This window comes from Canis lupus, chromosome 13, assembly GCF_011100685.1.
Source record: "Canis lupus familiaris isolate Mischka breed German Shepherd chromosome 13, alternate assembly UU_Cfam_GSD_1.0, whole genome shotgun sequence".
Classification (NCBI taxonomy): Eukaryota; Metazoa; Chordata; class Mammalia; order Carnivora; family Canidae; genus Canis; species Canis lupus.
Window position 1 is genome coordinate 24,710,551 of NC_049234.1, and position 144,179 is coordinate 24,854,729.

The following is a 144,179-nucleotide window of genomic DNA, read 5'->3' on the forward strand; positions in this document are numbered from 1 at the left end:
TTGAGGAATAAATAAACTTCCTCAAGCTGGCTCTTGCTGGGCTCCGCCAGACACTGGAAGCTGGTGGGAAGTCTTTCTATTCAAAAAAGAAAACACTGCTAGCAGTATAGCCTGTCATTTGGCTGGGCTGGGGGTGCGTGGGTGGGTGGTACAAACAAGAGGCCACGGCCACGGAGCCTGTGGCCCACATGTAGCCAGACTTCTGAGACACTTATTTGAATTGATCAAAATTATATACCAAAATAGTTCTTCCTGTGAATTCACTTCACTGACTAAAGCAGAACTGATATTCTGAACATTGCTGGCAAAATGTTGTCTACGTTTCTGCGGTTCTTGTTCTCATTTATGTTTTCTTTTGCAATTTCCCAAGCAGACAACATCTTGGGAGGCATGTTAAAGGATCCAAAATATGAATATTAACATAAATAATTTGCTTTCATGTCACCCTGTGGATTATTGGGATTCTGAATCTCAGCTGACTGCCGATAATAGGCCTCTCTTAAAAAAAATACACATCACAGGCAGGCTTAGCCCAGCAAGAAATATTTGCTTCAATTTACACTCAAGGGTGTGATTTACTTTTCTGGAATCAAGACCAATTTACGTGTTGCCAGTTTTGTTAGTTTATTGCAGGAACCTGAGTTAACGCTTCCACGGTTCTGGATTATAATGACATCCCAGAGCAAAGGTCAGCAAGCTGTGGGCCACATCCAGCCCACCAGCTGTTTTTGTAAATAAGGTTGTATTGGACACAGCCACACCTGTTCACTTAGATACTGTCTATGCCGGCCTTCCCACTACGACCACAAGACTGAGTAGATGTGACAGGAGCTGTATGACCCGCAGAGCTGAAAATATTTACTATCTGGCCCTTTCCAGGGAAATATGCTGCTCACTGTCCTAACACACAGGATAAATTAGTTCTCCAGTGGCTGCCCTGTCTGGCGAACTCACCTAATCTGACATGGCAGGAATAGCGAAGCTCAAAAGGTAAGTGGGAATAAGCAGGTAAATGGCAGAGGGAGCGGTTCAGAGGCTGGAAGACCCTCAATCGGGGAGAAATCTGAGGAATCAAAAGGAGGCTGCTATGATCAGAGCTAAGGGAAAGTCCGAGAGTTATCCATGGTCAGGCTGCAAAAGCCCTCCAAAGCCTGACGGCGCAAAGCCTCATAAGCCACGATAAAGTTTCCAGATGTTTTGACCATTTCAGACTTTCTGTATCCAGAGACTGTGTTAAAAATTAAAACCCAAGCAACACAAAGCAATCGGGGTGCTGGCTTTGCCACGGCCACGTCTTGTTCTTTCCCTGCACGTGAAGCACTGTCAGCCTCTCCCGCTCCAACGTGACCTCTGACCTCTGGCATCCCCTTGGTGAGCCTGGCGCATCCCTCCTCGGCATTCCCCACATGCAGCTGCACTCTGGGCCCTGGTGGGAAAGCAGAACGCAGATCAGGCCATGGGCCTCTGGCCTCCCAGGCTGTCTCCCGCCAGGGCTTCTGGGAACCTCGGTGGTGGTGCCAAGCCCGATGGCAGTGGGCCTCACAGAGGACAAGGCAGGCACACAAAGGCTGGGTCCCTCTGTGCCAGATCCCATGCTCTGATGCTGCCAGGGTCTGCTGGCTGAACACAAAAGAAGCCTTTCTTCCTGCATTGTCCATTTTCTAGGAATTCAATCCGACTGGAGGCCACAGGGCAGGAAATAGCTGATGGTGAAGGTTTACAGCATGGGTTTCAAGTTGGTTAGGAGATTTGAATCACCACGTTCAAACTTACGAGCTGTGTGACATTGGGTGAGTGGCTGACATTCTCTGAGCCCAAGTCTCTAAGTCTATAAAATGGGGATACCAGTATTAACTCGAGACCATTGTGCTGTCATAGGAGATGGGGCTCGCAAAGCCAGTGCAGAGCCTGATTTCTGAACCAGTGTTTATTAATTAGGGATGATTTCACTGGGCTTTTGTTAGATCCTTTGCATCTCCCTCCTCCTCCTCCTCCTTCTCCTCCTCCTCCTCCTCCTCCTCTTCCTCCCCCTCCTTCTCCAAAATGACACATCTAACAAAGAATATTGGGTTTGACTGGGCTGGCAGGGGAGCAGCATCACATGCTTGTGCTGCGTGGCCCAGGATGACATCAGAGGCCTCATCCGTGCCTATGCTTCCCCAAGCGCCTCCCCATACCTTCAAACAAGGCCTCCGCCTGGCACAAAGACCAAGAAAAGGTTCCAGTCCCTTGAGGTTGGAGAAGAAAGCAACTGAGAAGAAACAAGCTATTAATATTAATGCTCCAGGAAGAGGAGAAGAGAGAAAGGACACAGGCGCCCAGAAAGAATGACTCCATATGGCTTTGATGTGTTCCTTTCCACAGGATGGGCGCGGCGTGGGGAATACAGAGTAGTGGGGAGGAGGGAAATGAGGAGGTGGAGGTGCCCTGGCAGCATCTGAGAAATTACGGGAGCTGTGGGGAGTAGATTTGTCTAGACGAAAAGTCAGCCAGCCACACTGCCATCTGCAACCATCAGAGAATAAGCCTGCAAGAGAAAGGGAAGCCCCCTGGCACCCTGGTGGCTCCCAGCAGTGGGGGTAGGGGAGTTCCTGGGGAGCACCTGGAATTACTGAGACCCCTCCCAAGGGTCCCTCTTTTTGTGGACCTCCAGGCAAACGTTTTCGAGCCTGGGGTCCTATTGTACATTTTAATATCTCCCATGGATATACTATCTGTCTGATGCCTAAGAGTTCATTCAGTCTTTGCAGTCTGACCTAGATTTCATACTTTTTTTTTAAAAAAAGGTTTTATTTATTTATTTGAGAGAAAGAGAGAGAGAGAGCAAGCACGAGCAGGGGAGGGGCAGAGGGAAAAGGAGAAGCAGGCATCTCACTGAGTGCAGAGCCCAACGTGGGGCTTGACACAGGGGCTCTATCCCAGGACCCCGTATCATGACCAGAGCCGAAGACAGATGCTTAACTGACTGGGCCACCCAAGCACCCCCAATCTGACCTGGATTTAAATTCCATCTCTATCTCTGTCTGGCTGGTGTCATGTTGGGCATATTATTCCACCTCTGGGATCTTCTCTTTCCTCTTTTATAAGTAAATTAAATAGCAGTAAGTGAGGAAGTAGTTTATGTGCCGGACCTCACAAGAGTGGCTGGTATCATGAATGTTAGAGCACGTTCCCTTTCTCTCCCCCATACCAGTGACAGCAGAGAGCAAGGTGGTGAAGGAACGATAGCAAATTGAAATATCTTGGGATGATATGTTACTAGCAGCACAGATGTTGCAGACTCTGCTGAAGGAAACAAACTTCCCTGGAATACTGAAGGTAAAGCCTCTGTATGTTGAGTCGACTGTGATCCTTTTGCACACGTAGAAGTGAGGATCTGTCTCCCCAAAGTAAAGATACATGAAGATCTTTACTTCATGTAAAGCCCTGCATTAAATGAAAAGAACTTCATAGAGGCAGAAAGAAGGGGAGTTACAGGAAAACTTAGATGATATTGGACTAAAGGTTTTCATCATTTCTTCCATGATGAGGAATCTTGGGTGAGTAGCAGAAGCCCCACCAAATAACACCTACAGTCTGTTGTACATAATAAAACTTTATTTAATTGTCCAGTAAACTCTATTTGCCATACTGTATAGCAGCTTTAGTCTCATTCAAGTATTTCTTTTGATCATGTTTATAGTTTTACATTAAAGAATCCTTGATGCATTAAACCCAACATTGATGGAATCTACCTGAATATTGTTAACATTCTGTTGCCCAGAGAGGAGCAGGACCTTATTAGGCAAATCTCCTCAAGAATCCTGCATTAGGGAAAATATCACAAGTAATTTTGGCATGGAGAAGGCCCTTCTAAACAAGACAAAACCCCCAAAAGGTGTAACAGAAAAGGTGTAAAAGAAAAGACTAACAAATTCAATTACATAAAAATGGAACATCTCTGCCCAGGAAAAAAAGCAGAACAAATGACAAATGAAGGACTGATTTCCTCAATAGGTAAAGAGCTGTAACAAAGCAATAAGAGACCATTTAGCCAATAGGAACATGAACAGGGAAAAACATGAACAGTGCGAGTGATGAAAAAGAAGTAAAGTTGGCCTATAAGCAAATGAAAAAAAATGTTCAGCATAGCTTATTATTAAAGAAATGAACATTACAACACCAATGCAAAGTTTGTCTAGGTTGGATTCACAAGCATCAATTTGACGGTCTCATACTGGCAATGTATGAAAAAGTAAGCATCTTTATCAAAGATTGGTGCAAAATGTTGAAAGGTGATTTGGCAATAACTATTAAAACTTTGATAAAAATCCTTGGTCATGGGGCGCTTGGGTGGTTTAGTTGGTTAAGCATCTGCCTTCAGCTCAGGTCATGATCCCAGGACTCCACATTGGGCTCCCTGCTCAGTGGGGAGCCTGCTTCTCCCTCCCCCTCTGTCCCTCCTCCCTGCTCATGCTTTCTCTCTTTCTCTTTCTTACTCTGCACTTTCTCAAATAAATAAATAAATAAATAAATAAATAATAAATAAATAAATAAAATCTTTAAAAAAATGCTTAGTCAGGCTCTTACACTGTTGGTGGGAATACAAACTGATGCAGCCACTCTGGAAAACAGTAGAGACCCCTCAAAAATTTGAAAATAGAGCTACCCTACAACTCCACAATTGCACGACTAGTTATTTACCCCCAAGATACAAATTAGTGATCTGAAGGGGCACCGGCACTCCAATGTTATAGCAGCAATGTCCACAATAGCCAAACTATGGAAAGAGATAAGATGTCCATCAACAGATGAGTAGATAAAGAAAATGTGGTTTATATAAATATATATGATATATACTTTACATATTTAATATATATTTATATATAATATATATACAATATATATAATATATAATGAATAATAGCCATCAAAAAATGATACCTTGCCATTTTCAATGATGTGGATGGAACTAGAGGGTATGATGCTAAGCAAAATAGGTCAATCAGGGAAAGACAATTATATATGATTTTACTCAGATGTGGAATTTAAGAAATAACAGAGAGGAGCATAGGGGAATAGAGGGAAAAATAAAACAATATGAAATCAGAGAGGGACTTATTTAGATCATAAGAGACTCTTAATTATAGGAAACAAACCGAAGTTTGCTGGAAGGGAGGAGGTGGGAGGACGGGGTAACTGGGTGATGGACATTAAGGAGGGCACGCGATGGAATGAGCACTGGGTGTTATATAAGACTGATGAATCACTGACCTCTACCTCTGAAACTAAAAATACACTATATGTTAGTTACCTGATGTATTTAAAATACATTTTAAAAAATTCTAAAAAGCTCAGCAAGGGACTAACATGCTAAAGAGATCCTAAATAGTGTATCTTACTGATACACATGCACATATGAACAATGGTGTATGAACATAATGGTTATTTCAGTATATAATATCAAAGATTAGCAACAAACTGAAGAAGACACTGTTAAATATACTATGGTGCATCTATAAAATAGAATACTACACAGCTGTGACAAAGGATGACAAAGTTTGTCATGTGATATGTGTGGGTGAGAGAGAGAGAGAGAGAGAAAGGGAGGATGCATAATCACAAATACATTTTGGTCAACTCCTGGGTCTTGTAATTAAGTTAATCATGTCCCTCTTTACCCATCTTCAACTTCTTTTGGAAGGATAATGCATGTATGAAAGTGCATAAAACAAAATATACAGTTCAATGAGTCATGACAAGGTGGATATTGTATAACTACTAATCTTATCAGGAACTAGAACAGTGTCCATACCTCTCTTTTTACTTACAAGTTGATGGAAGCTTTCTGTCACTTAGAGCCTTTATTTCCTTCCCTATAAGTCAGGGACATTGACAATCCTTCTGCCATTGTGCCCACCCATCTCACAATGTACTTTGTGAGGAATGCATTGTGTTTATAAACGGCAGGGAGCTTTGCAAGTGGAGAAGATAATGACCATTCAGTTTGATTGATGTATGAGGCCTGCAAGGGCATCTTGCTTGAGGGTCATCCCTATGGCCTTCAATGCCCTGGGAAGACAGGAGGCTGGGAAAACAACAGCGCTCTGAGTAGAATGAACTGTTGGTCAGTATTGTTCCAGGAATTTTGATAGACAGCCATCCGGTTCAATCTGCCCTGAGAATAAAGAAGCTTCCTCATTTCTCTCAATCTGTGAGTTCTGTAGAGATGGTGCCCTGTAAGGTTCTGGAAGACTCTCTCAGAGTTGTCCCCTTGCTAGAGTTGTCTGCAATGACTAGAGGAGGGATCCCTTTTCAGTAGCTGCGAGCAATGTGAAGCAATATGCCTGTCCTACTGGGTTCCTTCTGCTGCACTCTAGCTGTGTGACCTCAGACAAGTCAACCTCACATAGCCTGAGTTACCTATCTCTTTGAGGATACACCTAGTCCCAACCTCACTGGGTGCTGTGAGGGCCACTGCAACATGATCCACATAAAGTACCAGTTAAGTGCCTCACTTGACTGATGCTCAGAAATGTTTGTTCTGTTAATCTCAGAAGGCCTAACTGGATTCATCAAGCAGGACGAGATTGATTGCAGCATATGGGCCTATATGTTTTCTAGAGCCAAAGGCAGGCAGGCTAATACAGACCCAGAGACTAGAGCTGTGGTTTTATGGCTGGTGCAACACTCAGACAACTCTCTATTGCTTCTAGTAGGTTTTTCTTGTACTAAGTGACAGAGGACTTGTATACTCTTTAGTGACACATGGGGCTTGAAGTGGGCGGACAGGGATCTATCAGGCTTACATAGGGGGAAATGAGAGTAAAAAATCCTTTTTTGTGTGTGGGGGGGGATGTCAAGGGCAAAGAGGAGAGAAATAATGACAGAAGTATCACCATAAAATATTATTTTAGGACCAGACTAGCATAAAATGTTCTTTAAGAGAAATATTATTAATTTCTCTTTCTTCAGTCTCATTGTTAGTGTCTAGAAATGCCACTGACCTCTGGGCATTGATTTTGTATCCTGTCACGCTGCCAAATTGTTGTATGAGTTCTAGCAATCTTGGGATGGAGTCTTTTGGGTTTTCTATGTAGAGTATCATGTCCTCGATGAAGAGGGAGAGTTTGACTTCTTTTTTGCCAGTTTGAATGCCTTTAATGTCTTTTTGTTGTCTGATTGCTGAGGCTAGGACTTCCAGTACTATGTTGAATAGCAGTGGTGAGAGTGGACATCCCCGTCTTGTTCCTGATCTTAGGGGAAAGGCTCCCAGTGCTTCCCCATTGAGAACGACACTTGCCGTGGGCCTTTCATAAGTGGCCCCCAAGATGCTGAGGCATATTCCCTCCATCTCTACACTCTGAAGAGTTTTGATCAGGAATGGATGCTGTATTTTGTCAAATGCTTTCTCTGCATCTATTGAGAGGATCATATGGTTCTTGGTTTTTCTCTTGCTGATATGATGAATCACATTGATTCCTAGATATCATATGGGTTTTGGTGAAATTGTGGGGGGTATCGATTCCTTGAGTTCTCTTTCTGTTTCTTCATCATTGGTGTATAGGGATGCAACAGATTTCTGTGTGTTGATTTTGTATCCTGCAACCTCACTGAACTCATGTGTCAGTTCTAGCACATTGTTAATGGAGTCCTTCAGGTTTTCTTTTTTTTTTTTTAATTTCACATTTTTAAAAAATATTTATTTGTTTTTAAAAAAGATTTATTTATTTGAGAGAGTAACATGAGTACGCAGAGGGGGAGAGGGAGAGGGCCATGGGACTTGTTCTAGGACCCTATGATCATGACCTGAGCCAAAGTCAAGGTACTTAACTGGCTGAGCCACCCAGGTGCCCCTCAGGTTTTCTAAATAAAGTACGGCATCTGGAAATAGTAAAAGTTTGACTTCTTCTTGTTGCTTTCGAATGCATTTTATTTCCTTGTGGTGTCTGATTGCTGAGGCCAGGACTTCCAGTGTGGTGTTGAATAACAGTGGTGAGAACGGACGTTCCTGACATGTTCCTGACCACAAAGGGGGGTTCCCCGTTTTTCCCCATTGAGGATGATGTTGGCTGTGGGTTTTTCATATGTGGCCTTTGTGATGCTGAAGTGTGTTCCCTCTAAGCTTGCTTCGTTGACGGTTTTATCATGAATGGCTGTTATACTGTGTCAAATGCTTTTGAAAGGATTGTATTCTGATGAGCACTGGGTATTGTATGAAAGTCTTGAATCACTAAATGCTACACCTGAAACTAATATTAGACTGTATGTTAACCAACTGGAATTAAAATGAAACTTAAAAAAAAAAAGCCTCTAAAATAAACCAGAGTTCTGTTGGAAAAAAAAAAGAGAGAGAGAGAGAGAGAAATATTAGATGCTAAGGCAAAACGTATATTTTGGGGTCTTACCTGGAAGCCTTTGATACCAGTATAGGTATTTAGAATTGATCTTGTAGGTAGTGGAGAGCCATTGAAGGTTCTTAGAGTAGTTAGAGGTCTCAAGCATGGGAGAGAATACTGAATTAGCAAATTAGGTAGGAAACAGGGTAGTTATTATCTTTGACTAAAGAATTATTATGTTCAACTCGACAATAATCCCCTGGCACAGAGCCTCATGCTCTCAACATATGCCTGCTGAATTTTTTTCTTGAATATAAAATTGCTATAGCCCAGGTGTCATTGGGTCTCATCAGCTTTTTAATATAAAATGACTTTGCATTTTAGTTAAACCTGCAGTAAGTGACTCTAAGTCTTCTCTTGCACATACCCAGCCCAAGGAATGAGAGGTTGGACACCATGGCATCCCTCCAACCACCTTGCTCCTCCTGCCCTTAAATCTGAAACCAGGTCCTGGGTTGAGCACCACTGCTGATTCTTCTGGTTCTTCTCTGATACTACCTACCACCAAGCCCCATTTCTCCAGGCTTCCCAGAGTTCCATGGCAAGTATGGTGCAGAGAGCTGTTGGAGAATGGATAAAGCTGGACAAAAATGCCATGAAGCCAATACCACATAATTCCATCAGTTGGAAGAACCACCACTTATCACAGGCCTCTACCTTTACAAATTCTCCATGAGGTTCCCTCCATGGTGGGCATAGCCTTGTCACAGGAGCTGAAGAGTAAGAGAAAAGGATGAGGGAAATAAAATCCAGTTTACCCTGAATTTTTTACTTTTTATTCATGGCTTCCTAATTGTCTTTCATACTTTGCTTGTCCTTTAAGTTTTTTTATCCATCATAAAAAAAAAAATGAATTGTGTCAGTTGCCCTGTGTCATTTGTAGAGAACTGTGAAAGTTAATTAAAAGCAAAACCAAAAGCCACAGATGTAATTATTACATAATGAGGTAAGGATAACATTATCTGATGCTATTCCACATACCAAGAGTGAATTTTAATTAGAACCCCAGGTGGTTACTGAGAAATCAGGTATAAAGAAATTTTACCTTTACTGCCTATTTGCAAAATAATTATGCACCACAATTATTGCTCAGGTATAAACCAGATTCTTTGGGAATGCTCCTTAAAAGAAAGACTGTTTGTATTACAGCCTTGGTCTGTGTAAAACGTAAATAAACACATATGCCTTATCAAGTCCAGTTTCTTTAATCTGATAATGCAGGCATGTAAGATTTAGGACCATTTGAAACATGTAATCATCTGGTACCAAAAGATTAGATTCATTCTTTCTAGTTTCTCTAAAGTATAAATATGAGATGTATCTGTAATGGGAATGAAATAAATATTTTAAGGCATCTACTCCTGTCCTTACACATAATTTATAATACTATTTTATGAGTTTGTGTATACGTGTGTATGTGTATAAAATACACAGTTCATTCCAGTGCAATATATCAAAATAACAGTAATATACTTGTATATATTGAGAAATGGTGCTGAGCAACTGTTAAAGCTTTCTAGTAAGTAATCCCTAAAAGACCCTTTCTAGAACCTCAGTCATGCATTGTCTCCATCTTGTGGACAGGGGGCAGAAGAGGGCAAAGGAGTCAACAGGATGGGGGCAAGTGGACATGTTAATGTCTCTTAATGCCCATTGCAGAACTAATCTATGATCCAACAATTGCACTACTAGGTATTTAACCCAAGGAAGAAAAAACAAACACACCAGCTTTGAATGGGGTACATATACCTTGATGTTTATAGCAGCATTATCAACAATAGCCAAATTATGGAGAGAGCCCAAATTTCCATTGACAGATGAATGGATAAAGAAGATGTGGTATATCTATATCTATATCTATATATAAATACTGCTCAGCCATCAAAAAGAATGGCATCTTTCCATTTGCAGCAACATGGATGGAGCTAGAGAGTACTATGCTAAATGAGATAAGTCAGTCAGAGAAGGACAATACCATATGATCTCACTCATATATGGAATTGAAGAAAGAAAACGGATGAACATAGGGGAAGGGGCAAAGGAAAAAAGGAGAGAGGGAAACAGGCCATTAGAGACTCTCAACAATAAAGATGGAGGGAGGAGGGTGAAGAATGGACTAGATGGATGATTGGTATTAAGGAGGGCACTTGTGATAAGCCCTGGGTGTTGTATCTAAGTGATGAATCACTACATTCTGTGCCTGAAACCAATATTACACTGTATGTTAACTAAGTAACATTTAAATTTAAAAAAAAAAAACACCATTGCTATATGGGGACTGGCTGGAATGCTGTGTTGCAGAGGATGCTGGAGCCACACCCTGGGCCAGGGGAAGTTGTGCCATAGGTTGATGGTGGGTGACGATGTCTTCTGTAGTTACAGTGCTGTTGTGGCAGGTGGTGGTGCTGCACATATAATCAGTTTTCTCTTTTGTGCCTGATGAAAAAACACACTAGGTTGGAATCCAGATCTCTGTGTTCTAACCTCAGCTACTTGTTCCTTCAATAACTACATTGCTGTGTGACCTTGGGTAAATGTTTAACTTCTCTGAACCATAGCTTCTTTATCTCTCCAATGGGAACAAGGATGCCAACTCAGTCCTCCTAGTGTAGCTGAGGCCACGATAAGACAATCAGTTGAAAATTACTGTATTAAATCTCAGATAAAACACAGACACGGTTGTAAGTTCCGCCGTCTTTTCTTCATTCAGTGTAGCATTTTGACAGCCCAAGCCAAGGGACCCAAGAGAAGAGGCAGATAGCACCAATCTAATCAGTTTTGTAGTTTGCTTGTAACTCTCATTCAAAAACAAATCAACAAATAAAACAAACCTCCAAGCGACTGTAAGGATAAATTTCTGTTTATAAAAATATTTATTCCCCTTTGTTATATATGCCCAGCTCTGTTGTAGATGTGTGAGGTGCTTGAGCAAACAGAAAGCTCCTGTTCTTGTGCAGTTGCCATTCTAGTGTGGAGAGACAGGCAATGCACAAAATGCACAATGGTAAACAACTGAATAAATAAAAGAATCCAGGGGCACCTGGGTGGCTCAGTGGGTGAGCGTCTGCCTTTGGCTCAGGTCATGATCCCAGGGTCCTGGGATCAAGTCCCACATTGGGCTCCCCACAGGAAGCCGGCTTCTTCCTCTGCCTGTGTCTCTGCCTCTCTCTCTGTGTCTCTGGGAGTAAATATCAACCAATCAATCAATAAGTCCATCACTACATAGTTAGATAAAATTACAGTAATAAAGTAATGAAGTGACATTCGAAGTGCTGATAAGAGCTGTGAAGAACAAATATAGCACAACTGGGGACAGAGTAAATACAGGTGGGGAGGGTGCTGTTTCAGATAAGGTGATGCAAGGGTCTCAGGCTCACCGTGTGATCACTGAACTGAGTGAGGTGAGGGAGAAACCCGGGTGGCTTTCTGGGGAGAAACTGTTCCAGGTAGAGAAACAGCAAGTGCCAAAGTTGTGTGCCAGGGGTTCAAGGACCAGGAACGAAGCCAGTCTAGCTTTTCCATTTCTGCCAGCATTTCCGTCGAAGTTCATTTTTGAGGTGTAGCCCTGCCAAATAACCATGTATTTCAGGGGTCAGGAAAAGTCTTGTACTGGTGATTACTGACCTGGTCCCATGCACCAGGCCTGACCTCTCTTGTGACCACCGCCAGCTGATTTTCCACCTTTGCCATTATAAATGTATATTTAAGCCATGGTGGTATACTTTTTGCCCTGTAAAGTAAATAGGTTTTTTTTTTTTCTTGCAGGAAATACATTTAAAAAAAAAAGGTATACAGCCTGATTTATTGCAACAGTAGAAATAAACAGGGACCTTATTTAAAAGGTGCAATCTGTCAAATAATTGATTGCACCCCGACTCCTGAAGGGCAGCTTCTCCTGCAGGAGTGTGGAAACCGTATCCTTTTCGTTCCTCTGCTGCTCTTCCTGGGCACTGCTTGTCACGCAGCCTCTTCAGTTAGGAGACCAGCCCCTCTGCGTTGCCTTCCCACAGTATGCTTGCTGATAGTGCTCTATACAGTTTACATACATTTGCTCAATTTGCTTAGTCCTTACAGGGGTGTAATATTAGACAGATCATGAAAGATTGAGGCAATGAAATGAAGTCAGGTACATCAGATGTTTATTTAGCACAGTGCCTGGTACTGGTTCCCCCCAAATGTAGCTACTCTTATCACAATAATACTTTATTGAATCCATCTAAAAACCTCGTGAAAGAGGCATTAAAATCCTCTGTTCATGGGCTCAGATAGCCTAACTAACTTCGCAAAGCCACTGCCTGCTAATTTCAGTCTAAATTAGGGTTTATTTTTATTTCATTTTTTTAAGATTTTATTTATTTAATCATGAGAAACACACAGAGAGAGGCAGAGACAAAGGCAGAGGGAGAAGCAGGCTCCCCCACAGGGCTTGAGGGAGGTGGGGCTTGATCCCAAGAGGTGGGGCTTGATCCCATGACCCTGGGATCACAACCTGAGCCAAAGGCAGACACTCAACCACTGAGCCATCCAGGTGCCTCTAAATTACGTTTTAAATCTTAGTCTGCCTCGGGGCATCTGGGTGACTCGGTTGATTGGGCATCTGACTCTGGATTTTGGCTCAGGTCATGATTTCAGGGTCCTAGGATTGAGAGTCTCTCTTTCTCTCTCCCTCCCCCAACTCTCTCTCTTAAAAAAAATAAAAATAAGTAAATAAATCTCAATCTACCTCCCGCTGAAGCCTGTGTTCTTTCTCTTCACATGCTACCTCTCTGCACTTCGTTGTCCTCATATCTATAAAAAAGGAATAATATGCATATCCAAGTGCATATAACCATAAGTGTATACACAGCATGCGTGTACATACATACATTTCACAAATGTGTTTTAAAGATTAAATTATTTTAATATATATTTTTAAAAATATATAAAATTAATATTTCACTCATTTATTTTATAAAATATTTGTATATATGTAATGGAGAAGGTATTATTCCAATAAAACTAAGGTATTATTATTAATCTAAATAATTATTCATCTGAATCTGTCCTCAGGCAGTCTCTGTTACAACTGGTCAACTCTGCCACTATAGTGCGAAAGCAGCCACGGGCAATATGTAAAATAATGTCTTTGGTCATGTGCCAATAAAACTTTATTGACAAGAACAGGTGGAGAGCCAGATTTGGCCTGTGGATTGCAGTTTGCCTGCCGCTGCGTTATTTATTTGCACATGCTTCTTCCTTTTGCCTTCCTTTCTCCATTCTGACCATCCTTCTTGCACATTTGTTCATTTTCTGCTTGTAATATAAGGTGCAACCCAGAGTTTCTTGCTCTGGAAATTCTTCCTTGACTATCTAGGCTGGGTTAGGGGCTTCTCATCCATGCTACACCAGTACCGGGTTCTTACCTTTGTCTCAGTACTTACACCCAGACTGATGACTTTTACATTTACATACTATTTAGTGAGAGGCTTTTGGTTGTGATAGAAACCCATCAAATTAGCTTCAATGCAAAACACTTTTTAAAGTGGACATTAATTGGCTTCATAATTCAATTTCAAATATAAACCTGAAGCACTATTATTTTTCCTAAATCTGTTAACATTTGCTCTACAGAAGCCCCTTTCCTTATGGACCCAGTGACATATGTCCTGGTTTGCTTGGGATTATTCTGCTTTTACACTTTTTTGTTCTTAAGCAATTATAAATAGTGTCCCCTTTGACTCTCATTAGTGCCCTGTAATGTGCAATAAATTATATGGTCACCCACTTAATGGCATCCTGGGCAGATTTTATAACATCCGGGTCACCTTCAAGGACTAAGACGTAGTTCTCTTCATTCTACAAACTCTCATCTCTTATTTTATCCCAGTTTTCCAAGCATAGGTAAGCCTGTGGCCTCATTGGGAGGAACAAGATGGGTGATGAGATTCATTGCTCTTCCATATGTTCATTCCTCTGCCTTTTTACAGCTTCTTGGTCTCAAGAATGGGAAAGAAAGAGACAAAAAGCAATGTTTCCTTAAATAGTCCTCATGGTTCTGTTTTTCATGGCCCTTTCCCCTTGATTATTGCTATTATTCATTTTAAAAATATTTTATGTATTTATTCGAGAGACAGAGCACAAGCACAGGGAAGGGCAGAAGGGGAGAGACAAGCAGACTGCCACTGAGCATGGAGCCTGATGCGGGACTCGATCTCACGACCCTGAGATCACGAGCTGAGCCAAAAGCGAACATGATATACTGAGCTACCCAGGCACCCCTATTGCTATTATTCTGACCTAAAGTCTCTTCTATGTCCCAGGAGTCCAAACACTGGCTCTTTTGTGGAGGTACACTTAAGATTTTACTTTTGTGGAGATTCCAGATGGCCTTCACCTGGATAGTCAGCTTCCTTGGGAGAGGACTGGTGGATTTTCAATCTCTTCCCACCTCAGCCACTTTGTGGGTCATCAGCCCCATAGCCCTTGCTGCCAAACCTCACTAGCCAGGTATGCAGCCCTCTCTGGGGATACTAGTGAAATGATGTAAGCCCAAGACAACTTCTGTTGTCTTAGCTCTGCTCATGGAAATGTCATCTCTTCTTGCCAGATGGAGGCAGTATGGGGTCCCCTTGGCTTTCTTTTCTTGACTTCACAGGCCTTCTTCTTTACAGCCCAGCAGCATTGGTCTCTTGGCCAGTTCAGTGGCTCAGAAACATTCATGCAACAGGTAGTCAGTCACCTATTTGGTCATGGTGGTGGTGCAGCTGGAGGTGGGAGCAACACGTGTTGTGTAACTCCATCTTAGAGGAAGAAGGTTAGGGGCTGAGGTAAATTGAAGATTTCCTCCTTGGGTGGGGAGTAAAATAAGAAACAGTCAATTTTCCACAAACTTTCTCTTTTTTTAAGAGACGAACTTCCTTTCTTGTCATTAGCCCCTCTCTGATTCCATAAGAAAGTGTGAGAGTACTCTGTAAGGGGGAAATGATATCCAGCCCTTCCAGGTGGTTGTGAGGGAGCTTATAATTTTCTTATTCTGGTTCTTCAGCTGTTGGTTCTATCACAAATCATGGAAAATGGGGAAAATCTCTCACTTAGCTCTTTGTGCAGCCATGTTACAAACCCAAAGCAAAGACAGGCTCCAATAGAGCTGGCCTTCTGCAAGAATGTGACAAGGAACTGTATATATAAAATAAAAATTAAATATAGGACACAAGTATATCTGTAGGAGTAGAAGTGAGATAGGTACAAATATATATAAACATCTATCTATCTTATTCTGTATATAGACGTAAATGTCTCTCTCTTATCCTACCATATCTATCTATCAAAAATTGGAAAAGTTTATGATTTGTCCTGCTTATGTCATATATCTACACTTTGGGCCAGACAAGATGAGGTACTTGACTAGCTGGACCCATGTCACAAGTTCATTTCTGTGACAGAATTGGGGAGGATATTTCTGTGATTGGAAGCCCTTCTCCCCCACCAAGAACCCTATAGGTTTTTTAATGAGGGAGTAGCAATGCCCCAAGTGAAAGAACGGCAGAGGCAGGTACCTGAAGAAGAAGAGCAGAGAGAAAGACAAGTCAACCTGGTTTAGTCTAGAGCAACCTGTCGATTTATGAGTGAACATAACTGAGATCAGGCAAGATCAAAAGAACTGCCCAGCCCAGCAGAGTTTAATTTTCCTCAACCCACAGAATTTGGAACTAAATAGCTGGTTGTAGTTTTGGAATGATTTGTTATTCAGCAGTAGCTTACTAATGCATGTACCAAGGAATACTATTTTCATCACAATTATTTCACAGATGTGCTGCCAAATCTTGGTCAATGTGTATTTATTTTTGCCCCTACTTGAACATACACACACACACACACACACACACACACACACACACAAATAAACACACAGACATACACACACATATTCATACCCCACATATTATTAAAGCAAGTTCTGCTCCTTAGTATTAAGCTACGTAGGTTGTGGAATAAGGTATAGAGAGAGTGACAACTTGAAACATGAAAAGAGGCATAATGTAATGAAATGCTGGCAACAAGGAAAGAAGGCGGACCTCCTAGAATCTGGATAGGATTTTGCTCAGAAGTAGAAAAAAGTGTGGTCAGAGCAGCAAAATGTTCTACAAAAATAATGACATGGTACTGAAGGGTAACCGAGTACAAAATGCAGACATTGTGGAGCTTTTCATCAGCTCATAGAGATCCCAGAGATGACTGAGCTCGGGCCAACGCTTTGATTGCAGCCTTGTGAGAGCCTAAGCAGAGAACCAAGCTAAGCTGTTCCCCTACCCATGGAAACTGTGAAATAAAAATGTGTTTAGTTTTTAAGCTGCTAATTTTGTGGTAATTTGTTACACAGCCATAGAAAACGAATGCAGGAAGAAAGGTTGGCACTGGGGTCATCCATTGCTATTTCTGTATTAAATTATAAAGTCCATCCATCTAGCATGATGCTTAACAGCCTGAGCTCTAGGTCCACAGACAGGTTTCCATTACTTATTAGCTGCATATCTTTGGAGGGCATACCTCAGTCTATCTGAATATGGGAATAATAATGTCATGGGAATTGGGGGCACTAAATGTAATTGTCCGCACACAATGCTCAGTAAGGTGCTTGCGCCATAAGCACTCAGTGAATGCTAGCTTTCCTGTGGAGCTAAAATTATGATTGTATTTAGTACAGTGTACACCTTTATAAGCACGCAGAATGTATTTATGGAAAGCAAGGGTGATGGTGAGTGAGTGATTTAAAGGATGGCTGGATCGCTTCTAGGCTTTTGGTTAAGATCAAGTGTAAAGAATAGCTGGAGAAATGGATAGATGGTAACTTGCTATGTGACAAACTCAATTTGCATTTCTTTAAAAAAGTCAGTGCTCTTTACATTTAAGCCTGTCAGTACCTGTAGGATAAATAGCCAAAAGATGGCAGGGCTTACATGCTTGCTGCAGATGACTCCAGGCGTACATCTTGCTGTACCTACTCAGCAGTAGGGTGGATGATTCCCACAAGGGACCACATCTGTGAAGTGTCAGGCTACGAGTCACTTAAGTTTCATCCTTCCTCACTCTGGTCTTCTTTGTGCACACTCACTTCATCTTCTTGCTGCACTGCCAACCCCCTGGTTACCTAGAAACTCACATTTCCCCTCTCTTCCCTTCCCCCACCCCGGGACACCCTTCCTCTGGGCTGCATGGGAAGGGTAAGCTTGCTGAGCAGTAGCAGGTACAAATTAACCACACAATATATAATTATTTCACCCAGGATGGCAGAGGAGGGGCATGCACCAGGAATGTTTGTAGCACTTAAACTCCAAGAATGTGTTCTGGAATATAAACCAGTGAAGCGATGCCTGTTTAATAAATACTGAGAACTGATAAGCACTGGAGCCCGGGTGCTCAGAACACACACAACAGGTCTGGGCCTTTGTGAACTTCTGCTTTAATGAGGCATACCTTTTGCTTCCTTCCTTATGAGAGGCCTAAGAAGCAGCTCTACGGTGGTGGCCAGGTGCTCAGCAAGAGTTAGAGTGAAGCAGGAGAGCTAGATTCCTGTCTCACTGGGTTGATGAATGAATCTCATGGACAAAGGAGAGTGAGTAAAGCGATAGAAGTTTATTAAGTGAGGATACAGAGAAAGAAGCAAGAGGGGTCCCAACAGAGTTGCCAATGAGGGCTAATTTTAGTGGCAGTCTTTTATTGAGAACTGACTGGGAAGCTGGTGGTCTTGAGATTCTTGTGCTGTCTTAGTCTGAGCAAGGACTATTGATAACACCCTTAATGACTTATCTCTTTGTGGTCTGGTGATTTTCTGTAATCACATTGTAGCCGCCAAAGAAAAACAGTCCTAACATCCGGGGACCAGGTAGTCTGGTCTATTCCCTTATCTCTGGTTTCTTTATACCTCAGCATTTTTGGGATTTCTGTGAGCCTCATCACCCTTATCTGTCTCTCCCTACCTAGCCCCGCCTGTCCCTTACTCAAGAGGACCTGAGTCAGATCCATACCTCCAATTCTTACTCTCTTGATAAAGCTGGGGAAATCACATACCATCTCCTCATAATATGATGGCATGATCTTTAAAAAATAAAAATGGAAATCACTACACTGAGTGGTTGCTGTTTTCCCTTGGAGCCTTAGCACACTCTTCCCCAGTCCCCAGGATGCTTGTGTTTGAATCAAGGACATACACGAGAATTTGTATTGAATACCAAGACAGCCACATTGTAGAACCAGGGTTGTGGGAGTTGGGGCCAGAAGTCATAGGTTCTACCTTGATTTTGACTATCCATTCCCATTGTTGGCCCCTTACCCTCTGTTTCATTTTTCCCAGCGTCTAAGATGGGGCTGTAAGTTTCTCATAGGTGCTCTGAAGGTCATGGAGTGTCATGAAAAAGCCTTGCACCTGGCCAGCCCTGGAATCATGTGGGATTTTCTGGGACACCATGCCTCTTGGTAGCAGTCTTATTAAATACCAACTTCTGCTGGTCTGTATGGTACAAGCTGGTTTTAAAAGTACTCGGAGAGAGGCTTGGATACAGGATACTTCAAATATATATATATCCCTGCTGTTGCTATGCCGACTTATGAAACACATCAAACTGTACTCTAACTGTGGTGCCTGTTGAAAAAGAGGAACAGGTAAGCTCCCCTGGATGTCAGAGAGAGGGGCCTAATGGTTCATGTTTTTGCTACTATCCAGTTGGTTTATGCATTTGGCATTTAGCCTTGGCTCTTTGCATAGTATTTATCACTGCAATTAAGTAAGGGGCAGAAACATTAGGAATGGCTTTGGCCGAGAAGTCACCTGAGCTTTGCTTTTTATGTTGCAGAAACTGAGCACAAGCATTGTGTATTCCTGTTGATCTCGGGTAGGGCAACACTTGCCATGTAGATGGTTTGAGCTAAAGTCCTTGCAATGTCTTTTCCCTACTTAGTGTCCACTGAACTCTTTATGGTAGTGTCCATTAATCACTCATCATTCACTGAGGGCCTTTGATGTGTTGAGGACTCGCCATAACTCCTTAATTCTTGCAACATTCCTCTGTAACATTGTGTTACATTATTATGCATTATTCCCATTTTTTTAGATGTGATAAAGGCATCTAAAATAGTTTAAAATTGTATATGGCTTAAGGGGTTCAGTACAGAGTTACGATGTGCTGACAAAGGGTTGGATTTTGTAGGACAGCTGGAGTTGACATGCTGCAGGGGAGTGGAGGAACTTCAAGTAAATTGAATGACCCATACTCTGTAAATGTAAAGGGTCATGCAAATAAAAGGCATCATTAAATAGCAGTGTCCCCAGGAGAGAGCAAAAGGTTCTATAAAAATCCCTCAACATTCTGGAATCCTGGTTTCTTGTCCTAGCCAAGTTAGTAAGTCTCTCAATCTCTTTTTCTTTCCTTTTTTAAAATAGATTTTATTTACTTATTTGAGGGAGAGAGAGATCGTGCACTCATATGAATGAGAGCAAGGGGAGTAGGGATGGACTAGAGGAGGGACCCAGAGAGGAGCAGGAGGGAGGGGCAGAGGGAGAAGCAGACTCCTTGCAGGGATTCAGGCCTGGCCTGGGGCTAGATCTCAGGACTCTGGGATCATGACCTGAGCCAAAGAGAGATGCTGAACTGACTGAGCCACCCAGGTACCCCCTTCTTTTTTAATCCTACCCCCTGGAACCTGTCCAGTGGGGAAACCACACCTGTTCTCCCTTCCTCAGGGAGTGATGGATGTGCTGGGCTCACCTGCTCACATGGCACAGGAAAAGTGCTGCAGAAAGCAGAAGGCAGTCATCTGATGGAGGTGTCAATAGTTCATCAGCTCTGGGCTCTTTACTGGCAGTGTAAACCGAGACCCGGGATTTCATGGTTCATGTATCTATGAAACAAGGACCTCTTCGGTGGAGAGGCTTACAGTCTTCAAAGCTGAGACAGTTGGATAGAGACTATTTGCAGGACTGTTCTGTCAATTCTGTTCACAAGTTTTCTGTCAGTAGCCCGCCAGATGTCCCAAGATTGCACTAAGTATGCGTATGTGTAGGGAGGTGTGTGAAGATGGGGGGAAAGCAGGGTAGCATTTAAAGAAAGAAAAAGGCAACCACTTCCCTGACACCACCGTCTCCTGGCTCCCCTCCTGCTTTCCTTCCTCTTCTTTCCCAGTCTCTCGTGCTCATCTGTGCTGCCCACACCTAAGACACCACAGCTCTAGGAGACATTCATTATTCTTGGACATGTTCTGTTTTCCATCTAATCTCCTGGAGCCATTACCTTGAAAGAGTACCCCTCCATGGAGAACAGGAGAAGGGAACTTGATTTCTCCCTTGACTGCCCTTTCCCATCTGACTTGTGGGACTTGCTCTTCCCTGCCCTTGAATAGAATCCAGGGCCAGCCAGTCCATGACTTTGCTGATTACTCAACAGATAATTAATATTCTTCTGATCATTTTAAGTCACAAAATGGACTCATCTGAATCATTAACATGGCCAGTCCCAACTGATAATTAAAACTCCATAGATCATTGGAAGCTAGAATTCTCCCTTCCTCACCCAAGCTCATCCTTCTAAGTGGAAGTCCACACTGGGAAGTCTACACCTCTTCTTTGATTCCGAACTTAGAACTTTGCTCCTTATCACTCTCTCATCCGGAGGGCTCTCACTCACTTGAATTCTCTCTTGCTCTCTCTCTTTCTTTCTCTTTCTCTCTCATCCAGAGCTGTGGCAGAAGGAAGTCAAGAGCCAGGAAAAGTCTTACCTGTGTGATGCTGCCATATAGTTTAGCACTAGCTTCTCTGGATTTAATCAATGATCAATGTTGATTTTCCTTATGGGGTATGTCCACCAGTCCCTTGAAGATTCAACCCACTAGGATTGTCCAGTTGCTTTTCTTTTTCTGATGGGAAGAGACAGCTTCCTTTTGAGGCTGCACATCCGATCTGAGCCGTGGCAAGGCTCCACACTCCCTCAGCCTGAAGGGGCCCCCAGGAACCCCAGGTTCCTCTCTGACCTTGACTGCCCTCCCGCATGCTGCTCTAGCTGGACTGGAGCTCTTCCTCCAACATGCTCCATGCCATGGCCTCCAGGCCTTTGCCCTGGCTGGGCCCTCTGCCTAGAATGCTTGTCCCCAGATCTCCTCATGGCCAACTCTTGAGCCTTTGCCCAAATGTCACCACCTCAATGACACCTGCCCTGACTGCCATATTTAAAGGCTTTCCCTGCCACCCCGGATTCTGTGCCTCCACACTCTGCCTGTGACTTCCTCCCAGTACTGGTCACCCTCCATGACAACATTATAAAATTGATTTATCACACACACAAAAAAAATGATGTGGCCAGCAACCACATCACAGCATGATGATAATGTCTGGATGGTGACTTAGACTTTCTCCCTGAGATGTTGCACTGGTCCTTCTCTGAGCAGATCACATCACCCCTCTGGGTGCTCTGAGGGATGGTTTGAAATGATTATGAAATGTGATGCCTTTCTGCCATGTGGCCTTCTTTTCATTCCCAAGAAACTCTTAGGCATCCTCGTTCTCATTTGGTAGAAGTATAGCTAACTCCTTGTGCAGCTCAAACTCTCTCTGCCTTGTAGCCTTGGGTTGATAGCACAGTCTCTGGCCTTTAGACTTCTGGGATCTGTGTCAGACACCAGTCCTATGTGTCCCCCAAACTCCAGAGGGTACCAATAAAATTCTCTAAGTGCTTTCTTTGAAGATCCTTTTACTATGTGAGGGGAGAGGGCATACTACCCTCCTTTATTCCTTTTGAGTGGGTGACAAAGCAATGCCACAGATTCAAACAGCTTTCTCCTAAGGAAATTCTCTCTTAAAAGCTTTCCAACTCCAACCCTGTTGTTTCTGAGGAGGGATATTAGATCAGGGGTTGAAAATCATCTTTTGGAAACTCCTTTCAGACCCTGACTAGGTGGCCTATCACTTGCTTTGGAGTATGGGAACAGTTGGCCTCTCTTCTCAAGTGTCAGCTAAGAGACAGAGTAAGTACTATTTGAAAATCCTGCTATTTCCTTGTTCTGTGAGTCTACCCATGCCATTGACTTTTGCTGTTACTAGTATCCTGATGACTCTGAAATATACAAAATTAACTCTTTCTTACCAAGGGGCAGGTGAACGCTGGTTAAGGTATACCAAGGATGGGGGATGGGTGTAGTTCCCTAGAAGGAAGGAGTTGTGTTACAAGCTCCCCCCGAGGTATACTGGTCAGTTTTGTGTTGGGGCACAGAACCTACTCAGACACTGAATCCTCTTAGAGGCAAGGCCTGTCTCCTTTTTTGCAGTCCTACTTTATCCATCTCTTTCTTAAAGGGAGGATCTTTGGCAGACCAGCCAGGTCCTATGCAATTACAGAGTTCTGTCCCTGTGGACTGGTTAAAATTAAGGACAAGATTGAATGGACACTAGAATATTGAGAACTGACTCTAATTTTGTTTTAATTGTGATCTTAAATTACAGTGATAGTCTCTTCTCTCTGTACCCCATCATTTCTCTAATTAATACAAAATTAACTGCATCTCCCTCTGTGAACTGCAGACACAAATATCCTACTCCACAGTGGACAGTTTCACCTAGATGTTCTAAAGTGCCTTGTGCTCAACAGGAATAAAATGGAAATTGTGCTTTTTCTCTTTTCCAAAATATATTACTTGTACCTCATTCCTTTTCTTAATGGTCACCATTCTTTCCCATTCCCAAACCCCAGAACCCTGAATCCAACTTTTTTCTTTTTTCTTTCTTTCTTTCTTTCTCTTTCTTTCTTTCTTTCTTTCTTTCTTTCTTTCTTTCTTTCTTTCTCTTTCTTTCTCTCTCCCTTTCTTTCTTCTTCTTTCTTTCTTTCTTTCTTTCTTTCTTTCTTTCTTTCTTTCTTCTCTCTTTTTTTTTAAAGATTTTATCCATTTATTTGAGAGAAATCATGTGCAGGGGGAGGGACAGAGGGAAAGGGAGAAGCAGACTCTCTGCAGAATGGGGAGCCTCACACAGGACTCAATCCCAGCACCCCAGGATCATGATCTTAGCCAAAGGCAGATGCCCAACTGACTGAGCCACCCAGGTGCCCCAACTTTAACATTTTCATTTACCATTCTCCCTCTTCACCCCACAGCTGATCTGCTGCCTGAATCCAGTCAACCTGGCTTTGACTGTAACATGTTGGGAATCTGTCTCTTTCTTTTTATTCTAATTTTACATTCTTCATTGTTTCTCACTTAAAAAATTGCATCAGCCTCTTTCTCAACTGGCTCCACTGCATTAATTCACATCCACTCATAATTCATTTTCTATAGAGCCACCAATGTGATCAGTTTAAAAAATATTTATTTATTTTTAGAAAGAGAAAGAGTGAAAGCAGGAAAGGGACAGAGAGAGGGAAGAAAGAGAATCTCAAGCAGAATCTCCACTGAGCACAGAGCCTGACAAGGGGCTTGATCTCATGACCCAAGCATCCAACTCTTGATCAGAAAGGAAGAGTCAAAAAAAAAAAAAAAAAAAAGAAAGGAAGAGTCAGATGCTCCACTGACTGAGTCAACGAGACACCCCTGTAATCATTTTAAATAATGTCTTTTTAACTTAGATTTTACAAAGTTTCTCATTGCCTACAGTGATGCTCTCCAAGGCAAGTGGGAGTATTCCTAGGATCCAAAACTGATTCTTTGGAGTATGGCAGGAAAATTTTGGAATTTTTATTTGTATTTTGTTTTTATCTTTAAGAAAAAGAAAGAGATTGAGAGTTATTTAATCTATGACTTGACACTGGGCATCCAGAGCTCTCATCTAGAACTTAGGTCAAATAATCATATGTGTCAGAGATGGAATAATGGGAATTCCATAATGTAGAGCTCTTGACAATGGTGACCCTACTCATTCTCTGGCTTTCTTGGTGTACTGCAGCATTTTGAAGTTTATGTGTTATGTTATATAGTTTATATTCCTTTACTAAGGGAATTTATAAATTATATGGACGACTCTAAGTAGAATGATCTCTATGATATTATATATAGAGATGAGCATCTTTTGTAACACAAGATATTTACTGATTTTCTCAGCAAATATTTGATAAGTCTTGCCACACTTAAAGATGAGTTACACATTGAATTAGTTTGCCATGGCTGCAATAACAAAATACCACAGAATGGGTGGCTTAAAAGACAGAAATATATTTTTTCACTCTTCTGGAGGCTGGAAGTCCAAGATCAAGGTGTTGGCCGAGTTGGCTTCCCCTGGGGGCTCTCTCCATGACTTGCAGTTGGCTGCCTTCTCCCTGTGTCCTCACATAGTCTTCCCTATGTGCATCACATTTCTGGTATCCTCCTCTTCTGAGAACACCAGTCATATTGGATAAGACACCACTCTGATGTCCTTATTTTAACCTAGTCAACTCTGTAATGCCGTATCTTCGAACAGGCACATTCTGAGGTAAAGGGATTTTGGTTTTCAACATGGAAATTTCAGGGGGACACAATTCAGTCCATAACACATTAAAAAAATTCTTGTCTTTTTGTGGTAAAAGGTGACCATTATAGTCACCTTATACTAGTCAGCATTAGTCAGCATACCCAGCATATATTTTTTAAAAATAAGTTAATATACCTATCCTATCCCTTCCAGGTAAAGATGATGATTTAACAATGAGCATAAAATATCACTGTTTTTTAAATGAAACTTGCATTATGGAGAGAACACCAAAAAATGAATATGGGGATATATTTTAACATTATATTATTTCTCTCTTAAGAATGAATTATGTGTGAGGGGTGCCTGGGTGGCCCAGTTGGTTAAGTGTCTGTCTTTGACTCAGGTCATGTTCCCAGAGTTTTGGGATCAAGCCCTGAGTTGGGCTTCCTGCTCAGTGGAAAGCCTGTTTCTCCCTCTCCCTTTGCCCTTCTCCCTTGCTCATGTTCTCTCTCTCTCTCTCTGTCTCTCATTCTTATTCTTGCTCTCTATCTCAAATAAATAAATAGTCTTTTAAAAGGAGAATGAAGTATATGTGAGAACTATGGTGACTCTCACATCTGGAGTTATTAAACTGGGAAACTGCATTTTTAACCCATTTAAAAATATTTTAAATAACAAGTTTCAGTGGTATATGAACCCATTTGATTATACACATACTTTATACAGAAAAACAACATATTCTTATCAGTTTACAAAAATAACTGATTAAGATCAGGGAAGAGAGACGTTGTTGTTTTGTCACAGATATTTGCATAATTGAAGTGGAAGTGAATAACGACCATCGTAATACCACATTTGGAGCAACTCATCTCTACGAAGGTAATTTTCCAGCTATAGCATCCATTAAAACCAAGTATCAAAATTAACTAAATGTAGAATCAGACATTCAAATTGAGTGCATCACAAAAGATTAAAGTGTATCACAAAGTATTAAATCAAGATTTTTTAAAAAGACATATTTATCTTCATTTGTTAAAAGATAATTTTTTAAAAAGACATATTTATTCATTTGTTAAAGAATACTTTGTTAAAGATAAAATTATGACCAGCATAAATATGTAAAGTGAATGTGTGTCAAAGATTTTATTTACTTTATCAATTAATGGGAGAACCCATAAATTGATTAATCTAGTCCAAAGAAAATCTGGAAAGTAGACATTTTTAGTCAGGCAGAAATGCTAAAAGGAATTTCCTAATAGTTACAAAACTGGTTAATATCCTAGAGCACAGAAAATTGTATATTTCTATAGGACACAAATCAATTGTATCTCTACTGGACAAAATTCTGCATTTGCATTTCTGGGCAAAAAAATGATTGCATTATCATCAGTTTTTTACAATTTACAGAGTTGTAAAACAGCTGAGTCCAAGATAGTCAAAGGTGTAAAGCTCTAAAGAATCAGATAACTCTGGAGGGTTTGTGAGATAATGCTCAGCATTCCACCGAAAAGATACCTAGTGATCTTCTGCATATTTCAAAGTTTTTTCATAATCTTCCTAAATCATTTTAAAGCAGTTGCTTTCATTTTATTTCTATTTCAAACCTTTACATTTTGTATTTTTGTCTATGCTTCTTTTTTTAAGATTTTATTTATTCATTCATGAGAGACACACAGAGAGAGACAGAGACATAGGCAGAGGGAGAGAGTGAAGCAGGCACCCTGTGGGGAGCCCGATACGGGACTCCATCCCAGGACCCCAGGATCATACCCTGAGCTGAAGGCAGATGCTCAACCACTAAGCCACCCGGGCATCCCTGTGTGTTTGTTCAAAGGTAGAAATTGTAAATACTTTCTAGAAAAAATAAACATAAATACATATGTCAGATATTTGTAATTTTAAAAATCACTTACCAATGAAGGTGTGCTGCCACATTTGGAGATCACTATTTCAGAGGCTACAGATCAATCTTCTCAGTATCTATGGAGACTTAATGTCTTGGCAGGAGTCTCAAACCTTTGTTTTGCCCTTGTTTACTACTAAGCCTGTATCCCATGCTGCTAGGTGTTGAAAGCTGGCATCCCCAAAATATTACAGTAAGGGAGATCACTACCTTGGTAAATCTTAATAGATTTATTGGAAATGAGAAGGCACAGGAAGTAATTTATGGGGTTAGGTTTATACTGGGTCATTTGATGCAGGGGCATTATTGGGTTAGACAGATAGGTACAGAATAATTAAAGATGAGTGACTAGAGCTAGGTGGGGTTGGTAGTTTTAAAGTAAATCTTAAAGAGACAGTTGTTTGATGTTATTTATTGCACCAAGAATGGGTCTTTACTCCCCTAAGGCAAAGTGGAATACTCTAACATCAAATTAATGGTCCTCAGGAAGTTCTTTATTTTAGCTTTCTGAGGCTGTTGTAATAAACTGGGTGACTTGACACAATATAAATTTATTCTCTCACGGTTCTGGGGGCCACAAGTCTAAATCCTAGCAGCTGTTGGGGACACCACTCTATCCAGAGGACTGAAGGGAGAATCAGCTTCTGGGGCTACTGGCATTCCTTAGCTTGTGTTCCATCTTCCTCTGCTATGTGTGGTTCACCACATCGCCTGCTCCTCTATGAGTGTGTCTCTCTCAAAATACTCTTTGCCTCGCTCCTGGAAGTGTACATGTGATTGCACTTAGGTCCCTCCAGATAATCCTGGATAAACTCCTCCTCTCAAAATCCTTAATTCAAATACATATTTTGCCATTTAAGGTAATATCCATTCTTTTGCCATATAAGACAATATTCATAGGTTCCAGAGATTTGACATGGATGTCTTTTAGTTGGTGTATTGGATCCTCCAAATTCATGTCCAGCTGGAACTTCAGAATGTGACCTAATTTGGAAACAAGGTTTTTGCAGATGTAATTAGTTAAGATGAGGTCATACTGGCTTAGGGAGGACCCTAAAGACGGGTCATACTGGCTTAGGGAGAACCCTAAGAAGAGAAACCAAGACACAGATGTAGACAAGGAAGACAGAACACCTTATGGTGATGGAGGCTAAGACTGGAATAATGTGTCTATAAGCCAAGGGATGCCAAGGATAGTTGGAACCACCAGAAACTAAAGCTTCTTTAGAGGCTTGAAGAACAAATGGCCCTGCTGACATCTTAATTTTGGACTTCTAGCTTCTAAAACTATAGGAGAATACATCTCTCATTCTTGTGGGTTTTGTTTTTGAACCACTCAGTTTGTGGTAATTGGTTACAGCAGCCCTAGAACCTAATATAGTAGGCCCTTTCTCAGCCTACTACCTTCCCAAAAAATAGTTTCATCTTCTTGGGCAAGAGTTAATGCAAAAATCAAGTCATGTTAATAGACTTGATTTTTTTTTGAAGATTTTATTTATGAGAGAGAGAAAGAGAGAGAGCAGGGGGAGGAGCAGAAGGAGAGGGACAAGCCGACTCTGTGCTGAGTGCAGAGCCTGACTCAGGGATCGATATCAGGACCCTGAAATCATGACCCAAGCTGAAACCAAGAGTCAGACGCCTAACCAACTGAGCCACCCAGGCTCCCCAGTAGACCCTTGATTTTTTATTTTATTTTATTATTTTTTAAATTCTTTTTATTGGAGTTCAATTTGCCAACATATAGCATAACACCCTTGATTTTTAATTGGCATCTGTATGTCTGGTTCCATTCTCACTAGCCTCACTCAGACACCTCTACCTCATGAAGACTATTCTTAGCCCCACTCACCAGATCCAGCCTTTTCAGATTATGAGTCAGGATGACTTGAATTATAATGTGTTTGGTCCATAACCCCTTGGCCCTCCTGAATTCACCTGGTGCTCTGGTTGGCAGTGCCTGGCCTGCCGATAGCTTGCCACCTGCAGACCCTTCATCTCTGTTCTCATCTGCTGGCTTCTGTGACATTTCAGAGCTTGTTCCAACACAAGTATCAGTGACTTGGAAATATCTTGTGGGAATAATTTTCAATTAAGGGAGAAGAGGAGTCAGTGGGTCAATGGCCCAATCTCTTTGTCCCCTAGTGGGTTGATTCCTAAATGTATTCAATACATTTTCTCAGATTTTTGGCTTTTCTCTATTCCCTTTTTTACTCTCCTACTTCCTCTTTTATGTTTCTTGTTAACACCTTCCAAGTAAACTACCCACCCCAAGTCCCCGTCACAGGGTCTCTATTTGAGGGAGCCCTGAAAGGAACTCGCAGCATTGAACTCTGCTGGGCCCATTCCTCGTTCTCTCCTTGGCCTCTCTTCCTTCCTCTCAGAGACATGAGCTGCTGTTGCAGTATCCACTGGTGACCTGGCCTGTCTCTTCAGGTGCCCAGGTTCCTCCACAACATTTTACATTTTTGCGGAATAGGAGGCAACAAATTAAAAGAGAGTCAGCTTCTAGATCATGAAGCCTACACACCATTTCCCCTTTCTCTTCAGTAGGAGCCAGTAAAGCAGGAAATTAAAGAGACTCTCTAATTGGATGACATTTCCAGTCTCTTGGCCACACTATAGTTTGTGTAATCATGCTCCTAGTGGCTCTTGAGAAGTCCTATTTTTCAATATGCTCCCATAATTTTTTTTCCACATTTACCTTAAAGTGGAACACCACCACCGCCTTAAAGCTGGGTTGGAGAACGTGACAATATTGGAGTTATTCCACTCCCCTTTCCAAATCCACTGTTCATCCTTCTTCCTCTGATCTTTGCCCCCAAAGCTTGAACACCTGGTTGCATTACCCAGGATCAAAGCTGGTTTTCTTTTTCTTTCTCCTTTCTAGCCCTTAAGAAAGAAGCTACGTCCAGAAAAGATTAGCAAACATTGAAAATAAGTATACATCTCATCTCTTGACTTAGATAAGGGCATGATTTTATATGTGTGTGTGCATTTATTTGATTTTCTTTTATCAGCAATTATTTAGAGTTGATTTTGACACCTTTTCCTTATCCAACCTAAAGTCAACATTCTCAAGCTATATGTTCACCTTGGCCCATTTTCCTCCTAGTTGGGAACTTTCCCTTATTAGGCTGGTACAAATACTTGGGAAAGCATGCCATCCCAACCAGCATGAAGGAGCCCCATGGAATATGGGCATATGCTTTTCCATTCATTGTGGAGGTTCAAGTGTGTGTCTGTAAGACCAGTCTGCTGGACATAACTTATACCCCAAGCCCTATGTCTCCATAAATAACTCCTGGCAGTTTCATTACAGCCTGGGGTACCCCGGCTAACATTGGCAGCTAACTTAATGCCAATCAATCTTTCTAATGCCTTTCATGGTTTGGTTTCATTAGGAGCTAAAGCCATCACTCACCCCGTGTCTGCTTGGCCACCATGTTGATTTGTGTCTCCCTATTGTGTGAACGAATATGCATCCCAGAAGACCTGAGATTTCCTCAGGAACAGAGTACTGCTGAGTGCTCCCTATTTATTGCTTAGTATAAGAATATATATTACCTTTTATTACATGGCCATTAGAGAGTATAAAATCTGGGGAGAGATTTCCATTGGAGTGTAGTAAGCATAATTATAAATTTGGGGACAATGTGAAATATGTCCTTGCTAGAATATTCACTGAGTTATCAAATGAGTTGCTTCTGGTGACACCAATTAATTCATAGTCCACGTGAGACCATTTGGCTCCCCTTCCCCCTTATTTCTGCTTTTCAAGCTTTGTTTAGCTCTTTTTTTATGCCCTTTTATTTAGCCAAGAATCGACCAATATGAATGAAAAAGAGAATACTCCTAGCTCTCCAGTAAAACCCCAGCAAAACCAGTGTCCCTTTGTCATTTTTGTGTAGAATTTGAGGTGAATATTCAGGTCCTGAGGGATAGAAGAGAGAGGGATAAAATAAAATAAAATAAAATAAATAAAAATAAAATAAAATAAAAAAAAAAATAAAATAAAATAAAATAAAATAAAAGCTCTCTGACAGAGAGACCAGGAAGCACATTATCCAGCTCAGCACAATTACCTGCAACATGGTCACCTCAGCCCGTGCCCACCCCCACCCCACACCATTCCCTCATTAAAACTGGGGACGAGAAAAATCTGTACTTAAGCTAAAGCTTCAACCACACAGTTTTTGATTACATAGCTAGCATTTGCTCAGCGGATCCTAATGGTTCATACTAACCTTGGCAGTGTCTCAGTGGCCATATTTTCACAGTTGAGTGATTCTTGAATAATTTCTGCAACAAATTAGGCATAAAAAGCTTTTACTCTACCCTCACTCATATATATATATATATATATATATAGAGAGAGAGAGAGAGAGAGAGAGAGAGAGACTCTACATTATCCCTAATCCTCTCTGGGATTTTTTTTTATCATCCTGACCACAGGAGAGGCCACTCAGCTTTTATACCTACAACTGTGTGTTCACAGCACACTTCAATGGGTGGACTGACACGGACTTACAATAGATGGTGGATGGAACTTATCTCACCAGCTATGTACCTTTCACCCAGCTTCTTCCTTAGCTTGTGTCAGCAATAAACTCACCCTTACCTGTCAGTTCCAGCCCTTCCAGACACAACCTCCCACCCCACCCCCCACCGCCGCCACCCACGTCCTCCCACAGCCTGCTTGGTTCATTGCTATCCCCTTCTAATCCCATCCTCCATCCATCATACACATAAAGCTTGATGTACGTAGTCTGCACTCTCTGTGACAAAACAAAACAAATACCAATAAACAGGAAAACCCTTTTCCAATCCCTCTGCTTTATGAACCAATGATTTGTGACTGTGTGTGTGTGTGTGTGTGTGAGAGAGAGAGAGAGAGAGAGAGAGCACCTTAGGATGATGGTGGAGAAATAAAATCAGAGTCTGTAGTAAGGGAGCATAGCTTGAAATACCATATTCAGCATTGTGACTTTACATGTAGAAGACAGGAAGAAAGCACCTTGTTTTATTATCTAGATTATGTAATGTAAAAAGATTTGGCAAAACTTGGAGAAGACTTCTTGAAAATATCTTCTGTTTTATGGAATAAATCATACAGTGTAAATATAACTTGAACAAAAGCTGGAGGAGAAGGAAAAGTAGTTACCTGCCGTTACATGAGAGGAGGGGCCAGGCCACACTTCTCTGAAGAGGGAATCAACTTTATGAGAGTTATAGGAATTTTGTTTGCCTATTTCACTAATAAGTTCTGCTAAGTTAGTGGCCACCTTTCTATCATAGCCTATGTGTACTGGAGTCCTGGTAACTTTTATTCACAAAGCAGTTTGGTGCTAAAGGCAGGAATACAGAAAAGGTGGCAGGTGGGCCACTGGGGCAGTTTTCTGATTTATGGCTTCAGGGTGTGGCAGTGTTTCTGTCACATACTTAGAGGTGAGAAAATGCCAAATGTATGTCTTCTTTCCTTTAAGATTTCTTCCCATGGTTGAAATTAAAGTATCCCTGGGACTGCAGTTATTTTAGACAAGACTTCATCACTGTCACCTCAGAGTTGGCTGGGTTCCTTCCTAAGAACAGAAGCATGTGGACAGAACAAGTAAAGGGTATTAGGACAGTGAGCACCTGAAAGAAAGAAGGGAGTTATCCAGATTGATTTTTAACTCCTTTTACCCACACCCTTTGCCATATAACTTAGTAGTTCTTCCCTTAAAAGAGATGAAGTCAGGGGTGCCTGGGTGGTTCAGTTGGTTAAGCATCCGACTCTTGATTTTGCCTCAGGTGTTGATCTTAGGGTAGTGAGATCAAGCTCTATATCCAGTTCCATGCTCAGCAGGGAGTCTGCCAGAGATTCTCTCCCTCTGTCTCCCCCATGAGTAAGTACACTCTCTCTCTCACTCTCTCTCTCATAAATAAATAAAAAACATAGGAAAAAAGTGATGAAGTCAAGGGAAAAATCTTCATGATGCTGAATGTGGCAATGATCCCTTAGACATAACACCAAAAGGATAAGCCACAAAACAAAAAACAGATAAATTAGATTTTTATCAAGACTAAAACTTTTGTGCATCAAAGAATGGTATCATCTAAGTGAAAAGGCAACCCATGGAATGAGAGAATATATTTTCAAATCACATATCTGATGAAAGATTAATAACTACAATATATAAAGAACTTCTACAACCCCACACACCACCAACAAAAAGACAAATACCTCTATTAAAAGTTAGTGAAGTACTTTAATAGACATTTCTTCAAATTTTATATATATATATATATATATATATGATGAGTAAGTACATGAGAAGATGCTTAAAATTACTAATCATTAGAGAAATGTAAACCAAATCGACAATGAGATACCATTTCATATCCATTAGTATTGCTATTACCAAAAAAACTAAAAAAAATAATGCATGTTGGATGTGGCAAAATTGGAACACTTGCGCATTGCTAGTAGAAATGTTAAATCGTATAGCCACTCTATAAAATGGTGTGACAGTTTCTCAAAAAATTAAGCAGTATTACCATAATACAGCAATTCTTCCTTTAGATAAACATCAAAAAAGTATTGAACTCAGAGACTCAGAGACTCAAGCATAACTTGTGCAGCTGTGCTCATAGCAGCATCATTTACAATTGACAAAAGGTAGAAGCAACCCTAGTGTTAATTGATGGAAGAACAGATAAACAAAATGTGGTATAAACACACAATGGAATGCTAGTCAGCCCTACAAATGAAGGAGATTCTGACATATACTAGAACACTGATGACCCTTGAAGGCCATAAGGTGGGATAAGCCAGCCACAGAACTATGCCCTTAAAAATGTCAATTTTATGTTATATATAGTTTATCAGAAATAAGAAGGTGGAACTGACCATAGAAGAGGAGGAAGTGATAGCGTGCCAAGGTAACCCTAGGCTTCGAGAAGCCTTCTGTGTTTCCACTTGCTCCCTGGAATCTCTGCCCAGGCCATGAGAAGGGCTTCCCCAGGGTAATGAATACCCATTCAGACTGAACCCTAGAATAAGTAGACGCACATGGAGTAGACTTGAGTCCAAGCCTCAGCAAGGAACCAGGATCTCTGGGTCCACAGTTTGAAGCAGATGAACCATGCCTACACCCAGCAGCCAACTCTTGGCAATCTGCAATTGACTTAATGAAATAAATGATTATGGCTGAAGCCACTGGTTTTTGGAGTAGTTGTTACACAGCATTATCGTGGAGCCAGAGTTCAGTTACAGGATCATCATCAAGAGCACCTGATTTCCCCTCGCTGCTTGTCCATCATGTACTGATCCTAAGAGATCCTAAATCTGTACATTATATGTTACTCCTCTGGTTTAGCCACTGACTCTGTCAAAACACCACTTAACTTTTTCCACATGGCTCTTCTTTGCACTAAGGATAAGTCCCAGGTTTCCTGATGTGGCTTTTTAGGTCTTAATTTCCTCATGCCTTCCTCTCCAGCTTCACCTCTGGCTGTGTTCCCTCTCACTGTTGCTGCTTGTGTCATCTCCATCTCCATCTCAATCTCTCTGTCTCTGTCTGTCTCTGACCAGACTAGTTCCTGAGGGTCTTGCCAGGTCTTTTACTCAAATGTTACTTCCTTAAAAGGGTCTTGCATGGACCCTCACACCAGCTAAATGGTGCATACTGTGTGCATTCCCGTCATCCACCCACAGCATTTCTGCATTTACTTTGTAAACTCAATATATTTTCTCTCAACAGGTCTGTCCTGTTCACTCTATTCTCTCAATTTAGCTGGTACCAACATAATAAAAATACAATGTACTTTTGTTTAAAATGTAATTGAATGAATTAAAGAATTAAAGGTGCGTCTCTAAGACCACTGTGTTCTCTTGTAAGACTCACTAATGGACTCTGTTAGTAAAACTTTTACCTCAGCCCGTAGAATATTAAGTTGAATGAAAACTTAGAGATCATATAGTCTTAATTCCAAATGAGTAAACTGGGTTCCTTCAAAGATAATTTCATTAGGGTTACTTTTGTGGGTGCACTCTAAACTGGATGGTTCTGAGAGAATTATAAAATGATAAATGTTTCTGCCACTAACCTCTGGGTTTAATAAAAACAGGACATTCATTTTTGAACCTTGCATTTTAACTGAGTCATGCAGGTCCAGGGCCTATAGAAGAGGAAATTTATGGCACTATGAATCTTTATTTGCAGTTCTTAGAGCATGATGTTGACTTCTGATTTAGATATTCCCTGGAAGTGCAGCCCTAAACAAGGGCTTGGAATTTAGAGTTTGATCCCATGACTTTCTGAAATTTGTTTGCCATCACCATCAGACAATAACCTTAAACCACCTTAAAATTTTTAAAAACTCCTGCATAATTGAAAGACACCATGCAAAGTTAAAAGACAAGCCACAGATTGGGAGATTATATTTATAACACACTTAACCAACAAAGGATTAGAGTCCAGAATACATAAATAAATTTTGCAAATTAGTAAGGAAAAGAAGAACAACTAAGTAAAATAATCCACAAAGGTTGTGCACATGGAGTTCATAGAAGAGGAAACAGGAGTGATGAGTAAGCGTATGAAAAATACTTGATCTGGCTAATCATTAGGGGCAACACAGTTAATATGGCAAAGAGCTACCACTCTGCACTGAATGGCAAAAATAAAAATGTATAATTATTCCAAGAGCTGGGATGATGGAGAGAAACTGAAACCTTATACCATGTACTAGGATAAAATAGCTATTGGGCACTATCTGATAACATTGTACACAAGCATCCCTTTATACCCAGAAAAACTCTTGCATATATTTAGTAGGGGGCATAGATAGGGATACTTATTGCAGTCCCACTTTTCATAGTACAAATTAGGCAAAACCCTAAGTATCTGATACAAATTACTAAATATGGTTATAAATAACTGGTAAAAATCGGTCAGTTTCCAGGTGCAGGACCTTTAAATCCGGTGGAAACAGGAAGGAAAATATCTGAGAATAGGTGGCTTTTGTTTCCACTCATAGGGCACTAAATGATGTCTCATTGTATTAGATGTGTTACACATACCCTCACTAAATAATAAATACCATAATGTATGGTAAAATACATTATAAATTTTCAGGAACAATATACATGTTTAATAGAAGTTTCCCTAAGACCGTAAGCTTGTTAATAAAATTCTAAAATATAAAGGAAAGGACAACCCATCTGATCCTGTTGTGCTCTGCTTAAATCTACTTCCACGATAACCTTTTGCAGGACCTCTTAGCATTGTATGTGAGGCCCAAGTTATCTTCCTAGCTTTCCTCTCACACTTGTTCCCTGGATTCTTTTTCTCCCCTCAGTCTAGGCAGCCTGTCTAGTAACTCCGGTGTGTTTCTCAAGGCTTAGCCTCAAATCACATTGTTTCTTGGAGAAGGCATCCCTCTCTCTATACCAAATTCATAGCGTGGCACATGCAGTCCTGGGACAGCCCTCCTCACATGTGCACATATGGGGGCTGTGTCTTATCCATCTTACAGCTCCTCAGCACCCCCCCCCCTCCGAAAAGACTGCCACTTACAGTATTAGTTACCTCCCAGCTGGACCATGGGAACCAACATCTTTTCCCATTCAGAGATGGTCCCTTAGCCTCTCATTGGTTTCAAAACAATGGGCCAACAATGGGCCAGTGAAGCTGGCCAGAGCTTTATCTAGGTTGGTCATTCTCATGTTGCCATGGCTACAAGGATTTGGGGACTTTAGGGAGTACATAATTTCAAGAGACAGAAAAGGATGCTGCACCCCATCTGGATATGAACTTCCTTGCAGTGCACATCAACCACCCCTCCCCCAAAGGGATGCTGAAAGCTTTGCCGTCAGCCCCTGTAATCATCTCCATGACCATCCTAGCCTAGTTGGCTGGGCTTCTGCAGGTGCCAGACTTTATTCACCTGAGTCACAGACACTCCTGCAATGATAGCACTCGGAGTCCCTCTTTAGAGGTGAGTAGGGAAGGAAACACTCACGTATGGAGCACCTGCTGAGTGTGTTTATGAATATAAGCTCACTGATCATAACATTCGACAGATGAGGTGACCAAGGTGCAAAGGGGAGGGGCTTGATCAGGATGGCACTCTCAGGAAATGGTGGGAATTCCAGTCTGACTCAGGCTTATGCTTCTCCCATCCCCCCAACCCCACCTTATCTCTGGAGAGACATCTTGTAAAATTCCACTCCAATCACTTGATTAAATCTCCCTGGAAACCACCCTAGACTTTTATGATACAAGGCAAAATGACAAATGACTAAACGGGAATAGAAATCATCCTTTAATCATCTCTGAGGCTATAAGATGCACATAAATGACTTTCCAGGGGGGAGTAACAGTGCTTTGGGAGGGCAGCCTGAATTCTGGCTGAATAATATCAATAACAATAACAATAAAACAGAGAAAGCAGGGACCATGTGGAGAAGGCTGGTGAGGGCTTTGACACAGTCAAAAGTTCACATTCAATGAGGGACATTAATATTTCACATTGAATTCCTTTATTAGCCTAGATACCCGAAGGTCACTTGGAGAGATTTTTCAGGTTACCAGCTTGACAGTCTTTATCTGAGAAGAGGCACTGGAGGCTTCTCAAGGTGAGATGGAACATATCTTCCAGGTTGCCAGATAGGATGGCTAGCTAGGGGTGGCTAGATAATAATTAACAAGCTCATTACCACCTGCCATTTCAGAACTGCTCATCAACCCAGGTCCATTTGATGTTCATTTGCTTCTTGTGAATGCAAAGACGGGTGCATTGAGATTTTCCTGATAGCCCTTCTGACATTATGATACCTGTATGTGCGTGTGTGTGTGTCTATTTGTGTTGCTGTGTGTCCGTGTGTCTGTGTAACTTCGTGTGTAAAATCCTATCTAATCGAGAGCTGCACTGGAAGGGGCTGTGTCTCATTTTTAATAATGTGGAGAGAGGACTAATCAGCTGAACAGTGTGTACAGGGTCCCTTCTAGAATGCAGAACATTGAATATGGTAATGAGGCAGTCAGGAAGCTCAGCATGGGTTCTTTTAATTTTTTTTGTGAGGAAACATAAAATATTCTTTAACAGTGATACCTCTGAAAGTGTTGGATTGGCAAGATACACACATATATGTTTGTATGATTTTGCTCATGGTAGGATATATCCATTCATGGGATATTTGTTGAGAGCTTACAATGAAGCAGGAAAACCTGGAAAGATGACTAGAAGATGGTCGCTAATGAGAGGTAAGAGGGGACACATCAACAAGGGATGAGGTAAGGAAGAAGGAGGACGTACTCAAAGAACAGGTAGGGCACAAGATTTTTCCACAAAAATCTTCTCTGGCACAGAATTATTTATTTGGTGTTAAACCACAGCCTCTGTAATCAAGCACACATAGATTCAAACCTGTCTTGGCTCTTTCCTAATTTATTTTTTGTCCTGAGGTCACCTGTTTAATCTCTTTGTGCATTGTTTTTCTCATCTATAAATGGGAACAGTAGGATTTCCATGGAATAATGTTCTTTTGAGAAGCTATTTGTAAGTCATATAAAGTTCTTGGCACCATGCCTCACCAACAAAAGCAGTTGGTATACATTATTATGATGATAATGATTATGATTGATATTAGAATAAATATCAGAAAGGGAAACAGAACATGAAAGACTCCTAACTCTGGGAAATGAACTAGGGGTGGTGGAAGGGGAGGTGGGCGGGGGTGGAGGTGACTGGGTGGCGGGCACTGAGGTATGTACTTGACGGGATGAGCACTGGGTGTTATTCTGTATATTGACAAATTGAACACCAATAAAAAATAAATTTATTCAAAAAATTAAAAAAATAAAAATCATTCTCAAGTTTGGAAAACAAATTTAAAAAAATATATATTAAGTTGATTTCTATACTGTTGGAATATTCATGGCTTCCAGCATACATTATGCATCTCTGAGACAGTGTATCAGAGCACAGACCTACCCTGACCCCCACAAAAACATCATTGTTTTTGTTTTTTGTTTTTGTCTTCAGATGCAGGTCACACTTTGATAATGCTAGTCTGGGGGCACAGGGAAGCTCTGAATCAGAAGCTAACAAAGAGTTATCCTGAGGGATAGGGAAGCTCTGGATCAGAAGCTAACAAAGAGTTATCCTGAGGGATAGGGAATGCTTATAAATTCTGAGTAATAGGGAACAGAGAGAGGCAGCGTCTATGCCTGGTCATCTTTTCATATGGAGACAGAAGGTTAGAAGTTGGTAGATTTTTGGACCGCCTGTGTTGGGAAATTTGGAAGACCAAAGAGAGTGACCCCTGCCCCTGAGAGAGTGGAGGCTGGCATTCATTGTAGATATGTGTTGGCCTTTGCATACATCAGGAAATCTCAATGCTCTGCCCTTGTCATGTTTCCATCCTCTTTTCTTCCATTCAGACAAGCAATCTGGGCTAGTATTTCAGGAACAGAGGGTCATGGATCCTTTCATTCAGTCATTTGCTCACTTGTTCACTCTGTTTTTCAATACATAGTTCATTCAAAAACTTTTGTGGACAACTTATATGGTGCCAAGTGTAGCATTAGCTCCTGAGGACACAGAAATGAACAATATACAATCCTGGCCCTAAGAGAACACAAAGGCTCTCAGGATGGTGTATGAATTTTAATCTATCTGGGGAAAATCTTCATAAGCACCTATTTCAGCACAATCTGGTGTCTTCTGTAATAAAGGCAAATAAAATATGTGTTGAATGCATAGTCTCTATCATCTCAAGCATTCATCACTGCTGTTCCTTGCTTGGAAAATCTTCATAATCCTGTCTATACTCCAGGATCCTGGTCTTGTCCTCTTCCCTCCACAAAGCCTTCTGACCACTTGAGGTAAGGCTCTTTCCATCTTTGTTTACTATTTGTCATCAGTCCATCTATTGTCCCTATTCTTTTAGGTCCTGAATGTGAACTGCCTTGCATGTGATTTAATTGCTTTACAAGATTAAACTCTGGACAGCAGAAATCACATCTAACTTTGTATCCCTCACAGCACAAAGAGCTTGTAACATATTGTGATGGTTTTGAAATATGTCCATAAATTCTTTGACCCTCTTCCCTTCAAGAGGTGAGGCTTCATTCCCTTCCTCTTGAGTGTAGGCTGCACTATGCAACTTGATTTTACAAAATGGGATAAAGTGCAGGTGATGGTGTGTGATAATCAGAGACTAAGTTATTAAGGGCATTGTGGCTTATTGCTTGTTCTGTTTTGGGTCACTCTGTCAGGGCGGAAGCAGCTGCTACATCAGGACACTCCAGCAGCCTATGGGAGGGCCACAGGTTTAGAAACTGAGGCCTCCAGCCAACCATCAGAACTAATTTTCCAGTCATGAGAAAATTGGAAATAATTCTTCCAGCCCCATTCAAGCTTTCAGATGACAGCAATCCAAACTGATATTGACTGTAAAACCAAAAATAATTCTAAGTCAGACCACTCCGCTAAGTCATTCTTGGATTCTTGACCATGAGAAACTCTTGAGATAATAAATGCTTGCTATTTTAAGCTACTAAATATTGGCATAATTTGCTCCATCAGAGTAGATTGCTAATATTCAATACACATGTATACTTACCCTATGAAAGAAAGACTCTCTCAGTGCTCTACCTTGTCATGTTTCCATCCTCTTTCCTTCCACCCAGACAAGTAGTCTGGGCTGGTATTTTAGTAGTAGAGGGTTCATGCATCCCTTCATTCAGTCATTTGCTTACAACAGTTCATTCAAAAACTTTTGTGGGCAATTACCTTGTGCCAAGTTCAACTATTAGTGACATTCATGTTCCTGAATCCTGTGGATACTATTTAGTCTCTGTTTTCCTTGTAATCACAGAAATATGGAACACAGAAATTGAATATGTCTTTTAAAGTTGTTTAAAAATATTTCTGTGTAAAAGATAGGTTTCATAAACCCATTCTTCTTCTTCACCACACTCCTTCCTCTGGGGTAATTATGATCTTTTTGCAACTTGCTTTTCTATGAGTGCAACATTATGATATTTAGATTTATCTATGTTGACACATGTAGCACAGAACATCCACATTAACTGTTGTCTAGTGCCCATTATACAACTATACAATAATTTATTAATAAGTTCCCCTTTGGGAGCATTTGGCCGGTTTCCACTTTTTCACCTCTATTAACCACACTACATTGCCATTCTTGTAGATGAATTCTTAACTCTCTATATAAGATTTCTCTAGGGTGTATATTCATCTTTAACCTTCTAGATATAACCAAAATATTCTCAAATTGATTGTCCTAATTTATGCTTCCATCCAACGTACATGGAAAGGTTCCATTTCTCCACATCCTCACCAACATTTTATATTACAAGGTTTGCTTTCCTTCCTTTTCTCTTCTTTCCCTTCTTCTTTTATTTGAATCTGCAGTTGTAGTTTTTATTTAATCATTCATTTTGTGTCCCTTGGCCACTTATGTTTCTTTATCTGACTTATTTATTTATAAATTTTGCCCACTTTTGTATTTGGTCATTTGCATTTTTGGATTGATGGATAAGAATTATTTACATAATTTGTATACTAATATTTTCCCAAAAGCTTGTTTGAGATTTGGTTTTCTAAAATTGTGTTATCTTTTATTAAATGGAAATTTAAATTGTTAATATAGGCGAATACAAAATCCCTTAGGGTTTAGACATTTTGTGACCAGGTCCAGAAATTATATACTCCTTGGCATGAAAAAATTGTTATACATTTTAGTATACATAAATTTTACTTTTTCAAATTTTATTACCTTTTTAGTTTTTTTCCCATCTTTATTGAGATATAATTGATATATAACATTGGGTAAGTTTAAGGTATAGAGTGTATTGATTTGATATTTCACATTTAGATTTTTATTCCGTATGTAATCTTTTGGAATAAGGTGGATGTAGAGATCTCATTTTTTTAAAGTAGATAACTCATTTCTCCACTAGTGTGTATTGTATACTCCATTCTTTCCTCACTTGTTCATCATATTTAAGTGTCAAATAGTCATGGATCTGTTTCTGAATTCTCTATTTTTCTCTGTTGGTCATTTTTACCTATTATTAAACAACTACTATGCTGTTCTAATTGTTATGGTGTCTCATAAATTTTGATATAAATCATGTTTGTCATGTGTATTCTTAACAGTTTCCTATTACAAATAAGTGCTAGGAAGTTTCCAAAGTTTGTGAATAGCTTTCATGATCTTGATTGGAAATGAATCTAGTCTATAGATCAGTTTGGGAAGGACTGACATATACCTATGTGGGTTCCTCCAATACATATGTTTTTTTTTTCCAATACATATGGTTATCACGAATTTATTTAGTTGTTTTTAAATGTACTTAAAAAGTTCTATAAATTTTTCCTTAAAGATCATGCAGATCCTATATTATAAATGGCTAAGTATATTTTAAACTTTCAGTTTCAGATGTAACAATTGTATAACATCATAATTTATTATTACATCAATGTTTTCAACATTGATGAGCTACCTTATTAGTTCCAAAGAATTATTTGAAATATTCTGAGATTTTCTACCTAGATTATCTTATTCTCTGCTAAAAGTAGCAGTTTTAGTTCTTCCTTTTGATCTTTATACTTTTTTTCTTGTTTTATTGCATTGGCTAGAATCTCCTGTGTAGTGCTGAATGGAAGTGACATATGGTGATTTGCCTTCTTCTTGACACATTCCTAATGTTTAGCCATGTAGGATGGTGCATTCTACAGGCTTACAGTAGATATCCTGAACCTTATTGCCCTTCATAAAATTTTACTATATAATTACTTTTATAATTATTTAATGTAATTGTATAATGCCTCCCTCTTCAGAATCTAACAGATTACTAATTTTGTAGCTGGCACATTAAAAATATTAAGCAGATTACTACTGAATAAACAAATGAGTGCAACTAACGTGGTCTCTCTACATCTCCACCGAAGTTCAGATAAAGTTATTCCCCAATCTTATCCCCTGCCTTTAGCTATGGCATTTAATTTCATAGTGGGAAGGGACCTTAGGTATTGTCTCCACTAAACTCCTCCTGTTCCAGATTAGGAACCTGTGAATCAGAAAATTTAAGTGACTAGCTCAAGGTAACTCAGACTGAGGGTTTCAGGATGACTTGTGGCTCTTTTTGAGACGGTCCCTACCCACGTGAATAATCTCATTTGTTTGATATTCTGTCTTATGTTTCTATTGAACTACTTCAGGATGCCATGTTTTCTCTGGGTCTTTATGCTTGCTTTATACTCCATCTGGGGCAATTTTTCCTTCCAAACTACTCACCTGCTTTCACCCATTTCCTTTTGATTTGTCAGGTCTTACTATGAATACCACTTCATCTCAGACATCTGCTATGACATGCTCACACTCAGTATGTTCATATTCATAAAACCTGTACTTCTCCTCTCATAGCACTTATTAAGCTTTAAGTTAATACTTTAAAAATAAACGACCAACACACTGGACTTAAAAATTTTGTGTGGACATTGGTCTTAAGTCTCCTTTTTGGTGGGATCTTTGTCTGGTTTTGGGATCAAGGTAATGTTGGCCTCATAGGATGAATTTAGAAGTTTTCCTTCCATTTCTATTTTTTGAAACAGCTTCTGAAGAATAGGTATTAATTCTTCTTTAAATGTTTCATACAATCCCACTGGGAGGCCATCTGGCCCTGAACTCTTGTTTTGGGGAAATTTTTGATGGCTGCTTCAGTTTCTTTGCTGGTTATGGGTCTGTTAAGGTTTTCTCACTATTCACAGATAACATGATACTCTGCAGAAAACCCAAAAGACTCCACCCAAAAATTGCTAGAATTAATACAGGAATTCAGTAAAGTCACAGGATATTAAAATCAATATACAGAATTCAATTGCATTTCTATACACTAACAATGAGGCAGAAGAAAGAGAAATCAAGTAATTGATCCCATTTACAGTTGTACAAAACCCATAAAATACCTAGGAATAAACCTAATGAAAGAGGCAAATGATCTGTACTCTGAAAACTATAGAACACTTATGAGAGAAATTGAAGAAGACACAAAAAAATGGAAAACCTTCCATACTCAGAGATTGAAAGAACAAATACTGTTAAAATGTCTTTGCTACCCAAAGCAATCTACACATTCAATGTAATCCCTATCAGAATACCATCAGCATTTTTCCTAGAGCTGAAACAATCTTAAAATTTATATGGAGTCAGAAAAGACCCCAAATAGCCTAAGTAATGTTGAAAACAAAAACCAAAGCTGAGGGCATCACAAATGACTGACTTCAAGATATATTACAAAGCTGAGATCATCAAGACATTATGGTACTGGCACAAGAACAAACATAGATCAATGGAACAGAATAGAGAACCCAGAAATGGACCCTCAACTTTATGGTCAACTCATCTTCAACAAAGCAGGAAAGAGTATCCAATGGAAAAAAAGAAAATCTCTTCAACAAATGGTGTTGGGAAAATTGGACAACCACATACAGAAGAATGAAACTAGACTATTTTCTTACACCACACACAAAAATAAACTTCAAATGTATAAACAACCTAAATATGAGAGAGGAATTCATCACAATCCTAGAGGAGAATACAGGTAGCAACCTCTTTGACCTTGGCCACCGCAACTTTTTACTAGACATGTCTCCAAAGGCAAGAAAAACAAAAGCAAAAATGGAGTTCATCAAGATAAAAAGCTTCTACACAGCAAAGGAAACAGTCAACAAAACTAAAAGGCAACCTACAGAATGGGAGAAGATATTTGCAAATGACATATAAGATAAAGAGCTAGTATCCAAAATCTATAAAGAACTTATCAAGCTCAACACCTCCAAAAAACCCACTCAAGAAATGGGCATAAGACATGAACAGACATTTCTCCAAAAAAGACACATAAATCATTCAACAGACACATGAAAGAATGCCCCACATCACTCAGCATCAGGGAAATACAAATCAAAACTACACTGGGATACCACCTCACACCAGTTACAATAGTTAATGAACAACTCAGAAAGTAAGAGATGTTGGTAAGGATGCAGAGAAAAGAAAACCCTCTTACACTGTTGGTGGGAATGCAAACTGGTGGAGCCACTCAGAAAACAGTATGGACATTCCTCAAAAAGTTAAAAATAAAGCTACCCCGTGACTCAACAATTGCACTACCAGATATCCAAAGGATACAAGCATAGGGATTCCAAGGGGTACATGTACCCCAATGTTTACAACAGCAATGTCCATAATAGCCAAAATGTAAAGAACCCAGATGCCCTTTGACAGATGAATAGATAAAGAAGATGTGATATATATACAATGGAATATTATTCAGCCATCAAAAATAATGAAATCTTGCCATTTGCAATGACATGGATGGAACTAGAGGGTATTATGCTAAGAGAAATAAGTCAGAGAAAGACAAATACCATATGATTTCACTCCTATGTGGAGCTTAAGAAACAAAGCAGATGAATATAGGGGAAAATAAGGAAAAAATCAAATAAGGTGAAAATTGAGAGAGAGGCAAACCAAAAGAGATGCTGAACTCTAGGGAACAAACAGGGTTGCTGGAGGGGAGGTTGGTGGAGGGAAGTGATAACTGGGTGATAGGCATTAACGAGGGCACTTGAATTAATGAGCACTGGGTGTTATATGCAACTCATATGCATCACTGAATCCTACCTCTGAAACTAAATTTTTAAAAATTCAAAAATTTTTGTATGGAAAGTTGCCACAGCAGTATTGCTCAGACTTTTTTTTTTTTTTCCCCAGGACCTAGCCCAGTATTCAGCGCTTAATAAATAGGCTGGCAATGAATATACTTTCAATCAGTAAATTTGTATCTTTCTCCTTATAAGCATAAAATGTCTCTGCTTCCATTAGACTGGTAACTGTTCAAAAATCTGGTTGGAGATAAAGGTGGGCCTTGCTTGGTATGGTAAATGTGTTTCTGAAGAAGTAAATTGAATTACTTTTAAATGTTCTAAAAGAGATTGCTATTTAAAGGATCCATTTAGTAGAAGAGCCATTCATTTTCATGAAGCAAAGAATGTGATTATAAAAGTAAGCATTGCTTATCCTTCTGCAGCTTCAGGCTTTTGGAGCCTGCAGATCCTCAGGGGTTTGAGTGCCCCTGCTTGTGGTTGAGGGGTGTGGGAGTGGCAGTTTTTGCTGGACTTAGGAATGATTAAACACAAGGTTTGATCATCAACCCAATTAGTATATTTTTTAAAAATTATCAGACAGAATTTTGACCTCTCTTAGCAGAGACTTTATTATTTCAATCTTTCCACTTATAGATGCAGAAACTGAGACCACTTAATTTTTTTGCTTGGAAGACATCTATACAAATCGGCAGTCCCTAACATTACCATGTTGCAGAAAGTGAGGCCTGGAAGGGAACTCTGAGATCAATCTGTCCAACCCCTTTATGGTACAGATGGAGAAGCTGAGGACCAGGTGGTAAGTAACCTTGCCAAAGCCAAACAATTATTTATTGATGAGCTGGGACTACAGCACAGACCTTCAGTCTCTTAGTCCAGTGCTCTCTGAGCTGATTTACTCTTTAGAAGTTGACCAGTCCTAGGATTCAGATCCCTTAGAATATGTGCAGCATCTTAGTTGGGAACATAGAATCTGGAATTAGAAAGACTTGGATTTCAGTCCAAGCCCCCTACTTAACATCTCAGTGACTTTAGGCAATTTATACTACCTCTAGGAGCTCAGTTTACTCATCTGCAAAGTAGGGACAGTTCTGGTATTACCTTATAGGGTAGGTACATCTTTTACTAGATGGTGCACCTTACATGAAGGCCTGGCATATGGCAGCGGGTCAGTGGCAACAATGATGGTGGTGATGGTGGCGACAACATTGATGATGGTGGTGGTTTTAATGATTATGGGTCTCTCTCCTTTACTACTTTCTTCTACCTGTAGATAACAGGGTACAAACCCATCCTTTCTAATATAAGAATTGGCCATGACAAATATGGCCAACATAACTCAAGGTGAACACCACATTAAAACAATTGGCTAGTAAGAGGTGGTTCTAACTCTTGGTTATATAGAAATTGACTGCATTTAAGTTTGTTAAATGTTAATGGGCTGCTAACAGCCTCCAATCTAACGGAGCTGATGTCTTAGCTCCTGCACTAGAAAAACTACTGAAGAGAGACTCATTTGTTTTTCTTCTCTTTCCCAGTCTCTTCTCGCCTCTGCCTGAACATATAAAGAAACTCTCAGGCCCCAAATTAATAAAGAAACAAAAATCAAAGAAAAGCTTTACTTTAAATCTAACTCCCAGCAAAAATGAGAAGACTGCTATGTGGGTTTCAGAGTTAGGGATGCTTATGGCCTGACTTTCTGCTCTTCCTCTGTCTGCCAGCTTTGAACAGTATAGGAAACAGGACACAGAGAGGATGTGAGCTCTGTAGCTTCCAGAAGAGCTGATTCCAAGGGATCTTCTGTTTCTTATGAGAACATATTCCTAAGACCACTTTTTTTTTCTTACATAAAGTTCCTGTTTCTGCCTCTGCACATTTTAAAAGAAAAATTATCTGCCTGCCTGTTTTCCCATAAATATCAGCTCACACAATGTAGAAAGGGAGGGCCCTATCTTGTATTATGAGATTAGATATGTGCATGGCCACGGTCATTGAGAAGAGCCTCACAGAGAGTTGGAATGATCATTGCCGGCTTTTCAGCCATAATAAATTTCCACCTGGAATTTGAAAAACACTGTGGAACATATGCTAATGATCCATTTAGTGGGGTCCCAGGTAAGAAAGACATCATCTGGGTAAATACCCTATAGTCACACTGTCAGGCTGACTGAATTCAGTGATACTTAACCCTTCAGCTTTGACATCACCCTTGCTTGGATCTTCTTTAACTGTCATGTTGTCCTTGACTGTCTACTGTAACACTGCTGCCTGGATGGATAACTGCTCCTATTGCTATCTAGAGTCACTCATACTGGTACTGATGCTGCTCCATTGTGGTTTTCCTCCTCCCAACAGGGCAAATGAAGTGATGCTCTACTCAGGCTAATCGTTGCTTCTCCCCATTTACCAAGCATGCTGTCTTTAACTCATCCACCATGTTACTGCCCTTCTACTTTAAAGGGGCCCCCTTTTTACAGGGGATGCACTAAGCAAACAAAGAATGCATCTCAATCTAAGGGAATCAGACCCCAGGGTGACCAGGAGACAGTTGGATTTCTTCTTTGAGCTGCACAATGAACCAGATTTTTGCTTGTCCCCCCCCCCAGGATATATATATACAATGGAATATTATTCAGCCATCAAATCATATGCAACTGATGAGTAAATGGAATAATACTTCTGAGCAAAACTAGAACAGAGCAGACACATGCAGAAGGGCAGAGATGAAATAAAAGAAAAGCAAGATGAGAACTTCCACTTCTCGGTGAGAGATAGAATGGCCATATTCCCCAGTGCACGTATGACACCCTCCATGCCCAGGACACAAACTACACTCTCAAACACCCTGCTTTTTCCCTCGTCTCTCCCACACTTCATACCCTCCTCTCCTCTCCTCTCCTCTCCTCTCCTCTCCTCTCCTCTCCTCTCCTCTCCTCTCCTCTTTTCCTATTCTCCCTCCCTCCCTCCTTTTTTCTTTCTTTCTTTCTTTCTTTCTTTCTTTCTTTCTTTCTTTCTTCCTTTCTTCCTTTCTTCCTTTCTTCCTTTCTTTCTCTTTCTATGTTTTTCTTTAGAGAGGGAGGCAGGAGGGGCAGAGGGAGAGGGAGAGAAAGAATCTCAACCAGGTTCCATGCCCAGCACAGAGCCTGACACAGGGCTCAACCCCATGACCCTGAGATTATGACCTGAGGCAAAATCAAGAGTCAGATACTTAATTGACTGAGCCACCCAGGTGCCCCAATCCCTCCCTCCCCTTTTTCTTTTAGTTGGGTTAAGTAGATTTATTTTCCTTACAATCAGCCTTTCCTAGCACACATGCCTCATGCTTCCACATGCCATGTACTTGCATATAGCAGTTCCCTTTGACATTTTTGCCTGTCCTCCTTTGTCTCCTTGTAAAACCTGTATTCATCCTCAAGGACTCTGTTCAGCTGTCAGCACTGCAAAGCATTCCTCAGCATCCCCATGCAGGGTAAATCATTCCTTGTTCTTGTTTGTATTGTAGTGTTACTAGGCATTGGCATTGCCTATGATTTCTGACCCCCTTCCCTTGCTTTCATGATTTTCCTCCTCTTAGCTCCTCAATAGGGCAAGTAAAGCGATGCTCTGTGCTCAGGCCACTCCTTGTTTCTTCCCACTTACCAAGCATGCTACAAATTAGAAAATAATCCCTGGTCCTTTTCTTGCATATTCTCCAGGGAAGGGATCTGACGGATGACTGTGGATTTGTTTTCACTGGTAGGATATCACCCATAGTCCAGGTGTCCTCCTCTGTCCTCAGTCAGCTGCTTGTCCATTTTAGTATAATTGCCCCCAGCACTGGGATTTGCAGAGTTCAAGTGTTCCTATAAGTAGTGAATGGGTACTACGCCTTGCAGGGGAATAAGAAAAACATACCACAAAGCTATCATTCTCTTTACCTTTACAATTTCATTTGGAGAAAAAGTTTTATATATATTAAATAAAAATCCATATAGGTGATAAAGAGAAATGTGCAAAAGATGATATCATATAAAGAAAACAGTGCCATCCTTATAATGATAATAATTTTAAAATATTTGCAAGGGAATACAGTTATTTGTATTTACGACATCAGTAAAGCCATTTGTAGTAAAGACATTCACCTCCTGGGTCCTTTTCTTCTGGGACTGCCCCCAATGGCAACTACATGGCCATAATGGTGGCCTCTAGTGACAGGACTTCAGAGGGTTGATGGGGTTGGGGCCTGTATCATAAACCAAGTCAATCAAATTTTTCCTGTGAGGGTATTTTCAGTTTCGAAGGAAGGAAAAACACAAATACTCTTTTTGGGCGAAGAGGTAAGAGGTGAGGATTGTGTTTCCTCAGCCACCATATTTCACCCTTGGTTTACCTCTGCCAAATGGATGAAACTAGTTTGAAAGACTAAAGGTGATTATATTCTGGAAGAGAGAAGCAGAAATGAGGAATGGAAGGTGGCTTGGAATGTTTGTGTGCTTCTAACTCTTCCTGAGACCAGCTGCCACTCAGCCCTTCATGCATTTAAATAAAGTTCCCAGTCATTTGTCCCTCGTGTTTAACCTAAAGTTTGATGTCTGTCACTGGCCACCAAACATCCTGATAATGCAGATGCTACCTCTGTTGCTGCCCAGCAAGACTAGTTATGCCTGACCTCTTTTTCCCTCTCTCCCTATCGTTTCTCACCAACCCAAGAACGCATTTCAGGATGCAAGATAACTACTATTATTGGTACCACATTGCCTTTTAAGCCTTAGATCTCAATAAGCCATTAGGCTGTGGAGGTCGTGGTTTAGACCCTGCTACTAACTGCAGGTGATAACCTCAAGCAGGTCATTTGACTGACCTGGGCTTCTATTTCCTCTCTAAAGTGAGGCATGCGGGTTACAAGTTTCTAGGATATAACATGAAAGAATAGGTAAGGGCTAACAAGCATCAGGATCTAAACCAGGGCTTACCAGTAGTCAGCATGATATTCTCCAGGGCTGGGGCTTATGAAGAGCCACAAAAAGGGAATCTGGAATATTTGCTGTTCCAAGTTTTTTAAGTCTCCCTACCAGCCCTCACCCATTTTGACTGACCCAGTGCTGGGTCCCAGGAGTGAAGATTGAAATAAACACAATTTCAGGTAAAAGCATGCTCCCGGAGCAGGGACTTAGGTGGAAGAAACAGGCTTTGGGAGTAATAAGTCCAGATGGAACACTCTCTCTCAGCCTAAACTCATGTTTCTGTGGCCTCCTGGCACATCGTGTCACTCTGGATCTCTCTGCTCCAGTTTAGCCTTTGAGCAGTTACCAGGGTGCTGTTGCTGACACAAATCCCATTGTAAATCATTTCTGCTGAAAATTCTTCAGATTGTTTTTGACTCCAAGAAAAGCCTCAACTTCTTAACATGGCATTCAAAACTACCGGGCCCCAAGGCCCTGCTCTCTGTTCCCGTTGGTCACCATGCCTGCACCCCCTGTCTCGTGCTTGCAGGACTTACTGGAAAGCTTTCTGATTAGGAATAGGCAAAGCTGTTCCTCACCTCTGTGCCTTTGAACAGTGAACAGGCTGTTTCCTCTGCTTGTGCCACTCCTGTCCCTACCCCACCCCTCCTTCTCCCCCATATCTGCCTGGTAAACTCCTATCCATCTTTCACTGCTGCTAAAATAGTATCTTCCCTATGAAACAATCCCTCACCCTCCCCTCTCTCAAGCATTTAATCTCTGCTTCTGTTTTCATCCTTCCCCTGGTTTCTTTTTATTTATTTATTTATTTGCACCTCTATCTCCTGGCTAGCCTGCCAGCCACTCTGCAGCCTGGTTCATAGTAGCTTAGTCAAGATGCTTTCTGATAAATGCTTCTGAGCTATGGGATGAACCTAATTGTCTTCTTATTTATTGGACAAGAAGGAGGTTAAAAATGAACAAATATATGGTTCTCTAAGGAAATCTTGTAAAGAAACATCAAGAAATGGCACAAATTTGGCCTTTGGGTCATGGACAAGGCCTGGGATGTACGTTTTTATTCTTTGTTTTTTTGTGACTTATTGAAGCTGAACTATTTGAATTAGTAATGACTACACATCACTTGGTAAAAATCAAAAGGCTGTGAATACCTTTTTGTGTTGTGAGCGTTAGCACTCTTTCTTACAAGTAGGATTTATGAAAATTTTAAAGGACTGTAGAAGAGTCACACTCACCGCGTGAGTGATATTCAGGTAACATTTTCAGAAGATTATGGCACTTCCATCAATCACTCTGACACTGAGTTTAATGGCCTCCACCCTCTTCTTGCCACCTTCATGTCTGATATGTAGATAAAATATGAGATGTAAAAGAATAATAAGATGTTTCCATGGCTCTGAAAAGAGGACTGTGTCTCTTACCTAAAGATGTCAAGTCATTTGATTGCCCCTGCCTCCTCCAGGGCTGGCTTGCTCTCTCTTGCTTGTGCCCCCAGCTACTGCAAACCTTTCCAGCTGTGTATCCGGTTTGCAATATCACCATCAGTGCAAGCATTTGCTTACTGTTTTCCTCTTCTGATGGCTGGTAAGCTCCAGGAGGGCAGGGGCCACATTCCCAGGGCCTAGCACTGAGTCTGCCATGTGGTCAACATGGCTTGCTTATGAAGCAATGGATGAAAGACCCTGTTCAGACAGCATGTGTATGCATGTGTGTGTTGAAGTGTGCATATGTATGTTAAGTGGGAGGTGGGAACGTGGCAGTTAGAGGATGTGTAAGTGACATGTGCATGGGAATGCACATTATCTGCTCCATTCTGGTCCTTTAATGGATGTCAACAGACTTCCTCAGCTCGACCCTGCCAGTTTATAAAAGCAAGCTGCAAATGCTTGCTAATATTTTTGGCAAGTGTTGTTCAAACTGTCCTTTCTGCAAGAAGAACTCCCCAAGTTTTACTCTCTGTTGTTTATGTTATGAAACCAGTAGATTTTTTAAATGGTTTCCCAGTAGGAATGTATAGAATCATCTGGAATATGCTTTTTAAAAACTATACAGCTACACATCTCTTTCCTGTTCCCCTGGAGACAGAAAAACAAGCTCATGGCACAGTACACCCTCTCCTCTACTCAGCTGAGAATCACGATTCCAGGTAATTGCCAAAGGCGGGGATCATGTTGCTTTTGCTCACCGTTTCATTCTCAGTGTCCAGAACAGTGCCTGACCCATGGCACAAATATATCCTGGGGAATCACTGAATCTCTGCCTATCTTCTATGTTTGTTCCTGCCTTTATTGGTTTGGTTTGAATGCTTGGCTTTGTACCTTAACATGTACCCTCGCCCCCGTGTCCCCAAGATTTGACTCTTATCTCAGTTTCTCTCTTGTCAGTTTATAGCCTAGTGTTCCTGCCTACCACTTACTCCATCTGTCTGTATGGTCTCAGCATCATCCATCTTGGGAGAGTGCCCCCTGACTCAGCTCACTGATGTCCTGGGACTGGTTATCTTCTCCAAAAGGCCCTTGTCTAAATCTGACTGTGCCCCTTTTACCCTCGGGGTGAGAGATCTGGAAAATATTCATGCTGTTGGAGCTGAACAATACCCACAAGTGATACCTCCCCAGAGAGGTGACCATTTGCCTGCTTAACAATTACTTTTAGTGGCATTTGTAGTCATGCCATTAGATGTTGAGAGGACACTGGAGAGGAAGGTCCAGGATTCACATCCTAGTCTAAAATCTTCTCCTTGAGCAGTGTACTAGTCAGAGTTCTCCAGAGAAATAGATCCAATAGGAAGTGTGTATATATACAGAAGGAGATTCCTTTAAGGAATTGGCTCATGCAATTATGGCAGCTGAGAAATTTAAAATCTGAAAGGTAGGCCAGCAAGCTGGAAACCAGGGATTAGCTGATGCAGTTCAAGTCCAAAAGCCATCTGCATTCATTTATGCTTGAGAGCGGTAGGCCTTTTATTTGAGTGCATCTTCAACTGATTAGATGAGGCCCACCCACATTATGGATAGCAAACTGATTTCTCAAAATCCACAGATCTAAATGCTAATCACATCTAAAACCACCCTCACAAAAACATGCAGAATACTATTTGGCCACATATCTGAACACTGTGGCCCAGCCAAGTTGACACGTAAAATTAATCATCATAAGCAGTTTCCAGGTAACCCTGGATCTCTATTCCTTCAATAAAAAATAAGAGAGTGAGATTTGATGTCTGCCAACTAAATAATGAATTCCTTGTTTGGGAACAAGAATAACAAAACAGAGTCTAGAATTCAGGGACAAAGGATGTTCAAACACTTCTACCTCTTTTGATGTCTGACATCGAACATAGTACCTGGTATGTGGCTGGGAATGCTAATGGTTTGTGGATGGGACCAGAAGGCCTGGCTTTGAAAGGAGCCTACTCATGCTTTCTGCTGAATGTCAGTGGGTGGCATCCTAATTTTAAGTTTAGACACGTTACAATCTTGTGTTACCATTATTATTTCTTGCCTTTTATTTTGCTCATTGATTTTTAGATGATTTAATTGGCCTTCTGGGCTTTCAAATCGATTTGGTGTTCTGTACTCAAATCAGTAATGGTTTTTCTGGAGCAGTTGACTACAGATCACCCCCTTGAGGCCTGCACCTTTTGGGCAGCCCTGCTGCATTTGACAGAAAGGACATTTTCTTCTTCCCCTTAGTACTTAGAATTTTTGTAGAAAGTACAGCATGTGACAAATTGCAGAGGCTATGTGGCTCCTATTAAAATACGGATCTTGTACTGGGAATATAAATTGGTGCATCCACTATGAGAAACAGCATGGAGGTTCCTTAAAAAATTATAAAAAGAACTACCATATGATCTAGCAATTCCACTTCTGGGCGTTTATCCAAAGAAGACAAAAACACTAATTTGAAGAGATATATGCAGCATTATTTACAGTAGCCAAGTTAGGGAAGCAACCTAAGTGTCCATTGACAGATGAATGGATAAAAAAGATATATATATTATAATACACACACATGTAATAGAATATTACTCAGCCATAAGAAAGAATGAAATCTTGCCATTTGGGACAACATGGATGGAGCTTGAGGGTATTATGTTAAGTGAAGTAAATCAGACAAAGACAAAGACCATATGATTTTACTTATAAGGGAATCTAAAAAAACAAACAAATAAAGAAACCAAAACAGAAACAATCTCAAAGATACAAGAAACAAACTGCTGGTTTCCACAGAGGGGTGGGTTTCAGGGATGGGGGAAATAGGTAAAGAAGATTAAGAGGTACAAACTTTCAGTTACAAAACAAGTAAGTCAGGGGATGTATGAATAACATATGGAATATAGTCAATAACATGGTAATAACTTTGTATGGTAACAGATGGCAACTAGTCTTGTAGTGGGGATCATTTTGTAATGTATAGAAATATTGAATCTCTGGGGCACTTGGGTGGCTCAGTCGATTAAGCATCTGAATCTTAGTTTAGGCTCAGGTCATGCATGATCTCAGGGTCCTGGAATCCAGCCCCTCATTGGGCTTCCTCTCAGCAGGAAACAACTTGTCTCCCTCTCTCTCTCTGCCTCTACATCCTCAAATAAATAAGTAAATCTTTAATAAAATTTAAAAAAGAGAAATATTAGAATCTCTGAGATGGATAACTGAAACCAACAGGATATTCTATGTCAATTATACTTCAATTAAAAAAAATTATTATACTTCAATTAAAATAAAATGTATAGACCTTGTGTCTCTCCAAGGAAGGAAATATGACCCGTGATAAATAAGGGAGTGTGTATCCAGCATTCAGAAGAGACTGGAAAGGGATGTTGAAGTGTAAATACCAATATCCTGTTGAATATTTGCACAGCCCTTAGGTAGTGAGCCGAAGTCACAGGGCAGGCTTACAGATTCAAACACCTAGAGGGCTAGGCAGGGAGGAGAGACTACTGGCTGGGCAGGGTCTTTGATAAACCGTAACCACAAGCAAAATCAAATGAGCTCCTTTGTTGTCAGGTAGGAGTAGGAGCCCAGGGCTGCTGGAGTTTTCAGTCAAAACCTGAAATCTGAGATTCTATGTAAAATGAAAATTTTAAGGGCTGGCAATTCATTCAAATTGAATGTGAAAATCAGCATACCATGTCTGCAGGCCAAGTCCCAGCCTACCAGTGGCTGGTTTATGGCCTCCTTCTGTCTTACTTTTTATAAAACTGGGATGATTCTAAATGCTTGTCTCTTATAAACAAACATTTAGAAGACGTTTGTTCTTGTTTGACGTATAACAGGTTGCAAACCTGGAGCTCTGTAGACTGCCCTTGTTTCAGTGGGGTTGGGGAGACAAGATTTATCCTGTAGCTGGTGAAGCTGAGGCCTCAGGACTATTGATTGCAAGGCTTCTTTTAAAGCCCTGGGTGAGCCGTGGCAATGTGATGGTATGATCATATGTTTTCATGAAATTTTAAAAGTAAGATAGTCTAGCTGCAATGCTTTAGGACCATGGTCTGTATCTGCTGTTTTCTCTTTTTCACACCTTCCACAGTGTCCGGTGGTGGCATAGTGGCTTGGGGACATATTTTAGAGATCCAGCTATCAAGGCTTCTCAATCTTGGCAATCTTGACACTTTGGGCAGGATAATTCTTTGCTGTGTGGACTATCAATCCTGTACCTTGAAGGATATTTGTAGCAGTCTGGCCTCCCACGCCAGTAGAAGCCCGCAAACCCTTCATCCCCACCCCTAAAAGTTGTGATAAACCTCCCTTGGTTGAAAATTGAACCCACATCCATTGAGAACCATTGAACTAATGAGAGGTTAATTTGTGGATACCTTTAGCTTGAGTTGTAACATAATCGTGTGGCTCAGGGTCACATTGGTGTATGAGTTTACTAATAGTAAACTAATAGTTCCTGTATGGTTATGAATTCCACAAACACTCATACTGCTCCTAGTTTCAACTCATCTAACCTCATGATACCAAGGTTCAGGACTAGGATGACAGATCCCTGAATGGAAGTACATGAAGACACACATGGGATGGAGTAGAAAGAAAAGTTAGAAATGATGGAGTAAGAAGCCACTCTATTAAAATTTCTTCCAAAAAAAAAATAAAATAAAATAAAATAAAATTTCTTCCAAATCTTACAAGTCACATATGAAAGAAACTTGATAGAGACTTTCTCAATTCTGATAGCAATCCCCAAATTGTATGTGACTTTACCAATGATGTATTGTTGACTTTGAAAGAAAATTATCTAGCTTATCGATGATAATAAAAATAAATTCCAAACCATGCTAGAGGAAAGACTGAATTATTTTTCTTTTCACACTTTTGAAAATATTACAAAGTTGTTATCTTATATAGAAGGATTCAAAGAGCCTATGCTAAAACTACAGCTAAAAATATAGCAAAAAGTGTTGCAGAGGAGTTCCAGGTAGTTGAGTATTATTTTTCTATTTGTAGTATTTGTCAGCATTTTAAAATGTTTATTTTGCAGTGACTTATTCTCATTCTAAATAAATATTTATTTTGTATCCAGTTTTATAGATCTTTAAAAGAAGGCACATCTCTCCCCACCCCCACTGCCACAGTTCCATAAACTTCAGTCCCCTTAAAAAAGCTAGATTTGGATTTTAGATGTTAAATTGTGATAGAGATCTCTAGAGTATTTATGCAAGTAATTTCTGGAGAGATCTGGTGTTGTGCCATGAGTCTGCCCCTGTCCCTTCTCTGCTCATCTCCCAATCACCAAGGTGAGGGAAAAGGATAGTCTTATTTTTACATCAAATGGAAAGAAGTGCTGCAACAGGACCACTCCAAAAACTTGATGTTAGGTCCTGCAACTGGAGTGACAGTAAGGCTAGTACTTGACTCGTGGCTGGAAATCTAAAAGAGAGAGCCAGTTCTGGCTAGCTGTCCAGACCACCACAGCCAACTAGAGGTGACTGCACTGGGCCACCTATACTCACAGAGTTTATAAAGGGTAAAAATGTCCAAGTGTTTCCCATGAGCCAGAAAGAAATCACATGCAGCTCTCTTAAATCCTAACCAGGAGGGTACTCAGAGGCATGATGGGGCTCCAGAAAGTTCATGTGGTCTATTGAAGAACCAGGAACTGAAGGGTACTCTGTGTAATGCATCACAGGAAGTCCTACTAAATGTGCTCAGGAAAAATCTCTGAAGAACCTATAGGGATGCCAATAAGACACAGTGCCAATCTTTAGGTACCTGTCAGACCCAGATATGTGGGAGGTGAAGTTAAAATGGTACTAGTCAAATAAGAAATATCCTGTTCTCCTTACCTCTCCTCCTTCTCCTCAATCCCTTCATAATCAAGGTTGGCATTAATTGGGAAGGAAGTAAGCAAGAGAGAAAGAGAGGAGGACATAGTACTTTGCATACCAAAGGCTCTGACCGCTTAATCTTAGAAAGGTCCTCTTATATGGTTGGCTGGTGACTGGGAACGTGGATTTGGGGAAGGTTACCATTCTTCCAACTGATCATAGTAGTTCAATTGGCCTAAACTGGTTATACAAACAATGTTTTATGCTGAACTCCTGCCATCCTTCTGGGCATCTGGAATTTTAGTACATGCTAGGCAAGGGCACCTATGTGATAAACCCCCAGTCAAAATCCTAGGTGCTGTGTCTCTAATGAGCTTTTTTGCTTGGCAACCTTTCACACATATTGTTACAGTGCATTGCTAAGGGAATTTTCATCCCCTGTGACTCCATTAAGAGGGGACTACAGAAGCTTGCATCTAATTTCCACCAGACTTTGTTCCATGTGCCTTTTGTCTTTTGATTTAGCTTTGGCACAATAAATCAGACCCATGAGAACGATGTACATGAGACCTGTAAGTCCTCCGAAGAAATCATCAAGTCCGAGGTGGTCTTAAGAACTTCCCAACACAAAGCCCTGGATATTGAGATAGAAAATTTACTTTTGAATGAGGCTTTAAAGCCCTGGTTATTACACAGACTAGAGATTTTGAATGATTAAATGAATACTGTATTTTGGGCTTAAAGTGGGCAGAAATGCCATGAGGCCAGGCAAGTTTTCATGCAATGATAGGACAACCAACTCTATTAATAAGTCTAATGGGAGAGTGGAAAAGAAAAAGAAAATTACATTCTGATTATATCCAATGAGGCAAGCTTGTTCAGCACGTTGATGTACTACACATTAGTCCATTGAATTTTCAATGTCACCAGTAGAAACAGAAAGAGCTTTACAAACAAGGAAACCAAAGCAGATAAGACTTAAAAAGACATTCTCAAGTCCACAGGGTGATAAGGGAATGAGCCAGGTATTGCAGTTAGGTTCTCTGCTTCCAAGGTTTGAGTTTTTTCCACTTTGCTACATTGACTTTGTTGCTTAATGGAGAGTGATGGGATCAACCAAAAATCTATAGTTCCATCCTCTAAAAATAAAAATGACTTTACTGCTCTATAGACTCTGTCCATATTCATTAAGCATGTGTCCTTTGATATATATTATCTTATCTGGGGGCTTAGTTTGGATCAGGTCATGTCCCCCACTTAAACCAATGACCTTGGAGCAAGCTGGCTTGCGAGAAAATGGAGACTGCGCCCTTGATCGTAGACACCCAGAAAATCCCTGGTGGAGCCTGTGCGTATTCATGTTTACACACACACACACACACACACACACACACACACACAGATTTTTGTCCCACCTGAGTAACATACTGAATATATCACATCTACGGTAATGCTGATCAATAAAAAAGAAAGTCTTTCCTAAGTGCCATCAATTATGGCCATAGCTAGATAAATTCATGAGCAAAATCCAAACCAAATCATCTGTTTGATCACTGAGCTGGTTTTTTGGACACTAAGCTAAGTATGAGAGATACAGTAATGAACACACCCAGCAGTTGGCCTGAGAAGTTCAGAGGTTAGCAGAGAAGATAGACAAGGACATCAAACAGCAGTTTTAGTGAGATGGAGCACAGTAGAATCAAGAAGAGGGGCAATTTAGATAGACTGCTTGCTTTGGATCATATCTTAGTTCTTCTGTTTTCTGTTAGCTTTGTGACCTTGGGCAAGTGCCTTAACTTTTCTGGGTTTTAGCTTTATCATCTATTGTCAATTAGCACCAGCTACATGTGAGGCTATTCAACTCAATGTGAGCCAACCGTACATAGAAGATTGGATTCTGGATTATAATTATGATGAGGTCACATCTTTGCTCTCAGGAAGTTCTCTTTCTATTGGGGGAGATACACAAGTAAATAGGCAGTCATCATAAACCAGAAGTGCTCCCATAGAGACAGTTAAGAGCAATGTAGGCCTTCATTGTTACTCAAATGTAAAGACTACTCTTTGGTGACTGATAGGTCCTGTACAGAAAGAGGGACTGACAGACAGCCTGAATTACATTCAAAGGAGAGTCAAGAGTATGATGAAGGGGTGCAGAACCAGGAGACATGAAGAGCAATGGAATGAAATAGGAAGATTTATTGAACCAGAAGAAAATATTCTGGATCCACGGGGGCAGATATTCATTATCTATCATTTGTAGGTTTCTTAGTTTGGGCCCTATCTCCACTTCTCACACATAGCAGTTTCTGAGAGAAATCTCATAGGTCCTCCATCACCACAGTGTCCTTGTGCTATTCTGCTACCTCTCTGGCCTTCCTAGTGTCCTCTCCTCATTTTTACCAGCCACAGGGGTTCCTGTTCCTTAAATACTCCAGGAACATTTCCTTCTTAGGGTCTTTGCATCTGCTGTGTCTTGTGTCCATTCTGTCATGTTCCCAGTTACCTACTTCCTTTGGGAACTTACTCAATACCACAGGTCTCCCTGAGTTAGGGACAAACAGGGAGGGGTAGGCAGGAGGTAGGGGGCCACAGAATCAGGCTCACAGAAATTCCATAAATGAGGAGGTGTAGGGAAACCAGAGGTAAGGGAAAAAGCCAGACCACCCACCCCTAAGGTGTGAGTGGGGCGAATGACTTGTTATAACAGCTACTTGTGACCAACAAAATAAAACCAGACCGCAAAGAAGAAGTAAGCCATTAAAGATGTTATCAATAGTCCTTACTCAATGGTGATGTCAATAGAAAATGTTAAAAAGAATTTAGTTTCCCTGATTGGGCTCTCAATAAAAGCCCTCAGTGGCAACCCTGGTTGGGACCCTTCTCACTCCTGAGAGCTTTCTCTGTATCTTTACTTAATAAACTTCTGTCCCTTTACGCACTCTCCCATGTCCACGAGATTCATTCTTCAACTCCGTGAGACAAGAACCAAGCTCTCCTGTATCATCCCTATTACCCTCTTCTGTGTGGTTTCTCTCTATAGATTATGCTTATTCCAACCTGGACTAGATGTTTCACATACTTCTCTTTAATGTCTGTCTTCCCCAACTAGAAAGTAAGTCCCATGAAGGCAAAGATATTTGTGTTATTTGTTTAATGCTGGGTTCCAGAGTCAGTGACAATACATGACATTAGGAGACCCTCAGAGCATATCTGTTGAATAAAAGCACATGAGAATGGACTCTATAGTAGCCAGAGCTCCTGAAGGATTGAATTGGAGGCCTTGGGATGAGGTAAGAATCCCATTATCAGAGGGGTTCAAGCTTAGGCTAGACAAACTTTGGCCGTGATATTCTAGAGGATATTTGAGAACTGGGTGGTAATTAGATGTGCTTTGTTCTTTTGAAGCACTAACAGTGCCTCATTTATAATTATTATTACTTTTTTAATTGAATGTTGATTTGCCAGCGTATATGGAGTATGATACTCCAGTGCTCATCCCGTCACATGCCCTCCTTGGTGCCCGTCACCCAGTCACCCCATCCCCTTCTCATTTATAATTAGATGAAGGATAACTACTACCATATTTTAAAAGAATAATGCTCTTCCTGTTAAATCTCAGATTGTGCTGCTAACAGAAAGGTATCTAAATGCTTTATTGGTTGGATTGTAAAATCACTAGGGATCGTTATATATTTATAATTTAATGCATGTTAACTATTAAATTATATCTAATGACTAAATACTTTTACTAATCAAATACTTTTTCAATAATTAAAAAATTAAACCATGCTGGCTTTATTTCAGATAAATCACATCATCCTAAATGAAATCTTTGAGGTCATGTGATCCTAACATAGATGTTACTCAATTCTAGTGGCATTTTACCTTAATTTTACCTAAATTTAGCATCTTGGAAACTTGAAGCATAAATTTCACTGTATTGTGTGTTCTATATGGTTATTTTTTTACATAAAATATGTAAATGGAGGCCATATTCAATTTTAAAAGAATATCACATGGCAAGAAAATAGGTCATTTAATCATCTTTCTTTAGTTTTTAAAAAAAGATTTTATTTATTCATTAAGAGAGACCAGGAGTCAGGGAGGGGCAGAGGGAGAGGAAGAGAGACTCTCAAGCAGACTCCACACTGAGTGTGGAGCCCCATGTGGGGCTTGATCTCACAACCTTGAGATCATGACCTGAACCAAAATCAAGAGCTGGTCGCTTAACCAACTAACCAGGCACCCCTAATCATCTCTCTTTCTTAATGTCAAACTACCTACATTGAGTCTTCTTTTCCTAAGCTGCCTATGGCTCCAAATTATTACACCTCCTTGTGTACCCTTTTGGAGATACTGAGTATTAAGCACTTTTAAGTTCCTCTCAATTGATAAACCTGCAGTATTTCTCTTCTACAAAATGACAACAGCCTTTTATTTTGTCTTTTAAGGCTTGGCTCACATACTATGTAACTGTATTCACCTTATCATTGTCTCTCATATATGAATCTGCATAAGACCTCTTGTGTTCAAAGACAAGAATCTATTGAATTTTAATGTTATGGGTTTTGGAATTTTCAAGTGCCTTATTTTTTTTTTTTTTGTAATATGTTGGTGTGTGTGAATCTCATTTTAATTAGTTTAACATGTGATGCACCCTAATTGTCAATGCAAACTCTAAATTAGCTAGCCTTTGAAAGACTAATCAGAAGCCCACAGATTAGTAGTGTTGTTAGGATTCTAGTTTATCAGTGATTAACACTAGAGAGTTTTTTAATTAGTATAATGAATGTTGCACATGATTTTTAAAATGATCAAATGACTGGGTTTAAGATACATACATTGGCCAGATGGGTTTTAAGGCCTTCTGCTTTGCATGAACATGCTATAAAAATCTATTGATAAAATTAATCTCTTTCAGAATAAAGCCTTGGCCTTGGGATTTCATCCAGGTCTGTGTATAGCTCCATATTCAGGATTCTGTTACTTCATCCCTTCTGGAGGGCTAACTATATCCTGCACTAGACTATTGTGGACTTGTATTAAGAAAGCCTTTCATCAAATGCATTTGTCAGAGTACATAAAAGAACAAAGAGTGAGATTTTATCAAGCTTGCACAATTTGTTAAATGGCTATTTTGTTACTGTTTTACTAGTAAACATCTGAACACCTGACTGAATTTGTTCAGAGACTAGCTTTGAGGAATCCAGCCAGTTGGAGACGCATCCTATTCCTCAAATTCCAACCATGGGAGCAACTAATGTCTAACAAAAAACCCCAAATTGTTAATTGTCAACGCACATTGTCTAATCCTAGTGAAAACTCACTGAGGATTTCAAGAAGTTAAAAATTCCAGAAGTTTAGTATGTGACAACAATCACAAACATTTTCCAAGAAAGAAGTAAAACAATAAATTACATGATTTGTACTAAAGTGAGCTATGAATTTCTAAAATTTACTAATAGCTTATATCCAAGTAGAAGCTACCATAAAAATGAATTATGTCTTAAAAATGTAATTGTGAGTGGGCCATTAGCAATTTATCATCAGTACCTGTATAAATGTGATTGTGATGGTGATTAAGTGTTTTATGTAGACCATAAAACTGCCTAAACATAATGTAACATAAATACTGTAGCTTCAAAGACAAATAGTATTTAAAAATTAGTAAATTATTCTCACAATTGAATAATACCTAAATCTGTAAATCTTGATGAAGAAATATAATTTTATTTATTGTAGAATGAACTTAGAAAAATACAGAGGATGGAATTTTTGAAGGGGAGTCCTGGGCATATTTATAGGTTTCAGTTGTGGAGGACACTTTAAAAATTATACTTCTTTTACTCCATAAATTAGAGATTTCCTCCTCTTTGAAAGAATGAACTCTTTTTCTAGAAAGACCAAGAAGTTAGGATTATTTGGGTGTTCAGAAAAGTAAGAGGGTGGGAAATAAGATAGATGTTCTTGAAATAATTGAATAAATTATGAAGAAGAATAAAATTAGCTGCAGGGAATGCATATAGTTTTAGAATTTAAAAATGACCTGAGGTGTTGTTAACTGAGCTATGAAGGGGGATGGAGTGTGTGTGAAAAGTAGAGGGGAACAAGGGAATAACATGGCTTGGGTGACTTATCCGGAAGGGGGATGAAGAAGGGAGGTTGTAGCAGAAGAAAAGCTTTCTAGGGAATAGATTTTCACACTCTTTACCAGGAGCAAAGTTAGCTGAAGACACAGCAACATCTATCTGAGTGAGTCCTTGAGCCACGGGTAGAACCATGCAGAAGTCCTCACCCCTCAATCTCTATTTCTATTGCTTAGGTTTGTAAGCCAGAGACTCTCAGTATATCTATAGCATGACTTGTTCTCTACATTGAAAATAACAATGTTATTCCACATATAGGAAACAGGGCAGAGGACCATAGGGGAAGGGAGGGAAAACTGAATGGGAAGTTATCAGAGAGAAAGAAAAACCATGAGGGATGCCTGGGTGGCTCAGTTATTGAGTGTCTGCCTTCAGCTTAGGTTGTGATCCCTAGGGCCTGGGTTTGAGTCCCCCCTCAGGCTCCCCGTGGGAGCCTGTTCCTCTCTCTGCCTGTGTCTCTGCCTCTCTGTGTCTCTCAAAAATAAATAAATAAAATCTTTAAAAAATGAGAGGCTCTTAGCTCTAGGAAACAAACTGAGAGTTGCTGCAGGCAAAATGGCTGGGGGGTGGGGTAACTGGGTGATGGTCATGATGGAGGGCAGATGATGTGATGAGTCCTGGGTTGTTACACACAACTGATAAATTATTGAACACTACATCTGAAACTGTGATGTACTATAAGTTGGCTAACTGAATTTAAATTAAAAAAAGGAAAATATCAAATCAGGAGTCTTAGCTTTCAAGTTCACCATTCATTTAAATAGGTTCTAATTGTGACATAATTCGTGATTAAATACAGTCAAATTTTAACTCTGTTCCTGAGACAGCCACTAAGCAATGCAAAACAAAACAACAAAACTCTGTAGTTACACAACTAACTCATGAATTAGTGTTAGTTCTTGTTTCCAAACCAATAACAGGGAATGAAGTAATGAGTAAGTACTCTATGACAGACACTGTGCTAAGTTGGTGAACAATGTTGTCTCCTTCATTTAAAATTCTATGAAGAGAATGTTACTTTTCTCTATTGTACAAACAATGAAAACAAAGGTCAGATTCATCATGTAAAACACACAAAACACTACATGCAAGTGAATGGTAGTTCTTGGACTCAAACTCAGGCTCTATGCCATTATGCCATGCTGATCTTCAATGTATTAAATTTCTTACTTAATCACCCTACAGACATCACATCCAAAGGAGGAAAAGACTTATCCAACTTAACTTCAGAAGACATGATTATCAGTCACTTTTTGGACTTGGCAAGTTGAATTGTGAGTGGGTGGCAATGGTTGATTGCTCTGTCATTGTTGCCAAATACCAGAGCTAGACAAAAGTTCCATTCTAAATGACTCAAGTGTCCTAGAGATAAAGAATGACCTTATCATGAACAAGGCTGGGAGTGGGTCCTGCACCTGATGACCAGTGGTGCCAGTAGTTGTTGATGTCAAAGGCTCATTAACACACCAATGGTTTTGACTGTTTTTTGTAAAGAAAGTGCTAAAATCCAAAACAAATGGCCAAATACATTTCACATTTGTGTCTGTCTAGTTTTCACTTGAGCACAAACAACATCTTTTCACACATACTGATGGAAACCAGTTTTGATTTTCTATTTATCTCTGGGTTTGCTTTCTGAAAAAAAAATCAGGTTCATTCTCTATTATCAAGGGTAGTGATTACAGGAAATCAAATCCAAAAGTTAATAATAGCAATTCATTGCTACAAGCACATATTGAATGGTGTTCATTCACTCAACAAAGATGTATTAAGCACCTATTCTATGCAAATCCCTCTGAGGATATAAATATGAATAAGCCATGGTCTGTGCCTTTGAGAATTCCAGACTTTAGAAAAAGAGATGAAGAAATTCCCACAAATAGCTCTAACAGTGAGTAGAAATGAAATCAGCACTATAAAAGAAGTACAAATAAAATGTTAGTGTGTGTGGCATAAAAAGCAGTGCATGGGCTGTGAAATCTAATATATCTGGGCTAGAATCTTGCCTTGGCCATTTATTGTGACACTAGGTACATAATCCTCCTGAATCTCAATTTCATATTTGTGGGATAATTCCAATAACACTTTTCTCATTGTCTGAGGGTCAAAGGGCATAATGTATGCAAATTGCTTACACAGAACTAGGCAGAAATTGCTATTACAAAGGATAAAAAGGTTATTTCCAGCTAAGATCTGAGAAAAAGTTTAATGAAAAGAGTAACACATTGAGTCTTAGAAACAGAATGGAAGGAATGACATTGTCTAAAAAGCTGGGAAGGAAGGGCATGTGACACATTCAGAGAACAATGTGTTGTTCGGTTTAGCAGGAGTGGTGGTATGTTGATAGCCAACTGGGAACAGTGGAAGCAAATGCTGAAGCGGTGGCTGGATTGCAAATTGGAATTAATTTGAGTGTTGGACTAAAGGGTTTTTTTTTTTAAGATTTATTTATTTGAGGGAGAGAGAGAGAGAGAGCACAAGACTAGGGGGCAGAGGAGAGAATCTCAAGCAGACTGCATGCTGAACATGGAGTCCAACATGGGGCTTGATCCTATGACCCAGGAGATCATGACCTGAAGTGAAACCAAAAGTCAGACGCTTAATCGACTGAACCACCCAGGTGCCCTGGACCAAAGGGCTTTAGACCAGGGAGTGAGAGAATAACAACCCATGGATCAAATCCAGTCTACCACCTGTTTTAGTATGACCCATAACCTAAGAAAGGTTTTTACATTTTTCCATGGTTGGGGAAATCAAAAGAAGAATAGCATGAACATTATATCAAAATCAGATTTCAGCATCCATAAGCTTTTATTTGGACATAGTGAAGCCCATTTGTCTACACATGGTCTATGGCTGTTCTATGCTCCAGCAGAGAGCAAAGAGGAGTAACTATCACAGAGATCATCATCCCCAAGGCAAAGAATATTTATTATCTGGCCCTTTATGAAGAAAGTTTGATGACCTCTGGTCGAGCACGACTTCTGTAGATAACAGGAATTCAATAAAGATTTTTGAACAGGAAGGTAATAAGCAAAGAGATGTTTACAAAATTTTTCAGCTGAATTTGAGATAGGAAGGGTAAGAGTCCATGACACTTCTGATGAAGGTGATAAGGGCTGGCCAGGAATGGGGATAAAAAGGAAGGGGGAATATTGGAGAATCGCTGAAGGCAAATGTACACCTGATGATCCCCTATTTCAAAGTGTCTCATTGGGCATTTCAGCTCAATTAATAAAAACCGTACTAAGATCTTCCATTCACGAAGACTTACTGATCATCTACTCAGAGAAAAAAAAATGGGAAGGACTGCTGTTTAGCCAGGAAGAGAGAAGACCCTAATGAGCCCAGCTGAGAGTACTCAATATATGGTAATGATCTCAAAGAGAGGGAGAGATTGGGAGATGGCCCAAAAGTTGAATTGCCTGGCTTATTTTCTTCTGCATAACAAACTGGAACTAGTAGACTTGCTGTCCTGAGTTACCACTATCCATTTTTTTCCTCTGAAGGAACAAAAACTCTTTGTGAAAAGAGGATGTTTATATCCATGCCTCTGGTAAGACCCTAGATGACATGGGAATATTTTGGGATCTAGGTCTCAACTAAAAAGAGGCCAGCACCCAGCCAGCTCATGTCTGTCCCCATGTTAAATATTTTAGAGACACCAGACACTGGGGCAGCATTATTTACAGATCATTATCAGTAGCAGCCAGAAGAAATTAGAGAAGCCTTATCAGGCCAAGATGTTTTGTTTACGACTAGTCATTAAAAAAAAATTACAAATGCCTAAAGTCTTTCTATACTTTTTGCAATTTTTTAATACAACAGTGCTGCTTTACCATGAATAAATAGCAATAAAACTAAGATGGACCGAATGGCACATGAATATTTATGTGCAGATATTATTATATATTTATAACACAGTTGACTCTCATTCAAAGCAAATGGTTTCAACTGGCATGGCGTTCATATGCCTTGAATATTCTATGACCTTCTGGCTTTCAAATGTTGTATTCAGTTGTCTTGATAAGTTTACTATTCTTGAGAAGTTCACCTGACATTTTTTGTTGGGTAAATATGGTTGTCATGAATCGCTAATTGTCAAAATTGATTTGTTGGGTTGCACCAAGAGTTGTCTGGTAATGTGGTTTTCTATGTTGCAGAAATTGGTCCATAGTTCTATAATGTACTTAATTAGTTCAAGGCTGGCCCTGTCACTTGCCAAGTATTTGTCTTTGAGCAAATGCCATGGACCCAGTGGTTGCCTATCTGGTCTTTTCTCCCTTTTTTCCCTCATAAATTCTCTATTTTTGTTCCCATGTGCACTCTCAAATTCATGAGTCAGAGACAAGTGATCCCATTCCTAGCTCTAGAAATAAGAAATTAATTCCTTATTAGTTTTAGCATTCCAGCGCATAAAATCCTTACAACCGCTACTGATTCAGGAGTTATCATGTGACCTAAGTTGTCCCTGTCAGCTTCAAGGGAAGAATAGATAATCTATCCAGAGAGTGGAAGACAGAAACAAGGAACCAGCACCCATCTAGTGTGAACATCAGGTGGGAGAGATACAGAATGAAATGTATACTGATGACAGAGATTTGGGGTCCTTCCAGAGAAGCAGACTGTCTGTCACTGCACTGTCAGGTGCAGGCAATAACACATTGCCTTGTTGGTCAAGTTTGAATAGGGAGGTTTCTGTTACTTGCAGCCAAGGCATTCCAATGGATGGTTAAATGTCCTCAAAACTATGCTCAGTCATCCCTGAGTATGCACCTCATGGGGTTTTTGTGAGGGTTGGTTGCAAGAATTGACAGTTGGTTGAGTGCTCAATGAATTTAGCAAGCCCTTGCTTTATTCTCTGTAGTTAATAGATAAGCTTTGGGCCCAGATAATAGATACTTGATCATATTTGTTGGTTCACAGTTTATATAAAACCTGCTCCATTTGCCAACTGTTCCCTGGCTTTGTTTTGATTTTCTCCTTGTTTCTTTATTTTCTTAAATAAATACTTTTACTAGATTAGAGAACTGTGGTGTTAGCATTAGCTTTTAGAAATGAACATTCCCCTTACTTCCCTAGCTTCTTTCACCCTTTTCTTCAGTCTTTAGGATAAGGAAAAAATATATAGAAAAGAGAAGTTTATTTGTCCAGGATCTAGTGCAAAAGGCAGTCTTATGAGAAGATAGTTTTCATATTTTGCTCCCCATCAGTGAAGATACTTTCATTTTGCATCACTAGTTAGCAGCTGAGTTGAATTAGAATCCAGCTCCCCCTCCCCCCATCTCCGGCCTATTTTGTTTTCTGTTTGTGTGTTTCCCCACTTGGTGGGTTCCTGAAATAATTCAATGCTGTGTGAACAGCTCTGACAATAAGCTGTTGTTAGCTTTATTAATTTGCCGAATGTACAGTTTGTTGGCCAGACTATGTTAATCTACCATTACATTTCTTTCCCTGTACATATTGAGCTTCTGTCTTGTTTGCATTAGCATTTCTTTATTAACCCACATCTGGAGGCTGACTCCTGGTGCATAATTGAAATGATGTTATTAGGTTTGCTGGTGTAGGACACAGGAACCCAGGTGGTATAGTCTTGGATAATGTATTTAATTGCTTTGTTAAATGATATATATATATATCTTCTAGACCTTTCATTAAGTAAGTTCCCTTTGTTACAGGCTCACAGCAATTGCTCTAGGCCAGTATTTCAAACTGTAGTTACTCTAGGGAACTTGAGAGGTTCTTTAGGGAGTCATAGACTAAAATGCAGGGAAAATCAATGCAGGCTAGTCTTTTGGATGGATCTTTGGAACATACCTTCATACAGCCCCTCTGAAAGGGTACAAGGGATTGGCAGCAAGATGAAGTTTCTTTGCCATTCTGATGGTTGTAAAATCATCTTTTAAAAATATTTAAATTCAATTTAATTACCATATACTGCATTATTAGTTTCAGAGATTGTTTAGAGGTTCACCAGTTTCATACAACATCCAGGCCTCATTACTTCATGTACCCTCTTTAATGCCCATCACTGAGTTACCCCATGCACCCACCCACCTCCCCTCCAGCAATCCTGTTGGTTTCCTAGAGTTCAGCATCTCTTATGGTTTGCCTCCTTCTCTGTTTTTGTCTTATTTTATTTTTCCTTCCTTTCCCCTACTTTCATCTGTTTTGTTTCTTAAATTCCGCATATAAGTGACATCATGAAGTATTTGTCTTTCTCGCACTTACTTATTTTGCTTAGCGTAAAACCCTCTAGTTCCATCCATGTCATTGCAAATGGCAAGATTTCATTCTTTTTGTTGGCTGAGTAATATTCCATTGTGTATATACAGCACATCTTCTTTATCCATTCATTTGTTCAAGGGAATCAGGGCCCTTTGCATTTTAGCTATTATAGACATTGCTGCTATAAACATTGAGATGCATGTGCTCCCTATGAATAACTGTGTTTGTATCCTTTGGATAAATTCCTAGTAGTGCAATTGCTGGGTCATAGGATATCTCTATTTTTAACTTTTGAGGAACCTTCATACTGTTTTCAGAGTAGCTGCACCAATTTGCATTTCCACCAATAGTTTAAGAGGGTTCCCCTTTCTCTGCACCTTTGCGAACATCTATTATTTCCTGAATTGTTCATTTTAGCCATTCTGACCAGTGTGAGGTGGTATCTCAGTGTGGTTTTGATTTATATTTTCCTGATGCCAATTGATGTTGAGCATTTTTTCCAATGGGTCTGTTGGCCATGTGTATGTCTTCTTTGGAGAAATGTCTGTTCATGTCTTAACCCCATTTCTTGAGTGGATTTTTTGGAGGTGTTGAGTTGGATATGTTCTTTATAGATTTTGGATAAGACATTTGCAAGTATCTTCTCCCATTCTGATAAGACATTTGCAAGTATCTTCTCCCATTCTGTAGGCTGCCTTTTACTTTTGTTGACTGTTTCCTTTGCTGTGTAGAAGCTTTTAATCTTGATGAAGTCCATTTTTGCTTTTGTTTCTCTTGCCTTTGGAGATGTGTGTAGCAAGAAGTTGCTATGGCCAAGGTCAAAGAGGCTGCTCCCTGTGTTCTTCTCTAGGATTTTGATGGATTCCTCTCTCACATGTAGTTTTTTTTAAAATCCATTTTGAGTTTACTTTTGTGTGTGTAAGAAAATAGTCTAGTTTCATTCTTCTGCATGTGGCTGTCCAATTTTCCCAACACACCATTTGTTTAAGAGACTGTCCTTTTTCCATTGGATATTCTTTCCTGCTTTATTGAAGATTAATTGACCATAGAGTTGAAGGTCCATTTCTGGGTTCTGTATTCTGTCCCATTGATCTATGTGTCTGTTTTTGTGCCAGTTCCATACTGTCTTGATGATTAAAGCTGAAGGCGTCACAATCCCAGACTTCAAGCTGTGTTACAAAGCTGTAAAATCATCTTAAGAATTATGTGAGAGTCTGGCTGAAGATGAGAGGGAGAGGAGGAGGAGATCTAGATGGGTACAAGGGTACAAGACAGAGACATCTGGCTGTAGAGTTCTAACCACAGGGACAACATTAACCTGTACTCAGGATTAACCATGTGATAGGTACTGCACTAAAACTTTTAAAAACATTATTTCATATAATTCTTATAACTACCCTATAAATAGGCATTATAATCTTTGTTTAAGTTTCAGGAAGGATCAAGGAGCAAAGTGTAGCTCTGCCTGATTTCAAAGCTTGCATGGTCATTTTTACAAGAGCCCATACCTTCTAAATATGTGGGCTGGAGTTTGTTAGTTTCTGCTCTCTGGAGTGAGAAATGAACGGTATCAAGGCATAGGAAATTATTAAATGGAATATAGATATAAGGCACCACAAGGAATTTAACTTAAATTGAAAAACAACTTACGTATCTAGCAGGATCTAGAGACTAAGTGTACTCCCATTTTGTTTTGTCTGATGTCAACTCAGCCAAGTCATTCAGATTACTTAGTTATTAAGGGCCACTTCCATGGTGAATGTTCTCAAGGGTATTAACCTGCAATTAAAATATGGATTGCGGGATCCCTGGGTGGCGCAGCGGTTTAGCGCCTGCCTTTGGCCCAGGGCGCGATCCTGGAGACCCGGGATCGAGTCCCACGTCGGGCTCCCGGTGCATGGAGCCTGCTTCTCCCTCTGCCTGTGTCTCTGCCTCTCTCTCTCTCTCTCTCTCTGTGACTATCATAAAGAAATAAAAAATTTAAAAAAAAAAAAAAAAGTAAAAAAAAAAAAAAATAAAATAAAATAAAATATGGATTGCCCCATGTTATTGCTCTGGCAGAGGCTCCATCTTCATGTCTTTTCTCCAGATCCTCTGGGCACTGATCTTCTAGTCTTTCTCCTTCAGACCCTTACCAACCAGCTCTGCCATCTGCTTGACCACATGTCCATATATTTCCCTATCTTGGCCAGCTCTTTTCCAACACAAAGTGGATAACCAGGCACTAACCAAAGCTCTGCTCACTGGGAAAAAACCTACTTTTTTTCAGAGACACCTTCATTGTGTCTTCAGTTCAGCAGCTGTCTGTGTTCAGCTTCAAATCTTATACCAGGCCTACCCATCACTGAAGCATGCTTAGTCTTTTCCCTCCTCTATCAGTTGGTCATATGTGCATAATGGTGGGTGACATGAGGAAATAGGTCACCTCCTCAGAGAGCCTACTTATACCTCATGAACATTTAATTCTTGCATGTCTTTCTCAAACTGTGACCTCTGTGAGAGTAGGGACCATAACTCTGAAAACCTCACCCCCAGAAGAGATCCTGACACAAAGTAGGTTATTGATAAGTGCTTACTGAAATGAACTTCATGATTTGTAAGTGACAATGACAGAAAGGAAGCCATATGTACACACTGATTTCAGGGCCCCTTCCACACATCTTCCAGAGTAATCCTACATGAAATTCCTAGTGAAAGGTGTGGACACAGGGCAAAAGAAGTATGAATGTGTTGGAGATAACATTTCTCTGTGAGGCCCGGGGGATCACCTTAGTTGATCTAGTGACCTAGTTTTAATTCTTAAAGTCCTAGTTCCCTTAATAGTAGCTCAGTAACCCCACAGAAAATAAACCACAACTTCTGCCTTTTAAAAAAAATTATCTTTGGAACCCAATCCCTGAGAAGCTTCAAAGTCAAAAAGAGCCAACTTCTTTTCCTTTCTTCTCTTCCCTTTTATTTCTCCCTTCATGAAGTATATCTGAGAACATAAAGACTGAACAAATTATTACATAATTTAATTAATTTAATTAAATGTTCTTAATTTCTATAATAGAAAGAGATTGAGTCTTTGATAATGTATAATGAGAGGTAATAGAATCAAGGGAATCTTCCTCAAGGATGTGGTATTTAGGCTGAGACCTAAAAGTTAAGAAGGTGGATGCATTTCCCAGGTGAAATGCAGCTATACCCTGGGTGAGAAAGTGTGGTATCCTCAAGAAAGTGCCCAGGATAGCTGGAGTCTAGAGATGGAGGGGGAAATGTGCTCAGTGAAGGTGTAGAGATATGCTGTGTCAGACCATAGGAGGCCATTGGACACTGTAGGAATTAAGAGTGTTGGAAATTCATGAAAACATTTTAAGGAAGAAGCTACATTTTTAAAATAGATTTATATTGTTGTTTGTATCATTATGACTACAGTGTGAATATACTGGAGAGAGTTTAGGGAGACTGTAGGGGACAAGTTAGGAGGCTATTGGCAAAAGGACCAAGTGGCTTGAATTAAGTTGTGGGCATAAGAAGTGAAGAGATTCAAGAGAAACATTCAACCTAAGGATTAGTTAAAGCTAAGGCACAGGGAGAGGGAGGTATAAGTTTTAACTCCCGATTTTCTGAGTTCGGCAATGGATTAGATGATGGTGCCAGTTACTTGAGCTCAGGATATTGGAGAAAGGCATGGATAGAAGGATTGAAACAAGAAACTGTATGTCTTGGGCAGCCCGGGTGCCTTCAGTGGTTTAGTGCCGCCTTCGGCCCAGGGCATGATCCTTGGGACCTGAGATGGAGTCCCATGTTGGGCTCCCTGCATGGAGCCTACTTCTCCCTCTGCCTATGTCTCTGCCTCTCTCTCTCCTGTGTTTCTCATGAATAAATAAATAAAAAAGAAACTGTATGTCTTGCTCTATGAAAGATATTTTTCTTAATGAGAAATTTTTATAGATTATTTATTTGAGAGAGAGAGCAAGCACAAGTGGAGGGAGAGGTAGATGGAGAAGGAGAGAGAGAATCTCAAGTAGACTCCCCTTTGAGCTTGGAGTCTGATGCTGGGCTCTATCTCACAACCCTGAGATCATGACCTGAGCCAAAATCAGGAGTCATACACTTAACCAACTGAGCCACCCAGGTGCCCCTCTTAATAGAATTTTTATACATTCACTTGTATTTTTTCATTTGCTATTATTATAAAATAAAGATTCTGGATCATTAAGAATGTAAAAACACTTTTAAGATTTCACATTTCAGGGATCCCTGGGTGGCGCAGTGGTTTGGCGCCTGTCTTTGGCCCAGGGCGCGATCCTGGAGACCCGGGATCGAATCTCACGTCGGGCTCCCAGTGCATGGAGCCTGCTTCTCCCTCTGCCTGTGTCTCTGCCTCTCTCTCTCTCTCTCTCTCTCTCTGTGTGTGTGTGTGTGACTAGCATAAATAAATAAAAATTAAAGAAAAAAGATTTCACATTTCATGGAAAACTATAACATTTTGTTGTAACAGTGGTTAGAAACCATTATCTATAACATCACAGAAGTTTCTGAGAAAAATGTTTGCATTCCTGGAGGTTCCATCCTTGACCTTCTGTTCTGCATGTCTGCCTGGCTAATCTTCTCTCCCTCCATGTTTTCCATGATCATTTATATTTCAACAATTCTCCAATGTTTATCTCTAGCTTGGACTTCTCTTTTCAGATATAGATTCTTATATCAACTGCCTGCTTGACATTCTCTCCTGGATACTCAGAGAATCTTGACCTCAAATGCATCTATGCATGAACAAATTGTCCCACCTTATCTGCTCTTCTGCATTTTGTAACCTGTTGAAAATCTTTGCCATCTACCCAGTCACCCAAATTGACCTTGGAGAAGGATTCAACTCCCCCCATTCTATTTCACCACCTACATCCAATCAGCCACCAAATTCTGTGGATTAAATTTTCCAAATATCTTTTGTCCCATTGCCTTCCTTTCATTCTCATTATGATCATTTTGACTCCAAGCTTCATCATTTGTTACTCTGATGACTATAAGAGTTCCTACTTTCCCACTGGAGATCATTTCATTGTCTCTCCAATCCATTCTCTGTGCCACCACATGCCATAATGATCTTTCTTTTTTTTTTAAGATTTTATTTATTTATTCATGAGAGGCACAGAGAGAGAGAGAGAGGGAGAAAGACCTCTGCACAGGCAGAGGGAGAAGCAGGCTCCATGCAGGGAGCCTGACGGGGGACTCAATCCCGGGTCTCCAGGATCAGGCCCTGGGCTGAAAGCAACGCTAAATTGCTGGGCCACCAGAGCTGCCCCATAATGATCTTTCTAAGATGTGCACTGGGTCAGTATTACCCGCCCCCCCCCCATTTTCCCATGGCCTACTGAATAAAACCCAAATTCCATATTGAGGGAGGCATGCCCTTCCCTGATTCATTTTGGTTCATTCTTATCCATCTTTTTATCCAAGGTGGAACCCTATGGAACTGCTGAAGCTGTCCTGATGAAGCTGTATTCTCTATCATATCTCAGTGAATTCCCATGTTTCCCCATATCAGATGGTACTTCCCTCTTTACCTCTGTATTAGTTTCCTAGGGCTGCTGTGACTACAGCAGTTTAACACAAACTAGGTAGTTTAAAACAACAGAAATTTCAATGGGAAGGGCACTTGATGGGATGAGCATTGGGTGTTATACTATATGTTGGCAAATTGAATTTAAATAAAACAAATGTAAATAAATAAAACAACAGAAATTTATTCTCTTACAGTTGTGGCTAAAGTGTTGGCAGAGTGATATTTCTTCTGAAAGCTCTGGGGGAGAATCCTTCTTGCTGCTTCCAGGTATTAAATGGCTCTGGGAGTTCCTTGGCTTATGGCTGCTTAAGTCCAGTCTCTTCATCTGTCTTCACATGACCTTCTCCTTTGTGCCTATATCTTCTCCTCTTCAGTATCTTATAGGATACTCGTCATTGGATTTAGGAGCACTTAGGTAATCCAGGATGATCTTACCTCAAGATCCTTAATTATATCTGCAAAGGCCATTTTTCCAAATTAGGTCATATTCACCAGTTTCAGGAGTGAGGATGTAGACAGATGTTCTTGCGGGTCATCATTCAACCCACTATAAATTCCCAACTATCTTTCAACACTCATTTAAGAGTCAGAGAACTACCATAGTATATGCTCAATTAGTGTTGAATCAGTTTATCATTAGAGGGGATTGCAGGCCATTGACATTTAGAAACTATGCACTTAGGCAAGAGGAAGCAGTGAGTTAAATGGATGGCCATTTGAATACTCTCAATCTTCATTCCTCTTTGGATATATTGCTTAGATGCCCTCCTCTTTGCCTTAGGGAAGAAAAATTCTTGCTTTCACTTCTTGTGGACTAAATATTTTATAAGCTCTGGGCACTTCTGTTCTAGTCCCTGGACAGCCCTTAAAAATAACTGGTAAGGGGCATCATTGACTTTTCTTTGGAAATATAATCTGGAAAGAAATTATAGGATGAGTAGGAAATCAAGAAAGCTGAGCATTCACTATGGGAGTCCAGAGGTGAGGTAATGAAGAGCTGAGTCAGGGAGGAGGCAGAGAGCCAATATTTTCCACTGCTGATGTGGCTGCCACAGGCATTAATACCAGGAGGCAGTGCAGATGGAGGGATAGCCAGAGTCAGCCAACACAGGTTCCATCTCAGGTTTCTGAATGCCAACTGTGACCTTAATCAATTTAGTCATTCTTGAACCTATTGAGGCTCATCTGTACATAGTGATAGTCTTCATTTCATAGTGTTATAAATAAATCTTTAAATTACAGAGTATTTGTAAAGTACTTGCATAGTGCTTGAACATATACTTGACTTAATGAATATTAGTCCAGGAAACAATTTATACCTAACAGGTTTTCAAACTAAATCTAAATAAGATAAATTCCAGTGACATTTTTCTTTCTTTTTTAAGATTTTTATTTTTTTATTCATGGGAGACACAGAGAGAGAGAGAGGCAGAGACACAGGCAGAGGGAGAAGCAGGCTCCATGCAGGGAGCCTGATGCGGGACTGGATCCCGGGTCTCTAGGATCACGCCCTGGGCTGCAGGCGGTGCTAAACCGCTGAGCCAGCGGGTCTGCCTGACATATTTCTTTCTAATGTAAATGTTTATTGAGTTCTTACTATGTGCCAGGTGTGGCACTAGGTGTCAGAGCCTCAGCAGACAATAATCCAAAGTTCCTAGTCTCATGGAAGGAGACAACATTTTAGTGCAGGAGCTACAGATAATAATAATAATAATAATAATAATAATAATAATAATAAATAATAATAATAATAAAACATTATATATTTCATCATGTAAGGGCAAGCACTAGCAATGAAAATTAAGTAGCCTAAAGGTATAGATTGAAGGAGGAGATTTTTATTTATTTACTTATTTGATGCTTAAAAGAATCTTAAGTAAAATAGAAAATGACATTAATTTTAAAAATATGGAATTTCAGATAGCACAGAAACACAAGATCATAATAGTATAAAACCAAGGGAAGAAAAATGATGCATTGCAATAAGAAAAACATCAAAATGCTTCCTTGAAGGATCTGGCCAAACCCTTAAATAATTCGCAATTTTCAAAATTTCTATAATGATCATGTATGCATTTTCTTATTTAATTTCCGTTAAAATGTCTCCAAATGCTATTGTAGTGACACAGGTTTTCATTCACAGCATAAAACATCTCGAGCAGTAGAAAGTGAGTCTCTCTGTTAGTCCTCTTCCTATAGACAACCGCAGTTCTGGTGTGATCTCCCAGATACAGTCTACATATTCATTATCAGTATTTTATTTTGAAACCATCTCAAACTCACACCAAAGGTACAAGTACAGAGCACAGATTTTTTTCCCTAAGCCATTTGAGATTTGCCAACCTAATGCCCCATGATCCTGGATTTCTTTCTTTATTTATTTTTTTTAAATTTTTATTTATTTATGATAGTCACACAGAGAGAGAGAGTGAGAGGCAGAGACACAGGCAGAGGGAGAAGCAGGCTCCATGCACCGGGAGCCCCACGTGGGATTCGATCCCGGGTCTCCAGGATCGCGCCCTGGGCCAAAGGCAGGCGCCAAACCGCTGCGCCACCCAGGGATCCCTCTTTTTTTATTTTTATTTTTATTTATTTATGCTAGTCACACACACAGAGAGAGAGAGGCAGAGACACAGGCAGAGGGAGAAGCAGGCTCCATGCACCGGGAGCCCGACGTGGGATTCAATCCCGGGTCTCCAGGATCGCGCCCTGGGCCAAAGGCAGGCGCCAAACCACTGCGCCACCCAGGGATCCTGATCCTGGATTTCTTAATGTGCATTTCCTATACATAGAAAAGTTGCAACCAGTGATACATTATTGCCATCTAATCCTCAAACCCCATTCAAATTTCACCAATTGTTCCAATATCTTTAAAACCAAAGGATCCATTCCAGAATTGCATGTTATATTTAGCTGTCACATCTGTGTTTTCCTTCAGTCTAGAATAATTTTTCAACCTCTTCTTGACTTGGATTATGTTGAAACTATCAAACATCACAGGTCAGAGACTTTGTGAAGTGCCCCTCATTTTTGATTGGTCTGATGTTTCCTCATGAGTAGATTCAAGTTATGCATTTTGGCAGGACTATTGCAGAAGTGATATGTTATTCTCATTGCATCTTGTCAGAGGCACACGACATTGATTTGTTCCACGACTGGTGGTATTAACGGTGATCATTACATTGAAGTGGTATTTGCCAAGATCCTCACTGTAAAGTGCTCTATTTGTTGTTAGTAATTATTTTGTGAGGAGGTTGTTTGAACTGTGTATCCCATTGTTTATCGAACTTTTATTCATTTATGTATTCTTTATGTTCTAAATTTATTTATTTATGTATATATGGCCTCATGGTTTCTTGTTTTATTTAGTGAGCTAAATCTGTTACTATCATCATGTATTTTGACATTCTAATCACATTCAATTTTGTCCATGGAAGCGCCTACAAGCTGGCTTCCTTTGGACATATCCCCATTATTCTCTGAGTTTTTCCATACTTTCTGTTACAAAATGTTTCAGGCTCATCTTGCACTTCATCTTTCCTCCTTTCCCCCTTCCTAAAGCAGCCATTTATCCAAGGATCCCTAGTTCATTTTAAGAGAGAATGATATTTAAAAAACAAACTCTAAGCATGCTTATTGCTGTTGAGGTGTTGCTGCTTCCAGACCCACTCAGTAGACAGGTATCTCCAAATCTTCATGTGGTGAAAAATAGATTCAATTTCTGCTAAAATTGACAGCAGGGAAGGGTTTCCTCCAAGGACGCTAAGGATATTATTGTTGGGAGAAAAGGCATGCATGTTGGACAGCATCAACAGCAAATGTTTGTGAGAGCTGGGAAACGGATTGGAAACTGGGTCCATTTGATACAAAGGATGATGACCTTTCCATCACTTTGGGCAGCCCATAGTAACTGGATCCCCTAAGACGAGCTATCTACTATAGACTTGTACAGTCGTGTAGATACACCTGGTGATCATTTTTCTTTTTATAGTAAACACACCAAATCACCTAGACTAGGTTATGAAGCTGCACTCAGAAAATCCAGGTCAGCACTTTTGTAGGGCATGAAAGACTGAACTCATAAACTAGGTAGAAAAATAAGTTGTGTACATTTCTTTCTCAATAGCTAAGAATTATCCTCACAGCATCCAAAATCAGATGTTGGTATGTCATTCTTTGTCCTTCAGTGTTCTTAGGGACTTAAAAGTACATGCAGGATTAGAAGAAACAAACATGCAAATTTCTTACACTATACTGTAGTTTTAATTTATTCATTTACTCACTTATTCAACAACTATGTGTGGAGCACTTACTATGAGCCAGAAATAGACAATTCACAATTGTACAAATAAATTAAGATTAATAACATTATATAAAATTATATATATGAAAATTACTTGAGTATATACTTTTTATTAATTGTATAGTATTTAATACTTCATAATACTGATATAACATATACATATCTACATACTTTCTTAAAAATAATTGTTGAGTTTTTTCTTAATTGTTGAGCTTTAAGCTACATTTATAGCTCACATATAAGTAGTATGTACACACACATTATTATTAAATGTGTTTTATTTCTACCCCCATCCTATAGACAAGGACGTTGAGATTCAGAGACTACAAGTGAATTTTCTAAGGTCAAGCTATTATGGGTGACTAAATTCAATCTGTTTTATTTTAAGGAAGTTATTAGTCAGCTTTTGCTCTAAGGCTTATAAAAGGTTTCACAATGAGCTAAATCCTAGGACTGTCTAATTCAAGATTGTGTGCCCGTTAATTGAGAAGTGGCCTTCAAATCTCCAGTTTGGCCTGTTGTATAATTCTCATTCTCTCTCCCATCCGCTTCTTTCTTTTCTTGCCTTCCTCTACTCCAGCAGCTTAGTTGATATTCAGAGTCCTCAGAAATTTGAAGGCAGATTTTGTTTTTGTTAATAAAGCAGTGTGGAGATTGAAATGGTTTAAGAGGTAACTGACATCTTGCACAGAAGTTGTAAGAAGACAGAGCATCTAGAAAGTGTCTGTAATAAAAAGGAAAAGCTCCATTTTGATTTTAAGGTCACTGTGTTTAAGGAGGACAGTGGTTGACAAAATATCCATTTCCTGTCATTAGCTCTTCTTTTCCAATGACATAATTCAGTGGTCAGCCTATTATCAGGCACAAGTTAAGTTCTCAGGAAAAAAGTGGTTGCACAAATACCATACCATAGTTCAGGAGTTGGCAAAGTTTTTCTGTAAAGGACAAAGCACAAAATATTTTAGTCTTTGTAGGCCATTCAGTTTCTTTCTCAAACACCCAGCTGTGCCACCATAACTCAAAAGCAACCATAAGAAATGTGAGGAAGTATATTATTTCTGTAGCAAAAATCGAAGAAGGCTGATGTGGCAGGAACAGGCTTGGAGGAAGTGGTCTTTGATAGGTAATGCATCTGGAGAAGTAGGCAAAGAACAGATTATACGGGCTTTTAAAGGTTCTGATAAGAAACTTTGACTTTTTCCCCAAAGCAATGGAAAACTACCCAAGTATTTTAAGTGACATAATTGGGTTTGCATTTTATAATAGTAATCTAGCTTTCAGTATGGAGAGCAGATTGAAGCAGAACAAGAGTGGACCCTATGGGTCTTTAAAAGATAGAAGAGTAGCTTGGTCCAAGACAATCACAGTGAAGATGGAGAAAAGTAAGTAGATTCAAGACCAATGAATAAGTTAAATTGATTGGAAATGGTGACGGATTAATTATGGAGGATGAAGAATGCCTCAGGGGATTGTAGGTGCAGATTTCTGGTTCGTACAACTAAGGTTGGCATTTACTGGGAGAAGAGATGCTGAGGGAGATTGATTGGGTGATTTAAGGTGGGAGTGGCTCTTGAGTTCATATTTGAATATGTTAATCTGGGAAAATGGAATGTTTTGCTTTTGAGACTTTTGAGACACAAAATGAATAGCTTCATTAGCCAGGTAAATAGAAGTCTAGGATGCAGTGGTATGTTCCATGCTAAAAAAGAGAAATTTGGCAGACATTGGAATGTAGTTAGTTATGGAACCAATATGTAGAAAGATGGAATTTCTTAAAGAAATAATATAGAGTAAGAATATTTGTGCTTCTCAAAAGGGATTATGAGTACTCCAGAGGAATATCCTCTGTGTTCAGGAATTCTTGAGAAGGATGGGGATATTTCAATCATAGGAACAAACTGAATTCCTGGAGCACCAGTTTCATGTGAATCTTTGGAATGTAGAATGCCATGGAGTAGAACACAAAATTCACATAAATCATCAGACAAAAAAATACAATTATGTGTTTGAAGCTGTTGCCTTAGGCTAAAACCCCATGGTGTGAGAAATCATGAACAAAGTAGTTGGATCACAATTACAGCTGCTTTTTAAATAGTAGTCTCCTTTCTTTCCTTTCTGTGTGTATAGTCAATGATTTAAAACCAGGCGAAAAAAAAAAAAAAAAACCAGGCGAGAAGAATGTCTCCCTTTTGTGCCACATACTTGGCGACTCCTAAAGTAGAGTTAGCACAACTTAGTAGATCAGACAAGGGGAGATTGGCTGAAACTCTACGTCCTAGAAAATGAAATTCCAATCCAAATTCTTTACATGTAACAGGACTTTAAATAAAAATTTAACCCAGGTTTTCCCAACCTCAAGGCACATTATTACATCTTTGTTTTTTTACTTATTTATTTTATTTTATTTTATTTTTTATTTTTTACATCTTTGGAAACACTAAATAGCAAATAAAGAATTCATACTTAGTATTAATGATCTAGTTAATATGTATATACAGCTTTTCATCTGTGCCAAGTGCAGTTCTTAGTTTTTTACTTGTATTAATGCATTTGCCCCTGTAAGTGCTTATGAAATAAGTGCTCTGGTTATCCACATTTTCTAGCTGAGAAAGCTGAGACACAGAGAGTTTAAATAGTTGTCTGAAGTCACATTGATATATGTCAGATCCAGGATTTGAACCCAGAAAGTCTGTTTCCAAAGTGTGTTCTCTTAACCTTAACCAACAGTCTCCTTGGTCATTTCATGGGCTCAACATCCTCTGGGTGACTCAGAGGACGAATCACCTCTTCAAAATGAAAGGAGAAACAATCAACCAGCTAAGCATTATTGCTAGTCCCATTGCTCAATAATCGGCAAGGTACATAGCTATATCCTTTCTAGCTCTCTTCTAGTGTTCTCTTTAGTTATGATTCCACTGGGTCATGTCACCATGAAAAATCACAAAAAAACAAAAACCCGGTTTTGGATGTCAAAGGTAATTAAGGAATTGTCATAATAAACAGCTTGAGACTTCCAGTGATGGTGGGTAATTTTCAGGGCAGGGTATTGGAAAAAAAAAATAGAACCCAATAGATACCACCTCTCTGTCTTATTAGAGCAAAGACTTTTATCAGAGAGACCAAAACCTAATCAACATGCATTTCCAAGATTCTGACATTCAGCTACTGTATCAGGTTAATGCTGTATAACATCATTGTTTCTGACACCTCCTGACACTTCAACTCTGAGGTAATGTGGTACATTAACAGGATGTCCATAGAAAACAGGAATTCACATTCGGCTGCCCATTCTCCCACTTCAGGTTCCTCTCCCATCAAATACAAACACCATCCTTCTTATACACAATTTTGATTCAAATCACATAAGACTATAATTCCCAAAGGCAACTACTATGAAGAGCAAGAACACAAAGCCACTTCATACATGATGGAGTAGTGAAAGTAGCAGAGGTGTACATCACAGGGATACTCACCTGGAGTCAGGTTACAGCAGGTTCAAGGTTTTTTTTTTTTCTTTCTTTCTTTCTTTCTTTCTTTCTTTCTTTCTTTCTTTCTTTCTTTCTTTCTTTCTTTTCTTTAAGTAAATGCTTCCACAGATCTAAATTAAAAGACAATAGGTAAAATGTGGCAAATCTAAAAATGATCCTATTCAATTGTGGTTTTCAATAATGACAAAGTCAATAAAGATAATGATATTCAAATTCAGATTGTAGTAACAATTGGTATATAGCAATGAGTAAATTTGCTGACTCTAGGGTTAGATTTGTCTAAGGTTTGGATCTAAATCTTAGAAACATTAACCCCTCTATACCTCCATTTCCCCACTTGAAAATAGAGATGCAGAGAAATGTAACACAAGTTGTGCAAAAAAGCTTCTAATAGTCAAATATTGCAGTAGGGTAGCAAATATACCCACATTGTGTGTGTGTTTGTGTGTGTATGTGTGTTCATGCATGCAGGTATTGGGGCTGGAAGGATTAGGGAGGCAAGATTGTGAAGTGTAGGTGAGGATGTTGTATTCAAGGCTAAAGAAATTATCCACTAGATTATAGCACATTGCCGTACCATGACAAATTCTAGTTGCGCCAACCTAGCTCAGTCTTTAGCACGACTGGCTGGAAGATAGTAGAATAGCCACAAGTCATTACACATCACCTTCAGCTACAAGCATCTTTGTCCTGTTACTGCAGTGAGCCACAGAAGTGGTAGTGTTTTCAACTGGTACTTGGACATAAAATTTGGGAAACATTGTTATAGGATCCACTGGAAAACATTGCAAAATAGTGTCACTTTCAGGGAAGCTTATGTGACATGATGTATCTAAAGTGTCTGGTTTATTGTAAGTGCTCAGATGAGGTATGTATTTAGCTATGTATGTGCTAATTGAGAGGATATATATTGAAAAATGTTTGCCATAGATTTAGTAATAAAGTTAAAATGAGATTACATTTTGTTAATCACAATAGATTAACAAATATAATAGATTATAAAATATTTTTCAGCCTTCTATATATCAGACACATTAATGATTTGATTATTATATTATAATATATATTATATATAATATAATATATATAATATAATAATAATATATTATATTATACATATAGATTTGAAGAATTCTCAATTAATTCTCAACTGCCCAGGAGTCCTAGACCTTCAATTTGGGACCCGTTGCCACAAAAAATGGGGGAACTAACCAAGATATCCTTAACAAATTCTTCCAGAACTCTGCCATTTCTTGTCCCTCTAATATAGGATTATGGAAGATGGGGAATTTAGAGACAAATCACTAACGGCAATTTTCCTTAAGAAAGTTTAATTCTAATAGAGTGATTAGGTATATGCATAAATAATTGTGATGCATAATAGAATGCAGTAGGTTCCACAAGACAGGTGCAGAAATAAATGCTATAAGAATATGAAGAGTAATGCTGTAAGAAGTAAGAGAAATCAGTTCATTTTGGAGGGATCTAGAAGGGTTTTATGGATCATGTGTCAGTAAGGGCTCTGTTGGTCATTAGCAACAGAGAATCTAAATGAAAAGGGACTTAAAGGAAAAAAAGGGGGGGGGGAGATATTACTTTCCATATCTAGTAGCTCAAGCCAGAAGCCTAGAAGTTACCCTCAACCTGTTCTTTGTCTTGTGTAAAGATTGCTATATGTGTTCAAAAAAATCACATCTACTCTTCCTTCTAACCTACAACTAGACTAAGTTTCCCCAAATTTCTGGCAATTAAGGACTATAGAACTGGATCTTGGCCCGGAGACTATGATGTGCACTTCCCCTGTGATCCTTCACACTCCTGCCCTGTGCCCAAAACCATTTTGCCAGGGTTCATGAAATACACTTCTATTTGATGAGAAACTACTGAGATTGGGAGGTTTATAGACAGAGAAGTTATCTTACCATGACTAATATAACCCCCTCAAACTCATCACCAAAATAGTAGCAAATACTCTTCAATATACTCATAAATATACCATTCACCTGATTTCCATGTCTTCATCCCAGGCCAAGTCACCATCATATATTGTCAAGAGTATAACAAAGCTGCTTAACTAGTTTCTCATCACTGTTCTTGCTCCAGCCACATTTTCCACATACTTCTGATTTAGTGTTAGTTTAATGTTTAGTTTTATTTTACATAAAATAGTATAGAGTTATAAAATTATTCAGTACGATTCTCAATGATACCATCATGTATGATACATGGCATTAAGCATTTGTTAAAACCCACACAACGGTCCAACACAAAGAGTGAACTCTAATGTCAACTGTGGACTTTAGTAATAATAATGCATTGATTGTTGTTTATTATTTGTCAAAACTGTACCTACAGTAAAGCAAGATGTGAATCGTGGGAGAAACCATGGGGCTGAGAGATCAAAGGATACATGGGATGTTCTGTATTCTGCGTAATTTTTGTGTGAACTTTAAACTGCCCTCAATATAAATTCTATTCACTTAAAAAATGGATTATATCCCTTCTTTGCATAACATCCTTCAGTACCTCTCACCACTCTAAGACTAGATCATGGTCTATGAAGAGCCCTGGTGGAGCCCGCACCCTGCTTCCAGGCTCTCTTTCCCACTACCTACCCTCCTTTCTATGCCTCTAACCTTGCATCACTTCTTCAGAAGTAGCAAATACTCTTCAACCAGTGCCTCACACCTGTTTTCTCTTCTTACTGGGTATTTTATCTCCCTCAAGTCACTTGACTTCAGTTTTCAGATTCAGTGACACCTTCTCCAGAGAGGGGTTTTCTCACTTGTTAATTAATCAAGTCACCCCCACAATCACATTATTTTCTCTCCTAGCTTCTACTCCTTCCCATCATAATATTTACAGTGGTCTACAAAATGAAGGCTAAGTCCTGCTCTATCCCTTTCCAAAACTTAACACCTACTGAGGGAGCTGGAATACAGCAGATGCACAAGGAAAAACTACAGTAAAAAAAAATTTATATAGTGCTCAGCATGTGACACAGTTTTAAGCATCTCATCTATGTTAATTTATTAAATCCTCCTAGCAACTTTATAAAATGGATACATTATCATGCTCTATTTTACAGACCAGTGAACTGAAACCAGAGACATTAAGTCACTTGCCAGAGGCTTCACAGTTTGTCCAATGCCAGGAACTGGGATTTGGTTCTAGTCACTGTGGCTAAAATGTGCAATGCTACCATTGTATGTGTATACATTGTATATATAAGTGGATTAATAAGTGAAAGAACCAGTGAACTTAAGTGTCTGACTCAATTCTACATTCCTTTTTAAAAAGATTTTATTTATTTATTCATGAGAGACATGGAGAAAGGCAGAGACATAGGCAGAGGGAGAAGCAGGCTTCCTACAGGGAGCCCGATGTGGGACTCGATCCCAGGACCCCAGGATCACACCCAGAGCCAAAGGCAAGTGCTCAACCACTGAGCCACCAGGTGCCCCTCAATCCTATATTCCTAACCTTTCATTATACTATCCTGTTTTCTGTTGCTCACTGGAATGTTCTTGACCATTTCTCCTTATGTTTTTTGTTGATGTGCATTGGTTTTCTTCTGAGTCCCTAACTGAAGTATTTCATTATCATTACTTCAGATGCCTCTCTTATCTTCCTTTCTATTGATCTTTTTCAAAGAGCAGGTGCTTTGAGGCCTTTTGGGTAAGTGTTAATAAAAATACTGCCTTTCTCTCAGCAAAGAGTCCTGGATGAGTGGTGGTCTGATTTTAGGAGTGGTCAATTGACTTTAGAAGTAGAGAAAGATAAGACAGTGTGCCCCATATTCAGCTATCATCTTCAGTGAGTTATTACTTTATTTAATCCAAGCTGGATTAAAAAGGGGGGAAACCTTCTGGAATACACTAGAACATTACCATATTTTGAGTCAGTGGAATGCATTTCTCATTTATCAGCTTGGGACTTACTGCTCATAATCTATACCTGAATATGTAGAAATGTAAAGAGAAAGGCAAATAGAACAAAAATAATCAAGAAGAAATAAAAGAGCTTGTATCTCACTACTTGCGAAGGCTCATCTTTAAATATGGTTGTAGAAACACAGGCAATGGCATTTAAGGAGGTATCAACTGACGTGGAATAATATGATCCATGGCTTAACTAAGAACTTGGCCACGGGGAAGCCATCCACATACGTGGTTGCAGTATAGCTCTGATTTGAATTGTTCTGCTCTGGGGGCCTAAATGGTTTTAAAAAGAAGCTACAGTTGCTTTCCATCAGCTTACAGCATGGAGACAATTGCTTCTTTAAAAGATACATCTAAATAAAATGTCAAAATGACACATGCTTTTAAAGGAATGTTTGTAGAATGTTCAACACAGCTATACCTCTTTCTGGCACAACTCAATAGCCGTTCTCAATTTTCTCTGAAGGGAAATATGCAGTATGCAAAGAAACCACACTCTATTGAAATGACAAGTGCAGTTGCCAAATTGAAGCAATGTTTTCAGTTATGGTTTTAGCGTATTAATTTAGAGTTTTAGTGGTAGATTACTTTTCTGGTTAGTTCCTTAAACTCATATTAATGTTAGGATACAGACTACTGTTTACATTTCCTTTTGGGCATCCATACAAATGACCACAATGAGGATGGTGAGAGGAAGGTAAAAAGCAAGCAAAATGGGTTTAATATTTCTTAAAGGAAAATGGTCAAGGAGAGTAAGCAACAGTTTTGTTACTAATTGATGACTTGTTTGAGCTTTGAATATTAGTGACAATTTCTCCAGCCCTCATTTTCACAATTTACAAATAATGAAAACTAACTTTATTGTTGCAGAGTTTGATGAAATAGCATGTATATAGATATACTAGCTTTGTAACCTTGAGAAAATTACCTTTTCATTTATTTGTTTTTTGACAAATATTTACTGAGTACTTGGCATGTGCCAAGACTGTACTTGGCATTGGGGATAGAGTGGTAAACAAAAAAAATGCTTTATGAGTTCTCCTATGACATTTACAGTCTACTAAGGGAGAAAAATTTTAAATATCTAATTCTGCTAACAAAGAGGTAATTACATTCTGAGCTCAGGGCTTGGCAGGAGAAGGGTATGGTCCTCTAATGCATGACCAAGGGTAGTGAATAGTACTGGGAAGGCAGGGAACATTGGCCTGGGAAGCTTTCCTTGGGCTGAGATCTAAAGGAGATCATAAAGTAAAAGAGGGAATGGAATCCAGACTGAGGAGACAGCAGGTAAAAAATATTCTGGGGTCTGGAAGAATGGTGGCTATGGGAAACTGAAAGGAGGACAGGGTAGCTGAACACAAGCGTGAGTTGGAGCAAGTTTCCAGAGTAAATGGAGAGGAAAGCACAGTAGAATAAACAGAGTCTTGCAGGCAGTCTTCAGAGTGTTGGTTTTCTTCCCAGTGACAATAGGAACATCAATTTTCTGACTTAATATGGGGGGAATGGGAGAGGTAAAGTCTTAATGAGCCTGATTGCACTTGTAAGTCACACAGCACTGAGTCAGTATATGGTAGGCTTGCAACAAACAATTCTCTCAGCACATGTTCTGAACTGTAAAAGTCTTCCACTATTAGTCTCATTTTTCACCAGTGGGTTGTTATTTAATGCACATTTACAAAACCTGATCCATTTTCTCATGAAATATTATCCTTCTTTATAGGTATAATGAATAGCAAAGAGCAGATTCATACTAGCATCATAGTACCTCATACTAGTAGCATTCTATGGAGGACCTGCCAAAAAGAAAACTTGTCTCTATTTCTTATAATAAATACTTTTTATTGAAATATGATATGTATCTAGAAACATGCATCAATTATTGTTGTATAGGTTGACGAATGTTTATAAAGTGGATGCATACATGCAGCCAGCACCCAGATCAAGTAATAGGATACTACCAGCACCTAAAGCCCTCTTCATGATCCCTGCTCATCTCAGCCCTGCTTCCTTCCCAGTGGTAACCACTACCCTGACCTCTGCTGTCATTGATTCATTTTGCCTTTTCTGGAGTTGTACAAGAGTGATCGTACACAGTACGTATTCTTTTTTATCAAACTTCTTTTTTTTTATCACAATAGTTGTAAGATATTTCTAGATTACTGCATATAGTAATGCAGTAGTAGATCATTATGGTAATTTATTCATTTTCATTATTGCATAGTATTCTGTGAATGCATAGAATTTAATTTCTCTGTTCTAGTTTTGATAAATATTAGGGAGCATGAATACATATTTTGGGTGAGTAAATAAATGAACTTCCCTAAGACTCAGTTTCCTCATCTGTAAAATAGATTCATCAATAAAATCAATACTCATTCTATAAGACTGTTGTGAGGATTAAATGGGACAAAGCATGAACAAGGGCCATTCAGGGACATTCAATAAGTTTTCATTAAGTTGTATCTACTTATAATTATTTCAGGAGTTTCTGCCTAAAGGATTTAGAAAATGGGGGGGGGGGATTATGAAAACTGGAAATACTGCCATAATCAAAAATGTCTAGAATAGAGCTCAAGAGTTGTGAAAGAATCAAACCAATATATATATTTGCTGTCTGTCACAACTCTGCACTTATAAACCGATTTGGCCCATCCAAGAACCAGGTCCTGATAAACAATGAAGTCAATATAAGGATGTTTAAGCACCTTATTGCCTCGGGTCTTCCACACTCTCTTGACTCTGTACTTTGTTCTGTCCTGTTCCACTTGATCTTGCACCCTTAGCATTACTTCCTGGTTTGTGCAACGCTCTCACTCTTTGGGTTTGCTAACCCATCTTGACTTTGTACTGACTGACACTTGCTGTTTTCTGTGCTTAAAACTGAGATTTACTCTGCAAGTTCCTTCCCATCTTGGGCCCTTTATTTAAGGTTCTTTGTCCTAATTCTAGTACAACATATCCAGAAGTCTGAAGATAATTCAGATAGCCATTATGCTGAACGTATGTGGGGCACTCGATATGTAAATATTGATCAGCATATTGGCTGTAGGTTGGAATCGTGGTAAACAGCAATCAGCAAAAACTAATAATAGATTAATGCAACAAAGTCATTAGAGTAGCCCTTAGAAATTGCTTGCTTAGTGTATCAGTGATTACAAAGAGGAATTATAACAGCCCCAGGATAGCTGGGAAAGGGTAATTCACAGAATGCTGTCACATTTCTCTGACTTCTGTGTTCATGGACCACATTCTATCAAAATACTGCAGTCTGTGCAGATGCCAACAGGATCTCTGAATCTCACACAGAGATCTCCTGTCAGTATAGTGAATTCAACTGCCTGGTGGCCATCTTCTCTAAAATGATCTCCAGACAGCTGAAACTGAACATGTCTGAGGTACAACTTACTACCATATCCTAACCATTTCTCCTGTGCTTCCTAACTCCATAGCACCACTATCCATACAGTTTTTACAGTCAAAAACCTGGAAACTGTCTTCAATACCTCCTAACACTCACCCACCACATCCAGTCAATCACCAAGTTGTTGCCCATCCTATCAACTAAAATAGTCTCTTGAAAATATGTATAATTTTCCATTCCCATTCAGTTTTCTTAGAGCAGAGAGCTGCTAGTCCATCATAACATGTAAGGCTTCACATTCACTTGCCTGGTCTTGTAATTGACCTCTCCACCCTTACTCATGCATTCTTCACCCTGCACTCAGATGTCTTTCTAAACTTCATGCCTGATCATGTCACTTCTATGTTGAGAGTCTTCTCATAGTTCCTTGCCATTTGTATGAATTCAGGCTATTTAGCATGAACCGTAAGTTCCTTCATGATGTGGTCCCTGCAAGTTCACCACTTGTACACATCTCCTCTCCAACCATTCTGAAATATTGTTGTGCCAGGGACATGTCATTTTCATACTCATCTCTGGACCTTTGTATATACTCTGAGCTCATCATGGAACATTGATTCTCCCTCTTATTTCACATTTTATCTTCAGGCTTCTATTTCAATATTAGCTCCTCTAGAAGAGGGTTAAATGTTTTTTCATCCCCAAGTACCTTATACATACTCAATCCAGCAAATTGTTGACTTTTTGAAAGTGCTGTTGAGTTGTCTGCATCACTCTGTAGACGATAAACTGGTTAAAAATGGAGATATTCTATCTTGTGATCATGCTACCACTGGCATTAAGCACAACACATGACAGACACTAGCTCAAAATAATTATTGAATAAATTAGTAAACGCATTAAAAGTTAATCAAAGATATGCTTATAAGAAAGATTTCTCCAGCTGCCATTTTATTCTAAGATAGCACTATATATCAAACCTAAACCATCTTGGTGTAACTTAAAAATATGTACTTATTCAAATTTGCCCTGGAAGAAACAGATAATCTGACAAAAATTTGATGTCAGTGGGGTGCATTGGAGTAAATACCATATTCCAGACAAGTCATGTTTCCCTTATATACAGAGATGATATCACTAACTCCATACCATTCACTTAATCTTTTTATAGACATTTACAATTTTCAGCAAAAATCCAAAAACATAGAATTTAAGTTCTTTTGGAGCACTTGGCTGGCTCAGTCTGTAGAGTATGTGACTCTTAATGTCAGAGTCATAAGTTTGAAGCCCAAATTGGGTACTGAGATTAGATAGTTAGATATAGATAGATAGATGATAGATGATGATAGATAGATAGATAAAATTTGAGTTCTTTTCCCATTTTGGAAGATGCAGTGCTGATTTATGCATATAGTTATTCTTGCTTTTATAGTGTCTAGTGCTTATAGGTATGTTGGTTGGAGGAGAAAGTGGTTATAATGTAGGGTAAAAGGCATTAGATTTGCAGTCAGACATCTGGGCTTTACCTAGCTGATGTCCTTTCAATTCTATCACCAAAACACCTTGAAACATCCTTCTATCTTTTCCATCTCTCCATCACTAGCCAAGTCCAGGATGCCATTGTTTATAATTGGTCTCCTCATTGGCCCTACTGTTTACAGTTGTGCTATTCTTCAATCCATTCTCCATTCTTTAAATAGCCAGGATGATCTTTTCTCTCCATCTAATGCCACATTTCCTCTGCTTTCCTTTCTCTTTTCTTTTTTTTTTTCCTTCTTCTCTTCCTAAAAATTTTCTTCACTCCAGCTATAATGGCTTTTAGGGGCCTTTATGTGAGCAGTGCTCCAAGTCATTGATACTTCTTGCTGTTTGTGAATAGTATCAGCTCCTAGATATGTGGTTCACTGTCTTCCTCCAGGAAGGGCATGGCACTCCTGTTGCTCTTTGCAGCCACCCTGAGTTATAGAGTGCACAGCTTCAGAGGCAGAGAGGCCTGGCTTAAATACCAAAATAAATGATTATTTTTAATAGCAATTATAAAAATAAGAGGGATAAAAATATTCACTATTTATTGTTAGTGTAGGTACTATACTAAATTAGCTTTTATGTATCACCTCTTTTAGGCTTCAAAACAACCATACCATATATTATCCCCATTTTATACACAGAGAATTAATATGCAAAAAGGCTAAACATCTTTCCCATGTCATATAGTGAACTAGAAGTAGGGATTTAAACCAAGGTCTGATGATTTCAGAGCCAGAACTTAATTTCTGTGATGTTCATCTACATTGTACCCAGAGGGTATGATGTAATAAGTACTGTGGTGACTAGTACATGTTAACTGTTTACTAGAAATAATTGTCCTTGGTATTCCTACTTCATAGGAGGAATCAAGTCGTTTTCTTCTCTGTCTAACCGCATTCTTTTCTATTCAATATTAGGCTCATACATAGCTTTTTTCAACCCCTGGTATTACCCTGGATCATTATTTTACTATACCCACCATTCATTTTAGCTTTTTTTTTTTTCACTCACCATGCAGGATCATAAGTTCCGAGGGCATTGGTTGCTTTTTCCATTTTTCTGGCTTCCTTCTCAGCAGCTTGCACCGTACAATACAATTGTAGGCCACTCAATAAATGGTTATTGAATGAATGCATAAACCTCATAAGGATCAATTTTCTGACCTTGAGCTCATTAGTACTATGCTCTAAAGAGCTGAGCTAACTCGAGTCACATTAAGCATAATTAAAATAGATTTCTTTTAGAGAAAGGAGAGCTTTGTGAGCTCAATCATTGGTTAGTCTCATGGTTCTTATCTGGGGGAGATCCTCCCACCCTAGAAGATATTTGGCAATATCTAGAGACGTTTTTGGTTGTCACATTCAGAGAGTGCTGCTGGCTTCTAATGTACAGAGGGCAGGGATGCTACCAAACATCCTACAATGCACAGGACAGCCTCTCACAACGAAGAATTACCCATCCTCAATGTCAATAGTGCCAAGACTGAGAAAGCCCAGGTTAGATAAGGTTGTCAAAAGATAAAAGCAGAAAGGGAAACACAAACCATTAGAGGCTCTTAACTATAGAGAACAAACTGAGGGTTTTTGGAGGGGAAGTGGAGGATGGGGTAACTAACTGGGTGATGGGCATTAGGAGGGGCACTTGATGCAATGAGTGCTAGGTGTTATATGCAACTGATAAATCACTAAACTCTACCCTAAAATTAATAAAATGCTATATGTTAACTAATGTGAATTTAAATAGAATAAAAAAAGATTATAAAACTTACATAGAATTTATCAAACAGCTTATTAATATGTACCATGCATCTATGTTGTATGTGATTTTAGATCCTGTATAAATAAGAATAAAACAGTATCTCTATTGGTAAATACATTTTGAATAAAAATTTCAAAGATACTGGAGAATCTCATGTATACTTAAACTTAACTAATTTAAAAGAACTTGAGAGAAATTCATTCTTTGCTCTGTGATTTATATAAGAGCAGCCAGGTTTATTATTTGCCATAAAATACAGTAATTCAGTGTGGCAACTAACAAACCAATACTCATCAAGAGATTCTTAAATTGGCTTTTTTGAATTAATAAGAATAATCTATAGTTGATGTGTGTTTATGTTCAAAGGAGGGATGATGAAGAGATTTTTAAGATACTTTGAAAGTTGTTTATAATAATCTTACCACTTCTGTCTCTTGCACCTCTACTATCTCAACAAAGAATTGCAACCTATGTATTAAACAGCACGAATTCCAATTAGTAGCATCCATATGAACAAATATTTGAGGACAAGATTACAATCACATAATTCTTATGCTGAAATTGTTTCAAATACACACACACACACACACAACACACACACACACAATCATACAGCCAGGTCTTTGTATGGAAACTAGGAATAGGGCCATGAGTAAAGCAAAAAATGGCTTTAAAAAAGCATAGGATTACAAAAGCAGAGCTTTTATTTGAGGTATAACTTATGTACCTGCAAGTAAAGAATCTTCATATCAGTTATCATAATATTTCTTAACAGATTTTCTTTTTAGAGCAGTTTTAGGTTTATGGCAAAATTGAACAGAAGGAACAGAGATTTCCTATGTAGCTCCTGCCCCAACACATGCACAGTCTCTCCTATCATCAATGTCCCCACCAGAGTGACAAATTTGTTATAATTGATGTACCTATACTGATATGTAATTATCATCCAAAATTCCTAGTTTACATTAGGGTTCATTCTTGATGTTGTACATTTTATGGGTTCTGGCAATTATGTAAGAGATATATCCATGAATACAACATCATACAGAGTAGTTTTGCTGCCCCCAAATAATTGTAATATTAAAATAAAAGTCAAACCAAGTGAAGGTTTATAAGGGCCCTTGATCCTGGAAACCTGGTTTTAAGGTTAAAGGAAAGCCTGTCTTTGGGAGGTTATTTACTCACAGCGATTCCATTTCCAAAGGGGAACTGGAACCTCAGACACCAGTTACAGAAACTCTTCATGGTCAACCCTTGGTTTTCCCTTTAACCACATTATCCCTTAGAGAATGTAGAAAATCCTATTATAAAAATGTCTGTCCTGAAGGATAAAGAAAGTCATTGAACTTCTGACAAAGATCAGAAGGCTGGTTAAAAAAGAAACATCTTGTAAAACAGTGAGTTAGAATCAGGAATCCCTCCAACTCTGAATCCCTCAGGTCCAGAGAAAACTTGATGAAATTAAAATGTTAAGACTTTTAGGCAAGCCCGACTAACTTGTAAAAAGATAACTGCATTTTTCTTAGAGAACCTGCTGCAAAAAAAAGATATAATGGGGGCAGTTTGGATAAAGAGCAGAACCAAACGCATGCATGAATGTTAGCAGTGAAGCTAACTAAAATGAAGCAGATGCCTGTGTGTTTACATGGATCATTCCTGTGGTCAGAAAGAGAGACGGTTGAAAAACAGCAAGGCCTGATGGTTGACAACTGGATTGTTCAAAGGACTCAACCACTTCATCTCAAGTGGCATTTCTTGATGGCTTTGTCTGAAATACACAAGACTTTTCAAAGTGACACTAATTTTCATAGTATTGGTATCAATGGCATATTTGCAATGGCATAATAATTTTCTCAACAGACTATTAGGAGAGGCATCTGGGACAATTTAATGAATTCTGGATGAAGGGCAGGAAGGGTCAGACACCTGTGTTCCTTTCAAGTCCTGCCACTGACCAGCTGGGTGGCCTTGGACATGTCACATAACTTCTGTGAGCATCAGTTTGCACATGACAAAATGGGAATGAGAATGCCCACTCAACTCTGGATTTTGTAGCCTGAGAGAATGTTTGCCAAAATCCTCAGAAGAAGAAAAGGGGGAATGGTTGGTGATGAGGGATTGATAGGAAGACAAAGTTGAGCTTGATGTAGGAGGTGACATCTATTCAGCTTGGAGGAGGATTCTTCCAAACGGAGTTTCATTTTATCATTCAGCATAATTTTGAACCTTGTTTAGATACACTGTTCTTATTAGGAAGCTATAGGGTATAAAACAGTCACTGGCCAAAGAATGAGTGCTAGACCTCAACAGAGTGTCTAATGAAGGAATTCAATATGCACAACACACGCAGAGAATTTGCCTAACCTCTCCATCCACAGGGCATATCTTTGAGTATGAGTGGTTGCTAGCCACACATGTACATGTACATGATTATATGGAGAAGAGGGATTAATGGGTCCTTTCATTTGGAAGATTTTATCTTTTAATTATTTGATGACTATCATTCATTCTCAAACTCATTTCACTATAAAAATAATATTAGTCACTGCTGTTAAATGTTGGTCACTATCCACATATAAATCCCCTTTAATACTTGTAACAATCTCATAAGGTATATGCTGTTACTTGCATTTTATTTTACAAATGAGCAAATCTACATTCAGATAGGAAAAATGATGTGACCAGATCTGCACAACTGCTAAGTAAAAGAGGCAAGCATCATTCTTAGGTTTGTCTGGTTGGGAATCTGAATTTGCTTGGTATTCTTTTTATGGAGACATGTGGCTTTCTTCTATACAACTGGAAAAGCACTCCATGCCTGGGATGGACTCCAGGCCTGCTATTATTTCTAATGATGAATTATGGCCATGGTTGCCTTGTAACCCAAGCTTCTTAAAACTCTAGCTTGGTGACCACCTAGCTCGAGTGATTTATTGAAATGTAGCTGTTCTTGTTTCGATGCACATAAGTGCATCGCCAGTGCACCTTGGGGTAATTATATTGGGGATGAAGAACTGCCATGGCAACCACCCATGGAGTTGTTTATGTCCTGGAGCTGCAGTGCATGGCCCCCTAGAGGGCTCTTCCTCTTGCTGAGGTTTGCTATGGGTGGTGTAGGTAGAGGTGGGGGTGGGGGATGAGCACTAACCTATTACCATGGAGACAGGGATGCTGATAAAGAGCAGGCATCCTAAGGAAGAAGCCATGGAAGCCTAAGGAAGAAGCCATTCATTCCTGGTGGAATTGAATAAAAACGCTGACCTTTTTCAAAAGATCCATAAATAATTCACAGCCCATCTTCTAAATTTGTTCCCCCAACTTTTTTTCTGCTTTAAACATTCACCTCTTTAGGCAATAATTAAGTTCCAGTTCAAGACATATTCTAATTCTGAAAACATTCTTACTTTAATAGGCTCTTTGGTTGATATTAGGTAATGATGTGTCTCATCTACATTTAATAGCAGAAGTGGACATTGGTGGATTTATTTTTGTATTTGGATTTGCTTTGAATAGCACTTTATGGTTCTTTGAATAAAAGCTTCAGCAAAGAGCCTCTATTTTCAGCTGTATTTAATTAAATTTTTAAGAAGAGGCCTTCCCCCCTACAATGGAATCCAACCAAAATTTGTAGATGTAAAGTGAAGGAAGAAGTTAACTTGTGTGGATTGAATAACCCTTTTTAAAAATCAATTTTGCTTATATGTTCCCATGCAAATGCAATACTTACTTCATTGAGCTTATTCAAAGATTAAGAAGTGATGCAGTTGTGGCAAATTCAAAGAGCTACAGAGGCCAAGAAGATCATGTGCATGAGCAAAAGTGCCATGCAACAGGGCAGGGTAGGGTATAAAACAAACCAGGGTGGGGGGGCGATGAATGTCTCACCTAAATGTGTTTGCTAATCAACTTTGCCATTCTTTTAAGAGAAACCAAGAATGGAGAGGAAATATGAAATTTTCCCAATTTTAAATGATGACAACTAATTAACAAATATTGAAACATCTAGTAGGTAAAACACAACAGATACACACAAAAAAATACAACATGGGCCAACAGTTGGAAACCTCAGATGATGTATGTTAAAAGCTGAGCCTGGCATTGAGTAAACTCTCCTAAAGGTTAGCAATTCTTATTTGTTTCGTTTGGTGAGATGCTGAGAGGTTTGTACTGATCCTTACTTACGAATGGAGACTCTAAGGCTCAAATATCTGAACTATGATGTGAAAGAAACTGACCTCGGTCTTTCTGATCTCAAGCCTCAGCTACCTATCCAGTAGTGAGTGGTTAAGAATGTTTATTCACAGCTGTGCTTTTTTACGTTGACCTGATTTCCGTGATTTTTTTTTTTTTAGTAAAACATTATTCTTGTACTTGCACTACTCTTACACTGCATGCTTGTCTTAAATTCAAGGAATTATTAGGCAGAAGCTTCATTTGATCTTTCTTTCCTTTTTTTCCGTTCGTTCGTTCGTTCGTTCCTTCCTTCCTTCCTTCCTTCCTTCCTTCCTTCCCTTCCTTCCTTCCTTTCATTTTTTGGAAGAGATCTCATGCATAGAAGTCCCCATTAAAATAAAAATAGTGATAATAATTAATAATAATAGAACCCAAAGAAATATTCTGGATTCATTGCTTCTAGGCTCAATTATTTGCGTTTTGACAGCCCTATGGTCTGAATTCATGGCTATAATCTCCCTTTCTTATCTTGAGAGAGAATGAGTCTCATAAGACACTCTGCGGCCTCAGTCTGAATGCTAGGTTCCATAGTGCTTTGTCACTCTTAGGATAAAGAGGTTTCAAAAACGATTTTTTAAAGATTTTATTTATTTATTCAGGAGAGACACAGAAAGAGAGACAGAGACATAGGCTGAGGGAGAAGCAGGCTCCCTACAGGGAACCCGATGTGAGACTCTATCCGGGAACCACAGAATCATGCCCTGAGCTGAAGGCAGATGCTTAAATGCTGACCACCCAGGCTTCAAAGAATAAAGAGATTTCAAACACACAAAGTCCTCTTCCATTTTTGGTATTGCTTACAAAGTAAAAACTATGAAGGTAATGATTTATTCTTTTGCTTCTTTGTTTTCTACGTCCAAACATCATTCTAGTTAGGATAACCCAGAAGTAAATCAAGGTCAGTTAAGAGATGTGAGCTAATGACCAGGGAAGTAGAACAAGGCCTGCAAGTGGAAAGCTGAGCTTTTGTTGCAGGAAGTAAAAGGAGACCAATAAAACAAAGGTGAATTCATGTCCCAGGAAGTAGAAGGTGGTCAGAATGTGGAAAGGTTAGGAAGTAGACTTAGGAAGTAGAATAAGGTAGGGAGATAAGGGGAAGTGATGTAGATAGGAAGTGGCTCCTGGCAGCTGGGGATGATCTTTCTTTCTTTCTTTCTTTCTTTCTTTCTTTCTTTCTTTCTTTCTTTCTTTCTTTCTTTCTTTCTTTCTTTCTTTCTTTCTCCTTGGTTTCTTCTGTCTTCATGGTAAACAAGGGCCAACAGCACCAGAGGTTTATCTGAGAAAGAATGGCTGATTACTTTCATATTAGAGTTCGTCTGTTTTCTGCCTCTGCAGCTGGGAGTCTTCAGAAATTTACTTGAATTCTTTCTGCCTCAGTATCCTCATCTGCAAAACTGAGATTAACAATACTGTGTGCCTCACAGTATGTTGGGCGAAGTAAATGATTTATGTAAGTGCTTATTATGGTGCCAGAACTATTTAATAAATATAATATCATCATTTTTATCTTCATTTTAAATGTTTCAGATTACCCTTTTTTTTCCCTTCCTAATAAGAATATTCTTTTATGTCCTGTGTGTCACCTACTGGCTTCTTTACTGCACAGAAGTATCCACTAGTTATTAATTAACAGTCAACAAGGGGGTCCTTGGTGAGAGAGGCTCGCTTGTGCTATTAAATGCTATCAAAATCACATCTGCTATGATAAGACAGAGTCTCATAGTCCCAGGACACTCTCTTGGAGTGAATCTATGAAAACTAAATTGATAACAAATGAGTTGCTTATTTCCTGGTAAAAGGGTCATGGAGGAGGGAGAGATGTTGGTTTTCTTTTGTAAAGCAGATTTGCAGATAAAAAATAGCTTTAAATCAGAAGGTCTGAGTTTGGTCCACATAACATCTGGGGATGCAAAGAAAAATCTCTGCTTCCTTTCCTTGGTATCACTTTTCAGCTGAGTAGAATTTCCTCTTTACTGTATGGACATTAGAATGATGGAAATAAGATCTACCTGGCTTGAGATTCTAATAAAGATGAGTTTGGGTAAGCGTTACATAAGTATTAATAAAAGGCACACTGAATTTCTTCCATCCATCCACATAGACATGTGCTTTTCTGTCTAATATCTCTTTCTGTTATTGCCTTCTTGCTTTTCATTGCTCATCGATGTGCATTTTATTAACATGCTGAAAAATATATATTGCTTTTTATAAGGTGTGATTATAGATCCCTGGCAAAGAAAAAGTCCATTTCAATATATTACATATGTCTGGTGTTAATAGCCTGATTTCCGTTGGTTTGATGGTTACTTGAACCACTGAGCTGTTATCAAAGCAGGACCACACAGTATATACCTAGGCCCTGCCCCAGGTTAACACATTTTATATAAAATGGCTTGGGGAATGTCATTTCTGCAAAGTAACTGCTCCTCCTGTGTGCTTAGTGCCCTACAATTTCAAAAGCTCTTTCCCATGCATGTTGTCATAACAAACTTGTGAGTCCAGCAGGGCATCATTAGTTCTATTTTATTATATATAAGGAAAATAAGCCTGAAAGAATATAATCTATCCCTAAGAGGACAGAGTGGGGATTTGAAACCAAGAATATATGACTCCAGGGTCCTTGCTTTATTTTTTTTTCCACAGGCAGAGAGAGGCAATTTCTCAAAAACCACCCTATTAGAGTGCTTCTTCTTCTAAAAGGATCTGTACACCAAAAGAATGCTTAAAGGCACAATCAGAGCAATCAAATGTGCTCATTTTAATCCAAGGTGCCTCTAATCCTACTGTGATTCTTCACCTCTTCAAAACTGTCATGAGAAAATCACAAAGCAGTGTGGATTCTTTCTGAGTTACAGGTTCACTGGGCCAAAAAAAAAAAAAAATCATCCATAGTTCACTGACGTCACTTGGCACTGGTGAGGTGGCATAAAGAAATGAGAGGGAGTTAGACCTGGGTATGGATCCCATTTCTAGCTGCATCATCATGGACAGTCTTCTGAGCCTCGATTTCTTCACCTGGTAAATGGGAACAATGATAGTATCTGCCTTTTATGGATGGCATGAAGATTGAAATACATATTTCCTGCAAACTACTTAGCAAAGAACTTCATTTCATAGTCTCTCAAATAAATAATAGTGATGGCCACTATTATTAGAGTAATTTTGCTATTTGAATATTACAATATAGGGAAATAAGCCTATTAAAAGTTTCTTGAGCATATTTGGCCTTGGGGGTCCTACAGATCTTTGGTTCTTCAAACCCAAAAATGATTAGTAAAGAAAACTGTGAATGATAAGAGTTCTGCACTATGCCCTCCATACTCTCTCTATTGCAAAGACTGACTATATTGCTAACACACTGTTGTTTCAAAAATTTAATTTCAGTTTAACAAATGTTATCTGAGGGTCTAGTACGTGTTAGACACTGGGATAAGATGTGGATAATAATGATCTTCAGCTTCAAGAAACTATTGCATGATGGAAACAGATGTTTTAAAGCCGGGCAACAAGTGCCATGATAACTCTGTGCCCAAATTGGCACAAAAACTGTAATAGGGCCATTTAGCAAGCCCACAGCTTAGCAGTTAGTCAGAGGATTCTTGGGAAGCACTTTGGAATTACTAGAATGGAAGGTCAAAACCAAGAAGAGGCATAAGATAAAGTGGATTTCTGGAGCCAGGTCATAGGATGTTATTGACAAGGTGGTGGGTTTTATTTTCTAAGTTAGAAAACAATATATCATGAGTGATATACAGCCCATAGAGTCCACACAGATTGTTTGCTCTCATGGATCTTTAAAAAAATGAAATGACATAAATATGAAATATGACTTCATTTATAAATCCCAACCTTTTGGGAAAATCACTTAACCCACATTTCTGTGTAGTGTCTGATAGCTGAAGCTGAAGCTAAGCATGTGCTCTCAGATTTACCAGTCCCTACCCATCCTTTTTGACTACACCTGGCCTACTACACTCATTTTTATTCTGTTGGACACCTATCAGCATTTGAGACTGCTTTCTTCTTCTTCCATTGTCCAACCCTTAGCAAACATATGAAACTGTTCCTATCAGAAAAGATATAAATCCCTTTATTGCACTGGTACTGCCTTTCAAAGAGCCTACAAACTGGTCTACTCCTCAGACACCAATAATCTCATCAAGTTATCTCTAATTAAATCCATCAGGTTAGTGTCAGACTGGGAAGCAAGTGGCAGCGAATTAATAGCCTTACTACTATGGCACGACTCCTTACTTCTACTAACAATAACAATAGCTAACATTTATTTGATTCTAAGTGTCAGCAGTTGTGCTGTTAAGTTTACATGTATAATATTTTACAAATAAAGAATATGACATTTAGAAAGGTTGCTAAAATAGTCAAGGTTAGACTACCTTAACCACATAGTCTCAAACAGGCTGTAGTGCAGCATCCTGGAGGTATAAGGCTCCTAAGTGGTGTTGTGAGTAGGAGGTGAAAGGTAAAAATAGGGAGAACTAGATGGAGTTCTATATATATATATACCAGGATTTACCATGTTTTTTACTCTGCATTTGTATGCATTCAAGGAAATGATCTGTTAGCCTAATTAAAACCTACTCAAGGAAAGCCTACTAAGAATTGGCCTAAAAGTTGTACACAACAGGCTGCCATTCAGGTATATATAGGTCACAGTCTGAGGCCTGACCAGACTTGCAGTTTACAGAAAGCAAAATAATAGTGATCTGCAAACTCTGTCAATTAGTCTACAAAGATCTTCTCCTTAGATAACAAACAGAAAGAGCAATGTTAATAACTTTTTGGGTAAATTGTAGGATAAAACAAAGGAACTTGGTCCTGAAGACTCAGAGGAGTAACAAACTTAGGAAAATTTCAGATCTAGTTTGGTATTTTCAGGAGAATGTAAGAAAACATTGCCACTCTGGAACAGAAGCAGATCACCACAATAAAGACAGGGGGAGATAAAAGTTATTAAGAAGAGATGAAAATGCAGATGAGTGATGTAAAAGATGGCAAGAAAACTAAAAAAAAAAAAAAAAAAAAAAAAGCAATAATAATTTCTAAAAAAGGGAAGAGTCAGAAATTATACTTCCTGAATTTCAAACTATGTGGTTCAGACTAACCTCCTCCAGGGAAAACCTAGAAAAAAATTGGAAAAAATATTTATGAAACTGAAAAACAACACACACAATCCACATGCAAGATAATATGACATAGAATCAAGAGGAGCAACAAATAAGAAAAACGAATCCAGAGGTGATCCACATAATAAAGCTATAAAGTACAGATTATTTTTTAGACTTTATTTATTTATTTATAAATATTTATTTATTTATTCATGAGAGACACAGAGAGAGGCAGAGACACAGGCAGAGGGAGAAGCAGGCTCCATGCAGGGAGCCTGATGTGGGACTCGATCCCAGGACTCCAGGATCACGTCCCAGGCTGAAGGCAGGTGCTAAACTGCTGAGCCACCCGGGCTGCCCTATAAAGCACAGATTAAAACAAAACAACTCTGCTAAATATTTTCAAGTTAATAACAGACACGTTTGATAATCTGACAGGGCCTTGGAAACTATAAAAAGAATCAAATTGAAATTCTAAATATGAAACAAGTATATAACTAAAAATTATAATGTATTGTGTGTTAAAGAACAAATTAGACAAAGCCAAAAGCAGAATTAGTTAACTCAAAGAAAATATCAAGAATGAAGCTTATAAAGACAAATGAATGAATATACAGATTATAACATACCTAGACAATCTAATAAGGAAGTCTTATAATAGATAACTGGAGACCCAGAAAGAAAGGGAAGTGAGGCAATAAGGCAAAAAGTATTATAAATTCCTCAAAAATGGCAAGAGAAATTAAGCCAGTAATTTCAGATGCCTTAGACATCCATGCAGGATGAATATATATATATATATATATATATATATATATATATATATATATATATATGCCACACCTAGGAACATTAAAACAAAACTGCTAAAACCAAGAACAAAGATTTTTTAAAACTCAGCAGTTAGTAACAGAGGGAAAGGAAAGATCTATTACTCCCCAGTGAGCAGCCATAAGATAGATAGATGATTTATCAACAGAATCTATAGAAACCAGCAGACAAAGGAATGCTTTCCTTAAGGTGCTAAAAGAAAATGGTAGACAACCTAAAATATTATATTTAGAAAAATAGACCTTTTGAAAATTAATGTGAATTTAAGATATTTTCACTCAAACAGAAACTTAAGAAATTCATCACTAGCAGAACTATATGGTAGAAACACAAAAAAGATGTGTTCATTTAATGCACAAGAAATGTATTCCATATAGAAGCTGAGAAATCTAAGAATGAATAAAGAACATTAAAAAAAAGTGAATACTTGGGTAAATGTCATTGCAACCTAGAAGCAGAATTTATAATGAACTCTACAAAATAATGAGAAAAAAGACAGCCCGATAGGAATATGTGCACAATCCTTTAACCAGCCCCATAGGAGAGAGGATGTCTGTGGCCAAAAACCATATGAAAGTGTTCATCCTCATTAGCAATCATGTGGTACAAATTGAAATCAAAATGAAGTACCACTAAACACTCACCAGGACATTGAAACAAAAAGTCTGACAGTAGCGAGTTCATGGTGAGGTGGGGAAACAAGGGGAATTCTCAAATGCAGATGGTGAAAGTTAAATTATTAGAATCGCTTTGGAAAACCAGTATATTATCTTAAATTGATAATTAACATGCCTATGACCCAGCAATTCCATTTCTTTTTATATATAAAATAGAAATATAAGCAAGCACTTGGACACCAAAAAAACATGCTCAGGAAGGTTCATTGTTTGCAATAGCTCCAAGATGAAAATTCCAAATGCCCATCAGCAGTAACATGGATAAACAAATTGTGGTATCATCACTCAGTTGGATACTATAGATGAGGAGGTCAGCAAATTACAGCCCATGGACCAAATCTGGCCCATTGCCTATTTTTGCAAATACATTTTATTGGAATGCAGCCATGCTCGTTCTTTTATATAATGGCAATGGCTCTTTTCACGCTATGACACAGTTGAGTTGTTGCAGTAAAGACCATCTGGTCTGCAAAACCAGAATTTTTTATTATCTTCTCTTCACAGAAAAAGTTTGCCAACCCCTGGTATAGATCAGTGAAAATATATTAACTACAGCTACGTTTGTTAACATGTCTGAATCTTATAAATAAAATCTTGAGCAAAAATAAGCCACACCCCTTGAAAATCACATAAATAACATACTTCCAATTATGTTCCTGATATCTTTTCCCTACTTCTGGATTTTCTCCTTATTGAAATTTAACTCTGTCCTTCTAGTCGCCCAGGACAAAAATCTATGTTCTCATATCCAATCCATCAGAAAGTTTTAACTAACTCAACCTTTGACATATATTGTGTCCAACTACATCTAATCACCTCCTCCCCTATCATTCTGGTCCAAGTCACCGTCACCTCTCACTGGGACTATGACAGTAGCCTTCACTGATATCTCTTCTTTTGCCTTTGGCCCTATTCACAGCAGGTAGAGTGATTCTATGAAAAAGCAGATCAACTCATGCTACTTCTTTGCTCAAAACTCTTCACAGGCTTTCCTTTTTAGAGCAAATGCCACAGTTCTTACTATGACCCATATGGCCTCATATGACTTGGTTTTACATGACCACACTGGCCTCATTCCCTGCTATTCCCCTTGTCATATTGTAGACTGGGAACACTGAGGTCTGCTTTTCCTTGAACACGTGAGTAGGCAGCATCGTTGTCCGTCTACTTGTTCTACCTCATGTGCTCTTCTTTCAGACACCCACTTGGCTTACTCTTCACTCCAAAGTTTCTTAGAAAGATCTTGCTTTCCGAGTGGGGAAAAGTTAGAGAGGGAGACAAACCATGAGAGACTCCTAACTCTGGGACACGAACAAAGGGTTGTGGAAGGGGAGGGGGGGTTGGGGTAACTGGGTGACAGGCACTGAGGAGGGCACTTGATGGGATGAGCACTGGGGTGTTATACTATATGTTGGCAAATTGAATTTAAATTTAAAATATTTTTTTAATTAAAAAAAGAAAGAAAGATCTTGCTGTCTCATTGTCTAAACATTCAACTTCCCCCACTCCTGGCATTCACTTGCCTGCGTATTTATCTCCAAATTATTTATCTCTATCTAAAATATTCTGTTTTTTCTTATAAATTACACAAAGATAAGAATTTTGGTTCCTTTTGCTCATACTTGTATCCAAAAGTTGTAGAACAATGAGTGACATGGAGTAACACTTAATAAATGCTTGTCGAATAAAAAGATAAACTGAGAACTCAAACTCAAAGAAAAATAATAAAAAGTGAGAAAAATAACAGCAAAAATGGTAGATATGGAGGGTAGAGAAAGAAGGTCTCACCTGAACATAACAAGTGTTCACAAGGAAAAATAAAATCAAAGTAACTGGGATGTAGGTATCAAAGATAAAATCGTGGGACACTAATATCTTCTGTCTCAGCAACTGAGCATCTGCCTTCAGCTCAGGAGGTGATCCTGTGGTCCTGGAATCGAGTCCCACATCGGGCTCCCTACATGGAGCCTGCTTCTCCCTCTGCCTCTGTCTCTGCCTCTCTTTCTCTGTGTCTCTCATGAATAAATAAATAAAATCTTTTTTAAAAACCCACAAAGATAAAATCATTTAAAATCCCAATAAGTAATTAGATTAGAAGGTAAAGACAAAACAGTTTTTGCTTCTCTGATGACATGAGTGAAAAAGGACTGATGGAAATGGATCCTGGCAAAATTTATGATATAGCAGGATAAAGGAAATTTTAACAAGTACTCAGTTAGGAGGGGAGAAAAACAGGTTACCAGCAAAAGAACACAAGTCAATCTGGCTCAGACTTCACTACATCAGAAGTTAGAATGTAAGGGGTGACAGCTGATGGCTTTTAAGGGAAGAAGGTTGTAACCCCAAATCTTGACACCTATGCCAATTACCTTTCATGTTTCTGACAAAGGAAACATATTCTCCAATACACGATGGCATGGAAATATGCCACCAATGTTCTTTTTTTTTAAGTATGTGAAGAGATCCCCCAACTAATAAAAGAAACAATTCCACTTTAAAAACTCAAGAATGAAAAAAAAATCAAGAATGAACAAATTAACAAATTAAACGTACTAATATCCTCTGTCTTTATTGTCAGAGTGCCTGATACTGAGGAAGGAGTATGGTGCAGCAGAACAAACATGAGATGACACATCCGGGTATAAATCGAGCTCACTCACTAGTTCACTCTGTGACTTCAGACAAATTGTTTGAGCTCTTTGAGTTTCAATTTCTTTATTTATAATATTTAGATAGTGATACCCAATTCTCACAGATGGGTTAAATAGATAAGATTAGATAATATATATGACTGGTGTTTGTAAGTTACTCTAAAAATGTTAGTACTTGTTATTACTCACATAAGGGTTTATGCAGCTTCCAGTTGAATTATTGGAGTGACTTTGTTATGAACTGAGTGTTTGTTCCCACCTCCCACCCTCACAATTCTTATGTTGAAATCCTAATTCTCAGTGTAATGGTATTAGGAGGAGGGCCCTTTGAATGAGATTAGGTCATGCACTGGAGCCTTCATGAATGGGATTAGTGCCCTTAGAAGAAGAGACACAGGAGCTTGCCCTTGCTCTCTGTCATCTGCTCTCTGACTGTGAGGACTCAGGAAGAAGACAGCTCTCTCTGAATCAGGAAGGGGGCCCTTACCAGACACAGGGTCTACAGACATCTTGACCTTGGATTTCCAGCCACCAGAACACTGAGCAAAGGAAGTTCCATTATTTAAGCCACCCAGGCTATGGTACACTGTCATAGCAGCCTGAACTGACTCCAGATAGGCTCTCAGGTTTCTTTTCGGTGGACAGCCATGTCCATGAACAAGGGATTTGTAGGGGAACAGTGAAGACAATCCATTGTATTTAGAATGTATTTAGAAACATAAATCTTTTTTATTACAGGCCTCAGTTACCACAACCCGGATTTAACGGTCATAATAAGCATTGCTTCCTTCTACAGAATTCTGTAGAATGGGATCTCACCCGTAAGTCACATTTGTGATTTCTATATAAACCAGTCCTCTCTTAATAAAAGCTATAGTCCTGGTCCTGAGCAAGCTCTTGTCTTATCAGGATATTCGACTTTCTCTAATCTGAGCCAGAGCTGCCTTGATCCTGTCTTCAAATTCCTTTCCCTCAGCGGTGCCCCAGTGGCTCAGCTGGTCAAGCATCTGCAGCTAGTGTCATGATCCAGGGGTCCTGGAATGGAGTTCTGTGTCTGGCTCCCTACTCAGTGGGAGCCCTGTGCTCTTACTCTCTCAAACAAATAAATAAAATCTTTTAAAAAAAAATTGTCTCCTCCATGATGCCTTCTCTCCTGTTTCCAGATATCCATCATCTCTGGTCAGTCCCTTTAAAGCTTTTAGTGTGAACCATACAAGTACATGAATTATAGGTTAATCATATTCTTTACTATCTTCCATTACTAATATAGGATTTTGTTGGTTACATTTTTTCATAAACATTTATGTTGGAATTCTCACTAAATTATAATAACTGATGTCTATAAAAATTACCCAGTGATAAAACAATGTCTATGACAAGGCATTACAAATAAAAAGATGTGAAAGTTATGGGTACCATATAATCTACACTATGTAAAAATGCTAGCAAAAAAATTGGAAAGAATTGGACCTCATGTTGAGATTAGTTATGTCTGGGGAGTTGGATTAGCACATTATTTCAGAAAATTGGTTTTATAAAGTGATAGTTCCCTGAGATATTCTAAGTTGTCAAAATGTTTAAGAAATTCTACAAGTGAAACCCTCATCTCAGAAATTCACATCACAAGTAAAATTATTAAGTGATTTGATAAATAATTTAGTAAAAAAAATTACCTTAAACTTTTTTTTATCCCATATTACCAAACTTATTGGAAAAGAGAATTCTTTAAATTTATTATAAAATATAGTTTCCTAGAATACACTTTGGAAATTAAATATTCCAAATGTCCCCTGTGGAGATGAATTATTAAAATTAAAATTTTTTTCCTTTATTTTTCATAAAATCAAAGTAACATCCTCTCTTTTGAACCAGTGAAACAATGCAAGATTGTATTTAAAAATTAATAATAGCATGGCAACTCATTTTCATTTCCAGCTCTCAAGGTCACAAAGTTTAGCATATTGATATGCATTAATCCCATTTCTTTCCCCACAGACAAGTTATACATTCATATGCACAAATGCTTAGGACTAAGGTTATCATTTTACAATTCAATTATTTACAAAAGTGGGATCATTTTAGATTACATTATTCTGGCATTTTTTACTTTCATCTAACTAAATATCACTATCTCTCAAAGTCTAATTCAGTTTTTTTAATAGCTAGATAACTTTGCAAAGAATGGATATACCACAGTGTATTCAGCCATTCCTCAATTCATGGGCATTTTGGTTACTTCCACTTTGTTGTTGACACAAATAGGGATGCATCTTTGCACAGATATATTTATTTAGAGGTATTTTGTAAGGGGATCAGCTCTGATCAGACAATTCCTTTTCTCTTTTTTTTTTTAAAGATTTTATTTATTTATTCATGAGAGACAGAGAGAAGAGAGAGAGAGAGAGAGAGAGGCAGAGACCTAGAGGGAGAAGGAGGCTCCCTGTAGGGAGCACAATGCAGGACTCGATCACCAGACTGGGATCACGCCCTGACACAAAGGCAGATGCTCAGCCTCTGAGCCACCCAGGCATCCCTGATTAATACAGTTTCTTAATCAGAGTATATATTTTTATTTTAGTAAATATTACCACATTACTTTTCAATAATATTGCAGTAATCCAATCCCTCTTAGTAAATATGCCCATTTCCCTATCTTCACCAGTCCTTGATATAATGTTTATTTTAATTTGTATTGTTTAATGAATCAAAAATGGAATTCTTCTATTTCCTTGATTTTCTTTTTAAAAAATATTTTATTTATTTATTTGAGGGAGAGCAAGCATGAGCAAGGGGAAAGGGCAGAGGGGGAGGGAGAAGCAGACTCCCCACTGAGCAGGGAGCCTGACTCGGGGCTCCACCCCAAGACTCCAGGATCATGACTTGAGCCAAATGCAGACGCTTAACTGACTGAGCCACCCAGGCACCCCTATTTCCATGATTTTCTTAATAATAGGGCCACATACCTATATATGCATGAAATATATAATTCTTTGTTGTCTTTGTTTTTTAACTTGATGTAATTTTATCAAGCTGTGGTTAGTCTTGCACAACTTGCTTTTTTATTCCATGTTGTGTTTTGAAAATGTATCCATGTTGGGACACCTGGTGGCTCAGTCAGTGGAGTGAGTGACCAACTCCTGATTTCCACTCAGCTGGTGATCTCATAGGTTGTGGAATTCAGCCCCGAATAGGGCTCTGCGCTCAGCTCAGGGTCTGCTCGGAAATCACTCTTTCCCTCTGCCTTCTTCTGCTCATGTTCTCTCTCTAAGTCAAATAAATAAATGGACAAATCTTTTTAAAAATGCATCTGTCTGAAAAATGTAGCTACAATTCATTTTTTTACAACTGAACAGTATTCTACTGTGCGAATATATTTAATTAATATATCCATTCTTCTTTCAGTGTACATTTAGGCTATACATTGAAAGACTCTTCAACATCAGTGGAATTCTCCAGTATTAACTGGATTCTCCAGGATTAACTGGAGACTCATACATATTCAAAGTTCCATATACTTCTATACCTAAAAGTGAAATTATGAGGCTCTAGGATATAAAACCTTTCTACTTCATAACTTTATTTACCAAATAATATTCTAGTGATTTGCTACAAATTTATATATTAGAGTTTTAGATGAGTTCTCATTTCTCCAAATTCTTGCTTATACTTGATGCTGGCAGGTTTTAACATTTTCTAATTTGTTGATTTCTAATGGTCTATCATTATGACATCTTCTTTCAATTTTGATTTCCTGCATTAAAAGAGACACACAGATAATCTACTGATGTTTATTTGCCTTCCAAATCAGGGCTTTTGTTCATTTATCTAGTAATATGTTTGCCATCTTTTACTGACTAATAGTCTAGAGAAGTCTTTGTCATTTGCACTCGTGGGAACAGTTGGGGTTAACAGTTGGGCTTGAGGTCACTTCCTATAATGACTTTCCCACAGAGTTACTGTTATGATTTGTTACATTAACGTTTGTTAAGTAGAATCCTGGGGTGCTAAATGAGCTGTGGTTCAGCAAAAGAGCACAAGAGAAAGTGAGATACAAAAGTTTATTACTCAGAGGTCGTGGAGGAAGTACATGGCACATCTCGAAGGGCCACGTGGGGAGGTGAAGGCAGGTGCAGGCAGAGAGATGCAGACCTGGGGCACATGCATTTGTGAGGGTCCCTGGGTAGGTTCTACATTGATAAATTCAAACCAAAAGGAGCCCCAGGATTTTGGTAAGCTCCATGGGGGTCTTCTTTAAGGGGCACACAGGGAAAGGCCTTGAAAGAGTAGGGAAGGCTGTATATCAAAAGGCTTTGGGGGGATCATATCAGGAGTGTACGTTTGCTTGTGCTCTCCAGGCTGTTATCTAGGGAAGGTGCTTGCTTGAGGGGCTTGCATGAGGTTAGTGTAAGTAAGGTCCCTGCAGCTGCGTAGCCAAATAAAATAGATGCCCAGGCAGTGCTACGTGGTATCATCTGCTTCTCTGATCTAAAGTTACTGTTTGTCTTGTAAAATTAATACATATTTTGAAGGGAATAGTTTAAAACTGCATACATAGTCCTTCCCTCATCAAAGTTTTGATGTATTCACTTGCTAAATAATACCTCTGCAGAGTCATGGTTTCCTGTCTCTTTCAGTGGGTTGTAATGTGCTACGATCATTATTTATTTATTTATTTATTTATTTTTTTTATTTATTTATGATAGTCACAGAGAGAGAGAGAGGCAGAGACACAGGCAGAGGGAGAAGCAGGCTCCATGCACCGGGAGCCCGACGTGGGACTCGATCCCGGGTCTCCAGGATCGCGCCCTGGGCCAAAGGCAGGCGCCAAACCACTGCGCCACCCAGGGATCCCTCATTATTTATTTTAATGTTCCAGCTTCTCCAGTTTGGCCAGAAGGGGCCCTTTCAAGCTGGCTTCTGTGTCCTCTCAGCACATCCCATCATTCTTGGAGTACTTCTCTTGCTTTCTGACATATAAGGCATACTATACTCATCTTAAACGTTTTATGCCCTAGCTCTGGATCAGCCATCTCTCCAAGGAGCCCTGTTTCTTTATGATAGAGAATGTTAAATAGAAGTCAAGATCTGTGTTTATGTGTAGTCATTGCTATCAGGATGTCATTGGTCCCAGGATCACCCAGTGACAAAACTAGGGATTAATGAGGGAGTTGTATATACATACACACATATAGGTTATAAATAGAAACACACATAGACACATTAACAACTATATATACTTCTCTGTTTATATATATTGAAAACCATTAGTCCCCATCTCTGGTAGGCAACATAATGGCCCTTCACAGATGTCCATATTCTAATCCCTGGAATTGTGAACATTATCTTATTTGGAAAAGGGGGATAAAAGCAGTAGATGGAGTTAAGTTGCCAATTATCTGCTCTTAAAGTAGGAAGGTTGTCCTCAATTATCATGCTTGGTCCAATGTAATCCCAAAAAAGTCTTAAAAGTGGCAGAAAAGGTCAGAGCCATGCAATATGATAATTACACCCCTCAGGCTATCCTTGAGATGGAGGAAGAGGTCCCAAACCAAGGAATGCAGACAGCTTAGAGGACCTGGAAAAGGCAGGGAGGGGGATCAAATCCAGCACTTCCATAAAGGAAGGCAGCCCTTCCAGCACCTTGACTGGAGCCCATTGGTACCTGTGTTGGATTTATAACTTACAGAACTGGAAAATAATAAATCTGTGTTGTTGGGAGTCACAAAGTATGTGGTAATTTGTTAAAGCAGCAATAGCAAATGAGTAAAATTATGGTACCTCCAGTTCTAATCCTATAGCCCAGAGTTTGTCCTAGTTTTCTCTCTTTTTGTATTTGTAACTCCTTTCTCCAACAAAAAAAGTTTTGACTATGGTTCTCCTTAATAAACTTCTTGTTCGGGAAGCCTGGGTGGCTCAGTCTGTTAAGCGTCTGCCTTCGGCTCTGGTCATGGTCCCAGGGTCCTGGGATCGAGCCCTGTTTTGGGCTCCCTGCTCAGTGAGGAGCCTGCTTCTGCCCTCTCCCTGCTTGTGCTCTCTCTCTCTCTCTCTGCTGAATAAAAAATAAAATAAAATCTTTTTTAAAATTAAGCTTCTAGTTTCTTCGATCCTCCTTTGAGTAGTTAATTTTCCATCCTTACCTCTATGCATTCACATGCACAGATGCCCTCCCCACCCTGCCTTGGTCTGGCTCACCATGTCAAGTCCTCCCATTCTGGGTCACTCTCATGCAAGAATGACCTCACCTGGCTCAGGTACTGACACCCCTCCACAGTTGTCCCTTCCTCACCTTGCTTAAAGGTCTCTTCATCAATACTGCAGCCCCCTCCTGCATGGATGCACCTCTTCCTGGTCACTCCTCCTGTCTAGTTGCTTTGTCTCAGTGAATGGCTTTACAGCTAGATCATTCAGGCAAGGTACATAAAGAGAAAGGAAATCCTGGGAGAGAGAATACTTGGCACATTTTCTAGAGAGTAGATGTTTCTGCTCCCTTCACTCTGTACTGTATTCTGGATAATTTCCTTGATTTTATGTTCTAGTTCCTTGATATTTTCTTTAGCTATGTCTCCTATGTCATTTTTAATTAATTTAATTTTCAATTTGCTATTTGTTTCATTTTACTTTCAATTTCCTGAACAACCAGTGGGTTTGAGCATAGTCTATTACCATTTTTAAATACTTACTGGAATTTCTCTTCTGTGAAGTGCTCAGCCATATTTATTGCCCAAATTTCTGTTGAGTATAGCAACATCCTAACAATGATTATATCCAAACTATTGCATTCTGATTGACTTTATTTAATTACTGATGTGTTTCGGTTTTCTAAGTGTTCACTTAGAACTAAATTACTAATTTATATTCATCATCAGAAAATCAATTTCATAAGTCAATCGGAAAAGGACAAACATTATGTGGTCTCTTTCATTTGGGGAATATAAAAATTAGTGAAAGGGAATAAAGGGAAAGAAGAGAAAGTGAGTGAAAATATCAGTGAGGGTGACAAAGCATGAGAGACACCTAACTCTGGGAAATGAAGAAGGGGTAGTGGAAAGGGAAGGTGGGCAGGGGGTTGGGGTGACTGGGTGATGGGCACTGAAGGGGACATTTGGCGGGATGAGCACTGGGTGTTATGCTAAATGTTGGCAAATTGAACTCCAATAAAAAAATTTTTTTTAAAAGAAAATCAATTTCAGGGATGCCTGGGTGGCTCAGTGGTTGAGTGCCTGCCTTTGGCCCAGGGCATGATCCTGAGGTCCTGGGATCAAGTCCCACATCAGGCTCCTTGCAGTGAGTCTGCTTCTCCGTCTGCCTCTGTCTCTGCCTCTCTTTCTGTGTCTCTCATGAATAAATAAAGAAAATCTTTTTAAAAATATCAATTTCAAAATCAAACAACAAAAAAATAGCTCTATAACTTATTCTACATTTTTTGAATGAAAAAAAAAATAGGTGCATGTGGGTGGCTCAGACCATTAAGCATCCAACTCTTAGTTTCAACTCGGCATGATCTCATGGATCCTGAGCTTGAGCCCCATGTTTGGCTCAGTGGGGAGTCTGCTTGAAGATTCTCTCCCTCTGCTCTTCTCCCAAGTCATGCACCTGTGTGCACACACTCTCTCTCTCTCTGTAAAATAAATAAATAAATCTTGAGGGAAAAAAAAGAATTGGCAAATGGTTAGCACTGAGAAAGAATGGGATTTATACTCTGTCTTCTAACCAGATTATCCAGGGAGGGCACATCACCACTATAAGCTCTCATTTTCCTTCTTCAAATTCTGTAATTTATTTACATTACTGATTTTAAATAATAATTAAAGCTGTTAAAATATCCTACATCCAGAGATGGATGATGGCTGATTCTCACAAGGTCTCAGGAGAAAGCTGCTCTCATATTGCCAATGCCACATAGGCCCATTCATGAAAAGTATGACATTATTTCGTGAATTCAGTCTCTTGCTCCTGGCTTCAGTAGATTAATTTTGCTTTTATTGGTTTCCCACCAACACTATCCTCGATATTCATAGTTGCACACTGTTCATAAAAGGATTAATCTTATAATAAACGTCACTAAGTTTAAAAACCAGGATGGTGGGGAAATGGGGGGCTTCTGCCAATTGACCGATATTAACCTACTTCTTTCACTTTTTTTTTCCTTATTTACTGCTCTATCCTGTCATCCCTGCAGGTGTCTTTGCAAATGGTAACATTCGACTTGAGAGGCAACTCAGATTTTAAAGATGATTTTAGCTGAAAAAAAAAAAATGTTGAGGCACATGGAGATCATGTGCTATGCACTATGCTACTGAGAAGTTAAGAATGGATTCTAGAAACCAAGAGGTATAAACAAGAAGAGAAAGAACTGGACGTGACATTAGGCACACCTGAATCCTACCTCTACTACATACTACCTCTAGGTGCCACAATGTCCTCATTTATAATACGTGAAGACAAATTAACTAATTAACTTATTAACTCAGTAAGCATTTATTGAACAGTTACTATGTGTCAGTAATGTGAGCTATTTAAAATATTAAATCAGAAGAAAATCAGCACATTGTAGGAAGTCAATAAATACCAATTTCCTTCCCATATATAAGAAAGGTGGCACAGTGTACGTCGAATTATAAATTTCCAGTTCCCTGTTGCTAACTTTAAACCGAAGCTAGCCCATTATTGGTCCATTAACTTGGGCCTCCGTGGCAAAAAGCAGTATCTTATTACTTGGGAATTGACTTGTGAGTTTAATAAGTAATAACATTCACCACCCTGAAAATCTCAGGAGAGAAATGTTGCAGAGGGTAATTGAGATATTCTCTGTCAATTTATTTAGTGGCCATTGAGAAGTAAGTGTAAAATTCTAAATAAAATCCTTTGTACAATACCTTGCATGTGTAGAAGAACTCAATACAGGTTTGCCCCACTCTCAGAAAGAAACCCCAAAAATCACCTCTTAGGCTTTTCTCATACCATAGGACACATTTTGCTAACAGATGCATAAAATAAATTGAGATAAAGCTCAAATGCTCATGGATATAGGTCAAAGTTCTGGCAACTTGATGCTGAGATGTGAATGTAGTTCTAGGGGACAGAGCTGGAAGGAGGCGGGGGGCCTTTCCCTGCTTAGGGTATGGCTGCCTCTATAATGGCTGCTACAAAGAAATCCAGAATGCTATTTTCACATTTAGCCCTTTTTTCATAAAAGCAAAAACACTCTTCAGATTTCTTTTGGCTAGTGAAAACAGGTGTTAATGTAGGCCTTCCATAAAAGCAAAGTGGTGTATCACGGACTTTGCAAAGTGGGGGACATCTGTATCTAAAATCCTGATCAGTACTGAGTGTTATACAATATGTTGGCAAATTGAATTTAAACTAAAAAAACAAATAAATAAATAAAATTCTGATCATCTTTATCCTTTAATCTGAGATATGGAAATAATAAAATAATCATATAATCAGTATTTTTTCAACAATTAGTCCATTCCAAATTGTGATAAACAATCGAAGTCACACTCATGCATACAACACACACACACATCATTCTCAAAACTCAGATACGTTTCCTTTGGACTTGAGAGGGAGTGGGTGATGGCTAAGAACAAGCTCTCTTTATAGTCACTCTTTGACATAATACAACATAATCAAGATACAGTTTGTTGTTTTATAACAATGGCTACTTTTTGTTTTCCCAAGTGTAAAATTGTATCTCAATATTAACCCAGTGTTTCCTCTAGACATGTGCTCTGGAGATCCTCTCATGTAGCTAATTTCCAGATTTGGTAAATCCAGAAGTGAAGCCCCAGAGAGGAGACACAATGTGCCCAAGTATACACAGCCTGTTGTTGACAGTGAAAGAACAAGACAAACTTCTCTTTTCTTCTGGACAAAGGCTGCTCATTCTGTTTCTCACTCTGCCTGCTTCAGGATCCAGGAAAATGATAATGGAGACTAAATTAAAGCCTGTCTCAACTTTAGAAATTTTCTTCAAATAATTGAATCAGTAGGTTTGTGGCTTCTTGGGGATCATTATGTTAGACCTGGGATAGAAATAGCCTATCCCTTGGTTGAAACGTGTTACATTTAAATTGATACTGCTTTTCCCCAATGTGCAATTAGGAAAGACAAAGACCTACTTTTGTTAAGTGTTGTTAAGGGAAAATGGAGCAGGTGTCTCCTTTCTCTCTAGGTCAGTCGTACTCTTAAAGCCTCTCTTTGTCTAGGTGTCCATTGGTCTTAATTGCCAGGAACGCTTTCTCAGGGTGGCAGGTGAGGATCTCTAACGGTGAAGAGACAAATTCACAGGGCCCGGGAAGGGGGACACCTAGCATGTGCCAGAGGCTCATTCAGGCTTCAGAACTCCCCCACAGGCCAGGCATTATCATTCCTTTGTGTATTCCTCTGTCCATTCATCTGTACATCATTATTCAGTGCTGGCTTTGTGCCAGCTCTATGATAGTGATGCTGAATAAAACAGACATTGTTCCTGTCTTTGTGGACCTTGCTCTGAAGCACACTAGTCAGATAGTTAAGTGAATAATTAAATGCAATTGTCACTACTAATTCCATTTCAAAGATGATGAACCTAAGGCTTAGTGGATTAAAATGCTTTGCACAAAGCCTTTTGCCGATCAACCAGGAGACATCAAGGTCCCCAGCTTCCTGGGTTCCACCATGCTGACTCTAAGCCTTCTGCTTCCAGAGAGAACGCATGAATGGGTACCTCAAGAGAAAATGTCCTTTCACCAAAAACAAGGAGGGCCCAGTCTTCATTAGTGAAAGCGAAAAAACACAGAGGATCAACAGCCTGAGGTAAATACCACCCAGGGGGGACCACAAATTTTTATTTTGAGAGAGCTCCTCAAGTAGGCTTTTTAATTTTATTTTCTAACAGATTTTAAGTTTTAGATCAGTTTTAGATCTATAATAAAATTAAGCAGAAAGAGCTGGGAGTTCCCACATACTTCCCGTCTCCACACCTGCACAGTCTCCCCCTGTTACCAATATCCCCCACCCAAATGGTACATTGGTTACAATTAATGAACCTACATAGATGCATTATTACTTTAAATCCATAGTTCACATTAGGGTTCACTCATTAGGGTTGTACCTTCTAGGGGTTTGGACAATAGTGTAATGACGTGTATCTGCCATTACAGTAGCATACAGAATAGTTGCACTGCCCTAAAAGTCCTCTGTGCTCTGCCCCCCCACCCCAACTTTTGGCAACCACAGATCTTTTTATTGTTTTCATAGTTATACTTTCTCCCAAAATTTTACATGGTCAGAGTTATACATTATCTAGCCTTCCCAGATTGACTTCTTTCCCTTAGTAATATCCATTTAAGGTTCTTCTTTGTCATTTCATGGCTTGACAGTTCACTTGTTTTTAGTGCTGAATAATATTCTGTTGTCTAGATGTATAACTGTATTGTGACGGGTGTTGGATTTTGTCAAACATTTTTTCTGCATCTATTGAGATGATCATGTGGCTTTTGTTTTAATTATGTTAATATGATGTATTTCATTAATTAATTTGCAGATGTGAAACTAGTCTTGCATTCCTTGTATAAATCCCAGTTGACCATAGTATATAATTTTTTTCTATGTTGCTGGATTTGATTTGTGGACATTTTGTTAAGGATTTTTGCACATATATTCATAAAATATATTGGTTTTGTTTTCTGTAATGTCTAAGTCTGGTTTTGAAATAAGGTATTTCTGACCTTATAGAAAGAGTTGGGAAGTATTTCCCTCTTCTCTGTTTTTTGGAAGTGTTCATGAAGTACTTGTATTGTTTTCTTATATGTTTGGTAGACTTCACCAACGAAGCCATCTGGACTTGAGTTTTGTTTGTTTGTTTGTTTGTTTTACTAGTTCAATCTCTTTACTTGTTATAAGTCTATTTAGGTTGTCAACTTCTTCCTGAGTCAGTTCCAGGAATTCTCCATTTCATCTAACTTGTTTCACTTACTATCATCAGTTGTTCATACTATTTTCTTGAAACCCTTTATTTCTGTATGGTTGGTAGCAATTTCTCCTTCCATTTTTTATTTTAGTAATTTCAGTCTTCTCTCTTTTTCTCTTGGTGAGTCTTGCTAAAGGTCTACCAATTCTGCTTATCTTTTCAAAGGACCACTTTGTTTTTGTTTATTTTTCTATTGTTCTTATATTCTTTTATAGTTTCTATTTCATTAATTTATTCTCTAATGTTTATTATTTCCTTCTTTACTCTTGCTTTAGATTTACTTTTCTCAGTCTTTTTTTTTTCTTACAGATTTTATTTACTTATCCATGAGAGACACACAAAGAAAGTCAGAGATAAAAGCAGAGGGAGAGGCAGGCTCCCTGTGGGGAGCCTGATGCAGGGCTCGATCCCAGGACCCTGTGATAACAACTTGAGCTGAAGGCAGATGCTCAACCACTGAGCCACCCAGGTATCCCTTTGCCAGTGTCTTAAGATGGAAAGTTAGTTTATGATTTTGAGGTCTTTCTTCTTCTTTCTTTTAATACAGGTATTTACAACTCTAAATTTTCCTCTAAGAACTGATTTAGCTGTACTTTGTATGTTTTAGAATAGCATATCTTAATTTATTTTCATTTTTAAGTATATTCCAATTTCCTTTGTGATTTCTTCTTTGATTCATTAGTGACTCGGGAGTACTTTGTTTAGCTTTCACATATATATATCAGTTTCCCATATTACTTGCTGTTATTGATTTATAATTTTATTCCCTTGTTTTTAGAGTGAACTTTGAATTTAATTATTTTTAATTTTACGGAGATCTATATTATGGCCTAGAATCTGATCTTTTCTGGAGAATGTTCCATGTGCACTTGAGAAGAATGTACAGTTGACCTTGGAACAATGTGGAGAGTAGGGACATTGACCCCCTCTATCGTCAAAAGTCTGCTTGTAACATTTGACTCCCCAAAAGTTTTACTGTTGACCAGAAACTTTCCTGATAACATAGTCATTTAACACATGATTTGTATGTTAGATATATTATATATGGTATTCTTGCAAAAAAGTAAATTAGAGAAAAGAAAATGTTATTAAGAAAATCATAAGGAAGATACATTATAGTACTATATTGTATTTATCCAAAAAATTGCATATAAGTGGACCTGCATAGTTCAAACCCAAGCTGTTCAAGGACCAACTAGATATTCTAATGTTGGGTGACATGTTCCATAGATGTCTGTTACGGCTAGTTGATTTATAGTGTCGTACAGATCTATTTCCTTTTTGGTCTTCTGATTGTTCTATCCATTGTTTTTTTAAATTTTTTTCTATCCATTATTTAAAGTGGGGTTTTGAGGTCTCCAAGTGTCACTATTTGAATTTCTTATTTGTACTTTCATTTCTGTCTGTTTTGCTTCAGGTATTTCGGTGCTTTGTTCTGGGGCGCAACCAAAAATTCTCAAATAAAATAGAATGGAAAATATAAGAATACATTTTTTTGCTGTAAGGTTAACCATGTTGGGTGAGCCTTGTTTGACTTATGTGTGTTTGAATCTGTGTACATGCTATGATGTGAAATATATTTGTTGTGTAAAACAGCATTTGAAAGCCATCAATTCACTAAACCCTGGTCTTATTGCCTTTGGGCTTTCACAGGCCGGATTAAAATGCCACCCCATTTCTCTGCTTTATTTAACTAATGACTGCTATTTTTATCAACCTCAGTTTAGATAATACTTCCTTGAGGGGGACTTCCTAAATCTATACGATAAGTTAATTTTGCTCATGTTCCCACAGCACCCTGTACTGCTGCTATTGTAAAACTTACTGGAATGAATGATGATTTATCTCCCTTCCTCTGTTCTAAGGCTTGTAAGGAAATGGATTGTGTAGTTTTTATTCACTACTCCATCTATAGCAGCAAGCCGATACTTGACATGTTGCTGATGGTTAAGAAATAATTACTGAGATTATGAATGAAGCATAAGATAGTGACAAATGATACTTCCTGTATTGGCAAAGGCTGGTAAATAAATATAAGAGTTTACTGTGTGTTAAACACTGTGCTAATTGTTATGATGTTTTTATTAAAGCATTCTTGAGGATGTAATATGGTGGTTTCCACTATATAGAGGAGCAAATTGAGCCTCTGGTAGGTAAAACAGCTTCCCCATTGTTACACTATTCTATTTAGTAAGGGACAAAGCAAACGTTTTATAAGAATTTAGGGAAAAAAGAGATAGTAATTGACTAGAAAGGTCTGTGAAGGTTTATTACAGAGGAGAATCAACCTTAGGCCTTGAGGAATGCTGGAATCTGGGGCCAGGAAGACGAGTAAGGGAAGCAGCCTATGTTTAGCTGTACAGATAGCAGAATCAGAATTCATCTCAGGGTTTACATTTGAAAATACTCAAACTCTCACCACAGCACCATCATAAAAAATTGTAAAAGCTCCCTTTCAAGTTAAGCAAAGCAAGATGCATTACACTTACTCCCTTCTCGCAGATCATCAGCAAGTAAGGCAGGCCACTGGAATGACAAATTCGGGCAGCTATCTGCTTGGTGTCCCTTGTAAAGGACTAAATTCCCTTCTGGGTTTTAGTGTTAATGAAATGTGAAGATACTGCACCATCTAGTGGTTTTACTGAATGCACATCTGTATCGATTTTTGTTTTCCTGACTGGTTATCACTAATATGACCTGACACAATGGAGATTCTAGTTTGCTTAAAGATCAGGATAAATGTTTGTCCTTCAATATTCTGCAGGACTGAGGTGTGTTGATAAAACAGAGAAATGGCTCAAGACTCCCAGGCACTATCATGATGAAAAGGTATTGAGAGATCTGTTTTACTACTCCAAACACACGGAAAATTTTAGGTAGATTTTGTAAGAAAATTATTGGAAAAATCATTACCTTGAATTCTAGGAAAAGAAAATTCCCAAGTGTAAAAAACAAAAAGAAATCTCAAAACCAATGTTGTGAGCCACGGCTCAGGTCAGAACCTCTCAGGTTATGGAAACAAGTTTTTTTATCTGTCATTTCTGGGTCAGTTTTGATTTATTGATTTACATCCTCATTGTGGTTTTGTATTATGATTCTTTTGCATGCCTGTGGATTTTTGATTGGATGTCAAGCATTGTGAATTTTACTTTGTAAAGTCCTGATACTTTTGCATTTCTATAAATATTCTTGAGTGTTATTCTAGGGCCCACTTAAGTTACTTAGAAATAGCTTGATCCTTTTGGATTTTCTTTTTAAGCTTAGGTAGTACCGAGGGTATGATTTAGGGCAGGGGCTTCTTCTGGTACTATATACAAGCCAAGAGTGGCTTTTACATTTTTTAATTGTAAAAGGAAAAATATTATAAAACAGAGACTGAATGCGGCCTGCAAGCATAGAATAGATTTACTACCAAGTCCTTTATAGAAGTTTACTATAGTTAATTTTTCCATAGGATTGAAGCAAGACCATTCTTAGTATTCTAATTGATGCTGGGTCTATCATGAGACTTTTCACTCTGGTTCTTGATGAGTTTTACACTTTCCACTGGGATGTGTTATATTTCATATTCATTCATCTGCCATTAGCCAAAGCAAATCACATGATCACGTGTGACAATGTGATGGAGACATAAGCTCCCCCAGAAGAAGTCATGTTACATTGCAACAACAGACAGATATCTACAATTATTTTACTGGAAGAAAGAGTGCACAATTATAAATCTAATCTAACATACACAGCTAGATTAAATAAGGTAATGGAGTTCTTTTAATGCGATATTAATTCCAAGCCTTTGTATGTGATTGCAGAGTTTCTTGTAATGCCAATGAGTTCTCAAGAATTTTTTTTGATTTTGTGTTTATATTGAAGTATTATGATAATTTATATCAGCTTATTTGAAAATTAGTCTATTATATTAATGGAAGTATTAATGAATTATCATTAATTGTGTATTAATGAAAGTCTTGAACTTAACCATCATTACGAGATTTCAGAGCTCACACCTACATTCATGTCTCCACAATATTGATGAGAAGGGAGGGAAACAGAAGACAAACAAACATATAAGCATATTTGGGTACCTGACCTTGCAAGCACTGTGTAGAACCTGTATATTTACTGCTTCTTTTCCTCCTCACTGAAACTCTTCATGGTAGGTATCAGTGACCCTTTTTGATGGATAAGGACTTTGAGTTTTACAATAATTAAGTTGGTCATAGTTCAGATTGTCAAGAAGTGGAGTGGAGATTAGAGTTCAGGTCTGTCTGACCACAAAGGTGTCATCTTATGGCCTTGACATACTGCTCCCCACAGCAATCCAGGTGGGGGAAGCACTCAGTAGCCATGCACAGTAAGCAACTTATTCCCCAAAGCTTCTCCCTATTCATTCATGCGTGGTGGCTATAAAGAAAATGAGATCACTTGTATTGAGAAAACGTCTGTGACTTCTGGCTTATTGGAATTCATGATTCTCCTTTCTAGAGGAATCCAAATTTGAAACTTACAGTTTCTGATTTACTAATGCTGAAAACAATGATCTGGTCAGAACAGAGCTTCGATGGTCCCTTAATACCAATGATATTGTAAAAAAGTTAAATGCTATGAATACTTCAATATTTAAAGATTCTCACAGTAACCCCTTTGGCATTAATGTAACAACTTCTTTCTATATATGTCTCCTGATACAAGGAAAGTAAAAGCAAAATTGAATGATTGGGATGACGTCAAAAGAAAAGACTTCTACACAGTGAAGGAAATAATCAACAAAACTAAAAGGTAACATATGGAATGGGAGAAGATACTTGCAAATACATATACAATAAAGTGTTAGTATCCAAAATATATAAAGAACTGATACAACTTAACACCCAAAAAACAAATAATCTAATTTAAAAATGGGCAGAGGACATGAACAGACATTTCTCCAAAGAAGACATACAGATAGCCAACAGACACAGGAAAAGGTGCTCAACACCTCTTATCATCAGGTAAATGTAAACCAAAACTACAATGAAGTATCACTTCACACCTGTCACAATGGCTAAAACCAACAACACAAGAAACAACAGGTGTTGGCAAGGATGCAGAGAAAGAGAAATCCTCTTACACTGTTGGTGGGAATGCAAACTGGTACAATCACTCTGGAAAATAACACAGAGGTGCCTCAAAAAGTTTAAAATAGAACTACCTGATGTTCAGCAATTACACTGCTAGGTACTTACCCAAAGAATAAAAAAACAGGGCTGCCTGGTTCAGCCAGTTAAACATCTGCCTTTGGCTCAGTATGTGGTCCTGGGGTCCTGGGATGGAGCCCTATGTTGGGATCCCTGCTCAGCGGGAAGTCTACTTCTCCCTCTCCCTCTGCCCTTGCCCCCACTTATGCTCTCTCTTGCTCACTCTCTCTCAAATAAAAATAAAATCTTTAAAAAAAATACAAAAGTACTAACTCAAAGGGATACATGCACCCTGATGTTTATAGCAGCATTATCTACAATAGCTAAATTGTAGAAACAGCCCGTGTCTATTGACTGATGAATAAATAAATATGTGATGTGTGTGTGTGTGTAATGAGATATTAACCATAAAAAAGAATTAAATCTTGCCATTTGCATGAAATGGATGGAGCTAGAGAGTATAATGCTAAGTAAAATAAGTCAGAGAAAGACATATATCATATGATTTCATTCATATATGGATTTAAGAAACAAAACAAATAAGCAGAGTGAAAGAAAGGAGAGAGAGAGAGAGACTAAGAAAGATACTCTTAACTAGAGGTGATGGGGATTAAGGAGGGCACTTATGAATATCGGGTGATGCATGGAAGTGTTGAATCACTATACTGCACACCTGAAACTAATATTACATTGTATATTAACTAAAGGGAATTTAAATAAAAACTTTAGAAAAATATCTGAAGATTCTCAAGAAAAATAGTAGCTTATAATTATTTTAAATTGATCTGGTTAAATGGCACTTGCTCTCGCTGTTAAAAAAAATTAAGCATAAAGCATAACAATTCTTTGTGTAGTCTGCCCATAGTTCATTCAATCAGCCTCCTATTGATGAATATTTGGGTGGTTCCCAATGATTTGCTCTTCCCAGTAAGGCCTCCTTTGTATCAGCTTTTGCTACAAAATGAAATGCAACACATAACCACCTAAACTCAGTTGAATATAAAAATAATCATTTATTGTTTACATCTTTTAAAGCCCAGCTGTGGGTCTGGCACACGGTCACTTCCATTTACATACTGTCATTCAAAGTAAGTTTCATGGTCAAGCCCAGAGTCAAAGGTTGAGAGGTGTTCCACCCACGATGAGACCAGGACAAGGTTGTAGATACAAGGAAAGCTGAATCACTGGGGTGAATAACAAGGGATATTGCAGACTTATGTGAAATTTTGACAATGTATCTTTGAAATCTATTCCTAGGAGAGGGGTAACTGGAACAAAGATGAAGTGTACATGTAATTTTTCTAGATTTTCCCAAATTCTCCTTCACAGTAGTTTAAATATTTATTTCTAGAAGCAACATTTGAGATTATTTTCCCACAACTTAGTTCGTCAATCAGTATGGTTTTTAAATTTTATTTCTAGCATTATGAACAGGTTAGGGATCTTTTCATGAATTTAAAAGATGTTTACTTGTGTATGTGTGTCTGAATAGCTTGTCTTTGCTCCTCATCTCCTCCCTCCCTTCCTCCTTGGACGATACTGTCTGCTCACTATTCCACAGTGGGAACAATGTTCAAGGACATAACACTGAGAGAGTGAGGTGTTGCTGAGACCCTCTGGATGGTACACGTGATGGAACCCTGTCAAGGACTCAATATAAACATGGCACAGATTGTGTCAGGGCGGATGCAAGAGATCCACTTGCAAGCTTCGTTTAAGTTCAGTTGCCTGTTCAACTGGCCACCTACCAATCTGGGGTGACCTGCCTCTTCTTCCTTTCTTCTTCTGTCTCTCCTTGTCATCCAGGTACCAGGGCCAGGTCCAAGGTTCACCTGTGAAGTCCCAAGTCTGCAAACCAAAAGCAAGGCTCTCATCTTTTACTTCTCTTTCTTTAGGAACTACTTACAAAATAGGGAAATTACCAGTTTGTGAATATTTTTTTTTCCCAGTGTTTTACTTGGCCTATGGTGCTTTGGCATACAAATGTTTCAAATTTGTATTTAATCAAATTTACCAACACTCTTCTTTTTTGCTCTGGATTTGGAGGCATCCTTAGAACATTTTTCCTCTTTGGTGAAAATCCACTCATGCTTTCTTCTTATACATTTTTGTTTTTGTACTTAAATCTTTTATATATTTATAATTTATTTACTGTAAGCAATGAATCAAATTTCAACTTTTTAAATAGAACCAGCCAGTTATTACCATACTGCTAGTTTGTGATGCTGCCTTTTATTTTTATTTATTTATTTATTTATTTATTTATTTATTCATTCATTCATTCATTCATTTATTTTTTTGCTGCCTTTTAATGTACTGAAAGTCACACATAATTGATCTGTTTCTGGATTTCCTATCCTGTTCCGTTCATATGTCTGTCTATCCAGCCACCTGAACGAACTTCTAATTACCGAGGTCTTAAATTATGTTTAAATATCTCATGGACTACCCTGTCCAAGATTTATAATGATTACTCATTTTGTTCAGAATTTACTGTATATTTGCATTAGTTATCTCTTACTGTTTTGTGAAAATTACAACAAACCGAGCAACCTAAACCAACAAACATTTATTTTCTCAGTTCCTGTGAGTTGGGAATTTGGACACAGCTCAGCTGGGCCTTCTGCCAATGGTCTCAGGAGGCTAGTGTCAAGGTAGCAGCTGGGCCAGATTGTTCTCTGAAGTAATGGATTTCTTAATATTAAATCACCTTTGAATTACTGGGATAAATCATCTTTAGTCATGATGTATATTCATTCATGTTCTTTTTGCAAATATTTTATTCAATGTGCCTGCATCAACATTTGAAATTGAGATTTGGGGCATCTCCAGTGGCCCAACAGTTTAGCCCTGCCTTCAGCCTGCGGTATGATCCTGGGGACACGGGATCGAGTACCGTGTCGGGCTCCCTGCATGGAGCCTGCTTCTCCCTCTGCCTGTGTCTCTGCCTCTCTCTCTCTCTGTGTGTCTGTCATGAATATATAAATAAAATCTTTTTAAAATAAATTAATTAATTAATTAAATTGAGATTTGTCTCTAGATTTCTTTTATTGTATAATTATTATCATATTTATGGATCAATATTATTTTACTTCATTAAACTAATTAGGAATTTTTGTTTGTTTGTTTTAAGTAGCAATGAGTTTCTCTGAACTTTAAAGATTTGAAAGAATTTCCCTGTTGAAACTATCTGGGACTGTTGTTTCTCATGGAACAACAAGAACTTTTTAACTATTTTATCTATTTTTCATGAGTATTACTGTTTTTAATCTCTCCCTTTCCTGGCGTCAGTTTCAGCTAGTTGTGTTTTTAAGAAATTATTAATTCCACTTAGATTTTGTAAATTTATCTCTTAGGATTCTAATTTTTTTTCTTTATTTTAGACCTCTGAGAATTTTGTGCATGTGCATTTTCTCATTTTCTTGTTTAGATCAGTGATTTATCTACTTTTTCATTGATTTTTTTAAAGTCAGCCTTTAGATTTATTTATTAGTTTTACTATTTTTCTCCTTTCTAATTTATGATAATATAATTTAATCTTATTATACATGTCCTTCTGCTTCTTTTAATGGCTTACTAATGTTTCTAACTTTTATAGTTGAGCATTATATCATTTTCATTTTTTTGCTTTTTATTGATATGGTTATCTAGTAGTATAACATGTTCTTTGATAACTACTTTAGCTATATCTAAAAAAAAACTATCTCATAGAGATGGATATGCTATGGTCATTATCATTGTTTTTGAGAAATTTTGAAATTTTATCTTCTCCTTTGAACTCTTTGATAGTTATAATATATAACTATTATAAGTATATTATATTATATTATAATGATATAATTATTTGATAGCATATTTTAAAAATTATAGGTGGAAGAGCCATTTTTTACAGTTGTTACTAATTTATACTTTTATCACCCTATTGTCAGAGAATGCTTTTGTTGCTATTTCAGTTCTTCAGTGTTTATAGAGGTTTTCTTTGGAACATAAGATGTCTTTCATTTTTGTCAATACTTATTATGTACTTGTAAAAAAAGTATATGTTCTAACAGATCATTGTTCAAAAGTAGAATATATTATATATATTATACATTTTAAACTAGACTGTATATATGTCTACTTTAGAATATATATATATCATATATGTATATGATATATATATACACACACACACACATTTATGTTTTATCTGGATACATATACAACTGGATAGATAATGTGTGTGTATTCCACTTTAGTGATTATATAGTTACCCTTGGATGTTCCAGAGGAGACCCTAAAACCAGGACTGGTGTTGTGCAGGTTGCCTCTGTACACAGTCCTCCCTGAGACCAGTGGTGAAGGACAGAAGAGGGTGAGGAATAGTCTATGTAAGTGTGTTACTACAGATGCCACTTGACCACACTGAGGCCTGGTGCTTGCTGGGCCTCCCCAAGTATTAAGTAAAGCCTCTCACCCTTGTCCATTCTGGTTGAGTGATGAATAATTATCTCCAATGTTGAGGATTATCCTCAAAGGCTTTTCATTCCTTGTGCTTTGGGGTTGTGTCTGTGTGTTGTCAATTGGGCCCTTGCCGGGGTTGTGATGTAGAATTTTTGTGTGAGGAGATATGTGCCTGAGGCAAGAAGAGCTCATCAGTGGGAGTGGGTCACACTCCACCTGGAACTGTGCTCCTCACATGGCAGACATCCCAGCTGAGGCCCAGAGCTCTGCTTGGGGACACTTGTAACCTCAGAGGCAAGCTGTTTTATGTCTGAAACGTGCTTACTAGTTTCTGGTTGGTGTCATGTTTCTGGTATTGATAATGGTGTCCAAGTGCCCAGTTAGTAGTCTCTCTGTTTTCTTTTTCATCTGATTTATGAAAAGTGTTGCCATATTATTAGGTGAACAAATATTAATACCTGTAATTGCTTGGGATGCCTGGGTGGCTCAGCGATTGAGCGCCAGCCTTCAGCCCAGGGTGTGATCCTGGAGTCCTGGGATCGAGTCCCACATCGGGCTCCCTGCATGGAGCCTGCTTCTCTCTTTGCCTATGTCTCTGCCTCTCTCTCTGTGTCTCTCATGAATAAATAAATAAAATCTTCTTTTAAAATACCTGTAATTGCTTTATTGTATATCGTTGCCTTTAGCATCATAGAGTTATGTTTAATACATTGAAATCTAAATTCAATCTTGTTGATCATAAAAGTTGTGATCTCTGTTTTAACTTAGTATTAACATTTTGCTATCTATCTATCTATCTATCTATCTAGCTAGCTAGCTAGCTAGCTATCTACATTTTTTAGCAGACTATTTTTTAGAAAAATTTTAGATCCACAGCAAAATTGAGAAGTGAGTGCAGAGATTCCCCATACACCCCCTGCCTCAACACACACACAGCCTCCCACATTACCAACATCCCATACCACAGAGGTACGTTTGTTATAATCAGTGTGCTTAATGCACCAAATCCATAGTTTACATTGGGGTTCACTTTTGATGTTGTACATTCTGTGGGTTTTGACAAATATATAGTAATAACTGTTCCTCATTGTTCTATCTACAGAATAGTTCCACTGCCTTGAAAGTGGTCTGTGCTCTGATGATTTATTCCTCTCTCCACAGCTCCTGGAAGCCACTGATTTCTTTATTATCTCTGTGTTTTTGCTTCTCTAGAATGTCATACAGTTGGAATAATATAATGTGCAGCTTTTTCAGATGGCCTTCTATCACTTAGGAGTATGCATTCAAGGTTTCTGCATATCTTTTCATGACTTCAGAGCTAATATCCTTTTAGCACTGAAAAATATTCCATTGTCTAAATATACTAACCTTGTATTTTTAATCTTTCTGAATCTCTTCATAATATGTCTTTTATATACAGCATAATACTGTATTTTACTTTCTTAACCGTTCTGAAAACATTTTCCTTTTAATAAGTTATGTGAATCCATTTTTATTTACTGATACTATGATAATGATTTGGTTGGTCTCAGTTCCGACATATATATGCATATATTACATCTGGCCTATGCATCTATATATATTTAAATATGTAACATTACATATGTAAAAAATGTTATATATTTGTATATGTGACATATAAAACATTTATTATAAAATTATATAGTTATTTACATACATAATCATGTCTAATTATATATAGTTATATATATAGTTATTATGTATATATAATCATGTCTAATTATATACACAAGAGTCCTTCAATATTTTATTTTTTTCATTTGCTCTCTTTTTTTATAAAGCTTCTGTTATTTTGGAAGATGTTTTGTGTGTGGTAATGATTACTTTTATACTCATATCTTTCTACGAAGCCCTTAATGTTTTTTCTCAGCTATTGCCTATTGATTTTATCCTAGGACACTATTTAAATTAGCTTATAAATTAACTTTTCTCAGCATCTGGATTGAAGTAATACTCTTACCCTAAATACCGTGCAAGATCCTCTCAAATCCAAGCATCTATGGATCAATCTCATGAGCTCTCTCTTTAACTACATAGTAGTTGTACTGATGTTGAATTTGGCAGGCAAATCTATGAAATTTTTCCAGTTTTCAGAAATCTCTTTTCTGTATCATGTTGTCGAGAGAGCACATTCCATTCTTATCAACTAAATCTAAGGGAATTCCTTCTAATCAATGGGGTAAGACCTTCTTACTTTTCCTCCTCACTGATTTAAGAACTGAAGTCCCCTATCACCTTATTAAAAAAAAAAAAATCCTTTGTTTCCTTAGGTTCACTGTTCAAGGTATCCTATTGCTTGCCTGTCATTTGTAAAGCTAGATAACTTTTGGATTACACTGAGGTATCAAACTTTTGTACAATTACTGGTTAAATTTAGTCATGGCCACTATAATTGCTAACCATTAAACAAATCATGAGTGTGGCATCTGGAAACAATAAAGATTATGGGAAAGAATTAAGTAATCTAGAAAAGAATGAGGGGATGAGAAAGCAGTAGAATGTTTTAGAGGGAATGATAACTAATCTGGGTACAAATGGAAATGGACAATGCATATTTGCCCTTTTTCTTTAGAAAGAAGCTGCTTTTGGCAGATTTGCTATCTACTCTTTGGTAGGGCTTTATTGTCTGGAGGAACAAGTTCAAATATTTAAACATATAACGTATCTTCAACATGCCAGCATCAAACCAATATGAATGCCAGGGCTTATTGGTTTTTTTTTTAAGATTTTATTTATTTATTCATGAGAGACACATAGAGAGAGGCAGAGACAGGCAGAGGGAGAAGCAGCCTCCCTGCAAGGAGACCGATACAGAATTCGATCCCAGGACCCTGGGATCATGCCCTAAGCTGAAGGCAGACTCTCAACTGCTGAACCACCCAGGCATCTCAGGGCTTATCATTTTTAATTATATGATCTCAATGCCCCAACTTTAGGGCATGGGATTTACAGATTTATTTTTTAAATATAAGACCATTAACATGAGAAGCATTATTTTTGTGTATGTGTGTTGAATGATACAGAAATGTAAGACAATGTTACTGCACCCAAACCATTATCTGTCCAGTTCAGCACTTCTCAAAAGCTGAAGCACAGAGACAGTTCAGAAATAAAACTAATTACTCTGAATTTTAGTATGCATTTGATTGAATGTTTACCACTTTACCGCTGTTGAGACATGCAAGCATATTTTTTAACCAGTAATGTAATTTACTTGAGAATCTCATTTCCAATGATGGGATGAAATTATTTTAATTTGCAACAAGGGAGATTTTCACTTTATGTCTAGTAAAGAACTTCTGGACCAGATGAAGTTTATTGCACTCAAGTGTGAGAACACATTACAGAATGGTCTGGCTCCACTTTTCAGCACTTAAAACCTGGTAGAGTCCAGAACATTTAGCTTAGAAGCTGAAACTTTTTATTTTGCTCTCATTGAATCCAGGGTATCTGAAAACCTGGGTTTCTAGCCAATCTAAATTCTTAGATATATTTCTATTCACCAGGCAGTGATAGATGGATCTTTCAAGGTCTATATGGGGATTTTTCATCTAAACTCATATGGGGCTTCTTGTTCTCTGTCACCTGCTCTAGCACACACCACAGCATATTTTCATCATTACTCTCGAGAGGAATGCCTTGCTTTGTCCAAAAGCTTATTGGGGGTTGAAAGTGAAGGTTATATATGTTTCAAAATAGGCTTTAGGTTTATGTATCTGAAGAAATAACACTCAGAAATACCATTCTCAGAAATACCACTTACTGGCTGTGTGTACTTGATTCAAACCACTTGGCCATTTTTAGCTTCAATTTAATATGTGTACTGAGAACATCTGCTTTCATATTCCAGGTGCTGTTCTACACGCTTTACATGTATCACCCATTTTATCATCACAATTACTGCGTGATGAAGTTACTTTTGTTATTTACTAATGAGATGGGGCCTACAGAGAGGTTAGGTGAGCTGGGATTTGAACCCGGATGGTATGCTTTCTCTGGTCTTAATCACAATTCTGAACCACCCCGGGAAAGTGTCATGCAGAGCATCTAGCATACAGAAGATATCCAATAAATATGGGTACCTCCCAAAGCAGTAGTATTTTTTTAAAAAGTATTACTGAATTGATGGAAAATAAATCTTCATGAAGAAGCACAATTGGGGAAAAAAAGATTTATTTATTTATTTTAGAGAGCACATGGGTGATCAGGGGCAGGGGCAGAGAGACAGGGAGATGGGTTTTGGCCGGCCAGCATGGAGGCCGGAAGGATGCAGGGCGGGGGCCCTGGTGGCACCTCATTCCTGCAGGTGGCTGAGGCAAGCACAGAAGTCCCTGGGTTGGGCAAGACTGGAAAGGCGCCCTCAGAGAAAGGCTGGAGGGAGTCCCCAGGGCCCCACCCCCAAACCATGCCCCTCGCACTACAGGCCTCCTTGGGGAGACAGTCTCAAGCAAGCTCCACTTTGAGCACAGAGCCTAATGTGGGACTTCATCTCATATTCCTGAGATCATGACCTGAGCCAAAATCAAGAGTCTGACGCTTGACTGACTGTGCCACTCAGGTGCGACAGAAGTACATTTTTTGAAGGGTTGTCTATGGGCCAGGTACAACAGGGTCTTAGACGTGACTTCACACCTACTGAATCAGAAATGCAGGGACTGAAGCACAGGAATGCTCATGGCAATCCTCTAGCAAATATTTTGAACTCTCAAGCTTGCAGGTTACCAAAATGGTTTAATAGATTATGAGCTGGGAGTTAGAGTAACTGGGACACTAATATAATACCTGGTTCATATTTTATTACCATCTGAGACAGCCCTCTATAGTTTGCAACTTGCTTTTGTGTGTGTATTCAAATCATTTTAAAATATGTGCATACATATTCAAAATAATTTCAAAGCAAATTCCCAGGAAATAGTTTATAGCCAGCTTTTAAATACAGCCTCTGCAACCAGCGGAATGACTTATGATAGCAAAGAGGAAATAATCAAATGATCTTTGATCAATCACCATCCTTCCTGCTGGACTATAGGCTTTGTGGGGTTGTAACCAGTCTCTCTTGCTCCCCCTGTATCCTTATTAAGAACAATATATTATGCCTGCATATAGCTGATATTTAATAAATATCTGTATAGAATTGCATTTTTCCTGCCTAAAACCAGGAAGGTCCATAAAATGTTTTGTTTTGTTTTGTTCTGTTTTGTTTTGTTTTGTTTTACCAGGGCCAGCATATTTATAGTGACTTCCACAGGCAGAGCAAATTCCCACTGGAAGAGTGCCATGCCTTTTAAAGTTTCTGAATTCACCCAGATTTTGCTTTGCCAAAATAATACAAAGCAAAGCAAAAAGACACAATTACATAAAGAGATTCCAAGAACTTCCTGTGATTAACATGTTAACTCTGAGATAAGAAAGTGGCAGAGCTTTCAGATGTGAACTTGGTTGTGATGATGCCAAATTAGGCAAAGACAGAGAAGAGAGGGCATTCGGTCACTGTGTTCCACGGGAAGAAGGTGGGTGTTCCAGTAAATTAGTAAGGAGAACTGGTAAATAACACCACATCTGTACTTCAGTCAGTCCTAAAGTTATATGGATTGTAATTTGCTGTAAATATGGGCACAGAGAGTATGTGTGTATTTATATAACTTTAACTAAACAACTGTCACCTATTATCCACCTTCTCATTAGCCAAACTCACAGAATAGTAATTAGGGAGGGGAACCCATGAGCCCTGATCATGCAACAATTTCCAAACAACCTTGAAGATGCCAAAGCTAAAAACTACCGGGTAAATATTTTTCAAAGAATGGTGCTTTTTCCAGGGATCCCTGGGTGGCTCAGCAGTTTAGTGCCTGCCTTCGGCCCAGGGCGTGATCCTAGAGTCCCGGGATCAAGTCCCACATCCTAGAGTCCCGGGATCAAGTCCCACATCGGGCTCCCTGCATGCAGCCTGCTTCTCCCTCTGCCTGTGTCTCTGCCTCCCTCTCTCTCTGTGCCTCTCATGAATAAATAAATAAAATCTTAAAATAAAAAAAAGAATGGTACTTTTTCCAGTGCTTTCAAAGTCATTTGATCTTTATTATCTTGTTTTAGAAACAGGTAATTGACTTGAGGAGGGTCAGTAATTTGCTCATGAACATAGCTAGAGAAAAATAAAAATACATCCTATCTGAAAAAAAGGGATTTTCTAACATGGGAGGGTGCCCCTAGGACAACAGTACAATTCCTATTAACAAGTTTAATGGCTTTATTAAGTAAGTCTCTTTGACCCACCTTCTTCATCTTTCAGGGAAAGTGGAAGTGAGAACTGCAACATTCGGGGCCTCGGGATCCTTTTCTGTGTCACTGGTCTCTGTACTAGTTGCCAGCAGGGGGCACCAGAGCCCTTTGAAAGTTGATTTTTGTCAGTCTTGCATCTGGGCATTCAAATTACATCGCTAGCCTGAATCAAATAATTGCTTGGGGGTTGGGTGGAAGATGTCATAGCTATCTGAGTCCCCCTTTCACTTTCTTAAGGAGGAAAAAAAAACCCCAGCTTTTCATTAAATTGTAAGCGATACGCAGTTACATTGTTACTTGTTAATCAAAACAGGCTTCCCCAATCCAAATACAATTAAAACTGAGTTTTCAGACCTTTATCTCCTCCTTCCTCCTGGGTGTGTGGCCCCCTCTTTGAACACCTGCCGGGAATATTGCTTTGATAGCACTAATATGTGTAGCAGGCCCTGGGTATGGTGAGCGGGCCATGGGGAGTGCAGGAGGAGGTAAGCCAGCCTGTTGATTCAAGAGAAAGTGGTCTGGAAGGTGAGGACAGATGTGGTGACCTTCTGTGGTGACAGGAATCTCTGCAAGGCCTGCCCCAGGGACAGGAGCAGAATCATTTGCTCCTCAGGTCTTGAACTAAAGAATTGCCCGCCAAGGCTCCTATGCTAAGTGCATGGGAGATTTTGAGGGGTGGGGTGTGGGGGGGTGGGGTGAGGGACAGCGGTATGATTTAAGGCTCTTCCCTAACTGTGACATTTCCAAGTGACATGGTAAATCACCCCCTTGTAGAGCAATTACACTTGCAGCATCTTTGACCATCTTGTTAGATGTTTCTGACTCAGTTGAGTATCTTTGAGAATTGTTCAAGGAAATAAAAATGTCAAGCTCTTCGGTCTTTGAGAGTTGGTGAATATTTTTTTCTTATATTAGACTGACTTGGGGAAGAAGACCTCAAAATGAGGGCATTCTATTTGCTCACCACCAAGTGAGAGATAATTTGACGCTTGTATTATTATTGCTTCTCTTTCATAGCTTGGTTTTCGAGGATACTATGGGAGCGGGCAGGAATGCCACTTGCCCCACCTTGGGGAATGCTCTGGGGTGATGGAGGTGTTATCCAATTTCAAATTGGAAGCATGAGTCAGTTCCAGCCAGGTGTGGAGGGGCTTGGGTGGATGTGTTTTGGGCAAGAGGAAGCCCTATGGGGGACACCATGCCCTAGGAGCATGTCGCCCACTTTTCCAGAAAGGCAATGCAATGGAAAATGATCACTGTGCATGACAGTGTTGTGACCCAAACGGCAATTAAATTAATTCATCAACAATATTCCATAGGAGCAAAGAAAGAGTTTAGTCAGATAGAGTTTGTTTATTCCAAGTCAAGAGTTGGGTGTGGGATAAGTCTAGAAAGGATTCTCTATGAGCTGAAATCCTGTGGGGACAAGAGACTTTGATCTGATCTGAAACCTCAAAGGACAATATGTACTTCCACGTACTTTTCTGTGAAATCTGATATCCATAGAGAGTGAGGAGAACAGAAGAGCACCGACCTCACTTCAGCAGGTTTAATGGGGACCATTTGACTTAACTTCACAATGACAGCTCAATTTCCAGCTTACTGTGTTTAACTTGAGGTGTTCCAGACCCACTGTTTTATGTGTGAATGACTATCAGATGCTCTTCTGCAAGCCTTGGGACATGTGTCATGTTGATGTGGAAACATGCCCTTTCTCATTCCCTCCATCTCCCAGCAACACCTAGGAAAGATGTCAGTAGAATAAAACCCGTTTATGAAATCCCTGTTTCTTTCTACTTTAATTACATGGCTACAGAACAGTCTATGAGCAGCTGAAAGGCCACCAGCGCCAAAGGAATGCAGTGCTGAGAAAGACCTGATGGAAAGTATCAGGAAAATAGAGCCACACGCCTTCTCACGGTTGTTACTTGTGTGTTAGAGTCCAAAGAATTGGTGTGGGGATGTGGGGCAGATAAGGGCCATCTGCTAGGGAAATTTGGAAGGATTGTGGTAATGTGAATCCCCTGGCTCTAGAGTAGAATCTTTGAGCTTTAAAGGAAATGTAGGTGTCCTACAGTTCAGATCCGACATGTGATAAAAGGGGAAGTGACATCCCAGACAGGTTAACTGAGGCGGTAAAAAAAAAAAAAAAAAAAAAAAAAAAATTCCAGGACCTTATGTTTTAACCATTATTATCAACCTTAATTTTGAATGTTATCCCTTTTGTCTCCACTAGATTCACAGCATGGAGGCTTTGGAGACACAGAGATGTTTAAGACATAGTCTCAAGGAGACAACGCACGAAACATTCATGAGACTAGAAATCATACGATGGCAGGAGTTTTGTCTTATTCTGTTCATCCCGGATTTGCCATTGCAAAAAAATGCTTCTTGAGTGACTGTACTGGGTAGTAGGGAAGGACATATGGTGGGGATATCCATGTTGGTGACTTAAAGGTACATCAGTCATGGCATCACAGAAGCTGTTTTGGCAGAGCTGTCAGGGATAAGAGAAAGTCTCCAGACAGACAAGGCAGGGAGAGGTATTTCAGAAAGAAGAATACGTACCTTGTACTTGGAGAACTGTCAAGGAGCTTCACGAAAGAAGGGAAGATATAGGAGTCCAGGGAGTAGAAGAGTCATAGGCATAGACCAGATGATGAAGGATTTGAGGTGAAGGTTCTGGACTCTATCCTATAGCTGTGGTGAAGAAGCAGTGTTGGTTTTTATTTGCCAGTCTCTGACAGACCAGTGGGAGTATGGAGCTTGTGCCACACATGACTCACTATGTGGGTCCAACAGTAGCCTGGATTGACATGTTCAATGACACAAGTCCACTCATCACACACTTGGGAAACATGGCAATGTCGGATGTCCATAAAGTTTGCAAACCCTCGCTCTCAATTTCTGTGCTTATCTTGGCATGGATGTGAGCACAGTCCTCAGCTGTCTCTAGACCATGGACCACACTATGATGGTCCTAGGATGGCTGGGGATGAGAACCACCAGGAATGATCGAAGCAGGGAAATGACTTGATGAGATCTGTGTCGTGGAGGCCATGCTGGCAGCAAGGTGGAGAAAGGTCTACAGGGAGAGACGGAGTCGGGAAGATGGTTCGGGAAACTGGGGCATTAGTTCAGATGAGAGACGGTGAGGGTCCAACCTGGAGTCATGAGTGTCCTATGGGGGAGCAGATCATACACTTAAGAAGCATTTCAGAAGCAAAGATGCCGGGACTTGGGGATTGTGGAATGTGTGAGGAGACAGAGGGAAGGTTAGAGATTCTGAGAGCCTGGAGGTGTTGGGATCTCGTTAACAGAGGTTTGCGCTTAAAACCTTGAAAGGGGATCCTGAAGACTCTGAGGAAGGAAACAGGTTCCCTCTACGAGGGAAGGGTTTTTCTTAGGACAGAACGAAGATAACACTCAAACTTTAAGAGTCGGAACCAGCTCCAAGCAGCCAAAGTGGCTTAAACGTGTCTGTGTGTGCGCGTGCACGTATGTGTGTGCACCATAGGTAGAGAGAGAGGCAGACAGACACGCACATATTTTAAATTTGATTGTAGCAATGTAGTCTTGCAGCAGAACATTCTTCTGCCCCAAAGTCATGAGCAAGATTACAGATTGGTCAGTGTAACCTTACCCTGACTTCCTTTGAGGGCTTCCTATCTTTCCACAGACTCAGAACAAGCCCCAGCAGGTCTGATACAATTAAAACTGCTCTTTAGGTGCAAAGAGCCACCGGTGCTGCTGTGACTCCAGGGACAATGTGATGGGGAGCATGAGGGGTGGGGACTTCCACTTGGGACACTGGCGTCAGGTCTCCTATTACAGAGCTAACGGAGGAGAGAAACGATTCTCAGGGCTTCTCCAGTTTGCAGGTGTTCATTCACACCTAGCACCCCTCCATACTGCTGCACTTCCTACAACTCAGAGGCCCTACCCACTTGTCATGTGTATTTCTAAGACCCTTGGTGGTCCCCCAAACCCGCTGCCAGCACAGGGCCTGAGATAGACTGTCACCCTGGCTGAGGACGGACTGGAACTTCAGCGCTGTGCTGAGTAAGAATGGTGAGAATGTGTATCTTTGCCCTGTCCCTGATCTTAGGGGGAAAGCACTTTGACCTTCAAGAGTGATGTCACCTGCATGGTTTTTGGTCCATTCTCTTTGTCAAATCCAAGTAACTCCCCTCTATTCCTAATCTGCTGAGAGTTTCTATCATGAATGGGTGTTGGATTTTGTCAAAAAGCTTTTTCGGTTGATACAGTCATATGGGTTTTCCTCTTTAGTTTGTTGGAATGCTGGATTACATGGATTGATTTTTGAATACTGAGCCAAGTCTTCATGCCTGGGATACATCGTACTTTGTCATGGCATGTAATTAGTTTTATATGTTGCTGGATTCAATTTGCAAATATTTTGTTGAGGATTTTTAAATTTTATTTATTTATGATAGTCACACACGGGGAGAGAGAGGCAGAGACATAGGCAGAGGGAGAAGCAGGCTCCATGCACCGGGAGCCCGACGTGGGATTCGATCCCGGGTCTCCAGGATCGCGCCCTGGGCCAAAGGCAAGCGCCAAACCGCTGCGCCACCCAGGGATCCTCTGTTGAGGATTTTTAAATCTAAGTTCATGAAAGATAGTGTGGGGACACCTGGGTGGCTCAGTGGTTGAGCGTCTGCCTTCGGCGCAGGGGATGATCCCGGGTCCAGAGATTAAGTCCTGCATAGGGGTCCCTGCTGGGAGTCTGCTTCTCCCTCTGTCTATGTCTCTGCTCTCTCTCTGTGTCTCATGAAAACCTAGATAAAATCTAAAAATCTTTAAAAAAAAAAAAAGATATAGTGTGTAGCTTTTTTTTTTTTTTTTTTTTTTTGTACAGCCCTTTCTTTATTTACTATCAGGGTAATATCTAATATCTAATCAAATGAGTTGTGAACAGTTCTCCTATTCTGTTTTCTGGAAGGACTTGTGTAAAATTGGTGTTATTTCTTCTTTCAATGTTTGGTAAATTTCTTCAGTAAAATCTTCTGGACTTGGAGACTTCTTTTTGGGGAGCTATAAATTACAAATTAAATTTCTTTAGTGGTTATAGGACTGACTATTCAGGAGCCTATTTCATCTTGGTTGAATGATCGTAGGTTGTGGTTTTTAAGGAATTGGTCCATTTCTTCAATGTTGTCAAATTTATAAGCAGAAAGTTATTTGTATTACTCCCTTATTATCCCTTTAGTGGCTGCAGGATCTACAGTAATATTCTCTGTTTTATGCCTGATATTGGTGATTTGTGTCTTTTCATCTGGTAACTTTATCAGTCCTATGAGAGGCTTATTAACTTTATTGAAGAAACTGTCATTTTGTTTCATTTATTTTCTCAATTTCAAGCACATCTATATCTGCCTGTCTTTATTTTTTTTCTGTACTCATGCTTGCTTTGTTTCTATTTTGCTCTCCTTTTTCTAGTTTCTTGAGGTAATTTTTTTTTTTGAGGTAAAAATTTAGATTATTGATTTGAGACCTTTTCTCTTTTCTACCATGTTAAGTGCTGTAAAGTACCTCTCAGCAAAGCTTAGGATGCACCCCACATATTTTGATATGTTGCATTTTTGTTCAGCTCTTTTTTTATTTCTTTTGAGACTTCCTTTTTAATCCATGGATTATTTCAAAGTGCATTGTTTAATGTCTGAGCATTTTGAGATTTTCCTGTGTTTTTTTTTTTTTCTGTTTTGAGCCTAGGCTTGGGTCCATTATGGTCAGAGAACATACTCTGTATGGTTTCAATTCTTTTAAATTTGTTGAGGCTTATTTCATGGCTCAGGATACAGCCATCTTGGTGAATACTCCACTGGTATTTGAAAAATATGTGGTCTATCAGTCACAGTTTTATTTTTTTGCATTTGTACTTGTGTGCTCCTTCATTGCTCCTTATATACATATTAGTTGAAGCTCTGCTCCCTTTCCAAATTTTCCCCAACCTTTTCTCATTTTTCTTCTATTTAATACATTCCTGTTTTACTTATCCTTACCATATGCTTGCTGCCCATTTACCTCTGCTTATCTCCTTCCTGACATGTGGAATGCCCTCCTTAGAGTTCTCAGTATTTTAATCTGCCCATGATTCAATTCCTATCTTTCTTAACTTCTAGACCTTTCCATCCAGTAGGAAGTATGTGAGCATTAGGGACCTCCACAATCCTTCTTTCTTTTGTTTTGTTTTGGGGAAGAAATTTTGCTAGATTTGATCACAAAATCACAATTTTGTGATCCTGTGCCTGTAGGGTAGTAGGGTGACAGTAGTAGTAGTAGGGTGACAACTGCTGACCTCACTGCCTGGCACCTTTCCTGGAATCCCTGCTGACATTTCACAGCTGTACAGCACCTCTGCTTGCTCCCTTCCAGGCCCTGATGACTGTTTTCAGGGTTCCCTGACCTGTTAGTTGTCCCTCTCCTGTTACTCATCTCTCAGGAGTGATGCTGGTCCAGACATTCCAGATCAGAAAGTGCCCCAGTCCCAGACTCCCTGCTGGGAGTTAGAAATCTAGTATCTCATTCTACAAAGGCAGTGAAATTCTCCCAGGAGCACTGGTCCTGGCTACTCTGTGCTGATAACAAGCTTCACTGTCATCCAAGGAATGAGGTCCCTCTTGCCTTCTTCTTTCTTAGCTTATAGTAATGGCAGCAATTCCTTTAAACCATATAATTTCTCCTTATTGCATCTCCTATGTATTTAAAAAAATACATATATATGTGTGTTTATATATACATATATTTATACACATATATACATATATTTATACAAGTTTATATACATATATTTTATACACATATTTTATGCATATTTTATACATATAAATATATATGTATAAAATATATATGTGTGTATATATTTATACATATGTATATTTTAAACTGAGGCTATACCTTTCTCAAACTGTTTTCCCAATGAGAGGCCAGGAGATTAAATTGCCTCGGGGTAACTCAGACCCACCAGCTGTTGCTGCTGGCTTCCCGTGATTGTCAGTGACTTCATTGAAAACGTATGTGTGATCTTTCAACATGTCCACAAGTGGAAGGGAAAAAAAAGACCTGCTGCTGGAAAAAAGTTTCCTGATGTGTCACTAAGTGCATCCACATGATGAAACGGGATCTCAGGACAGTCATTTCAAATGACTCCCTGGCCCCTCCGCTTCCTCTTCTTTTGATTTTAGCAGCCAGATTCCAAAGCTTTGCCACACAGAGAGTAGAGTCTTTAAGCTGTGTAAGCATGGGGTTCTGGAGGAAGGCAGGAAATGTGAGCAACGCTGGGCCACCCATTCAAGACCCATGCCAGGGCTTTCATCTGGGCAATTTCTAAATTCCTAGCCACTCCATTTCTAGGCATGATTTCAGCTCAGTTAATGCATTCTTCTGGCAAGCGATACTGAATAATGGCCTGTGGATAGAGCGGCTTCTCTCAGGGAGCTTACAGTCTAGGGGTTCGTGAGATATTGCCCTTGTAACTATGACTGTGAAATGTTGAAGTGTCAGATGCTGCAGAGAATAAGGCAGGTGGAGGAGAGCCAGAAATGTCTCCTTGAGAAGAAGCTGACTCAGCAGTTAAATTTGGTGCACTCTTATTTCACTCAACATGCTTGAGCTTTTGCAAACCAGTGCCTGTGCTATGTGTCGTGAATACAAATATAAATAAGACATGGCACCTACCCTCTCAGCCTCTCCATGGTGGAGAGAGATATGTAAATACGCAATGAAAAATATGTTGTCACAGTCTGTGGTATAGATACATGGAATATACACAAAAGAGGAATATACATGTCTCGAAACTTCACAGACCTGTCAGAGTAACACAAACTCTTCTTCTTAGGTGTGTTCTAGCCCCTGATTTATCTCTACCACACGACTTGTGACCACAATAGCAATAGCCATAGCTATTGAGGTTTTGCACGTGTCAGGCAGTATCCCATTTGCTTCCTGTGTATTATTTAACCATGGCAACACCACTATGATGTAGCTTTTGTTGATAGCCACATTGTACAGGTGATCAAACTGTGACTTTGAGATGTTAATCTGTCCGGGTCATGCCAGAAGTTAAAAAAAAAAAAAGGGGGGTGTGTGGAGCCTGGATTCCAATCCAGACTCTAACTTTTCTGTTCAATTGTCTTCCTGGAGTTAGCCAGGAAAAGAAAGGAGAAGTGTGTTCCCCAGACTGAGATCAACCCAACCGTAAAGGTAAAGAGCCATGGAAGGGCATAGCCATCCCAGGAGTTACAGGGTTCATTGTTTCTGAAACCCATCGTGCATCTGGGGAATGAGGGATGGAATGAGGCTGAGGAGAGGATACATAATGGATTTTGATAAACCTCTTTTTCTGAGGTTTTATTCATAGTCATGATTGATATTCTGAAAAGCAATTTTTGTCAGGTAAGAAGAAAATGAAGAAAATGAATTCCATACATTAAAAAAAATCAAGAAAATAGTGAAAAACAAAACTGAATGGGTCAGAAAAAGTGAATAGCATACTTTAAGTGTAATTAGCATCGTGTGGGGGATAAACTCGTACAGAAACAGGAGCTCCCTAAGAGCAGGATTATTAATAATAGTAGTGATGATAATACTAATCAAGTATTATCTGTTTTATTCAGCAATGCCTAGAATAGTGTCTGGATCATAGTAAGTCCTCAATAAATACTTGTTGACTGCATGAATGAATGAATGAATGAATGAAGCTAATAAGATGGTTGGACCCAAATCATAGAGGCATCTGAGAACTATGTTAGCAGAGATTTCACATTTATTTTTTTCTCTGTAGAAAGATTTTGATCAATGGTTTTTGATATATGTGAATCTAAGAAGAATATTTTGGGTTACAATGGGCACTCTAGATTATAATCATCTTTGGCAAGAC

General features: G+C 39.0%; 2 long non-coding RNA genes across 8 annotated transcripts; one reads left to right on the top strand and one right to left on the bottom strand.

Moving 5' to 3' along the window:
* Window positions 1–26,935: 26,935 nt before the first annotated feature.
* On the bottom strand, window positions 26,936–36,331 carry LOC102151649. 4 transcript variants are annotated; one of them, XR_005368652.1, is made up of 5 exons: window positions 36,241–36,331; window positions 31,842–32,259; window positions 30,925–30,979; window positions 29,382–29,582; window positions 26,936–27,664 (listed from the first exon to the last, which is right to left on the bottom strand). It is a non-coding gene; the product is annotated as an uncharacterized LOC102151649 (long non-coding RNA). The 4 variants fall into 4 exon arrangements; XR_005368649.1 differs by having other exon boundaries at window positions 26,944–27,664; window positions 32,120–32,259; XR_005368650.1 differs by lacking the exon at window positions 29,382–29,582 and having other exon boundaries at window positions 26,946–27,664; window positions 32,120–32,259.
* A 71-nt stretch (window positions 36,332–36,402) lies between these two features.
* Window positions 36,403–118,189, top strand: LOC111098551. 4 transcript variants are annotated; one of them, XR_005368646.1, is made up of 6 exons: window positions 36,403–36,661; window positions 37,213–37,301; window positions 37,841–37,929; window positions 46,001–46,163; window positions 89,134–89,336; window positions 115,587–116,214. It is a non-coding gene; the product is annotated as an uncharacterized LOC111098551 (long non-coding RNA). The 4 variants fall into 4 exon arrangements; XR_005368645.1 differs by lacking the exon at window positions 115,587–116,214 and adding an exon at window positions 100,766–101,028; XR_005368648.1 differs by lacking the exons at window positions 89,134–89,336; window positions 115,587–116,214 and adding an exon at window positions 118,098–118,189.
* Window positions 118,190–144,179: the final 25,990 nt, after the last annotated feature.